The sequence below is a fragment of the Abrus precatorius genome, unplaced genomic scaffold (genome assembly GCF_003935025.1).
Source record: "Abrus precatorius isolate BTA unplaced genomic scaffold, Abrus_2018 Scaffold9, whole genome shotgun sequence".
Classification (NCBI taxonomy): domain Eukaryota; kingdom Viridiplantae; phylum Streptophyta; class Magnoliopsida; order Fabales; family Fabaceae; genus Abrus; species Abrus precatorius.
The window spans coordinates 26,941,162-27,058,816 of record NW_020874439.1 but is presented as its reverse complement, the minus strand read 5'-3'; the positions used below and the strand labels follow the sequence as shown (position 1 = coordinate 27,058,816).

Sequence of the window (117,655 nt, the reverse complement as noted above, 5' to 3'; positions counted from 1 at the left end):
TAATCTACTAGTTTTTATTTTTGTTTTTAGCTAACTTACTAGTTTTACCAAACACATCCATAGTTGTATGGTTAAAATTATTTTTTATGCTTTTATTAAATATATCTCAATCTAGTAACTACTAAAATAGTTTTGTATTTTTTTTATTTTAAATATATGATATTATTAGAGATGTGAATATGATAAGATAAAAAAATGATATAACAAAAAAAAAAAAAACATAATATAATAAGATAAATATAAGCTCTTATCTTATTTTATATTTAATGTACATCAAGATAATAATACATATAATATCACGTTATTATTTCAGATAAATAAAAAATAAAATATAAATTATATTTATATAAAAATTATTCTTTTATCAAAATCAATATAACTTTTTTTAAAAAAATTATTTAAATTTGTTATTTTAGAAATATTATATATATATAAAATAAAATTCAAAAAATAATTTCATGTACATATAGTATAAAGTTTTACATTAAATTACAATAGTTTATTTTCTTTTCTTTTCTTTTCATAATTAAAATTTACTTTAAGAAATAAATTATAATTAGAACAAAAAAACATAAAAAAGTTTAAAATATAGTTTATAAAATAATTAAAATATTTTTATTTTTAAAAATATATAATATTTTAAAATAATTATAATTATATTTTTTTAAATAATTATTTTTATTAAATATTGAATAAACTATAAAATATAAATAAGACTAAAATAGAAAAAAGTTATTATATTTTAATGATTTCCAACAAAACATCTCCTTAAAAATAAGGATTTAAACTATAACAATATGATAAGATAATTCAACAAAATAAAATAATTATATTATATTAATGAATAAATATGAAAAATAAGATCATGCCAACTTCTCATGTTCACGAAAAAGTTTCGTTATTATTAAAGAAAAAAAAACCTCATTTATCTTTATTTTAAAACTAACATCAGTTGATTAATTGAATTATAATATTTCAAAACTTTATTTACTTTAATATATAGATTTTGTTTTAACTATCATTTACAAATATAGTAGTGTACTTAATGTTAATGAAATAAATTTATATTAATGAATGTAATTATATAGGATGACTTAAAAATTCATTTGATTATATAATAAATTTAGAGAATGTATTGATTTAATTTGTTATAGAAACTCACGTGACATGTGACTGACTGAGAAAAGATAATACAAAATAATCTATGATATAAAAGGTGAAATTTAGTACAACTGAACTCAAATATAGAATGAGTTAATTTTTCTAAAATGAAAGTTGTAGTTTGGAGTTTTGAAGATAAAGTATAAAGCAACAGTGACTCACATGTCAACAAACTTTACATGTACGTGTATTTTGTTATCCCCTCAATAATAGTTTTTTCAATAAATGATATTCTCTTCACGTTTAAATTTGTTTTTTAAAGTACACTTTATACTTTAAAAAAGAAACTAAATTCCAAATATTAAATAATGATAATGATTGAATATTGAATTTTAACTAATTCATTTACACGTGAAACGTTGTTTGTTTGGTTCGATATTTGTTCTACAATTTTTCAAAGAAACGCTATAAATTTACCATAGTACCAAGATTACGGATCATGTTAAATTTTGCAAAATATTATGACAATTTTTTTAATTCTTATAAATTTTTTTTGCAAAATCCGTGGATGCAAAATACTTAGAAAGATGTATCAAGTCAGTAACTAAAAAAGAACGTGATCATAATTTTTTATTAAAAAAAAAAAGGTTCAGGAATTCAGTTATTATTTTCAATTACAAGACCTACTCAACAATTCTCCAGTATTATAAGATTTAAATTTTTTATTTTTCAATTTCGTAATACCTATTTAGTTCTTTTTATAATGATTTTTTTTTTAAATTAGTTGAATCTTAATATTAGGCTGTTTATAAAGTTTTAGGAATATTTTTTACATATTTTTTATAGTTGAACTTTTATTTAAAGTATGCGTTAAATATTTTTTTTATAATTTTGAAATAATAAATATTTTTATTCTTTTAACTTCTTATTATATATCATCTAGACACACGTTAAAAATACTTAAAATGTCATTATAAATAAATTTTCAGAAATTAATAAATGACCTACTTTTAATATTTTTTTAATCTATATAATTTATTTAAAAGAATATTTTATAAAAAATTTAAAAAATATTTATTGATAATATAATAAAAGAAATATTAGTAATCGATTGAGGCGATTCAATTACTTTAATCGGATATATGAAAATATTGAATGACAAATATTATAAAATGAAGGGGTTAATAATATTTCCTCCGTATTTATGAAGCGATCAATGACTATTATATACATTATTCTTTTTTTTATCTGTTTACTTCGAAAAATGTTATATAAAGAAAAATATAATAATATATTTGTTCATATTACTTTTTAATGGCTTGATAAAAATTTAAGTTATTATTTATGATAATTGTATTGAATATTGAAATATTAAATAAATGAAATAGTATAATTGTAAAGATAATAATTGTTGTTATCTTGAATTTTAAATAGGTAGATAAATAGAAAAATATTTTTTTCAAAGGTGGATAAAATAAATGGAGTATTATTTAGTATTAGTTATCAATAATTATTTTCAGATGTAAAATTACTTTGAAGCCTAATTAATGGCAATGTATATAACCTTACAATAATTTTTCATAAATGCAATGATACACCATCCATTAAATTGTGTATACAGACTTAAAAGGCGTAGCCAAATAAAGAATTCTGTCATACAATTTTTAAATTTGCAAGCATGAGTCATGTTTGAACAATTTATAAAATTAGATGTATATTTAACTAATTTTTTATATTTTAAGTCACGAGTATTTTTATTAAAGATAATTTTAGTCGAGTACAAATGTACAATTGACAATTTTTTTAATATTTTAAACTAATTTAGCATGGGTGCAATAAAAAAACTCTTAAATTTTATTTCGATGCTTTATATTTAATAATACGTCGTTACTTCAATTAATATTGAGTTTGGCAACTTATATAGTTATTAACATACTCAAAATTATTAAATGACATAATACATATCGACTCTTAATCTTAAATGTCAGCGTAAAATAATTTCAGTCTGGATAAATATATTAAAAGTAAACTAAAATAAAATTAATTGATTTAAATATATGTTAAATGAATTTTATTAAATGAAAAATCTATATCAATTAAAACTGTTTCCTTTCTAATAAATCCAACCCACGAGTAAAAATAACTAGCTAGTTTAACTTTTTCTGTAAAAAAACTAGTTTAACATTTTTTTTAAGAGACAATTAAACGCAATTGTTTTCCTTTGTCACGCAAGGAAAGCAAGAGTTCGGGACCCCATAAAATCCAAGATATCATTGAGCAAGCAAATTATATGCAAGCTAGATAAATTTTTTTCTCTTATGTCCTTTCAAGAGTCCCTATCTTATTATCAATATAAATTCTTACAAATTATCATGTCGAAAGCACCTTAAATAGTAATGTTTTTCTTTATATGGGAACCTCTCTATTTACCTATATGCTTAACAGCAAGCATGTATGGGCAAGATGATTAGATGAAAATTTCATTAGCAAACAAAAAGCTATGGGTTGTTTCCCACCCCTTGATTAAGGCCCTTTGGGTGTCGGTGTAGGTTTTTCATCGTATCATTTTACCTTGGTACATTTCCTCTTCAATTGTGTATTATTCCAATCATGTTCTTGCATATACCAGATAAAAATAATTAGCATTGTATATTGTTTATGAATGGGCTTCTCCGATTTCCTGATTGCGAATAAGAATGCAGAACATGGATATCAAGCTCAGGATTTTTCAAGATACCTCTTTAGTTAAAGAAAGTAATAGATGGACCCGTAGGAGCAAGTAAGTCAATCACTGCCACCGAGCAAAGTTTATTAACGTAGCCTAAAAATAATTTATTTTAATGAGTTATACCAACTAAGTTAAAAAGAGAAGCAAGCTTACCTGAGTGGTACACTCTCTGCAAGCTCTTATATACATGTCAAGTTAAAAAATTAAGCTAGAAAACGTATCAAACAGGGTGAGGGGATTATTTTCACATGACTGCCCTGACTGAAGTGGCCAGTACTTGATTTCATGCTCCCTGTTTTGAGGAAGCTTAAACTTGTAGAATACAAGGCACATTGAATAATTGAATTAATAAACTTATATTGACTATTTACAATGTTTTTGTGTTCTTCCTTTTTACATTGTTTGAAGCTTCCCCTCCCCCATGATTTGGGGTTTGCTTAACGGACAAAACTGTCCAACTGGTAACCCGTAAAACCAGAAATCACGAAGCAGGTGGGTCCTACATGTTCAGTTTAATCACGCCAATTAGCCCCTCTTTAATTCCTTTATATACACCCCCTTCCTACGTACTTTCTTCTCACCCTTCCTCTTACATTAAACATGTCCACCACTTCACTCTCTCTTATCCTCTTCCTCTTCTCTCTCCTCACCCCAACCCTCATTTCCTCCTCCCCTGTTCAAGACCCTCAATTGGTGGCCCATGAAGTAAACAGGTGCTAATGCCAAATCCCACATTAAATTGAATTTAATAATGTCGATGTAATACGCTAACATTAGCAACTTCATGTCAGAGACATTAATAACAATGTCTTACAATTTTTTTTATTTTGTGCAGGAAAATCAATGCCTCTATGGCTAGGAGGAACTTGGGGTTTCTCTCATGTGGGAGTGGGAACCCCATTGATGATTGTTGGAGGTGTGACCCCAATTGGGAGAAGAACAGGCAAAGGCTAGCAGATTGTGCAATTGGGTTCGGGAAAAACGCCATTGGTGGAAGAGATGGAAAAATCTACGTTGTCACTGATTCTGGCGATGATGACCCTGTGACGCCTAAGCCAGGGACCCTTCGTTATGCGGTGATTCAAGACGAGCCATTGTGGATCATATTCGCCAGAGACATGGTGATTCAGCTGAAGGAAGAGCTCATCATGAACTCGTTCAAGACTATTGATGGAAGAGGTGCTAGCGTGCACATTTCTGGTGGCCCATGCATTACTATACAGTATGTGACAAATGTTATAATCCATGGGATACATATTCATGATTGTAAGCAAGGTGGGAATGCTATGGTGAGGGACTCCCCACGCCACTACGGGTGGAGAACCGTATCGGATGGTGATGGCGTGTCCATTTTTGGTGGAAGCCACATTTGGGTGGATCATTGCTCTTTGTCTAATTGTAATGATGGGTTAATTGACGCTATACATGGGTCCACCGCAATTACTATCTCCAACAATTACATGACTCACCATGATAAGGTCATGCTTTTGGGTCACAGCGATTCCTACACACAAGACAAGAACATGCAAGTCACAATTGCTTTCAACCACTTTGGAGAAGGCCTGGTTCAGAGGATGCCAAGGTAAAGTGAATTTTTGTTCCCATTTTTGAAAACTCACAACTCAAAGCAAAACAAATCAACATGCTTTAACAGTAAAATGATAATGATTCTACACATGCTTTGTGTTTTTTTTTTGTTCGTGTAACATTGTTATTGTTATTGTTATTATTATTATTATTATTATACGCCTCGAGGAAAGGGGTATGGGAAAAGAAAAAAAGGAGGGAAAGAGTGAGAATGAAAGTGAAAGGCTTAGAAATCAATGTGGATGGGAGTGATTGTGTTACTACTTTGTCAATACTATAATTTAATTTAGCTATTACTATGTGGGGCCACTAAATGCTGAAATTTGAAACATATTTTGTGATGTGTGCAGGTGTAGGCATGGATATTTTCATGTGGTGAACAATGACTATACCCACTGGGAAATGTATGCTATAGGGGGGAGTGCTAACCCAACCATCAATAGCCAAGGCAACAGATTCGTTGCACCCGATGAGAGATTCAGCAAAGAGGTACTAAAAATGATTAAACAAAAAAGAAACATTTTTTCCTATGGTTTAATTAATTTTTTATAGTGAAGTATTTAATTATATTATATGAATTTGTGCAGGTGACAAAGCATGAGGATGCACCAGAGAGTGAATGGAAGGGGTGGAATTGGAGGTCAGAAGGAGACCTATTAGTAAACGGTGCATTTTTCACAGCATCAGGAGCAGGAGCCTCATCAAGTTATGCAAGAGCTTCAAGCTTAAGTGCAAGGCCATCTTCACTAGTGGGTACCATAACAACTGGTGCGGGTGCACTCAGCTGTAGGAAGGGCTCTCGTTGCTGATTATGACCCCTCGAGCAACTGTCTCTGCAGGCCGGTCCATTAATTTCATGAGAAAACAATTATTAACAAAGGAGGGAAGGGTAAAAAAATGAATGACCCTAGAAATTAATGGTCATTTATTTAGGTAGGATATATATATATAGTATATACTCGTATGATTTCCTTCCTCCATTCTTTTCTTTTCTTCTTTAGTTTTTTCCATTGGTTTCGACCATTTGTCCTTTTCTTTTACCTTTCGATTTCGTGTACTTTTTCATGATTACAACCTCCGCTGTAAACCTCATAGAACCAAATTTGAGAATCTGCTCTATGAGAAAAGCAAGTGCAGAAGAGTTGATATAATTACATATTTCTATGTTGAATGTTGAACTCTCTCTCTCTCTCTCTCTCTCTCTGTATGACCGACACGTCACACATGCGCAAACGCAAGAATGCAGTGTTGACTAAGACCAAGAAAAAAAAAAGTGCATGAAAGCGCAATAAACGGAAAATCCAATCGAAAACAGAAGAAAATATTCTTATCCCACCAATCAAGCTAGAATGGTGGGTGTATATCAAAGCAGTCCCAAAAAGTTCAACGACCCAAATAACTGTTAACTAATAGGACAAAAGAAGGTACAACTACAAACTGATTAGAACATCATTTGCTATTTATTAATTAAGTTCAATACCGACATTTATTTTAATTTTTTATAAATAATGGCGTTGTTAATTAGTGTTCTTAAGATATAAATAAAAAACATGTTGAAAATAATGCTAGAAATGTATTAAAAATTATGACAAACGTGTATTATTTTTTTATAAATTCTTTACTACTATTTTTAAAGTACTGATTAGCAATTTTTCTTGTTTATAATATTAATGGTAACTTTGGGTTTTTTACCAACGGATATTGGGGAGATAACTATTATTTTATAGAAATATGAAATATGGCTGGACTATAAATAAAATTTTCAACCATTAAAACTAATAACAATAAAAATTGCTTATAAAGAAAAATTCAGAATTTCAAGGAAGAAAATAGAATCCTAGGTAAAAATGAGAAAAAAAAAGTTGATAAAAGAAATTGAGAAGAAAAAGTATCACTTTGTTCATGTATCATGTTTGTATTGATTATGTTTTTGTTTTCAATTTCGCTTCTTGTTCAAATAGAAATTTAACATTACACTGTATATATTTAATTAAATGATTTAGCGTAGAAAGAGAGAAAGAAGGCGCGAAACATGTATGTTTGAATGTTTGTAGCTCCAATGAGAAAGCCAAAAGTTATGGTTGAATAGATTAGCGCAGTTGGTGAATGGTGATACTTTAAAAAAGAAAATTGACCATATTGATGAATATTTCTCTTTCTCTTTCGACCTGCAACGAGGTGCGCGCGAATCGTGATTATTTTTATAATATTTTTCTCAAAAGTTACCAATCCCTTCCATGAGTTTGGGGTAAAGAGACTAAGAGTGAAGGTGGGAACCGACCACTGCCTGTCAAAGAAAAAGATAAAACTGCACATGCCTCACTCTTCTCTATCTGTGATTGTGCCCAGAGATTTAAACTATGGTTTGGGTTTCAATTATTTACTACTAGTTTTTTTTTTCAATATTCTTTTCAACATATTTTTGTGATTTTCAAATAATAAAATTATTGTCATATTCATTGAACACAGTTTATGATTTTTTAGAGTACCCCTACGTTGTCTTATTGAAAATGATAATAATTATTAAATTATATTAAAATTACGAAGATTTGTAGACTAATTTAACCTTTTTAAAACGCGTAGACGTATAGAGAGACGAAAGGAAAGAAGCTTTTTGTTTTTTGTCGATAAATGAAAGAAGTTTCGGCCCAGCTATGTTTGAACAGACACAAAGAATGAAAGTTTAAAGGCCCATTTATTATGGTTTATGTATGAGTCAGTTTACTTAATATAATTTTTTTCACCATTACGAACAATTTTTCAGTCATTGATCAAAACAAAATTTTTTAGCCACTTTTTATATATAGTGCCTGAAACATTTTTTTAAAATTAAACAATTAGGAATTGGAAACAAAATTGAGAAACAAAATCATTTTAACAGTTCAAAAATAAAAAAATAATCATTTTAAAAATAATTTTTTTTATAGGATATGAAGTTAGGCTTCAAAAAAAAATAAAAAATTCATTCAGTTGAAATAAGATGGTTTCATTGACGAGTTCTGAGAAGTAAACTAAAATGAAATAATTTATGGAGTTTAATTCATAAAGATAAAAAATTATGAGTTTTAAAAATATAACAGTGAAAAATTGATTGTGACTAATTGTATTATTGAGGAGGTGTTTACTTCCGTACTAGGAATTTTGAAGGAACATTTGACACCTTTTTATATGGACCAATAAAGTGTATTTAATTAATAATTTAATAATAATACAAAACATTTATATATAAATAATAAATGTCAATAGTGATTTATCAAGTTGACAATTTTATGGAAATTTTATATCCCATAAGCTCTAAAAAGGATATATTTAAAAATATTAATAATTTAAAAATTTGTAAATCCTCTCTAAGAAGATTGAACCCCGTTCTTCTTTTTTTAATTTGCGCAATTCATCTCTTCTATTTCCAAAGCTTACAAGTAACCAAGTCATTCACTTCATTCGTTTTATGCTTGGAACCCTTCTCACGTGCCTAAAGGTTTAGGAGAAAATGGTTCTGCAAAGGCAATTTTTGGGTAAGGGAGAAAATTGATGGGAGATGGTAGTGTTTAGTAATGCAACATTATCAAACATATCACATCACTAAGGGCACCAGCTTTACAAACTAATTTCCACACATCGACAAGCTAATACCTCATGATATGCGCGCACCACACATTCTTTCAATTTTTTTTCTGTTAGCATCTTTTGTTTACCTTCCATTGTGTGTATTCTGTTTTTCTTTTCCATCAGCATTCCTTTTTGAACTTTTTGTTATTTTTCGCTTTTCCTCCTTCCATTACACATACATGTCTATGTGAAGGGTTGTACCTCTGGTTCATTAATTCAAAAAGGTAAAATTGAGTAGCCATTTTCTTCCTCCATGGCACGAGGAAATTCTAGTGGTGGAGGTGAAAATCCACCACCTCCTCCTCCAATGCAAGACCCTGCTTTGAATCCCTTGAGTGAATATTACATCTATTTTGATGAGAATCCCTATCTTGTATTAGCCACACTATTACTGTCTGAAAGGAATTATCATAGCTGGGCTAGAGCTATGAAGAGATCTCTCATTTTTAAAAACAAGTACAAGTTCGTTAATGGCATGCTGCCAATGCCATCCACCTTCAATCCAAGTTTTGAGGCATGAGAAAGGTGCAATAACCTTGTCCTATCCTGGATTTTCAACTCGCTAGAGCTAACAATTACTCAGAGCATTGTCTACTTAGAGGTAGCATCAGTAGCATGGAAACTATTGAAGGATAGGTCTGCTCAAGGTAATAGAATCCGTGTTTTTGAGTTACAGCAAGAATTGAACTCACTAAAGCAAGGTACTAATTCTGTCACTAGTTATTTCACTGAGATGACTTCATTATGGGATAAGATTGAAATTGTTAGACCTCTTCCACATTGTATCTGTACTGTAAAATGTGTGTGTGATACTAGAAAAAATGGTAAACTATTAGAGATGAGGATTGCATTTTGAAATTTCTTAGTGGATTTGGAGATGAGTTTAATGTAGTAAAGTCATAGATTCTTATGATGGAGCCATTTCTAGATCTGAGCAAAGTTTTTTTCCTAGTGATTCAACAAGAAAAGAAGTTGAGCAATTCAAGTAATGATAGTGATATGCAGGTTTTTGCAAATGCTGCAGAATGGAAAAGGCCATATTGAAGAGGTACAGGTAATTCTCCAAACTTTTCTAATGGAAGATCCAATCTAAAAATATTAGTTACTGTGGAAAGGCAAGATATACTATTGAGGTGTGCTATAAGAAGCAGGTTATCCAACCATTAGGGCATGTCTCGAATTCTAGAATGAATATGTTGTGTGCTTTGTGCCCCTTTTTATAGACATATAATAAGAATTTAATTTGTGAGACCTGTCATTTTACAAAGCAAAAAAAATTAACTTATTATGATAGCATGAGCAGGGCTAATAAGCCTTTTGATCTAATTTATGTAGATGTATGGGGACCATATAATGTTTATACTATCCATAAATATCAATTCTTTCTTACAATTGTGGATAATCATAGTACATACACTTGGTGATCTTGTTGAAACATAAATTAGAAACAAAAAATCATATAAGAAATTTTACTAAAATTATTGAAACCCAATTTGAAAGAAAAATTAAGAACATTAGGTTAGTTAATGGCACTGAGTTTTTTATGAAGTCATTCTATTGTGAATTTGGAATCATACATCAAACAAGCTGTGTTGAGACACCTTAACAGAATGCTAGAGTTGAGAGAAGACATCAAATTCTTCTCAACATAGCTAGAGCTCTTCTCTTTCAAGCAAATTTACCTAAACATTTTTGGGGCCTAACTGTGCCATTTCCTATCACTAATTTTAAATCACCTTATGAAATTCTGTTTCATCAAAAACCAGATCTAAGCCTTTTAAAAGTTTTTGGGTGTTTATGTTATTTATCCACAATAAACTCACATAGAGGTAAATTTGATCCAAGAGCAAAGAAGTGTGTCTTTGAAGGCTATAAGTTAGGTACAAAGGGATTCTTATTATATGAATTGAGTACAAAGACATTACATGTTTCTAGAAATGTTGTTTTTGAAGAATTCACTTTTCCTTATCAGAATAACATGCCACATACAATTTCTGATCAGGATTCTAGTCTGAACCAACCTGACCCTACAACAAACATACCTATGCCACACACTGAACAAAGTTTCCTACTAACGACTCAACCACTTGTCATTCCACATTTTCACCCTACTACCTCAAATTCTCCACAAAGACTAAGAAGATCACACAGATTAAAACCTACATACTTATAGGACTTTCAATGCAACTCAATCTTATCATCTTAGGTGACCAATAAAGGTAGTCTCTATCCAATCTCATCTTTCTACTCCCTCTCTAATTTATCACCAAATTTTGCTGCATTTTGTATGAATATCACTAACTTAAAGGAACCTAAGTCTTTTCTTGAAGCTAGTAAAAAATATTGTTGGAAGAAAGCCATGGAGAGTGAAATCCAAGCTCTTAAGCTCAATGATACTTGGACTATTGTTAATTTCTCACCAGGGGTGACTCCTATTGGCAGCAAATGGGTATACAAGATCAAGAGAAATTCTGATGGAACCATTGACAGATTTAACGCAACATTAGTTGCCAAAGGTTACAATCAAATTGAGGGGCTTGACTACTTTGACACATTCCCACCAGTGGCAAAACTTATAACAATTAGAGTTATCTTAGCCCTTGCCTCTGTACACAGCTGGAACTTACACCAATTGGATATCAATAATGCTTTTTTGCATAGGGAATTGAAGGAGGATGTATACATGACTCTTCCACAAGGTATGACCACTCCTTATTCAAATAAAGTTTGTAAGTTGACCAAGTCACTTTATGGATTTAAGCAAGCCAGCAGATAGTAGTTTGAAAGACTCTCTTCCTTCCTCTTCTTGACTTTGGGATTCCATCAAGCTACTGCAGATCATACCTTGTTCTTAAGGTTTTTTGATTCTGGCTTCACTGGTTTGCCAATTTATGTTGATGACATTCTGTTCTTTGATACCTCCCTAGATGAATTTGGATCTATCAAGCGACAATTGTCACGACCTTTTTTTATATAGAATCAATGACATCCTAAATTTCCATTTCTAATTCACTTATTCATTTATAAGATAATATTTACATAAGTAAAAGAGTCTAAATTTTAAAGAAATTAAAATTTTAACATCCAATTTAACAAAATAATAGGCCTCAAAGACATTTTTATACAATACTAAAATTTACATACATTTATACATTTACAACGCTATTCAACAAAGAGTTCAAAATATAAATTCTTCAAATAATAATTACATTCCATGCAAAATAAAGCAAAATAGTCCAGCGCTATTTCTATATCCTAGACTGACAAGAGGAATTGACACTATAATTTTTTAAAATGTCAACTTCGTCGTCCCTTAGCTAGACTTTCCAGCTTTAGAAGTAGACGCATTACCTGTACCTTCTGCTCACGTACTACCGTTCGATCATCGCAACACACAAACCAACACAAAGACAATGCAAGGTGAGTTTAAAAAATTGACAATCTTAATAGTGAAATATAAATGAATATAGAGACAATTGTTTAAATAACTCATATTATCCATAACAATCAGCACACAACTTACACAATTTTAATCAAATAATGCAGTATGTTCATCTGATTCTCAGCCCATCTAATGCAAATGCAGTGATTCAGTTTCTATCTGGTTTCATAGCCTAAGTAATCCAGAAGAATTATTTTTCGGTCTGAGAGTGACCCATCCCAGTATCTAGATCTAGACACAGCACAACTCAGCATCCTAATCAGCTCTAGAATGATTATGATGTAGTACAGTAGAATTAACATATTACAACATAGCAAATTTTTATTTTTAGCTTCAGCAGTATAACAAAACACACAATTTCATCCAGCTTTAACAACTCAGCCTTATATATATATATTTGCAGCAAAACCCAACATTTCAATATATAGCACACAGTGAAACTAAGCAGCTCAAAATATTAATTAAATATTTCAACATATTTTCACATCTTTGGCTCATATTTCACAGCATTCCAACACATTATGCAGGCTCTGGGTTCTATTCCAAGGTTAACTTATACAGCTCACTATTTTCAGCTAGAACGAAATCATTTATATAAATCTCTCAGCCTCTACTAAATGAACTAGATCATATCAGATAAGCTCTCCTTACCTATAATAAGTTCCAAAATCGTACTTCTAGTGAGTTCTGCAGAGATAGATCTAGTGTTTATGTATGAAATACGGCTTGAATGATTCAGATCTACTCAAAACAACACGGTATAAGTCTCTTGAAAAATAGAGACAAGGAACAAAGTAAGAACCAAAAACTAAGCTCCAAGAATTCACCTAGATTTCGATGAGATCGAAGATCTCGCTATGATTGGGAAGGAATTTAGCTTCGAGAAGGTTTTCTCTAAGGAGAAAAGTGAGAGAATAGAGAGAAAATGAGAGAGAGGAGTTGTCTGGTGAGAAAATGAAATTTCTGGATGCTGAGGCCCCCTTAAATACCCCTTCAGCCTGCGTTTTCTTGCTTAAGCGAGCGAGATCTGTTTCTCCCCTGGGCAAGCTAACCATCGCCTGGGCGAGAAAATCAGACAGTGGAATATCTAATATCTCTTATATTCTTGTTTGGGCGAGCAATACGTCGTTTGAGAGAGCTACATCTCGCCTGGGCGAGCAACATTTTTGCTTAGACGAGATTGCGTCCACAGAGCTACATATTACTCCTATGACTCTTCGCTTGAGCGAGCACCTCTCCCTTGAGGGAGGTCACCTCTCGCCTGAGCAAGATTCCTTCTTGCCTGGGCAAGATTACAGCTGAGGCAATCCTATCTGCTCTCGCTTGAGCGAGACACCCTGCACCCAGACTCAAAATTTCTCTCCCAAGTTAAATACTACCAACTCTTAACCATACTTCTTAAATTATCTAGACACCCAGTACACTTAATAATCATTCTCCAGTTCACGTTGTACTTTACATTCAACAACATCATTACACAGTACAACAACCACCCTACTCCTCATTTGGCAGTTACACAACTTTTATATTCCATATTCCAACATATAAACAATTCATATAGTTCAAGTTTACACAAGTCTAATCAATAGACATAATAATAAATACATATGATTACACCAATCTTACAACAATTACATAAGGTATTTGGGATTAAAGACCTTGGGATTCTGAAATATTTTTTGGGCCTAGATATTGTGCACTCTTCACAAGGAATTTATGTTTCTCAAAGGAAATATTGCCTTGATCTCTTGGAAGACACCTCTCTGATTAACTAAAAACTAGTTATCACCCCCTTGAATCTAGGAATAAACTTGCAGTAAGATAAAAGAGTACTATTCTCAGATGTCATTGCCTATAGAAAGCTAGCTGGAAGACTACTCTATTTAACAAAGACAAGGCCTTATATCACTTTTGCTACTTAACAGATCAACCAATACCTTAATTGTCCCACTCAAACACACCACCAAACTGCCATTAGAATTCTTCGATACCTAAAAATGCACCAGGCCTAGGTCTATTTTTTCCTAGAAATAATACTCTGTAACTTCGTGGTTTTGTTGATACTAATTGGGGAGGATGCCCAGATACACGCAGGTCCATCTCAGGCTACTATTTTTTCTTAGATCTTCTTTAGTAAGCTGGAAACCAAAGAAACAATCTACAGTTGCCCATTCCACTGCAGAAGCCGAGTACATGGCCCTTGCCACTGCAACTTGTGAATTACAATAGCTCCACTATCTACTTCAAGACTCCAAGTCCCATGTTTTGTTCTATGATAATCAAAGCACTATTCACATTGCACATAACTCTGTTTTCCATGAGAGAACTAAACATCTGAAGGTTAAGAAGAAGCTACAGTCAGGACTCATGCACTTATTACCACTTCTTTCTCATGCTCAACTTGCTGGCTTCTTCAATAAGGGTTTACTTTTGCTCAACTTGCCCATCGGGTTTGTGCGACTTGCAAAGGCACACAATTAGCATAGGTGAAGTCAACTATTTTTAGCCATCAATCAATGTTGTTCTATTCATAGCCATGGTAAGGAGGTATGGATTACTTTTGCAAAATGTGCAAGAGATGAAAATTATTCAAATGGGTGAGTTGGAAAACATAAAAACATGGGTACTAGAAATACAAATTTACGATAAAAGACAATGAGAATTCTTTCAATTGTCCTTGTTTTGTTTTATTTATAATACTCAAGGAACGCATTGTATGCCTCTCAATTTCCAGGGTGGATCCCTTCTTGAAGAAATGTTAATATCATTTTTTAACGCTAAGTTAAAGTACTTAATTACCTACGAAATGAATAAGGAATGTTATGGAAATTGATTATTAAAAATAAACTTACCTGGACTAACATATAACATATAAACCTTCACACATGCTGAAATCCAATAAAATTTCACATTACATTAAAGAAAAATTTGATTCCACTGACCTTTATTGAACAGTGTACAACTGGTGATGAATGACTATGGGTTGCATTATTTTGTGTGGATCAAGTAGGGATTTTTCTTGGGCTCTTGTGTGGGTCATCTCTTTTTTGGTCGTGAGTTGGAACTTTTATTTTATTAGTCTCGGATGCAACTGAGTTGACTTTGACGTACAAATTAACTCTAATAAAATATAAGATATTTTTATCGAATTTGAACCGGTTCAATATATTTAAATATATAATGCAAGTTTAGACTAAACTAAAAATTCAATTTTGTAGCCCAAATAGAAAAATGATTCGTTTGCTTGAAACCTGATATGGACCAACTCGTGTCTATTTTCTCCACCGCTAAAGCCGATGATACAATAACTTATATTCCTTTTTTTTGTTGTTGATATTTTAGTTTTTCTTTACTATTTTTTATTGTTATTTTATAAAATTAATGAAAATTTAATGTTTTTATAACTCTATTCTTAATAATCAATACTTATTGAATAGAGGATAGTAAAAAAAATAAAATTTTAACCAATATAACAGATGAATGATATATAACAAATTAAGTAATAATATTTTATAAAATTTAGAATACTAATAATTTACACAGAGCTTACCTGCTCCCCCAAAATTTTTTACTACTTACATTTTTATATAAAATAATACTTCAAGTGATTTAATTGTATTGATTTTTTTTTATGTTTTATTATTGCTAATGGTTTAAATATATATTTGGTTCTAATTAAAAATTTTCCTTTCAATTTTGTTTTTGTTTTTTAGTCTGTGATTTCTTTTCAATTCGATATTTTTGGTTTTTAGTGATAATGACTAAAAATTTATTATCATTACATGTCAATTTTTCATTGCAGGAAAATTTTAACCAATATTTAATTTACTTATTGCAACAATATCTAGAATGATAAGAGAATTATAAATAAATTAAATAACATATCTTTTATTTATAAATTATTTTATAGTATCAAATTATCTAGATGTATGCAGCAACACAAATTATCTACATATATTAATGACTAAATTCATAAATATCTTTATAAAAATCTAAATATATAATTTTATTGCAATTAAACCCGTGCAGCACGAGTCCCTTGCTAGTTTCTGTATAACATTGAGCCCAAAATTGTGCTCCTGTTATTCATAGCAAATAGAGACACAAGCACATACAATCAAAATTTCGTTTTCAATTATTTGAAGTACTTGTCAATTCTATATTTTGGAATTTCCTAAAATTAAATTTATTTTATACCGCTATAAATTACTATCACTTTTGGAATTTCTAGTTTTAATTTTTAACATCAAATTATAAATTTTAAATGGCATAAATTACTATCACTTTTTTATATTTTTCAGTAGTTAATTAATACTAACAACAGTAATTTATCAAAGTTGTCATAGGTTTTCAGATGTTTGCGCTGAATCTGAGTCTAGACAGTAATTTATCAAGGGATGTCCCAAGTAAAGTTTATGATCGCTGTCAAATGAATGAGTTATTATCGTGAAAAATTAAAGTAAAAATAGTTTTACTCAAGATAAAAATATAGATGATCAAAAGTGAAATTTACATGATCATTGCTCATGAAAAAATTATATAATTACTTGATAAAATAAATGTCTAATTTGTTATAAATTATTATATGAGTGAATGTTTATATTTATAATTTTTTTTATTTTTTATAACTTATAATTTTGTAATCGTTCTGTTTAATTTTTATTTAAAAAGATTTAATTTTTTAATTATAAATTTAAACTTATAAATAAATATTTTATTTTTTATTTTTTTTATAATTTTATGTTCATTTTTATAATAAAATTAAATTTATTTTATTATTTGCTATCGTGCATCACGAGGTTCTTGAAGCAGAAAAAAATCATGCCATATAGAAAGTGTAAATGGACAAAGCCAAGTTTAAGTGATAGCAACTTAAGAGAATTGATATACCCGCGAGTCCAATTAATCATCCACTACTTTTAACAACTATACATACGCTCATTGGGATTATCTACAGTCCAATTCAAAGAGTGAGAGGTTTTATTCAGTATCTATACAATATATTTTTATAAGACAAAATTATATATTTTTTTTGTCTCTTAACTTTATAGTCAAATTCATTTTTGTCGTTTAATTTTATTTTTTTTTCATTTATTTTCATCTTTGAAGTATTTTTTTTTTCACGTTAGTCCTCTCCATTAGCTCTGTTACATAACTTAACAGAAACGTTTTGGGTGACGCTAAAATGCCTTAATGTTGTTTGTTTAATTATATGTAGACATTTTTATTTAAAAAAATAATTAGAAAATACAACTCTCTCTCTCTCTTCCTTTATTTTTTCATAACTCCTCAGCCTCTTTCTTCCCAAATGCCTAACTCACCAGCTTTACCTCCCTCTCTTACAACCTATTTTTCTCTTTTCACAGCTTTCTCACTCCTTTCTTACAGCTTCGACATCTTTTCTCCCCAACCCATCAACCTTATTTCTCCCTCCCGCAACTTTCATTTTCCCTTGTAGCTATTTCTCTACTTTCTCGCAACTTCGCCATCCCTTCCCTCTAACCCACCAACCTTGTTTTTCCCCTCCTACAGCCTTCGTTTTTTCTTCCCGCAAGTGAAGCATTATCAGTAACACAAATAAACAACAAAATAACAGGAGATTCATATTTCACAAAAAAATAAATAATTATACATAAAAAGTAATAAAATTTGGAGTTTGATATAAATATGAAATAACCCAATAAACAATAGAGTAAAAAGTTGCACCTTTAAACTTAGAGAGAGAGGGAACATAATAGATGCATTTTTAAAATCAAATTTATAATTAATAATTGGGCATGTGTTGGTATTTTGCTAATTTATTTTGTAAACCAAGTAATTCAATAGATGTTTGGAATAAAATTTTAGAAGTAATTTTCTATTTAGTTGGGGGAAGAAGAGAGACAAGACTGCAATTGTAAAATGAGTATGTTTTCTTGCTGTAAATAATATTGGTAGTAAAGAAGAGGAGGGGAAGGGAGCTACAGGAAGGAGGAGACAAAGTTGGTGCGTTGTGGGAAGGGGTGGAGAAAACTGCAAAAGAAAAAGGGGGAGGGAGAGGGACTATGGGAAAGAGGAGATAATGTTGATAGGTTGGGAAAAAGGGTGGGGGAGCTGTAGAGGAGGAAAGGGAGGGAGATTACGAGAAGGAGAAGACAAGGCTGCGAGGAAGATAGAGCTCCTAGGAAGGAGAAGGAATGAGAAGGGAGAGGGACTGTAAGGAGGGAGAAGGGAAGTTGTGTGGAAGAGAAAGAGAGATTGTGAAAGGGGAAGGGGACTACAGAAAAGAGAAAGGGGCTGATGGAGGAGGAAGAAGAGAAGAAGTTACAACTCAATGCAACTTTACTATTTTTAATTATTTTTTAAATTAAAAATCTAGGTTGGATTAAATAAATATCGTTAATGTCATCTCAGCACCACGTAGGAGGATTTTCTTAAGTTATGTAACAAAACTAATAGAAAGGATTAATGTGAGAAAAAAAAAATACTTCAATGACGAAAATAAATTAAAAAAATAGTTAGAGGGCAAAAGTAAATTTTACGCTAAAGTTACAGGAAGAAAAATGTAATTTTGTCATTTTTATAATAACCATCGATTTTTGTAATCTTTTAACTGTATAGGTATTATTAAATTAAATATTTTTAATATACAATTAAAATATATTATATGATTAAATTTAATAAAATTTAAACATAAATATTTTAATTATCAATAAAAAAATTCTATTATGTTAAATAAATAAAAAATAAATCATTAAAATTAAAATTAAATATAAAAATACTTAATATAATGGAAAATTTAATTTTTAAAAGTGCTTTCGTTTAAGAATTATCCTACAAATATTGTCGATCATAAAGTAAATCTCATAATTATAAAAAATATCAAATATTTTATTTTATGTAAGAAAAATAATATAAAAAGAGAGAAATATAAATAAAATAAATAATGTGCTAAAAAAATTGAAAAAAGAGTTTAAAATATGCTTTAAAGAGTTTTTATATAAATAACAATGTTGTTTTGAACAAGTGAGCATTTTTTTAATTAATTATTAAAATAAAGTACTGTGAAATCATTTTTCATTGTCAATAGCTTTTTATTATTATTATTAAATCGCTCTATTTCATTTTATTATTAGTATAGAATAGTATAATATAATATAATATAAATATGAAGTTGGCATGACTCAACTCAAACTTTCCTATCTATTGTTTCTATATAGATATAGAAAACTCTAAATAATGGGGGTAAAATTAAGATCACGAATTTGTTTCTCTTTTATTCACTTAAACAGGGCAGATGATTAAATATTAAGTTTAAACAGATCTTAAAGATTAATCGTACAGATAATAAATAAACCTTAAAAAAGAAAAGAGAAAATAAATAATAAATAGATTAAAGTGAATTTTTTTTTCGCCTTTTCTATCAAAGCACGTATAATAAATATGAGGATTAATTATATATATATATATATATATATATATATATATATGAAATAATATCTATAAAAATATAATATATTTTAAGAAACCATGAAAATATAAAATATAAAAAATTATCAATAACAATTTTTTAAAAAATTAAAAAGCAAAGAACATGGACAATAATTTTTAAAATTATAATAAAATATTTTAAATGTACTAAAAAATATTATTAATAATTTTAATAAAAATTCCTATTTGCAATTTTCAAAATTTTTTCATATTTCTATAATTTTATAAAAAAATTATAATTTTTAAATTAAAAAGAATAAAAAAAAGCCTCAAACTTTTTTATTTGAATATTGTAATTTAAAAAACTATTTATCAAAATATAGTGATTTTGAAATTATTTTCTTGTCTAGGGTGACTTTGCTAACGTGACAAAGAGTTTCGCCAAAACAGTTAGCAAAATATTATCAACTTTCACAAAGAGAAAAGCAAAATTACTCACGACGATACATGTCTCGTTCTGATTAATTTCACAAGAGTGATTGCAAAATTGTTTTAAATTTTTGCTATAATTTAATAAATTTATGATTTATTATTTCAATTTAAATTTTAATTATGAATTTAGTTATTTATAATTAAATAAATTATTGAATAAATGAATGGGCATTGTATTTTTAAATTTTATTTTGCTAAAAATTAAATATTAATTAAAGTTTATTTGTAAAAATGCAGGATGAGTGGAATTGTTATTATTATATATTGGAATGGTAAAATCTATGAAGGAATGAGCTTTGAAGGAAGTAAGAAAGTAATTCAAATAAAGCAATGAATAAGTTTTGAAGCATTGAAAAGAAAAATGCATTTGAAACTTAATTTCAATCCGAATCAAGTTATTTCTAGATTAATTTCTTATTTTTTGATTGATGAAAGTATTAGACAGTATATAACTTTAGATATATGTGATGATGAAAATATTGATTGCATGATAAGTGGATTTCAACAACAATCTAGTAGAAATGTTATTAAGTTATAAGTAGATATTGCTATTGGTGGAAGTTCATCTGTGCCCTTGCAGATGATGAATTTAAATTTATCACTTTCACAACAAAACGATGAGATTGTTGTCAGTCATGATAATAGTGGAGGTAAAAATAATTATGTTGTAATATCTTTTAGTAATATATGTAATTGTTGGAATTAAAATTGATAAATTTGTTGCAATAGAGGAGTTAGAAATAATGTTGATGAAGATAATGAAGACTCAGATTATAAAAGTTATAGTGATGGAGATGATGAAGCAGAAATTTGTTGGGCAGTTCTTCTATTGATGTTGAAGGCGAGTTTCATTCTAACTTAAATATACAAGTAACTAAAAATGTATGAGGTAATGTGGAACAATTTTAAAAATTAGTTGTTTTAAGTTACTTATTTAAATATTAATGCCAAAGATTTTTGCAAAATATAATGCAGGGAATACTGTAATTCTTTTCTGCATGTTACTCCATAATATAAATATATTAATTGGGAATATCCTGATCAAGAAATGAATGAAGAACATTGTCAAGAAGTCAATTCATGGGTTCAAGGAGATCTTTTATTCATTGGCTTGTTATTTGATAGTAAAGAAGATGTGAAGAATGCATTAAAACATTAGTCAATGAAGATTCATCAAAGTTATTTTGTAGTTGAGTCTAAACCAACATGTTTGTATATTAAATGCTTAAACCATAGCATTGGTTGTCCATGGAGAGTGAGAGCTTTATTGTTGAAAAATTCAAACAAGTGAAAAATTACTAGGTGGGATGGTTCATATACATGTGTCAATATGAAAATTTCTCAAGATCATCAAAAGTTAAATTTTGATTTAATTTGTTCATGTATACTTGAGAAGACAAAATTTATTTTTCTTTTTCTTTTTACATATTTATCCTTATTAACTAGACCAATTTTATTTTATGTAGGAATGGTGAACGAAGAACCATCCGTACATTTTTCATTGATACAAGAGAGAATCTGTAACACCTTAATTTTAATTTCAATAAATAAGGAATTTTGCAAATTTTTGAATATAATAAAATTTTCATTTTTAATCCAAGTTCATTAAGCATTTCAAATAAAGAAAAGGTTTACAAATTACACCAAACAGTTGTTACAGGACTTATTCAAGTACAACAATTTTTAAAATAATATTCTAAGTCCTATAGCAGTTCCATCCACCTCTTCACTGAGCCCGGTGCTGATCGTCTTGATTACCTAAAAAATGAATGTAAGGGTGAGTACTCAACGCTACCAAAACACAATCAATCATAGAGTCTCAACTCCAGCACATTTCCAACACATTACACAACCACAATCACAGGCAGCAATTCACATCCACTAGTACAAATCACAAATCCATGCTCACTATAGTACTGTGATCACGAATTTACACCATGAATGGACGCCGGTTACCCCCGCCTCACAGATACCACGTGGGCAGTCACGGGTCACTTAATAAAGGTAATGGTCAGAGGTCTAGTCAGGAAGAGAGTGTATGACTCGTGGTGCACCCGTTCCACAGTCGGTGTCATCACCACTCCCTATTCCCTAAGGTATTTCTACCGTCCTCATCTCCCACACCCCCAGTATATCGCTGAACCATTCACAACACATTACAACGGCGCTACACGCCCTATTCACATACATATTCCATTCACGCATGCAATAATCATGCTCACACACGACACATAGCCCACATTGCATTCAAATACACGGCACAATCACATTACACGACACATGGCCAATATTCATCTATATTACATGGTCCTCGGGCCCACATTTGTTCACAATATACGGCACATAGCCTTCATTTATTCATAACAACATAAATTTGCCAATCAAAGGCAATTCATCACACACAATTACCCACACAGGGTCTAACTATTCCAGCACACATCACATTACACAATAATTTTCATCAATCACACAATTCCTACTCTCTATTTCAGTCACATTACATTAATCAACAAAACACACAAGAATTATAATACATTGAGATAGGGTAGAGTCCCCCCTTACCTCGGATCGAAGTCTCACACGCTAAATTCACTAAGAAACGCTCCCCTCACAAATTTTGTCTTCCAAGCGTTCCCCACATAGATTTAACCTTCAATCAAGCACCCAAACGGCTTTGGAGGCAATGAATCAGTGGAACATGGCTTTGGGCATAAGAGGATTGAAGGGAGAGGGAGAAAACTCTCTTCGAAGCCTAATCCCCTTTAAATCCTTTTTTTCTAGTCGCAACACTCTCGCTACAGCGAGATATTCTCACTGCAACGAGGGGACCTTGTTGCAGCGACATGCCCTCTCGCTGCAGCGAAAAAACCAGAGAAAACTAAACTCTGGTTTTTGCAGAATCTCGCTACAGTGAAACCCTCTCGCTACAGCGAGACTGCACCTAAAAATGCATTGCAAACTGTCGATCTCTCGCTACAGCGAGAAGGCAATAGTTCTGGTACTTCCTCCCAGGGCCCTTTCGCTTTAGCGAGAACAGCCCAGTAACACGCCCTACACTTAGGCACTTAGCCCATTTCAGCCCAACCAGTCATGCATACACACATACATATTCACAACATATATCTAAAAATACACACATGAATATACATTTAGATTTATATAAATAACAATAATTAAGATTACAAAATTCGGGGCGTTACAGAATATGTGCTCAGTTTGGATATAAAATTTCATATAAAAAGACTTGGAAAGCGAAGCAAAAAATCATTGTTAAAGTATTTGGTGATTGTGATGAATCATATGCTATGTTGCCAAGTTGGTTAGAATACATGCAATTATATGCTCTTGAATCTGTTTATAAAATTAAAACAAAAGAGTATATAGTTGGTTATCAATTGGATAACAAGTTTAAAGTATTTGAACAATTATTCTAGTTATTCAAACAATGTCATGAAGCTTTCAAATTCTGCAAACCTATATTACAAGTGGATGGGACATTCTTATATGGTAAGTATCGTCATACATTGCTCATTACAACAACTCAAGATGGAAATAATTATGTCCTTCTATTAGCTTTTGCAATTGTTGAAGGAAAAACCTTGTCAACATGGGAATGGTTCTTGGCATTGATTCGTTTGCATGTTATTGATAAATCGATAATTTGTTTGATATCAGATAGGCATCAAAGTATAAAAGGGGCTTGTCAAATTCACACATTGGGTGACAACCTCCAAATGCGTATCATGTATATTGCATTCGTCAAGAAACTACCTACAAAAGCATCTGATCATGATATGATACCTAGGTTGTCTTCAACAATCTGCGCCTAATCACCTCCAATAGGTTCTATAACATGTCTCCCATCTATGCGTAATCCTAAGAGGATAGCAACATCCTGAAGAATAATAGTACACTCTCTAGGGGCATGTGGAAGGTGTGTGTCTTGGGCTTTCACCTCTCTACTAAAGCAATAATCAACCTACGTCTAGGGGAAACTAGGACAAGTTAGCTACTCCAATAAAATCTACTAACTCCAGATGCGGAATAATTTCTTTTGAAACACCCTCTATTCCACCAAGAATATTCTGACACTTCTTGACCCTAAATATCAGGTGATCATGTCCATCCTAAATATGTTCAAAAACATGAATACTCTGAAACTGAAAAAGTGATAGATCTTCTGGCCCGAGATTAGTAATTCTACTTTGTCATGAAGATGATGCCATCTATACAACAAAATCACTATAAGTAATAAAATTTCATTCAATAATAATTTTATATTTTACTAACATAATTAACAATACATATTTTATAATGGTTAAACAAATTTACAAACTAAATATTATCACATTGTAATGACATAAATATATATTTAATGCAATATATTATAAACTCATCATAACCTATATTCAATACAAATTATAATTTACGTAATATCAATTTCATTTTAAAAATAAATATTTTTATTTACATTTTCATACATCTTACTAAAGATATACAAAATTATAATTATTGCAAATATTTTTCATATAAAAATGTACTTAATACAATTTATATAAATAATGTTACGTTATTTAAATAAAAAAACTCTAATTATTAACATAAAAGTAATTTAAATTATTATTATTTTTTCATATTTTCAGTTTAAATCTACGTAAATTGCATGCAGTTTACAATTATATAAATAATATTATGTTTTTTAAATTAAAAAATATATTTAGTTACAGACAAATTTTTTTTAATTTACATTTTTAATAATTTAAATTTATATATACACACAATATTCATACAAATTATGATTATATGTTAATTAAATACATCATAATATTTTATATTATTACTGAATATCAAAATTTATATTTTCTAAATTTTATTTAAATTAATATATAGGTGTAAAAATTATGTATTATAATAAAACTGAATATAAATTATTATTAAAATAATTTAATTAACTAATTTTCTATTATTCTTTATTTTTAAAAATATATAACAAATATAATATACATAATATTAATAATATTATGCTAATATATTATATAAAATGAAATTTAAGCAAATTTTTTTAACAGTTAATTATAATTTTATATTTTAATTTATTACACTTCAACTACAACTGAATTTTTTAAACAACATATTAATTTATACAAATAATATAAAAATATTTAAATTTGTAAATTTTTTTTACTAATCTCAATAAACCTTTAGGCCAATTATTTTACTACTCATCACCTGCATAAAATTTATAAACATTTAAAATTCAGTTTTTATCATTTTTCATATTTTTCAAATAACACAAATCAATTTAAAAATAGAATATCAATATACAAATAATGATTTATACCTTTAAAATAGATACAAAATTTGAAAATTTTGAGGCTAAAAATGTAAATAACAAACACAATTTTTAGATTAATTTTGAGATTTTGTAGCACAACTTAAAAAGAGAAAAAAGGCAAAATGAAAATAAGAATGGAAGAGAAGAGGAAGAAAGATGAGAATAATTATTGTAGCCAAACACGTGTCAACACATCATTGGTTTCGTCAACTGTATGATGAAATACTCTTTCACTATGAGAAACGCAACAGCCGAAATATAGTCACATATCTTAAAAATTTTCTAGTTGTTTTTATTACATAATTTTTTTTATTTTTAAATTTTTATATGATGACTTTCACAATTTCTGTGGCAATACTATTATTTATTAATGTCACTTTCTAATTATTTTTGCTTTAATGGTAGCGAAACTTTGCTTTTATTTTATTAGTCAAATGATAAAACCATTCTTCGTTGACACATAGTTTAATTTTACGTATTTCACTTTTTTTATAAAATAATAAATAAAATAATTATAAATTAATTATTTTCGTTAACTATCTTGACGAAACTCTTCACCATGTTAGCAATTTTATCCAGACAAAAAAATAGTTTAAAAATTACTATAATTTAATAAATAATTTTTTAAATTACATTATTAAAATAAAAGGCCAACATACCGCCCAATTTGTTAGGTACGATTATATGCACCCAAAAAGGGGTTAAGGTGTCGAGGATTATGTGGCAGAGGCGGCGCACCACCGTAGGGGCGATTACGTTCACAAATTCCTAGGAGAGTCGGTTCCGACACAAAACACAAATTACATTCATTTGGGAGGTGGACCCTACCCTGTCTCATGCACAGGTTAAAGGATATTATTTTATTGAACAAATCAAAAGCTGCTACGTGAGACACTGTTCTTCCATGATGAGTTGGAATGGATGAGAACGAGTTTCAATCCTCATTTTATTTCTCTCACTGGAAACGTTCCGTTTATTAACGCTTCCAGCCTCCAAAGGCCGTTTTTAAAGGTATGAGTCATTGCCACAATGGACTCACCCTTATGCCTTCTCTATGAGCTCGTTTATCCATTCCACGTAAGGTCATGACAAGATAGTCCACGCAATCACCTCCTTTTTAGGTGGCAGTCCATGTACTATATATGCATAATATGCTAAACCCAAAATATATATTTTTCACACTTTTTTTTATGTTTTAATTTTTAATTGCAGTTTTGAGAGCAATTTTAATGGTGCAATCTAGGTAATTTAAGTGATTATTTATAATGTTTTTATGAACCCTATTACGATGTATATTTTTTAACCTTACAAAATTCATTTAACAATTCTTTTCTAACAGTACAATTCTAAATAATTTATCGAATCAGTATCACAAACTACTTTATATATTTAACTATTTAATATCTTAAACATATCAAAACTAGACTTCTTTTATTTTTAAAAAATGTGGCAGTTTTAAAATAAGAATATAAAAAATTTTTAAAAATTTCCTAAGCTTTAACAATTTTTTAATATATATTATTACAAACTTACTTAAAGCTGTAACACACTTGCATATTTTATTTCAAAGGTATTATTAAAAAAATTAGGACTGGACAGTTCAGTTAACTAAAATACTGATCTATTTATAAATGAAAAACTTCTTTATATTTTTTCAAATAAATAATTTAATTAATTAAAACTATTTATTTTGTTTAGTTTAAGTTGCAAAAAGATAAAAGATATATTTTTAAAAAATGTAATATAATATGTGAATAACACACACATCAATGACGATATTTGCAAACACACATTGACAAACCGATAAAGACAGTCCGAGGTGGAATTTAACGTGAATCTTATACCGCCTTTCGATCGAAAAACCTGTCATGAATTGGCACCGATAGTAACTGATCACCTTTTCTTTTTTAAATATCTTCTGCGTAGAACTAATCCCCAGCCTTTACTCGCCGAAATTCAAAATGCGATATATACGAGCAGATTAACAGCAAATATAATATTGCAAATTTCAATTCAAAGTAACAATTTTAAAAGCATATTTTTATTGATGCAATTTACAATAACCAGTGTTTGTTTTTCTTTGGTTGCAATTAAGTGGGGGGTAAAAACCGGACTTTGTTTGACAGGGGAAGACAAAAGGGCAAAAAAAAAAAAAAAAAAAAAAAAGGCAGAGCTTAATTGACTAATGGGAACGGCGCCTAATAATAGCGCGTGTGCATAAGAGTCACAGAGCAAAGCATCACGTCGATTATTGCTGAGGCTGAAGTTTCCGTGTCAGCTCCCAACCCAACTTACCCCGGATTTGCATCCCCCTATATATATATATCCATCACATTTATCATTCCTCTCTCTGCTTCTTTCCCCAAGTTCCCTGTTAAACCTTCCTTTCATTTTATTCATTTCCTTCCTCCCAAAACAATCTCTATCATTCAAATGGGTCCCCGAACCATATCCATCGACTACCAAACCACCCGGGCCTTACCCGAACCCGATGTCTTCATTCACACTTCCAACGGAACACGAATTCCGGCCCACGCTGGCATTCTGGTATGTTTCGGTTTTTAATTATATGATTGTAATTTTCTTTTTCCATTCATAGCTTAGCGCTTATTTTGTTTCCCGCTTTTCAAATTAAGGCTTCGGTGTCGCCGGTATTGGAGAACTTCATAGATCGGCCACGTAAGCATCGGAGCTCCGAAAGAATAATCCAAATCCACGGCGTTCCCTGCGACGCCGTCACCGCCTTCGTCGGTTTCCTTTACTCCTCCAGGTTAGTTCTACTCAACACAACGGTTTATTCACTCGTTTGAATCGCCGCCAATGTGAAATGACGCGGATGCCCCTGGTGCGATGCAGGTGCACGGAGGACGAGATGGACAAGTACGGGATGCACCTGCTGGCATTGTCGCACGTTTACATGGTGCCGCAGCTGAAGCAGAGGTGCATCAAGGGTTTGACTCAGCGGTTGACCACGGACAACGTGGTGGACGTGCTGCAACTGGCCAGGCTCTGCGACGCACCGGATCTTTACCTCCGCTGCATGAAGCTGCTCACCAATCATTTTAAGGCGGTGGAGAAAACCGAAGGGTGGAAGTTTCTCGTCAAGCACGATCCCTGGCTCGAACTCGACATTCTTCGTTTCATGGACGAACACGAAACGGTAATTACTAATTATTAATTAATCTCCAAATTAAATTTAATTAATTATTATTTTGAAAATTAATTAATGTGTGGATTATGCAGAGGAAAAGGCGATCGAGGAGGCACAGGGAGGAGCAGGGTTTGTATGCGCAACTAAGCGAGGCGATGGAGTGCTTGGAACACATATGCACGGAGGGGTGCACTGATGTTGGACCCTACGATGTGGAGGTGAAGGGAGAGAGGAGGCCGTGCGGCAAATTCGCCACGTGTCAAGGTCTTCAGGTTCTGATACGCCACTTTGCCACGTGCGAGAGGAGGATGAGCGGTGGCTGCTTGCGGTGCAAGCGAATGTGGCAGCTCTTTAGACTTCATTCCTATATTTGTCAGCAGCCTGATTCCTGCAAGGTTCCTCTTTGCAGGTAAATTCTAATTAAAAATTAAATTTCACACTCAATGTGATTTTTTCTTCGCAAGTGTGCTAATAATAAATTTATAATATTGGTTTAAAAATGCCAGGAGGTATGTTATTATTATAAGATATATTTGTGGTCTTTCTTGCTTTTGAATCTTAGGATCTGTCAAAGATGTATTATATCATTGGTGACGATACTATAATGAAAAGTGTTGGTCGTCACCTATAGGTCCTATGCGGCTTTTCTTGTTTTACTTTTTCTTACCCTTTTCCCGGCCTTTAAAGGGACAAAAATAGTTTCTTCCAAGCAAGAAGTACTTTTATAGAATTAGTTTTGTTTATTTTTTCAAATAAATAAGAAACTAGAAGATGACACGTTGATAGAAGTTTGTAATTAACTTTATTAATTTTTCTAATGTAATTAATCTATGTTCTAGGCTGTGCTCGATTCACACAGCAGTATGACCTTCGATTATAGTAAGAAGTGGTTCCATGGATACAAAAATTGTTTTATAGGACTAGAACCTCAGATTGAGATAGAAGGAGCAGCCGGACAAACAAAGGCTGATAATTAGCTTTGTCGGTTTTTTTTTTTTTCCCAAGATGAATTAATGTTCTTAGCTGCACCACTACGGAAAGTTCCGGTGATTTTGATAAAGAATTCGCCCATGATTAAGTTAGTAAATTGCTGTTTGGTTTCATAGAATTAGATTTTTTAGCCAAGGAGAGCATGATTGCTTGATTTTTTAAACAAAATTTAATCTAGTTGTGATGTTATATCTGACTTCTTTATCACATTGAAATTAGTGTGTTACTTTATAATTGGATTAGATTTGGGGTCCCATCATAAATTGTCTTTTTAGTTTGCTAGTTCCTGATATTTTTCAGGGATATATGTAGTTGTCCAGCTCGCATCTTTATGCAGTTGGTCCATGGTAGTAGTTGTTTTCAACTTATCATTTATCACCCTGCTAATCTTCGCATCCATAATAGCTAATCGTGTCCTAGTCACGGCTGTCTTTCATTTTACAAATCAATGCATTGATGGTATATTATACTATATAGTTATTAGATCTACCTTCCATTTGATGAGAAGGATGGTTCAAAACACGCCAACCATGTGTCCATCAGCGATGGGATCCCCAAACAAGAAGAAAATAAAATATCCCCGGTTGATGATGTACAGCTTGTCTTTATTGTAGGCAAAGAAAAAGCATACTAAACTAGTGGTTGAGCCTCGGTCTTTTATCAATCACCTGTCTAATTAATTGGGAAATTTACAGATCTATGATCACTATTTACTCTTCAAATCAAAACATAAATTAAAGTTAATATTCTCGTGCTTATCTTAAATATCTATGTTGTCTAATATAACGTCCAATTTCAGCCAGTGGTGGGTCCATGTCGCTGTCCTTGTTTTCTTATAATCTTATGAAGCTTCACATTTGTCTTGTCTTACCTACTAGCTGTCAAGGTATTTGAAATGTGCTCAATGTCAGATAACACTTAACATTTCTGTTTTGTTGAAATGTGACACAGGCAATTTCAATTGAGAATGCAGCAAGAGAAAAGGAGAGATGATACAAGGTGGATGCTACTAGCTAGGAAGGTGGCTTCAGCAAAAGTCATGTCTTCTTTGTCTCTGCCAAAGAGGAAGCGAGATGAGGAAACAAGAGTGACAATAAACAATTCTGGGATTAGAAGTTTCAAATTACTATGAATATTTTAATAATGTACACGATGGTGTGTTACGTGTTGATATGGCTGTATCTTTGGAGAGAATATTCTGCTAGCTGTTGTGTGTAGAAGCAGGAGGTTTTTTTTTGGTAACGTGAACTTCTTGTACCTGGTTTACTAGCTAGAGGAAATCGCAAATTGAGTATTAGCTTGCAACTGTAAATTTTGTTTGCTGTAGATACAAGCAAATTGAACCTCTTTTTGCGTTGTTGAGAGATTTTGAGAGCATTGTAAGCTAGTGAAAAATCTGTGTAGAATATAATCAATATTCATTTTAAATAGTCGTTTAGTTAGTTTATATTCTGAATTGGTCAATAACTAAGTGATTATTTAGTTTTATTATGTCATCTCATTTCTTCCTGGACTGATTTATGTTAGAACAACAAACTAGAGACACTAAAGATTTTGACATGATTATGGCAAGTGTTGGGGAACATATATTTTGGGACATTATCATTACTGTGAGTCTGTGAGAGTAGGATATTGTAAACGATGATTACACTTCTCAATTTTGAAGTCAAAACAATAGGTAAGGGCCGGCACTATAGTCTCACAGGCACACTGGCGCAGACGACACTTGGTCTTATGAAAGAACCAAAGAGGGGCTCATTTGTTAAGAAAGGCATTGAGGTGTTAGTGATGCCCTTCAGGAACCCACTAACTCTTAATACTAGATATCTAGTATCGCTATCATTTGCTTTAACGTGTGCCATTTCCAGAGGCTGTTGTCCTAGACAAAGTTAAGTGCATTAATTCGAGAGACACCGCCGAAAGAGCATTGTAACACTATTGAGTACTCTCTTTTTTTTTAATAACACAGTTGAGTACATGGAAGTCCATCGTTGTGGTCAATACGAAGAAATATGAAGCAAAGCATTATTAGCTTAGGGTTCCACTAACTTGGACAGTGGGGAAATATTGTTGTGTCACAATCGGATTGTAATGTTTCCATATTAAAAACTTCATATCACTTTTAAAGCATTTGTAAATTTGCAATGGTGGCTCTGCTCTTTCACCAATTTTCTTTGCAAAAAGAACGAAAAGTTATAACGGACTCCTTTTTCAATTAATAACCAAGGTAAAGATTATAATATGTTGAAGTGCAGAAATCAAAATTTTAATTTTATTTTATTTTGAACTTTATATTGCTTCATCCATATTGGTCAATGGTCATTAATGTCCATAAATAACTTAAATTAAACTTGTTATTCGCTATTTGCTGAAACTCTAGGGGATTAGAGGAACTTCTGCTCACTTACTTCTAAATTTGCCCACAGATCACCTCTCACTACATATAGGATTTTCTTCGTTTTTAAAATTCATTGTCCCACATGGATGAATCGGCATTATTGGTTAGACTTGTCTATATAAGATTTCAATGATCAATTCTGAATTTCCATTAAGTAACCGTCTGATAAGTTAGTGTTCTGCCCGTGTTTGAGACTAGTTTATCTCGCTTCTTATGTGACTCAAATTTTTGATATGGTGTAACTTCGATAATTTACAAATAAAATATATTAATCTTAATATTATGTATAACTAAATTTTAGAGTTAATAAAGTATATAACTAAAATTAAAGTATGTTTTTGGCACATATTTTAGAACAAGTGACAACATAAATATAATATCATGATATGTAAAATATTGTATCAAATTTTAATGTTTATCACTAATATATTCTTAAAAAAATATAAGCTTTAAAATAAAAATAAAAAAACCCATATTAGATTGAAATAACTCAAACTATAACCCAAACTCATTCTCAAAATATATTAGGTCTAATCTTGAAAATTTAAACTCATCAAAATCAATATTCAGGTAGCACAAGTCAACGGGGCAGGACAAATAAATTTGATATTTTTAGAAAATATATTTTCAACTCATTTTCTTACCATCAATACAAAGACTTACTTTGTTGTGTATCCTACTATTTTGGTTTCATCATCCTGTGTTTTTTACCTTCAAATTAAAATTAAACAAAGAAGTATTTTTCTTCAATTCAGCTTCCATCTGGTCAAAGTTTCATCCCTTACACTTTGGTGGGAAAAAAGAGAGTATAAAAGTGTAATTAAGCTATAATTTTTTATATATTTCTGTGAACACGCACGATAATTGTAAAACAGTCATGAAAAGTGAAAAAAAAAGGGCAGAAAAATCTTGTTGGTCATGTGCTGAATTTTCTGTTTCACGTGCCCAAAACTTGAAATAATTATTGTATTAATTTATTTAGTTGAAATTGAAAATGATATATACTGACGCTTTTGCTTTTCCAAATTCAATTTTGTTGGTGTTTGGGATAAGGAAAATTTTCTAAGTTAAAAATCATCTTGAAAGAAACTACATTTCAACAAGTTTTGAGGGTCAAGAAGGAGCCAAAGATAAACCTGAAAATAAGAGAATATTGGAAGATCTTTGGTTTTAATTAAAAGGAACACATTTCGAGCTATTTTAAGAGATTTTTGTCACATTGTTGATTTTTCTCTAAACTGCTTGAAAGACAAGAAAATATTCTAAGACCACAAAACTAAAGGCTTTTTCGAGAAGTTTTGAGGAGTTTTTAAGTCACTGACACCAAAAACTACTCGAAAAATAGAACTGGCAAGAAAATATTCCAAGTCCACAAAACTGATGGTTTTTCGAGGAGTCTTTAGGAGTTTTTAAGTCCCTGACACCCAAAGCTGCTCGAAAAACAGGACTAACAAGAAAATATTCTAAGTCTACAAAAAACTGATGGCTTTTCGAGGAATATTTGATGAGTTTCCAAGTACCTGACACCCAAAACTGCTCGAAAAGCAAGAAGTGGTAAGAAAATATTCTAAGTCCACAAACTTGGCTGTGTTCCAGATTTCCTCTAGAATTGCTCGAAAAACAAGAAGTGGTCAGAAAATATTCTAAGTCCACAAATCTGGTCGAGCTCAAGAGTCCCTCCAAAATTGCTCGAAAAACAGAAATGAGCAAAGAAAATGTTCTAAGTCCACAAGACCCAGACAGACTCTCAAAACTCCAGAATGGCTCGAAAAGAGAAGTCAAGAAGAAACTATTCCAAGGCCATAACATTAAAAAAGTTTTCTAGGTTTCTCTCAGAAATACTCGAAAGATAGGAGTATTGAAAAATCCAAAAGCGGTTACCAGTAGTTATCAACATTCACCACTACGCAAAGGAGATCATGGGCGATAGCGGTTACAACAAACAACACGATCACAAGCAATCGTGGATAGTGAGCATCAACAGTTGAAGGCAGTTACTAAGAAGTGCCCGCAAAAGGAGGAAAACGGTGGTGATATTCATGTCTATAAATACTACAAAGCATTATTTCACAAAGGACGACTTTTTGCACCCAGACACCGCACCTAAACACTCTGAGACGCTGAAACCCTGCACCGCGCCAGACACCAGCTACAAGGAGACCTACGGTGGCCGCTGTTCGCCGTTGTGAGGAGTCGTACGTTTATATTCACGCACCTTTAAATTCCTGCACATTTCCATTCCTGCATTTCAATTCAAGTTGCTTTGTTTAAATCGCTTTTGTTCCTGTTTCTGCAATTCATTTCCTATTTTATACTCTTCTATAACCAACTTCTACGTTAGTTATTCAATTCTGCACAATTACTATTCCCTATTCTTGCTTAATACTCTTTTTCGCCGTTTATTTGAGCATCACGTTAACAACACACTTAAAAGAACCCAAAGAGGACCTAAATCCAGTCCCCAAATTGATCTTTGGATTATTTGTTTACAAATTGTCATTTTTCGCCATAAACAAATTGGCACGCCCAGTGGGACAATATTGTGTGTTTTGAATGATTGTTTGCTTTGTTGCATGATATTACGTAACGGACGTTGTATTATGGCTAATAGAGGAAGAAATAGTGATTCTAGTTCTGGGAATGGCAATTCCAGAAGTGATGGTAGTGATACTAACCCAGAAAATGTAAGCGGCAGTACTACTACTGCCGCACAACCCACACAAACGACGGCGTTACCTACGCCGTCATCTCCCGTAGTTAGCCAATTTATGGCTACTATGCCGCCAACCAATCCCAGCATAAATCCTGGCCCAAGGCCAAGGCTGGGTGATCACCCATTTGGCTTACCTCCCGTGTGTATACCTCCTATCTTTGGAGTATCAACCTTCTCTAACCCTGTGGTGACAACCGTGTCACCCAGAGTCACACCATTCCACTGGGAATGGGTGTACTCCATACTATTCCACCGGGAATGGGTACGATTGGTGGAGTACCTGAAACGCAAGTTGCGTTTGGAGCTTCGAGTGGGGATTCACTTCCTACTAGCTCGTTTTTGAATGTTGCCTTACATTCCATGAGGCAACAGATGGATGAAAGCAATCACGAGATGGTCAATATGCTGACTCATCAAATGACCACTGTGTTGAATCCCATAGTGGAAATGACTAATACCAGCTATCAAATTTTGGCTGAACAAATGCGTCGAATTGCTGACGTTTTTGGGGCACCTCGAGTCCCTATAAGGCAAGGGCAAAATGTTGCCCAAACACCTAATCAAGATGCTACAAATCTTGGTCGAAATGGTCAAATTTTCGAGCAAAATAGACCAAATTTTGGTCCAAATCTTCCGAGACAAAATGAGGGAAATTTTCAGGTAGACCAACCCCTAGTTTTTGCTCGAAGAAATTGGTCGAAATCTCGACCAAAACCTTCTGAGACAAAATGAGGGTGATTTCCAGGGAAATCAACCCTTTATTATTGCTCGAAATCAGAATGCTGATGAAATACTTGAGCAAGTTAGGCAAAATAATTTAGGGGGGCATCAAATTCAATATCCAAACAACCCGAATCCTCAAAACATTGCCAATGTAGTCGAACAAGTCTTGAATCAACATGGGTTCGACGTAGGGTATGCTAATAGACCCTACTTTGTCTCAGCATTCTCTGAGGCAATTTTGCAGGCTGAACTGCCTCGGGGCTGGAAAGTCCCAAAATTCACTAAATTTGCCGGAGATTCCGGTGAATCTACAGTAGAACATATAGCTAGATACGCCATAGAATGTGGAGATTTAGCTCGAAATGAAGATTTAAAGTTAAAGTACTTTCCTAGTTCTTTGACTAAGGGGGCCTTTACCTGGTTCACAACCTTACCCCCGAATTCAATTCATAATTGGAATCAATTAGAAAGAAGGTTTCATGAACAATTCTTTCGTGGTGAAGCGAAAGTTAGCTTAATGGATTTGGTTAATATAAAAAGAATACATAATGAATCCATTGACAATTATCTAAGTAGATTTCGACAAATGAGGTCGAGATGTTTTACTCAAATTCCAGAATATGAACTAGTCCAAGTGGCTATAGGCGGATTAGAGTACTCGATTAGAAAGAAATTGATTAATCAGCAGTTAAGAGACATGTCGCAGTTAGCGACGAGAGTGAGGCAAATCGAGCAACTTAAGGCTGAAAAATTTGTCCCTAAGAAAATAGAGAAATTTCCTCGAAAAGACAAAGTGGCTTACATAGGTCTCGCTGAAGGAGAAATAGGAAGCGAGAATGATCTCGACGAAGAAGATGTCGATTTAGGGGTAAATGAGGTAAATGTAGCTGAATTAAAACCAGGACCCCCTTATGTTTGCCAATCTTTAAAACCACTCAAAATTAAGGACAAAACTCGACCTAATAAGAGTTATGCCTTTGATGTATCTAAAGCTGATCATATTTTTGACATTTTATTGAAAGATGGGCAAATTATATTATCTGATGATCATAAAATCCCTACTCTAGAACAAAGAAAGGGTCAAAAATATTGTAAGTTTCGTCACGTTTATGGACATTGGACTAATAACTGTGTTTGTTTCAAGGATCTTATTCAGGACGCCATTAAGTAAGGACGATTAAAATTCGAGCAAAAAACCAAAATGTCGATGAAAATCGATTCTGATCCCATGCAAATAGAAGCTAACTTCGTGGAACCTATCGACATACTGATGGTCGATGTTGCTGAACAACAGGGGTCATTCGATCGAGCTGTAGAAGAGTTAGAAGGAAAAGGCTCTTTGAATGACACCCTCGAAGCCTTCGAGAAGGAAGAAGCTGAAATCTTCCCAAAGGCTGGTGACTCGCTGCTAGACTTTCTAACTCGAAAGAAGGAAGCAGACAGTGAGGTCATGCTGTGCCCGAGGTGCAGCGCCGTTTTCGATAAAGCGGCGGCCAAAGCCTTCGAGCAATCAGAGATGAAGAAAGACTATCAGGTGACCACCAACCAGGTGATCACCAAGAACAAAGGGATCCAGACTCAGAATGCTTCTATCACCATACGTGATCCTCAGACTGTTCAAAGCAGGACCTTCGTACCTGCTCAAAATGTTCTGAGCAACACATGGGTTCGAAATGTGTTGCACCCATCATTAATTCGACCAAAACTGCAGATGGTCGAAAAGGGCGGACCGTCACATTCAACGGTCATGCCACAACAAGTTTTCTCACAACCCAAGTTTTTCACTCAAACTGGGTTCCAGAATCCATAGCCATTTTCAGTCGAAAAAGCCCTATTTTAAGGCTCCTATGACTAAAACTCAGTGGCGAAGAGCTCAAAGAATCAGGAAGGCTGAGCATGAAGCACAAGCCTTGGCCCAAGCTCAAGCTCAAGTCCAGGACCAAGCTCAAGCTCAAGTCCAGGCACAAGCTCAAGCTCGAATCCAAGCCCAAATTCGAGCTCAAAATCAAGTCCAACAAGCCCAGGGAAATGCCGCCAGAAATATGCGGTGTACCCCGGTTAGTGTCGAAGTCAAAACGACTAAAGAGAGGGCACCAGTAATGAAGAAAGACTTGAAGATGAAAAGTCCAGAAATCGAGTACGATGCGGATGATAAATTGATCACCGATGTATTCGAATCAGGTTTTGAAGATGATCTCGAGGACATACTTGGGGTTGTATCCATGCTGCCTGCTGAATATGCCGAAGGAATCGGCGAAGGAGATGAAGAAGACTTCTATGCCGATGACGAACCCGATAATAACCCATGGGGTTATTGTTATTTGGCAGAGGACGGTTCACTTGCTAAATCGTCGGCTGTTTTCGAGAAGCTGACACGTGAAATGAAGAGTCATATGAAGCCGCTATACATTGCGGCTCGAATTGACGAAAAATTTCGAGTGAACAAAGTCCTCGTGGATTCTGGGGCAGCTATCAATATTATGCCCAATTTTTTACTGAAAAAGATTGGGAAATCTGAAGAGGATTTACTCCCACACAACTTGGTACTAACGGACTATGAAGGGAAATCTTCAAGTTTCAAAGGGGCCCTAATCGTCAACCTGAGGGTTGGATCTGTTTCTCAAGCAACTATCTTCGTAGTGGTAGCTTCTAAGGCAAGTTATAATCTATTGCTCAGGAGAGAATGGATTCATGGGGTTGGGACAGTACCTTCGTCACTGCATCAAAAACTATGTTTTTGGAATAACAACGGAGTGCTGGAATGCGTCGATGGAGATCAGAGCTATTTTAAGGCTGAAGTTCATGTAAGCAGTCTCGATAGCAAGACATTCGACAAATCTTTTGCCACGCCGCTCCGTATAGAGGATATAGGCAGCCCTCATTTTGGCCGAAATCCTCTCCTGCCAAATGCTCACGAAATTCGACACCAGATTCGCCTAGACCCTTCGGTGGGTTTTTACAGCTTCCAAGAAATAGTGGAGGCCGAAAAGAATGAAAATGAAGAGCCTTGAAAAGAGCCTTTTGGCTCGAATTTCGGCTTACGTAGCCGAAAATAAAATAAAAACGGCTCTCGAAGCCGGGGATACTTCGGAGGCCGATAAATTTAGTTCGGCCATAAAATCACAAAAAATAGAAGAAATCTCGGCCCATAAGGCCGTAGACCCAATCCAAGGCCATGCAGATATCAACATGGTCGAAAGTTCAGTTCATCTAGCCGAAAGAAGAGAAGCGGCCCTAAAAGTGGCTGAAGGATTGGAGGCCGATTCACAATATTCGGCCATTACGACAAATTCGGCTTATCTAGCCGAACAAAGGCACACAGAACTCAAAACATGTGTGATTCAAGAAGAATCGGTTCTAGAGACCGAAGGCAACGATGTCCGGCTTGATTGCATCTACGATGATGCACCAATTAGCTTCGAGGAAGATTCAGCTCGAAAAGGGCAAAAAATGGAGGCACAAGATCCCTTAGAAGAAGTGAACCTTGGAGATGAAAAGGAGCCGAGGTTAACTTTCATCAGTAAATTGGTCGAAGAAGAAGTGAAAGACCAATTAATCAAGCTACTAAGGGAATTTAAGGATTGCTTCGCCTGGGGTTATGATCAAATGCCAGGCCTTTCGAGGGAATTAGTCGAACATCGACTCCCAATTCGACCAGAAAAGAGGCCAGTAAAGCAACCACCTAGGAGATTTGCGCCAGAGATTTTGCCAAAAATCAAGGAAGAGATCGAAAGGCTTCTTAGAGCAAAGTTTATTCGTACTGTCAGGTATGTTGACTGGATCTCGAACATAGTACCTGTGATTAAGAAAAATGGATCTCTTAGAGTTTGCATTGATTTTTGAAATCTAAATACTGCTACACCAAAAGATGAATACCCTATGCCAATAGCCGATATGTTAGTAGATTCGGCAGCAGGGAATGAAATTTTAAGTTTGTTAGATGGATATTCAGGGTATAACCAAATTTTTATCGCTGAAGAGGATATATCGAAAACAGCTTTTCGATGCCCTGGGGCTCTAGGAACTTATGAATGGGTAGTAATGCCATTCGGATTAAAAAATGCTGGAGCTACATACCAAAGGGCAATGAACACTATTTTTCATGACATAATAGGCAAATTTTTGCAAGTTTATATCGATGATATTGTTGTGAAATCTAAGTATAAAAGTGACCATGTTGGTCATCTTCGACAAACATTTGAAAGAATGCGAAAATATGGCTTGAAGATGAATCCTCTAAAGTTTGCTTTTGGTGTTATTGCAGGACAGTTCCTTGGCTTTATTGTTCACCAAAAAGGAATTGAAATCGACAAGAATAAGGCCAAAGCAATATCTGAGACACAAGCCCCTTCGACTAAAAAACAACTGCAATCGTTGCTAGGGAAAATAAATTTTCTACGAAGATTTATTTCCAAACTTTCTGGCAAGGTTAAAATCTTCTCACCCGTATTGAAGTTAAAGAAAGAAGAAGAGTTTCGATGGGAGGTAGAACATCAAGCTGTTTTCGAGGAGATAAAGCAATATCTGACAAAACCACCAGTAATGGTTCCGCCAAAGAAAGGTTTTCCCTTGAAGTTATATATCTCGACATCAGAACATACTATTGGGAGCATGCTAGCTCAAGAAGACGAAAATGGTGTCGAAAGAGCTGTTTATTATCTTAGTCGAATGTTGATAGGTGCAGAATCTCGATATAGTCCAATCGAGAAATTATGTTTGTGTCTATATTTTTCTTGTGAGAAATTAAAATATTATATTAGGCCTTTTGATGTACATGTTTATTCACATCATGATATAATAAAATATTTCTTGTCGAAACCTATCCTTCACGGTAGAGTTGGAAAATAGGCGTTGGCTTTAACAGAGTATTCTCTAATTTATAAACCACTAAAATCTGTAAAAGGCCAAGTTGTTGCTGATTTCGTTGTTGATCACTCGATTCCAATCAAAGAATTAGATTTTATAAGTCTAAAGTCATGGAAATTGTACTTCGATGGATCTAGTCATAGAAATGGAATTGGAGTCGGAATACTGATAATTTCACCAGACGAAATCCCAACGAAATTACTCTTCGAGATAAAAACAGCTTGTTCAAACAATGAAGCTGAGTACGAAGCATTATTAGCTGGACTTGAAATACTGTTAAATTTCGGGGCAAGAAATGTAATCATTCGAGGAGACTCTGAGTTAGTAATAAAGCAGCTAACCAAAGAATATAAATGTTTAAGTAGAAACCTCGTCGAATATTGGGTAAAAGTGAATAAATTATTACAAAAATCTGACGAAGTCATTCTAGAACATATTCCTCGAAACAAAAATCAAGAGGCCAATGAATTAGCCCAAATTGCCTCGAAATATAGAATTTCGAGTGAAAACCTGGCAAAATTAACAGAGATAAGGGAGAAATTAGGGTCAACAAACCTTGAGATCTTAAACATAAATGACTTAACTAACCAAGATTGGAGGAAACCTTTAATCAATTATCTCAAGGACCCCAACATTCCAACTGATCGAAAAACAAAATTTTGAGCAGTTAACTATATAATTGTGGTTGATGAATTGTATAAAAGGGGTGTTGATGGCACTTTACTTCGATGTCTCAGCGAACATGAGGCTTATATTGCCCTGGCAGAAATCCATGAAGGGATCTGCGGAGCTCATCAAGCTGGAGAAAGAATGAAATGGATGTTACTTCGAGAAGGATTGTACTGGCCCTCGATGATTAAAGATTGCTTTGAATATGCAAAATCCTGTGAAGAATGTCAAAAGCATGGTAATATTCAACACGTTCCAGCCTCTGAATTACATTCAATAATTAAGCCATGGCCTTTTCGAGGCTGGGCTCTGGATTTAATTGGCCAAATTCATCCTCCTTCAACAAAAGGCCATAAGTATATCATTGTAGTGTCGACTATTTTTCAAAGTGGGCTGAGGCAGTTCCGTTGAAAGAAGTTACTCAAAGTGATGTTGTTAATTTTATCGACGAATACATAATTCATCGATTCGGCATACCAGAAACTTTAACAACAGACCAAGGAACTGTTTTTGTAGGTCGAAAGGTAACTCAATATGCAGAGACCTTGAATATAAAAATGATAACTTCAACCCCATACTATGCCCAGTCCAATGGACAAGTGGAGGCAGTAAATAAAATTTTGATCAAATTGATTAAAAAACACATTGGATCAAAACCAAGAAATTGGCATGAAACCTTAAATCAAGTATTGTGGGCATATAGGAATTCCCCAAAAGAAGCTACAGGGACAACTCTATTTCGACTCGTTTATGGCCATAAAGCCGTTCTACCTATGGAGGTGAATCTACAATAGTTAGATTACAACGGCAATTTGAATTACCAAGTGAAGATTATTGGGCCTTAATGTTTGATGAATTAAATGCTTTGGATAAAATTTGTTTAAGTGCCTTAAAAAAGATGATTCGACAAAAAGAAAGAATTTCGAGGTCATATAACAAAAAGGTACGAAACAAGCATTTTAATCTGGTGAATTAGTGTGGAAAGTAATTTTACCATTCGACAAAAAATCAAGAAAACTTGGAAAATGGTCACCCAATTGGGAAGGCCCATTCGAGATTGAAAATGTGTTTTCAAATAACGCGTATTCAATTCGAGAAATTGGAACTAATAGTCGAATCATGTCGATTAACGGTAAGTACTTAAAACCATACAACCAGAAACATATGAAGTAAGAATAACTTGAATTAAGGCAAATAAACAGGTAATTCAACAATAAGAGGACAAATAAGTAAATTTCATTCAAAGTAAAATTTGAGTATTTACAAAAAGGCCTAACTAAAGAATTCAAAGAAAATACAAGAAAAAATGAAAAAGGAAGCTTGAGCGCATTTCAGTATAAAAGCTCTCAAATTTTGATATCTGGTTTCAAGAGCTGTACATTGTGCATCCATACTCGAAATATCCTCCATAGCTTGAGCTCTCTCAATAGTCAGGGTCTTCACATTTTCTATAAAGTTTTTTCTTTTCTTCTCACAAGCCCACTAGCTTTCTTCAGCATCTCTGACTCCTTTCGAGCTCTTTCGAGTTGTTTCTCTAAATCAACGATTCTAGCATCAACTTCTTTCTGCTTCATATCGGCATTGGTAGCCGATTCCTTTAGCTTGACTAACCCAGTTGAGCCTCTTTCAATTTATTAGAAGCAGAGTCTTGCTTTACTCGAGCTTGATCTTGTTTAGAACCCACCACAGTGGTTTGGTCTATAATTGCTAAAGAATCGATGAAAAGAGACTCAAAACGTTGGAGTCCTTCAGGAAAGGTCGAGAGTTGAGCCTTCAACGAAGAAAGTAGGCCTTTGACCTTGGCAACCAAGTCCTTGTCAGGGGAAGGTTCTTCATCATCAGTGCATCAAAGACCAAGGACCTAAGCTCTTCGAGCATTTTTTCAGTTGATTCAGTGGGCTTGGAGATTTCTGAATATGACCCTGAGGGAGTATGAGACGAAGAAGAAAAGGTAAAAGTACCACCAAGATTTTGTCGATGGCCCTCTCTGGATCTTCCTCCACCATGGCATTAAAATCATCCAAGTTCATTTCTGAGTTAATGGATGATGCTGGTGGCACAACTTCAAGGCTGGGAGGACCTTCGACAGAAATTGGGAGGTTTTCAGGAACTTGATTTCCCTCTGCAGCTACATTCTCCTCACCTTCAGGCAAGGGCCCTTCCTCTTCTGAGTGATATGTAACAACATCAACCTCAGGAGAACCCAGAGGCGGTGTTTGTCGAGATAGAGGGGGCACCTAGAAAGAAAGAAGAAAAGTCTCAAGTATGAAGATCAATTGTGAAACAGATTAAAAAGATCAATTTCGAGCAAAATCACGCCTTACCTCAGAAGCTTGCTCTGTTTGAGCTTGGTCTTCAGAACTCGAGCTAGATGAGCTCGAAGAAGCATCTGAAGAAGAACTCGAAGTCCCAGAACTTGAAGACGAAGTTGCTTCATTCCCCAGCGCCAAGTTTTGGAAACAACTTCACGGTTCTTTTTCGAGCTTTTTTGAGATTCCTCAGGAATAGGGGTCAAGCGCTTTTTTGACTTCTGTTGAACCCTAGGAGGGGAATTAACACTTGGAGTGTCATCAATTGAAACCTGTTACAAAGAAAAGGTTAGGGTATTGCTCGAAAAAATAGAATTTTACTCTAAAAAGCACAAAATACTTACCTCCGCTGACTGAGTCGAAGGTTGATCAGAAGTTGGTCGAACAGGAGTTGGAACAGCCATTTCGACAGAAATTTTGGATTTGGCAGGATTTGTGGCTTTGGTAGTCTTAGCCTGGAAGATGAAAAAATTTTCAAATAATAAGCATCTCGAGAAAAGCAAAATAAAATTAAACCCAGATCAAATGTTTACCTTAGACACCCCAGAGGCAGCTTGGGGTGTAGATGAATCCTTTTGTAGGAATTTTGAAGAACTTTTTCGAGTAGATTTCTGTTTTTTCTTAGGAGGCTCATCTTCTTCCCAATCCTCTTGGTCATATCGACCAACAAAAGGTTCTGTTGGAAGAGCTGTAAAAGTACTCGAAAAAGGTTTAAATCAAATAAAAAATACAAAAGGTATTTCGAGGAAAAGTAGGGTAAACCTTACCATCTTTAAACTTTGTAAGGATTCTCACATCTTGAATATCAAGGTGAAGAGGGTAAGGATAAGTTTTAAAAGAAAATCTCGAAGCTGTTATTCTACTTCGAGGAGGGATAATTCGTTCAAAAGAGTCGAAGGTAGATCGACCCATTTAGGTGAAATTATGGGTAAAGCCAGAGCAAAGTTACAGTTTGGCAAAGGTGGAAAAGTTGGTCAAAATTTTTTAAAAAGGATTTCTTCTATAAACTTCTCAAAAGGATGAAAATCCCTATACCTATTTACTCTTTCTTTTGTTTTTCTCTCAAGGAAAGAGCAGCTTCAAAAATAGTTTGGGATATTCTTTGTGGTAAGTAAAGTACTTTAAAAAATCGTTCAAAAGATTGGATTTCTCGAATATGCGTACCTCTTGTCTTGGCCTTTGGATCCCCTTCTGAAATAGAGAAAAAGCAGAAGTCATCTTCTGGTTGCACGCTTCGATAGATATCTCAGGGTGATGATAATAAGTAGACCACCAACTTTGAAAAGTGCTGGTACAGTAGAAAATAGGCTCGAACTCAAAAGGGGAAATTTCTGGCCTACGTTTTCGAAAGAAACTAATAGCCTCATTCAGATCATCAATACTCTTTCGAGCGTTTTCAAGAATATCGAGATTTGACCCCTCCAGCATAAAGAAGGTTTTAACTGGCCCAACCCAAATTGTCGAGCTACCAGATTTGGTTGATAAGCAACCACTTGATAGGGCCTATGAGTGAAACTACAAAAAAGAAGTTGACATGAAAGAAACTGTCTCCATGTCATTAAAACTTCAGACTGGGCACTTGGGGTTCTCGAAGGAAAGGATGTTTGAACCATACTGGCCCTACCTTTCGAGCAGAAAAAGGAGCAAGTTGAGGAGTGAAAGATTGAAGAGATAAGAAAAAATTGAAATACTGTCGAAAAGCATTACAATAGTGTTTTTTGGCTATGTTAGTAGTCAAGAAAGTCAGACGAAAACCTTCAATCTCTCGAGAAATATTGGGTGGTTCAGAGCTTTGTAATTTTTCTTCAAAAATAGCATTCAACCAGAGCTGAAGCAGCCAAAAGGGCCACTAATGACTGAAGGAAAGTCATTAGACTTAAATGAAGCTACGGCCTCATTTAAATTTTCATACAAATTCCCTAAGATAAGCTTCCCAAGGCATATTGAAGACTCTTCATGCAGTAATTGGGCCAAAGTAAGCAGTGTCTTTGGTACTTGGAGCAATCTCGAGCAAAAAACATATGCGGAAAGCCAAAACATCAGAAAAGCAACATGCTCCTCATCAGTAACGGGACCATCTCGATTCATATTCAAGGTTATGAAGAGTTGGTAAGAAAGCTTTTGGAAGTTGGGGTTACATCAGGATTTTTGGGGTGAGAATCTGGTCGAAATGAAGGACCAGTTGGCCTAAGCCCAAGAATGGCAGCCACATCGAAAAGAGTTGGGGTAATCATACCACAAGGCACGTGGAAAGAGCTAGTTGCTCGATCCCAGAAGAAGAGAGAACTCATGATCATAGGGAAGTTGTAAGACAGATTGTACCTAGACAATTGAATGATATCATAGATTCCTATGGCCCTCCAACTATCTTGTTTTTCACCCTCAACTCTATCTAACCAAGGCAAATATAAGTCTTTGGTTACAGGAGGCATAGTTATAAATATTTTTTGGGCATTCTCGAGAGAGTCCAAGTTATATTTGGAAGAGAATGCCAAGACTCCATCAGCAGAAAAAGAAGACTCGACAGATGATTGGGGAACAAAAGGACCTAAAAATGCATGAGGTTTCGAGCCTAATGAAAAGGGAATGAGTACCTGAGATTTCCAAATAGCCAGTTTCTCCTCCTCGAGAGGTGGCTCAGGAAGGTAGCTCGAATGACCCAAAGGAACGAGCTCAGCATTGGAGAAAGCAGAGGGAACCTTAGACTTGGAGGCCATTTCGATGAGAAATAGGGAAGATAAGGACTAACCAGAAGAAATTTTGATACAAAAAGAAGCAGAAGAGAGAGAACAGAGCTCTTAAGAAAGAGAGTAAAAACGAAAGCGTAAAAAATGAGAAGGTAACTTCGCTTTTTATACTGGTCCCCAACCTCGTACAAGGCCCATACAAGAGCCCAAGTCTAGAGTATTTTGGCACTTAGTGGGAAGATGAAAAGATAGTGGGGTGTCTTTTCGATCAAAAATGGCCTTGAATCCCCAACAGAACAAAGCACGTCTCAATAATGGGACATTTTCAGTAACTGCCAAGCAGTACCTGCATTTATTGCGCTGACTTTGGACAACGTGCTTGACATAAAGCAGGTAAGTGGCAGAGACGCCATAAGAAATGGCGGGAAAATTAGAAAATGAAAATTTTCCAATTAAATTAAAAAAATATTAAAATCTCATCTACTTGAGATATTAATATTTTGGGGGGCATCTGTTTGGGATAAGGAAAATTTTCTAAGTTAAAAAGGAAACTACATTTCAAGAAGTTTTGAGGGTCAAGAAGGAGCCAAAGATAAACCTGAACATAAGAGAATATTGGAAGATCTTTGGTTTTAATTAAAAGGAACACATTTCCTAAGACCACAAAACTAAAGGCTTTTTCGAGAAGTTTTGAGGAGTTTTTAAGTCACTAACACCAAAAACTACTCCAAAAATAGAACTGGCAAGAAAATATTCCAAGTCCACAAAACTGATAGTTTTTCGAGGAGTTTTTAAGTCCTGACACCCAAAGCTGCTCGAAAAACAGGACTAACAGGAAAATATTCTAAGTCCACAAAAAATTGATGGCTTTTCGAGGAATATTTCATGAGTTTCCAAGTACCTGACACCCAAAACTGCTCGAAAAGCAGGAAGTGGTAAGAAAATATTCTAAGTCCACAAACTTGGCTGAGTTCCAGATTTCCTCCAGAATTGCTCGAAAAACAAGAAGTGGTCAGAAAATATTCTAAGTCCACAAATCTGGGCGAGCTCAAGAGTCCCTCCAAAATTGCTCGAAAAACAGAAATGAGCAAAGAAAATGTTCTAAGTCCACAAGACCCAGACAGACTCTCAAAACTCCAGAATGGCTCGAAAAGAGAAGCCAAAAAGAAACTATTCCAAGGCCATAACATTAAAAGAGTTTTCTAAGTTTCTCTCAGAAATACTCGAAAGATAGGAGTATTGAAAAATTCAAAAGCAGTTACCAGTAGTTATCAACATTCACCACTACGCAAAGGAGATCATGGGCGATAGCGGTTACAGCCCCAACAAACAGCACGATCACAAGCAATCGTGGATAGTGAGCATCAACAGTTGAAGGCAGTTACTAGGAAGTGCCCGCAAAAGGAGGAAAACGATGGTGATCTTCATGTCTATAAATACTACAAAGCATTATTTTAGAGAGGACGACTTTTTGCACCCAGACACCGCACCTAAACATTCTGAGACGCTGAAACCCTGCACCGCGCCAGACACCAGCTACAAGGAGACCTACGGTGGCCGCTGTTCGCCGTTGTGAGGAGTCGTACGTTTACATTCACGCACCTTTAAATTCCTGCACATTTCCATTCCTGCATTTCAATTCAAGTTGCTTTGTTTAAATTGCTTTTGTTCCTGTTTCTGCAATTCATTTCCTATTTTATACTCTTCTATAACCAACTTCTACGTTAGTTATTCAATTCTGTACAATTACTATTCCCTATTTTTGCTTAATACTCTTTTTCGCCGTTTATTTGAGCATCACGTTAACAACACACTTAAAAGAACCCAAAGAGGACCTAAATCCAGTCCCCAGATCTTTGGATTATTTGTTTACAAATTGTCATTTTTCGCCGTAAACAATTGTTATATATGGCAATGTTACTTATATTCTATGATTAGCCATAGCCACTGCTTAATTGAATCTAAATCCATAACTATGGTCAGTTCAGTGGCAGTGACACTTTTCTCTGCCATGCTCATGATCATGCTAATGCCCACTTGCACCGCACTTTCCAATATAAATAAAGAAAAACACGCTCTGCTCCAAACGGGTTGGTGGAGTCATTACGCGAATATCTCAAACCATTGTGAATGGGTGGGCATCACATGCAATGAAGATGGAAGTGTTGTTTATATTTCCGGATGGGAATTAAATAATGACTATCCGTTATCAGAAGAAATGCTGGAGATTGGGAAGTTGAACGTCACTGCCTTCACGAATTTAGTGACTCTACATCTATACGGAATGGGACTTAGAGGAAGCATCCCTACAGAAATAAGCAGACTTACAAAGCTTGTATTTCTTGACCTGTCCAACAATCGCCTAAGTGGTAAGCTCTAGGATTAACGTTTAGTGGTGTTGAGTTATCTCTTTTACATTCAATTGGTTGCACAATCTCATACATACATCTCTTCCTTTCTTTTTCCACCACATTGCAGGTTCAATCCCTTCCACATTGGGTCAATTGAAGAATTTAATCTATCTCTACCTTGATTCAAACCAATTTCAAGGTCCTATTCCAATGGAACTGGGGAATCTAACACTATTGACCGGATTATATCTCTCACATAATTCACTTTCCGGTTCAATTCCTTCCACGTTGGGTCAATTGAAGAATTTAACCTATCTCTACCTTGGTTCAAACCAATTTGAAGGTCCTATTCCAATGGAACTGGGGAATCTGACACAATTAAAAAAATTAGATCTCTCTCATAATTCACTTTCCGGTTCAATCCCTTCCACGTTGGGTCAATTGAAGAATTTATCCTATTTTGACCTTGGTTCAAATAAATTTGAAGGTCGTATTCCAATAGAACTAGGCAATTTGGCGTATCTAAATATCTTAAATCTATCACATAATTCTCTTACTGGGTTGATACCATCGGAGATGCCCATCGGTCTTTCAGATGTAGACCTTTCCCACAACAACCTCATAGGGTTTATCCCATCTTCAATCCTAAAGTGTCCCTATATCCAAAATGTGGATTTAAGCTATAACTTGCTATATGGAACCATCTCTTCCCAAATCCACTGTGTTTATCACCTTCAGCTTAGCCATAATTTTTTGAATGGTGAGATTCCATTTCTTCCAGAAATAGACTCTGCGTTAAATAGTTTGGATCTTAGTTATAACAATCTCACAGGCAAATTGCCCAAAGAACTTGCTGCTCTATCTTACATAAATTTGTCATACAATTCTTTTGACTTCTCACAAGACCTTGACAGCAACTCACGGTTACCAGATTACTGTTCTTTTAAGAAAGACTCAATAATTAGTTACCACATGCCAAACTTCACATCATGCCATTTTGTTCACCACCGCAATTTTTTCCACCAAACCAATCCTCTTGCAAGCAAAAACAAACTCCTCCTGTTAATTTTTCTCCCCACCATCTGCTTCATTCTTTTTGTATTACTTTCAGTATTTTATTTTGCAAGGTTGATGTTAAAGAACAAACCTGAAGAAAGATCAACAAACAATGGAGACTTATTTTCTATATGGAACTATGATGGTAAAATTGCATTTGAAGACATCATTGAAGCAACAGAGGACTTTCACCTCAAGTACTGCATTGGAACTGGTGCATATGGTAGCGTCTATAGAGCACAATTGCCTAGCGGTAACATTGTTGCATTGAAGAAACTTCACCAAATGGAATCTCAAAATCCAACTTTTGACAAGAGTTTTCGCAATGAGGTCAAGATGTTAACAGAAATCTGCCACAAAAACATTGTAAAGCTTCATGGGTATTGCCTTCACAATCGTAGCATGTTTCTTGTCTATCAATACATGGAAAGAGGTAGCTTATTTTATGTCTTGAACAACGATGTGGAAGCTGAGGAGTTGAATTGGAGTATGAGGGTGAATATCATTAAAGGAATGGCACATGCTTTGTCCTACATGCATCATGATTGTACCCCACCAATTATTCATCGAGATGTAACAACTAGCAATGTTTTGTTGAACTCACAATTGGAGGCTTTTGTTTCAGACTTTGGCACTGCTAGACTCCTTGATCCTCATTCCTCCAATCAAACCTTAGTAGTCGGCACTTATGGCTATGTTGCCCCAGGTTAAGTACACTTTTCCGTTAAAAAAAAAAAAAAACCACTGTTTTTGACTAACTTTAATTGATGGAGTGATTTAGTTGAGAAGTTGTCTTAACTTTGATTTTTTTTTTTTTTTTAATCTTTTACAGAGCTTGCATACACATTGAAGGTGACAGAAAAATGTGATGTTTACAGTTTTGGAGTCGTGGCTTTGGAAACATTAATGGGAAGGCATCCAAGAGAGCTGCTCTCATCTTTATCAAACCCATCTAATCAAAACTTCTTGTTGAAGGACCTCTTGGATTCACGTCTTCCCCTTCCTTCCAGTCAAAAAGATGCTCAAGATATTGTACTTGTGGGAACAATAGCATTAGCATGTTTGTGTTCCAAACCAAAGTTCAGACCATCAATGCAACAAGTGGCTAGGAAACTCTCTTGTTACAAATTGTCACTGCCTTTGCCTTTGTATGAGATTTCAATCCATCTCTTAATGTCTCAAGAAATATGACATGCTTCCTATAACAAGTGTCAAGAATGAAATTTAGTTGGCAAAACCTAAGGAAATGGTTATTTTTCTTTTTAAGGGTAAGTAGGAAATGTATGATTGTTGTTGTCCTTTAAATTCGTAGGAAAGCTTGCTTTGTTGACTCGCTTTGGCTTTGAATCGGAGGTCTTCTATACTGTAGAGGTTCGTACACATTTGCTATGCGATGACTTTGGTTTAGTTTTTATTAGTTAGCTTTTTTCTCTATTTTTTTTTTCTAATTTTCCATTGTATAAAAAAAATAGACCCATCGTGCCGGCTTCTATCTAGCGTCTTCAAGAAGTTTTTATTTTTGGTAGCTCCTCCTGTTATTGCTACCAGCATGGCAGCTTCTAATTCCTCATCCATAAATCAGGAACTTCAGGCTTTACTCCAGAGTGGTTGGTGCAATGATCATCTAAATATTTCAAATCACTCTGATTGGAATGGTATCATATGCAATGATGATGGAATTGTTACGAATATTGATGCATGGGCATTCAATATTCCTCAGTCAGAAGAATTGCTGCAGATTATGAACTTGAATGTAACTGCATTCACCAATTTAGTTCGTCTTGATCTCTATGCACTGGAACTCACGGGAAGTATCCCTGTGGAAATAGGTACACTTACAAAGCTTACTCATCTTGACCTCTCTAACAATCATCTTCATGGTAGGATACCTAAAGAACTCTTAAATCTCACTCAACTTGAGAAGCTTGATCTTTCATGCAATTCTCTTGGTGGTGTTATCCCTTCTGCTTTTGATCAATTGGAGTAACCAAATTCAAGGTTTCATACCAAAAGAACTAGGGAACTTAAAAGGGTTAAAGCAATTGTCACTTGGTCATAATTCACTCACTAGTTCAATCCCATATACTTTTGGTCAATTGAAGAATTTGGTCTATCTCTTCCTTGGTTCTAACCAACTTGAAGGTTGCATACCAATAGAACTAGGAAATCTAACACGTTTAGGGGTCTTAAATCTTTCAAATAACTCTCTTTCGGGTTCAATACCATCAGAGATTGTGCAAGCTGTTAGTATTTGGAACCTTGATCTTTCCCATAACTGCCTTAGAGGGTCTATTCCATCTCCTCTCTTGAACTGTCCCTCTTTTGCAACAGTGGATTTAAGCAACAACTTGTTAAATGGAAGCATCACTTCGCAAATTGCTTGTGTTACTAACCTTAACCTTAGCCATAATTTTCTCAGTGGTGAGGTTCCATCAGTTTTGGGAATGAGTTCCATTTTATATAGCTTGGATCTCAGTTATAATAATTTCACAGGTAAACTACACAAGGAACTTGCTACTTTAGCATATATAAACCTCTCATTCAAATCATTTGATTTTTCACAAAACCTTGACTCAAAGTCACAATTACCAGACTATTGTTCTTTCTCAGAGAAATCATTAATCAGTTATAGCAAACCAGATTTCAGATCCTGCCATTCTGTCCACCAAACCAATCATCAAACTAATAAAGCTAAGTCTTTAGTTGCAATTGCGCTTCCAATCGTTTGTTTCATTCTTTTTGTACTTTTTGCAACATTATATTTCACTAGACGTGTGTCTAAAGCCAAATGTGTACAAACAACATCAAAGAATGGAGACTTGTTTTCTATATGGAACTACGATGGTAAAATTGCATTTGAAGACATCATTGAAGCAACTGAGGATTTCAATATCAAATATTGCATTGGAACTGGGACATATGGTAGTGTCTACAAGGCACAATTGCCAAGCGGCAACATTGTTGCATTGAAAAAACTTCACCAAAAGGAATCTTAAAATCCATCATTTGACAAGAGTTTTCGCAATGAGGTCAAGATGTTAACCAAAATTCGTCATAGAAACGTTGTAAAGCTTCATGGGTTTTGCCTTCACAAGCGATGCATGTTTCTTGTCTATCAATACATGGAAAATGGTAGCTTATTTTATGCCTTGAACAATGATGTGGAAGCTGCAGAGTTGAACTGGAGTAAGAGGGTAAACATCATCAGAGGAATGGCACATGCTTTGTCCTACATGCATCATGATTGTACCCCACCAATTGTTCATCGAGATGTAACAAGTAGCAATATTTTGTTGAACTCACAATTGGAGGCTTTTGTCTCAGATTTTGGCACAGCTAGACTCCTTGATCCTGATTCTTCAAATAATACTTTGGTAGTTGGCACGTATGGATATATTGCTCCAGGTTAAGGATGTTTTTAAAGAAGAAAATCTATTTATAACTTCCCTGAATTGATTTCATTATGTATTTTGATAAGCTAACTTTCTTGTTTTTCTTACTATTACAGAACTTGCTTACACATTGACTGTGACAGAAAAATGTGATGTTTATAGTTTTGGAGTGGTGGCATTAGAAACATTAATATCAAACTTGTCCACTCAAAGCAAATTGTTGAAAGATCTTGTGGATTCACGTGTTCCGCTTCCTTCAAATCCAAAAATTGCTAAAGATATAGTTATTGTGATAATGCTAGCATTGGCATGTGTGAATTCTAAACCAAACTCTAGACCATCTATGCAACAAGTGGTTCATGAACTCCACGGTTCCAAATTGCCACTATGTTTGCCTTTATCTGAAATTTCAATCCACCACATCTTGACTCGAGATATACCTTCTTTATGTGTTACCGGACTAAAATAAATGGAATAGTTGTAATTATTATAAGTTAGTCTATTAATAGCTTAGTTAATTAATCAATTTCGTTGAGTAATTAGGCTGATTAGTTCTACTATAAATAGTTTTTTTTTATTATTTTAGACTTTAAGCTCTCATTCTTTCTTAAATTGAAAAACTAAGTTCAACATTTTTTTTCCAAAATTACTTGTCATTTCTTTCGTGTATTTTTTATTTTTAACCTTCTACACTAATTTCATTAAATTTGACATCATGTTATAACAGTTTGCTTCCTAAGGATGTAATGATCAATGTTTCATAAGTAAACATTAGATCAATGCATGCTACTCTGTGATTTTGATTTATCTATGTTCCTCTTTTTGTATAAGCTCTTTAATTGGCCTTCACTACTGTAATTGAAAGTTGCAAATATATCAAATCATACGTGTTATAGTGATAGAAACCTTTTGCTATTTTGTTTATATTTAAAATTGAAATAACTGATCGATGGTTTATTTACTTGACAATACCAAACAGTTTATAATCTGTATAATATTTTCTGTTTTTTATTTTATTTCACTCCATCAATCATCAGTGACAGAAGTGTTAAATTTTTTTTCATTTTTCCTTATATAACAAAGCCGAACTCTCCCACTAATTCAACTCCTCGTCGCTTCCCCTAGCCATGTTTTAATGGAATTTATCTAAAGTGTGCTGTGGTATCCTAAAACATTTTTATGGTTATTGTATCTAAAAATTTTATACTAATAAAAATAAAATATATAATAAGTTAAAAAATATTATTATGTATAATTTATTTAAAATTATATTATTTATATTATTTGTTACATAGTCTTATTATTATTATTATTGACATTGTATATTAAATTTTTATTTTATTTTTTATTATTTTTTATAAATATTTAACTTTGAATGAAATATAATTTATATTTAAATAATTTTTATTTATTATAAATATAAAATTATAATATAATATATTAATAAAATAATTAAATATTAATAATAATAAAATTAAAAAATATATTAATATAGTATTATTATTTTTATTTTAAAATTTTAATTTATTTATTTTAATTGTATCCTTTTTCTGTTCAAATATTTATGCGCTCTCCAGTTTGTTTAAATGTAGCAAATATAATAATTTATTATTTAAACACATATAAAAATATTTTTAGTTTCAAATAAAATATAATTTCTATTTATTATAAATAAAAATAAATTTAAAATAATATAATAATTAAATATTAATAATAACAGAATTAAAAATATGAAAAATATATTAATATAATATTATTTTATTTTTAAATTTTAGTTTGTTTATTTTTTATTACATCCAATCTTATTTAAAAACTTAACTGCTTTTAAACTTATTCAAATATAATAACTTATTATTAAATAAATTTATTATTTAAACACATACTTAAATATTACGGGTTAGAATTTTTCATGTATAATACTTTAAAAAATTTTAAGAGTACTACATAATTTACCTTTGTCTAAAACTTATTCTAATAGTTGTAAATAATAGCATTGAAAGTCTAAACACTAATTAACGATAATAAATAAATTTCATTCCATTAATGATGATAAATCGTACACTAATTCAATTTCACTACTCATATTGTAACTTATAGGAAGGGAACATGAGGATGAATTCTACTTATTGAATTGTGTTGACAGTACAATGTTAATAATTGTAAGGTAAATGTTGGCTTAAATAAAGTTTTGATTTTTCTTAAAATTCACCATTTTTTTCATTTGATTTTTTATTTTTAATTTATTTTAAATAAGTTTCTCAAAATTTATTTTATTTTTTTAGTCCATCTATTATTAATTTTTCTCTTTTTCATTTATCTATATAACATTTAACTTAACTCATATAATATAACGTGAAATTGATGGAAATATTTCTTTTGATCAATTCAACTAAGTTAAGAAATAACGTTGTGTTATAATAAAAACTTATCTTATTCTCAAAAATTTCATATTTTATGTTACCAAAATAAGATGACGTAAATCATGAGATATAATAGTGAAATAATTTGAACAAAATTAAAAATGTAAAAAAGATCAAAAAGATGAAAAAAAAAATGAAGTGTCACAAATTCAACATAACAGAAAACAAAGAATAATAAGTTCAATGTAAAATCATCACAAAAATGCAAAAAAAAATTTGTAAGATTCTAGTAATAAGTTCTTCAAAGATATAATTATTAATTTTTATTCAAAATTAAAATTGTCTCTTTAAGAAACTTTCAACCGAGTATTTAGGATCAAAAGTGAAACCATACAAAGCTACAGTAAACAATATGACCAAGCCAATAACAATAATTTTGATAAAAATTTTAAAAGGCTTCAATAACCAATATAACTAAATTCACTAAGCATAATAAAACATAAAATTTTAAAAAGACTAAATAATTATTTACAATTCAGCCCATAAACATAAAATATAATAAGTCATTTACTTAAAATATAAAGTCTCAACTCAAAATACAAATGAAAAATTATGTAAACATGGTTGATTCTGAATACTAAGAGTTGATTTTGAAGATAGAAATTTGTAATTAAGAGAAAAATTATCATATTGTCTACACAAATTTGAGTAAATTAAGCTATAAGAAATTATTTTCTTTTGATAAATTTGTACATAAACAAGGTTGCATTTAAACGGGATAATTAAAAATTTTAAAGAATTTAAATTACATCATTTAAACTTTAATATTTTGAAATATTTTATTTAAATAAAATAATTAAATTTTTTATTTTAAATATTTTTGTTTGGATAGAGTAATTAAATTACTTACATTCTTAAAAAATAATTATAATTATAAACAAAATTAATTAAAAATATAATATTTAAATTATTAACTTCATCATAAGTAAATAAAAAGCTTGAATAGAACAAATAATAAATAGAAAAAGCAATTTCACATTATCACTCTTTTATTAGGATTTAGAATTCTTTATTTTTAATCTATTAAAAATTTCACTAAAATTATTAAAATTTTAAAAAATTTTAAATTAAATATTGAAACAATAAATTTTAACTTACAAAATTAAATTATTTTAAAAATAAATTACTCAATTAAGATATCTTATTTAAATACATTCTAAGTTTACCAATAATATTCCGTTAAGAAAAGAAAATAATAGCTTTGAAGGCATCGACCATATGAACTAAACCTCATCTAAACTAAAGAGTAGTGTGTTAAAAAAAATTTAAAATAATAAAAAATAAGAATCATGTTATTAATTTAAATTTATATTTATAAAAAATTTTATTTAAATTAACGGAGCTAAAATTTTACTTTTTTATTATACATTTTTTTTACTTTTTTATTATTTAATTTTTTTTAATTTGGTAAGTTCACATTTGTTACCATGGTTTAAGGATGTGTATTGATAAACTTTTTAAAGACACTAGATAAAAGTATGCACGATGAGTGTATTTTCTTTATACAATGGAAAATTAGAAGAAGAAAAAAATAGAGAGCAAAGCTAACTAATAAAAACTAAACCATAGTCATCGCATAGCAAATGTGTACGAACCTCTACATTAGAAGAGCTCCGATTCATTGCATGTGATACCCTCTCAATGACAATGGTCAGAGACATTTGGGTGATGATTCCACCAACCCGTTTGAGGCAAAGCCTGTTTTTCTTTATTTATATTGGAAAGTGCCATGCAAGTGGGCATTAGCATGATCATGAGCATGGCAGAGAAAAGTGTCACTGCCACTAAACTGCCCATAGTTATCGATTTAGATTCAATTAAGCAGTGGCTATGGCTAATCATAGAATATAAGCAACAGTGCCATATATAACAGTAGACGTTCATGTGCAAAATGTGTTCCCAATTTCCTATCAACTTCTTCCTTCATTTGGAAGAAAGTGCAATGCAGTGAGTTGTGTGGCTGAATGTGATTCATATCCATATTGTCGTTTCCTTCAAAGTTTTTCATTGTTCATTCTACGCTCTTCTAATTAAGAATTGAAAATTGAATAAAGGTATAGGGTGTGTGAGAACCGTGGAATGTCTTTTGGAAAGTGCTATGTTGGGTTGAATCTTGACTTTGACCGATTTGCTAAGTTATTTGCTATGCTTCTGCATAGTCTTAATTCACTGCATTGCTTTCCATTCATTCCTCATATTTGATCAAATTTGTTGAGACTCAGATTGATCCACTTCCTCATTGGGACAACTACCATTCTCTGTCATAGGGATTAAGCTAACAGATATTTTTTAATTTGAAAAGCTTAATCAATTTGAATTATAAGTGTTAATCAATTTAGTTTTAAATTTTATAAAAATCTCACTTTTAAAGTGGTTGATGTTTATAATTTGAAGAATAAAAATAGGTATTAACTTCAAAAACGTGTATAATTAGTGAGATAACGTAAGGGGCTATTTTAAAAATATTTTTTATTTAAAGATTTATTTACAATCCTTTCATTACACAAGAACTAAATAAAAAAAATTATAAGAAGACTAAAGAAGTATTTCAGTCATAATTTAATTTATTTATTTGAAAAAAGTGATTGTACTAAAAAAACATAACATTAAACAATAAAAATGAAAACTTTGAAAGAGAGAAAGAATAGAATCATGATATTATATTAAATGCAAAGATATTATAAAAATAAATTATAACTTGTTAGATGTAAGTTAAATGAAATACTTAAATTATCTAATATGTTATAATTTATTACTTCACTCACCGCTAGATGTAAGTTAAATGAAAGACTTAAATTAAATGTAAAAATTTATAAACTTACAATAGTGTGAGAAAATCATTTTTCAACATGCCACTTACTAGTTAACTTAAATTCATATTCATTTTTTAAGTTTACTTAAACATTTCAATTCACTTTTATATTCCTTAAACTCTCATTGAGTTTATATTTTATAATATCTTTGCATTTAATATAGTATCTTCATTCTATTTTTTCTCTCTTTCAAAGTTTTCATTTTATTGTTTAATGTTCTTTTTTTAAATACAATCACTTTTTTCAAAAAAAATTAATTAAATTATAACTGAAATATTTCTTTAGTCTCCATATAAATTTTTTTTATTTAATTCTCGTGTAATGAAAGGTTTGTAAATAAATCTTTAAATAAAAAAATATTTTTAAAATAACTCCTACCTTTATCTCACACATAGTTTTGAATTAAATATCTATTTTTATCCTTCAAATTATAAGCATGAAATTTTTATAAAATTAAAGAATAAATTGATTAACATTTATAATTTTAAGGACTAAAATAAGTATTTACTCATTGCTTATTTGGTTTTATTTTAATCCTGGTACAAAACAAATTATAACAATATATTAATAAATTTAAAGTATAATTTATATAAATAATTTATGTAATAATATTGATATGAATACAATTAAGCTTTTCAAATTAAATAATATCTGTTAGCTTAATCCCTATGACAGAGAATGGTAGTTGTTCCCATAAGGAAGTGGATGAATCTGAGACTCAACAAATTTGATCAAATATGAGAAATGAATGGAAAGCAATGCAATGAATTAAGACTATGCAGCAGAAGCATAGCAAATAACTTAGCATATCGGACAAAGTCAAGAGTCAACCCATCATAGTACTTTCCGAAAGACATTCCACGGTTCTAACACACAAGTCACTGCAATGCACTTTCTTCCAAATGAAGAAGTTGATAGGAAATTGGGAACACATTTTGCACTTTAACTTGTATTGTTATATATGGCAAGTCCCACACCCAGTGCCAATATCTATATTCTATGATTAGCCATAGCCACTGCTTAATTGAATCTAAATCCATAACTATGGGCAGTTCAGTGGCAGTGACACTTTTCTCTGCCATGCTCATGATCATGCTAATGCCCACTTGCACCGCACTTTCCAATATAAATAAAGAAAAACACGCTCTGCTCCAAACGGGTTGGTGGAGTCATTACGCGAATATCTCAAACCATTGTGAATGGGTGGGCATCACATGCAATGAAGATGGAAGCATTAGTTCTATTTCCGGATGGGAATTAAATAATGCGTATCCGTTATCAGAAGAAATGCTGGAGATTGGGAAGTTGAACTTCACTGCCTTCCCCAAATTAGTGCATCTAGACATTAGCGGAATGGGACTTAGAGGAAGCATCCCCAAAGAAATAACCACACGTACAATGCTTGAAGTTCTTGACCTGTCCAACAATCACCTTCGTGGTAAGCTCTAGGCTTAATGTTTAGTGGTGTTGAGTTATCTCTTTTACATTCAATTGGTTGCACAATCTCATACATACCTCTCTTCCTTCCTTTTTCCACCACATTGCAGGTCCTATACCCCTCCAACTTGCCAATTTCACACGTTTGAAGGAATTGTTTCTCTATAACAATTCCCTGTCCGGTTCAATCCCTTCTACGTTGGCTCAATTGAAGAATTTAATATATCTCTATCTTCATTCAAACCAATTTCAAGGTCCTATTCCAATGGAACTGGGGAATCTGACAATATTGACAGGTTTAGGTCTCTCACATAATTCACTTTCCGGTTCAATTCCTTCTACATTGGCTCAATTGAAGAATTTAATCTCTCTCCATCTTGATTCAAACCAATTTCAAGGTCCTATTCCAACGGAACTAGGGAATCTGACACAATTGGAAATATTAGATCTCTCACATAATTCACTTTCCGGTTCAATCCCTTCCATGCTGGGTCAATGGAAGAATTTAACCTATCTGTACCTTCCTTCAAACCAATTTGAAGGTCCTATTCCAATGGAACTGGGGAATCTGACACAATTGCAAGAATTAGATCTCTCACATAATTCTCTTTCCGGTTCAATCCCTTCCACGTTGGGTCAATTGAAGAATTTAATCTATCTCTGTCTTGATTCAAACCAATTTCAAGGTCCTATTGCAATGGAACTGGGGAATCTGACACAATTGAAAGTATTATATCTCTCACATAATTCACTTTCCGGTTCAGTCCCTTCCACGTTGGGTCAATTGAAGAATTTAACCTATCTCTACCTTGATTCAAACCAATTTGAAGGTCCCATACCAATAGAAGTAGTGAACTTGACACTTTTACAACACTTAAATCTTTCCCACAATCACCTCACCGGCTCTATCCCATCTCCTATCCTGAATTATCCACTTGCAACAGTGGATTTAAGCTGTAACTTGTTAAATGGAAGCATCACTTCCCAAATTGGTTGGGTCATTGACCTTAACCTTAGTCATAATTTTTTCAGCGGCCCGGTTCCACCTGTTTTTGGAATAAATTCTACGGTGGATAGGTTGGATCTTAGTTATAATAATCTCACTAGTAAGTTACATAAGGAGCTTGCTAATTTAGGATATATAAATCTTTCATATAATTTTTTTGACTTCTCAGAAAACCTTGACTCACAGTCTCAATTACCAGACTTTTGTTCTTTCCCAAAAAATGCACTTATCACTTACTACCCACCAAATTACACAGCTTGTCATTATGTCTACCAAACCAATTCTCAAACTAGTACAACAACTAGTAAAGTAAATAGTACAACAACTAGTAAAGTAAAAACTATCATTGTAATTGCTCTTCCTATCACTTGCATCATTCTTTCTGTACTTGCAACATTATATTTCCTAAAGTGTAAGAATGAGGCCAAATTTGAAGGAAGATCAACAAAGAATGGAGACTTCTTTTCTATATGGAACTATGACGGTAAAATTGCATTTGAAGACATCATTGAAGCAACTGAGGACTTTCACCTCAAGTACTGCATTGGAACAGGTGCATATGGTAGTGTCTATAAAGCACAATTGCCTAGCGGTAACATTGTTGCATTGAAGAAACTTCACCAAATGGAATCCCAAAATCCAGCTTTTGACAAGAGTTTTCGCAATGAGGTCAAGATGTTAACTGGAATACGCCACAAAAACATTGTGAAGCTTCATGGATATTGCCTTCACAATCGTAGCATGTTTCTTGTCTACCAATACATGGAAAGAGGTAGCTTATTTTATGTCTTGAACAACGATGTGGAAGCTGAGGAGTTGAATTGGAGTATGAGGGTGAATATCATTAAAGGAATGGCACATGCTTTGTCCTACATGCATCATGATTGTACCCCACCAATTGTTCATCGTGATGTAACAACTAGCAATGTTTTATTGAACTCACAATTGGAGGCTTTTGTTTCAGACTTTGGCACTGCTAGACTCCTTGATCCTCATTCCTCCAATCAAACCTTAGTAGTCGGCACTTATGGCTATGTTGCCCCAGGTTAAGTACACTTCTCCTTGATACGCTCTTGTCTCCCATGAACTTCACCAAAAATAAAGTAAAAATTAATCAATTTAACATTATATTATATTAGTCTATGACCCTATTCTTTACCAGCCCTCCTCTCTCTCGCTCTCTCTATCTCTCTCTCTCTACTTCTGACACTAACACTAATGCATTTCACACCAACAGTGTCTCATCCTCCTCAGTTCTCATTGCTGAGGTGAGAAGAGAAACACCATGTTCCAAGGATGATGGAAAAAGCTTTAGAAAAACACCTTCATTTTTTTTGCTATTTCTAACTATTTTTGACTAACTTTAGTTGATGGAATGATTTAGTTGAGAAGTTGTCTTAACTTTGATTTATTTTTTAATCTGTTACAGAGCTTGCATACACATTGAAGGTGACAGAAAAATGTGATGTTTACAGTTTTGGAGTTGTGGCTTTGGAAACATTAATGGGAAGGCATCCAGGACAGCTACTCTCATCTTTATCAAACCTATCTAATCAAAACTTCCTGTTGAAGGATCTCTTGGATTCACGTCTTCCCCTTCCTTCCAGTCAAAAAGATGCTCAAGATATTGTACTTGTGGGAACAATAGCATTAGCATGTTTGTGTTCCAAACCAAAGTTCAGACCATCAATGCAACAAGTGGCTAGGAAACTCTCTTGTTCCAAATTGTCACTGCCTTTGCCTTTGTATGAGATTTCAATCCATCTCTTAATGTTTCAAGAAATATGACATGCTTCCTATAACAAATGTCAAGAATGAAATCTAGTTGGCAAAACCTAAGGAAATGGTTATTTTTCTTTTTAAGGGTAAGTAGGAAATGTATGATTGTTGTTGTCCTTTAAATTCGTAGGAAAGCTTGCTTTGTTAACTCGCTTTGGCTAAGAATCGGAGCTCTTCTACTGTGGAGGTTCGTACACATTTGCTATGCGATGACTTTGGTATAGTTTTTATTAGTTAGATTTGCTCTCTATTTTTTTCTTTTCTTCTAATTTTCCATTGTATAAAGAAAATACACTCATCGTGCCGACTTTTATCTAATGTCTTTAAAAAGTTTGAATAAACACATCCTTAAACTATGGTAACAAATGTGAACTTATCAAATAAAAATAATTAAAATAATTAAAAAGTAAAAAAAAAATATCTATAATAAAAAAGTAAAATTTTAGCACTTTTAATTTAAATAAAAAATTTTATAAATATAAATTTAAATTAATAACATGATTCTCATTTTTTATTATCTTAAAAACAATAATACACTACTCTTTAATTTAAATGAAGTTCAGTTCACATGGTCGATACCTTTAAAGCTACTATTTTCTTTTCTTGACGAGATATTATTGGTAAATTTAGAATATATTTAAATAAAATATCTTAATTGAGTAATTTATTTTTAAAAAAAATTATAATTTTTTAAGTTAAAATTTATTGTTTCAATATCTAATTTAAAAAATTTTAAAATTTTAAGAATTTTAGTGAAATTTTTAATAGATTAAAAATAAAGAATTCTAAATCTTAGTAAAAGAGTGAGAATGTGAAATTGTTTTTCTATTTATTATATGTTCTATTCAAGCTTTTATTTAATTATGATTAAGTTCATAATTTAAATATTATATTTTTAATTAATTTTGTTTATAATTATTCTTTAAGAATGTAAGTAATTTAATTACTCTATTCAAACAAAAATATTTAAAATAAAAAATTTAATTATTTTATTTAAACAAAATATTTTAAAATAAAAAACTCAAATGATGTAATTTAAATTCTTTAAAATTTTTAATTATCTCGTTTAGATGCAACCTTGTTTATGTGCAAATTTATCAAAAGAAAATATTTTCTTATAGCTTAATTTACTCAAACTTGTTGACTATATAGTAATTTTTGTCTTAATTACAAATTTCTATCTTCAAAATCAACTCTTAGTATTCAGAATCAACCATAGAAAGCATAAATGCTTCCAAGAAGTGTCAGCAGACAGCAGGTCCCATTTAAATGTTTCAAGTGGATCTGCATACAACATTGAACTTGTGGACTTCTTGCCTTCAGCAGAATCTTGATCCAACTGCATGTTTGGCAGCAGGCTATTTCTGAGAAATAATCGCTTATTTTTTAAATTTTCTCATCGAAAGTTAATAAAAATAAATATTTTTTCTTTGAATAAAACTGAACCAAACATGCACTTAATCTTGAAAGTCTTGCGAAATCTATATCCCAAGATATTTGATAACTTTTTGATAAGTGCACCAAATCGTTGAAGTAACAAAAATATATTATCGTCCTCTGGGATTAATGTTAAATACCAACCCACAAGAATGACACTATTTGGGTCACCAAAACAACAGTGTATAAACAGCACGAAAATTAAACAAGTGCAGAACTGTAAAAATGAAATTAAAGTGCAGAATTAAACTTGGAGCAATAAACAAAATAACTGCGGAAAGTAAATTTAGAATAATTGCAGAATTTAAATATCTTAATTAATGGAAGTGGGTCTAAACATAATTAAAAAACAGGTTGAGTTTGAAATCCCTTATCACTTTCCCTTTGCATACAAATATATTTATAACTCAAAACAGCTTCTTTAATGATCAGATTTTCTAAAATACCCAACTCCAATTCTTTGGTAATTGGTTCTAAAATGAAATTAGTGTCCTAATTCTTTAGATACAACTAAAAACATTCAGCATTAAGAATTAAACTTGTTGACCACATCATCATAAATTTATATTCCTAGATAATTCATAATAAGCAAATTAATCCCTATCCAAGAAAGCTTACTACTTTCCAGCAATAAACCTCTTTTCATCAACCTCATTCACGTAGAACAGTGAAGCATTAAGTTCAGAATTAATATGTTAGAGAAAAAAAGGTGTCTTGAGCTATATCCAATGTTGGTTCATTGCAAAGGGTAAAGGTATAGGTTCATCTTTACTCAACCCAAGAAAATTTAGCTAGACATTATGAAAGAAAATGAATTAAAATTGAGATATATTACAAAAATAGAATTCATAGTCATAGAAAAGCTTATACAGTAACATGATAAAATGAAAGAGTTACTGTTCTATTACAAATTCAGAGAAGATGGAAAGGAAATCCAAGTTCCCATGAGAATCCTTCTACCAAGATGTAAGAAAATTTTCCTAGTTATCCTATTCTACGTAAAACTGTATGAAAACTTAGAAATCTGTGTTCCAGAATGTTCTAAAAATAGGAAAGATAAAAGATGACAAGCTCCCTTTTCAAAAAAATTTCGCTTTTACATGCTTAGTCAGCATCATGTCTCCACAATCAGGAATCTGTGTCCTCACAAAAGTGTCTTACAACTTCAGCTCCTTAAGTCTAAAGTGTCAATTTCTTTTAACTTCCTTCAAAATTAAACTACCAGCTATCAGAATATAATTTATTCATCTATTTTTTTTAACACTTACAACATTTCATTGAATTTCTCAATTAATTGCATTAATTTATAATTTAAATTTAAGGAAATATGCCTAAAAACCTTTAATTTTCTAGATGAATTAGTAACTCATAAGTGTTAACTTAGTTAGCGTGAAATAGTAACGCAGTTAAGCTTTCAATTATTGATCGGTTAGGATTTAGGAACATTAAGCAACAAGGCTTGGTCATGGCCTATCAATTATAAACATTAATGAAGTAAAAACTTGCATGAAACGGCAGCGTATAGTCAGTGTCACAACCTCACCAGTCACAAGGAATATTATATTATTCCCTGCAGGATCCATAACCTTCTCATATAAATACTAAGTTGAAAATATCAATACTTCAAAATTCATAAATCAAAAGTATCTAAAGCCATTAGAATTTGAATTAAGCATGGCTTTAAATTCTGGTTGCAGTTTGCTAGTGATGGCACTTATTTTTGGTAGCTCCTCTTATGTCTTGTTCCTACAACCTGTTATTGCTACCAGCATGCCACCTTCTAATTCCTCATCCATAAATCAGGAACTTCAGGCTTTACTCCAGAGTGGTTGGTGCAATGATCATCTAAATATTTCAAATCACTGTGATTGGAATGGTATCATATGCAATGAAGATGGAAGTGTTACGAATATTGATGCATGGGCATTCAATATTCCTCAGTCAGAAGAATTGCTGCAGATTAAGAACTTGAATGTAACTGCATTCACCAATTTAGTTCGTCTTGATCTCTATGCACTGGAACTCACAGGAACTATCCCTATGGAAATAGGTACACTTACAAAGTTTACTCATCTTGACCTCTCTAACAATCATATTCATGGTAGGATACCTAAAGAACTCTTAAATCTCACTCAACTTGAGAAGCTTGATCTTTCATGCAATTCTCTTGGTGGTGTTATCCCTTCTGCTTTTGATCAATTGGAGAATTTGACCTATCTCGGCCTTCGTTCTAACCAAATTCAAGGTTCCATACCAAAAGAACTAGGGAACTTAAAAAGGGTTAAAGCAATTGTCACTTGGTCATAATTCACTCACTAGTTCAATCCCGTATACTTTTGGTCAAGAGTTTTCGCAATGAGGTCAAGATGTTAACCAAAATTCGAAATAGAAACATTGTAAAGCTTCATGGATTTTGCCTTCACAAGCGATGCATGTTTCTTGTCTATCAATACATGGAAAATGGTAGCTTATTTTATGCCTTGAACAATGATGTGGAAGCTGCAGAGTTGAACTGGAGTAAGAGGGTAAACATCATCAGAGGAATGGCACATGCTTTGTCCTACATGCATCATGATTGTACCCCACCAATTGTTCATCGAGATGTAACAAGTAGCAATATTTTGTTGAACTCACAATTGGAGGCTTTTATCTCAGATTTTGGCACAGCTAGACTCCTTGATCCTGATTCTTCAAATAATACTTTGGTAGTTGGCACGTATGGATATATTGCTCCAGGTTAAGGATGTTTTTAAAGAAGAAAATCTATTTATAACTTCCCTGAATTGATTTCATTATGTATTTTGATAAGCTAACTTTCTTGTTTTTCTTACTATTACAGAACTTGCTTACACATTGACTGTGACAGAAAAATGTGATGTTTATAGTTTTGGAGTGGTGGCATTAGAAACATTAATATCAAACTTGTCCACTCAAAGCAAATTGTTGAAAGATCTTGTGGATTCACGTGTTCCTCTTCCTTCAAATCCAAAAATTGCTAAAGATATAGTTATTGTGATAATGCTAGCATTGGCATGTGTGAATTCTAAACCAAACTCTAGACCATCTATGCAACAAGTGGTTCATGAACTCCACGGTTCCAAATTGCCACTATGTTTGCCTTTATCTGAAATTTCAATCCACCACATCATGACTCGAGATATATCTTCTTCATGTGTTACAGGACCAAAATAAATGGAATAGTTGTAATTATTAGAAGTTAGTCTATTAATAGCTTAGTTAATTAATCTATTTTCGTTGAGTAATTGGCTGATTAGTTCTAATATAAATAGTTGTTTTTTAATCATTTTAGACTTTAAGCTCTCATTCTTTCTTAAATTGAAAAACTTAGTTCAACATTTTTTTCCCATAATTACTTGTCATTTCTTTAGTGTATTTTTTATTTTTTACTTTCTACACTAATTTCATTAAATTTGACATCATGTTATAACAGTTTGCTTCCTAAGGATGTAATGATCAATGTTTCATAAGTAAACGTTAGATCAATGCATGCTACTCTGTGATTTACATAAAAATTTCTAGGCCTCTTTTGATTATCTCTGTTCCTTTTTTTAATAAGCTCTTTAATTTGCCTTCACTACTGTAATTGAAAATTGCAAATATATCAAATCATACATGTTAATGGTGATAGATACCTTTTGCTATTTTGTTTATATTTAAAATTGAAATAATTGATCGATGGTTTATTTAGTTGACAATACCGAACAGTTTATAATCTGTATAATATTTTCTGTTTTTTATTTTATTCCACTTCATCAATCATCAGTGACAGAAGTGTTAAAAAAAAAATTTCTTCTTTCCTTAGATAACAAAGCCGAACTCTCCCACTAATTCAACTCATCGTCGCTTCCCTAGCCATATTTTAATAGAATTTATCTAAGAGTGTTGTGGTATCGTAAAATTTTTTTATAGGTATTGTATCTAAACCCTAAAAAATTTATATCAATAAAAATAAAATATATAGTAAGTTAAAAAAAATATTATTATATATAATTTATTTAAAATTATATTATTTATATTATTGTTACATAGTTCTATTATTATTATTATTATTATTATTATTATTATTATTATTATTATTATTATTGTAGTAGTAGTAGTTGTATATTAAATTTTTATTTTATTTTTCTATTAATTTTTTATAAATATTTAGTTTCAAATGAAATATAATTCATATTTAAACAATTTTAATTTATTATAAATAAAAAATTATAATATAATATATTAATAAAATAATTAAATATTAATAATAATAAAATTAAAAATATAAAAAAATATATATTAATATAGTATTATTATTTTTTCAAATTTTAATTTATTTAATTTTGATTGTGTCATTTTCTTATTCAAAGATTTAAGCGTTCTTCAATTTGTTTAAATGTAGTAAATATAATAATTTATTATTATATAAATTTATTATTTAAACACATGTAAAAATATTTTTAGTTTCAAATAAAATATAATTTTTATTTATTATAAATAAAAATAATTATTACATAATATAATAATTAAATATTAATAATAATAAAATTAAAAATATAAAAATATATTAATATAATATTATTATTTTATTTTTAAATTTTACTATTTATTTTTTATTGCATTCATCTTATTTAAAGACTTAACTGCTTTTTAATTTATTCAAATATAACAAATATAATAATTTATTATTAAATAAATTTATTATTTAAATACATATTTAAATATTATTGGTTAAAATTTTTCATGTAAAATACCTTAAAAAATTTTAAAGGTATTACAGAATTTATCTTTATCTAAAAGTTATCCTAATAGTTGTAAATAATAGCATTGAAAATTTAATACACTAATTAATAATGATAAATAGTTTTATTCCATTAATGATGAAAAATCGTACAATAATGTGTAATACACTAATTCAATTTCACTACTCATATTGTAACTTATAGGAAGGAAACATGAGGATGAATTCTACTTATTGAATTGTGTTGACGGTACAATGTTAATAATTGTAAGGTAAATGTTGGCTTAAATAAAGTTTTGATTTTTCTTAAAATTCACCATTTTTTCGTTTGATTTCTTATTTTTAATTTATTTTAAATAAGTTTCTCAAAATTTATTTTATTTTTTGTTCAGTCCATCTATTATTAATTTGTTAATTTTTTTCATTTATCTATATAATATTTAACTTAACTCATATAATATAACGTGAAATTGATGGAAATATTTCTTTTGATCAATTCAATTAAGTTAAGAAATAAAGTTGTGTTATAATAAAAATTTATCTTATTTTTAAAAATTTCATATTTTATGTTATCAAAATAAGATGACGTAAATAAGATGAGATATAATAGTGAAATAATTTGAACAAAATTAAGATTTAAATTAAAAAAGACAAAAAAAATGAAAAAGAGAAGGAAGTGTTACAAAGTCAACATAATAAAGAACAAAGAATAATAAGTTTAATGTAAAATCATCACAAAAATTCAAAAATATTTTATAAGATTCCAGTAATAAGTTCTTCAAAAGATATAATTATTAATTCTTATTCAAAATTAAAATTGTCTCTTTAAGAAGCCAATAACAATAATTTTGATAACAATTTTAAAAGGTTTCAATAACCAATATAACTAAACTCACTAAGCATAATAAAATATAAAAAGACTAAATAATTATTTATAATTCAGCCCATAAACATAAAATATAATAAGTCATTTAATTAAAATATAAAGTCTCAGCTCAAAATACAAATAAAAAATTAAGATTTATGTAAACATGGTTGATTGTGAATACTAAGAGTTGATTTTGAAGATAGAAATTTACAATTAAGAGAAAAATTACTATACTGTCTACACAAGTTTGAGTAAATTATAAGAAAAGATTTTCTTTTGATAAATTTACACGTAAACAAGGTTGCATCTAAACGAGATAATTAAAAATTTTAAAGAATTTATATTACAACATTTAAACTTTTTTATTTTAAAATATTTTGTTTAAATAAAATAATTAAATTTTTTATTTTAAATATTTTTGTTTGAATAGAGTAATTAAATTACTTACATTCTTAAAAAATAATTAAAATTATAAACAAAATTAATTAAAAATATAATATTTAAATTATAAACTTAATCATAATTAAATAAAAGCTTGAATAGAACAAATAATAAATAGAAAAAGCAATTTGACATTCTCACTCTTTTATTAAGATTTAGAATTCTTTATTTTTAATCTATTAAAAATTTCACTAAAATTCTTAAAATTTAAAAAAAAAAATATTGAAACAATAAATTTTAACTTATAAAATTATAAATTCTTTTAAAAATAAATTACTCAATTAAGATATTTTATTTAAATACATTCTAAGTTTACTAATAATATCTCGTCTAGAAAAGAAAATAGTAGCTTTGAAGACATCCACCATATGAATTGAACCTCATTTAAACTAAAGAGTAGTGTATTATTTTTTAAAAAAAATAATAAAAAATAAGAATCATGTTATTAATTTAAATTTTTATTTATAAAAAAAATTATTTAAATTAACAGTGCCAAAAATTTACTTTTTTACTATACATATTTTTTTACTTTTTAATTATTTTAATTTTTTTTATTTGATAAGTTCACATTTGTTACCATGGTTTAAGGATGTGTTTATCCAAACTTTTTAAAGACGCTAGATAAAGGTCGGCACGATGGGTGTATTTTCTTTATACAACGGAAAATTAGAAGAAAAGAAAAAAATAGAGAGCAAATCTAACTAATAAAAACTAAAACCAAAGTCATCGCATAGCAAATGTGTACGAACCTCTACATTAGAAGAGCTCCGATTCATTGCATGTGATACCCTCCCAATGACCATGGTCAGAGACATTTGGGTGATGACTCCACCAACCCTTTGGAGCAGAGCTTGTTTTTCTTCATTTATACCGGAAAGTGCGGTGCAAGTGGGCATTAGCATGATCATGAGCATGGCAGAGAAAAGTGCACTGCCACTAAACTGCCCATAGTTATCGATTTAGATTCAATTAAGCATTGCTTTCCATTCATTCCTCATATTTGATCAAATTTATTTTCCATGAGGAAGTGGATCAATCGGAGTCTCAACAAATTTGATCAAATATGAGGAAGGAAAGGAAAGCAATGCAATGAATTAAGACTATGCAGCAGAAGCATAGCAAATAACTTAGCATATCGGTCAAAGTCACGAGTCAACCCATCATAGCACTTTCCGAAAGACATTCCACGTTTCTCACACACAAGTCACTGGATTGCACTTTCTTCCAAATGAAGATGAAGTTGATAGGAAATTGGGAACACATTTTGCACTTTAACTTGTATTGTTATATATGGCAATGTTACTTATATTCTATGATTAGCCATAGCCACTGCTTAATTGAATCTAAATTCATAACTATGGGCAGTTTAGTGGCAGTGACACTTTTCTCTGCCATGCTAATGCCCACTTGCACCGCACTTTCCAGTATAAATGAAGAAAAACAAGCTCTGCTCCAAACGGGTTGGTGGAGTCATCACCCAAATGTCTCTGACCATTGTGATTGGGAAGGTATCAGATGCAATGAAGATGGAAGCGTTGTTTATATATCCGGATGGGAATTAATTAATGAGTATCTGTTATCAGAAGAAATGCTGGAGATTGGGAAGTTGAACGTCACTGCCTTCTCGAATTTAGTGATTCTAGATCTAAATGGAATGGGACTAGGAGGAAGCATCCCTAAAGAAATAACCACACGTATAATGCTTGAAGATCTTGACCTGTCCAACAATCGCCTTCGTGGTAAGCTCTAGGCTTAATGTTTAGTGGCGTTCAGTTATCTCTTTTACATTCAATTGGTTGCACAATCTCATACATACCTCTCTTCCTTCCTTTTTCCACCACATTGCAGGTCCTATACCCCTCCAACTTGCCAATTTCACACGTTTGAAGATGTTGTCTCTCCATAGTAATTCCCTTTCCGGTTCAATCCCTTCTACAGTGGGTCAATTGAAGAATTTAACCTATCTCTACCTTGAGTCAAACCAATTTCAAGGTCCTATTCCAATGGAACTGGGGAATCTGACACAATTGAAACAATTAGGTCTCTCACATAATTCACTTTCCGGTTCAATCCCTTCCACATTGGGTCAATTGAAGAATTTAACCTATCTCTACCTTGATTCAAACCAATTTGACGGTCCCATACCAATGGAACTGGGGAATCTGACACAATTGAAAGAATTAGATCTCTCACATAATTCACTTTCCGGTTCAATCCCTTCCACGTTGGGTCAATTGAAGAATTTAACCTATCTCTACCTTCCTTCAAACCAATTTGAAAGTCCTATTCCAATGGAACTGGGGAATCTGACACAATTGAAAGTATTATATCTCTCACATAATTCACTTTCCGGTTCAATCCCTTCCACGTTGGGTCAATTGAAGAATTTAATCTCTCTCTATCTTCATTCAAACCAATTTGAAGGTCCTATTCCAATGGAACTGGGGAATCTGACACAATTGGAAGTATTATATCTCTCACATAATTCACTTTCCAGTTCAATCCCTTCCACGTTGGGTCAATTGAAGAATTTAAAGCATCTCTATCTTGATTCAAACCAATTTCAAGGTCCTATTTCAATGGAACTGGGGAATCTGACACAATTGAAACAATTAGATCTCTCACATAATTCACTTTCCGGTTCAATCCCTTCCACGTTGGGTCAATGGAAGAATTTAATCTATCTCTATCTTCATTCAAACCAATTTGAAGGTCCCATACCAATAGAAGTAGTGAACTTGACACTTTTACAACACTTACATCTTTCCCACAACCACCTCACCAGCTCTATCCCATCTCCTATCCTGAATTGTCCACTTGCAACAGTGGATTTAAGCTGTAACTTGTTAAATGGAAGCATCACTTCCCAAATTGGTTGTGTCACTGACCTTAACCTTAGTCATAATTTTTTCAGCGGCCAGGTTCCATCTGTTTTTGGAACAAATTCTATGATGGATAGGTTGGATCTTAGTTATAATAATCTGACTGGTAAGTTACATACGGAACTTGCGAATTTAGGATATATAAATCTTTCATACAATTTTTTTGACTTTCCAGAAAACCTTGACTCAGAATCTAAATTACCGGACTTCTGTTCTTTCCCAAAAAATGCACTTATCACTTACGACCCACCTAATTACGCAGCTTGTTATGTCCTCCAAACCAATTCTCACTCTAGTACAACAACTAGTAAAGTAAAGACTATCATTGTAATTGCTCTTCCTATCACTTGCATCATTCTTTCTGTACTTGCAACATTATATTTCCCAAAGTGTATGAATAAGGCCAAATTTGAAGGAAGATCAACAAAGAATGGAGACTTCTTTTCTATATGGAACTATGACGGTAAAATTGCATTTGAAGACGTCATTGAAGCAACTGAGGACTTTCACCTCAAGTACTGCATTGGAACTGGTGCATATGGTAGTGTCTATAAAGCACAATTGCCTAGCGGTAACATTGTTGCATTGAAGAAACTTCACCAAATGGAATCTCAAAATCCAGCTTTTGACAAGAGTTTTCGCAATGAGGTCAAGATGTTAACTGGAATACGCCACAAAAACATTGTGAAGCTTCATGGATATTGCCTTCACAATCGTAGCATGTTTCTTGTCTACCAATACATGGAAAGAGGTAGCTTATTTTATGTCTTGAACAACGATGTGGAAGCTGAGGAGTTGAATTGGAGTATGAGGGTGAATATCATTAAAGGAATGGCACATGCTTTGTCCTACATGCATCATGATTGTACCCCACCAATTGTTCATCGTGATGTAACAACTAGCAATGTTTTATTGAACTCACAATTGGAGGCTTTTGTTTCAGACTTTGGCACTGCTAGACTCCTTGATCCTCATTCCTCCAATCAAACCTTAGTAGTCGGCACTTATGGCTATGTTGACCCAGGTTAAGTACACTTTTCTATAACAAAAAAAAAAAAAAAACTGTTTTTGACTAACTTTAATTGATGGAGTGATTTAGTTGATAAGTTATCTTTGATTTTATTTTTTTTTTTAATCTGTTACAGAGCTTGCATACACATTGAAGGTGACAGAAAAATGTGATGTTTACAGTTTTGGAGTTGTGGCTTTGGAAACATTAATGGGAAGGCATCCAGGAGAGCTACTCTCATCTTTATCAAACCCATCTAATCAAAACTTCCTGTTGAAGGATATCTTGGATTCACGTCTTCCCCTTCCTTCCAGTCAAAAAGATGCTCAAGATATTGTACTTGTGGGGACAATAGCATTAGCATGTTTGTGTTCCAAACCAAAGTTCAGACCATCAATGCAACAAGTGGCTAGGAAACTCTCTTGTTCCAAATTGTCATTGCCTTTGCCTTTGTATGAGATTTCAATCCATCTCTTAATGTCTCAAGAAATATGACATGCTTCCTATAACAAATGTCAAGAATGAAACCTAGTTGGGAAAACCTAAGGAAATGGTTATTTTTCTTTTTAAGGTAAGTAGGAAATGTATGATTGTTGTTGTCCTTTAAATTCGTAGGAAAGCTTGCTTTGTTGACTCGCTTTGGCTTCGAATCAGAACTCTTCTACTGTAGAGGTTCGTACCCATTTGCTATCCGCTGACTTTGGTTTAGTTTTTATTAGTTAGCTTTGCTATCTATTTTTATTTCTAATTTTCCATTGTATAAAAAAAATAGACCCATCGTGCCGACTTCTATCTAGTGTCCTTAAGAAGTTTGGATAAAGACATCCTTAAACCATGGTAACAAATGTGAAGTGTGAACTTACCAAATAAAAAAAATTAACAAAATCAAAGCAAATACTTCAACAAATTCAGTCAAATAAATAGGCAAACAAGTTCTCATTACATCCGAATTAGCCTACTCATAATACTGCATCATAGTGCAGCAGCATCTACCTAATCAGCCGATAAATCAGATACTCTACCTAGTTGCAACTTACAACACTGAAACTAATCCTATGGTAATAGACATCAGGCAACAAGTTTGAAACAATCTTTTGACAACAGAGAACATTGTAAACATCTCAGTCACGAATGGTGTCAGCAAGACTTGAGGACAAAGACTGCATATGTTGCTCATCAACTTAACTATCAGGCAAAGATATGTTAATATCAGTAGCTGACTTTCTTGAGTCTGGCATAGAGTGCATGTTGACCCAGTTGTCTCTTCTAAAGGCATTAGGAGGAGTGAGGTTTGAGTTAAGGGATCCAGAATTTTGCAGTACATGTGCTCCACCAATGACATTGATATCTTCTTTTTCAGTATTAGGTGGTGGTGGGGGTGCAGAAGACACTGCAATGGCTGGAGTAACAGTTGGAGGTGCATAATCAGTAGGCTTGGGCTTCTTCAGTTTCTGATCTTGCTGGCTGGTTGGTAGAAAACTTCCCACCACCACCTAAATATAAAAGAGAACATGCATAAGTCATCTAAGATACACGAGTTTGCAAACTTTGTTTTGAATATTGATGGAAATCAAGGTGGAATTATTTTCTAAACTTTTTTTGTTTGATAAATTCATAATAACAGGCATTTTCATTTCAAAACTTTATTGCAAAATTTAGTGTAACATGCTCAACCCAACTCCAATACACTTTTTTCTCCCAGTTAATTGTGATTTTAAGATTAAACTAGATTTTGATTTGTTACAGCCAAACATAACAATTTTGTTCCAAAATCAAGTTGATAATAAAAAAAGCATGTTTTGGGAACATGTAATAATGATCCCTCAATTGAGGAAGAATAATGCCTAACTTGGCCAAATTGGTATCAGAAGCTACAATAAACAAAAGCAATTCTCAAGAGCACCTGTTAAGGCATGCAAGCTAGCCTCTTGTCAATTATCAATCCTACTTTGTTGGCAATATACACAGGCAAAATTACGTGATTCATTTTTCAAGCATACATGAATTTATGCATTATTGACCACTAGAGCAAGATTGAAATGGGAATAGAGGAAGGGACATACCTGCACAGGACTAGCAGCTATAAGAAGACCAGCAACTCCACCACCTACAACGCGGCCATCAGGGCTTGCCAATGAGACAGACATCCCACCTGACCTGCTTCTTGTTCCTTGGTTATCAGTAGGCATGAATGATCCAGACAAGGAAAGTATCTCAAAACGTCCCTACAATAAAAATAGAAAAATAAAACAAAATATTATAGCACCGTCATGAACACATCAATGATCAAACAAAACTACAATTCTTGACTCATTGATGAACTTATGCAAATGAACATCAAGTACCAACAGAGGGGGATATTTCGTTTCTTAAGCCTCACATGCATATCAAGAATAATTTAATAAACACAAATGTAGCTAAATTCACCACCGCTGCCACCCCTACCCCCCATTTGAATATTTTCAAAACAATCAAGAAGCCAATATTCTCATGTCTAAATTTAGAGTATTTTCTGCTAGATTTATTCAAGATTTCAGAGTCCCTTTTCAGAGCAGCTATTTTAATTATATGAGAGGGAAGAGAGCAGTCAAAGCCTTTCCCTAAATTTCATGAATTATGAATTATCTATGGAGTTTAGTTCAAAGGGTGACCAAGGCTGCGACTTCAATTGAATTCCCTATATAATATTACAAGCAATTATTTCTCAACATTATGCCTATAAATGGTAACAACCAAAGAGTTATAACCATAATAAAAGAAATATAATCATCAGTTTGATAATCAATTTATACAAACAAGAAAAACAACCAAATAATCAACCAAACAAGGTTATTTAGAAGTTAACAAACAAGATTGAATAGTATATTTTACTCTCTTTTTTCAAATAATCAACCAAAATAATCCAATCCAAATAAACGCTAAAATAACCATCCTGGGCATTTGATTATGCATGCGACATAAAACAAAAGAAAAATAACCTAGACTTCATGCATGTAATGGTCAAGGAAATTCAAACTAATAACAAAAGATATACCTCAACACTTTGTTTGGGTAGGGCGGGAGAGGTATTTATTCAATTTTAAAAAAAAGTTTCTGGTTTTCATTTTATTTTTGCTTTCAATCATAAAATTGTCACTTTTGTTTTATTTTATTTTCTATTTTTAAATATTCCTATTGTATAGACAACATAATAAACCACTTTTCTCTAATTTTACTATTTTTGGTAGTTAGGGGGAAGGGGGAAGGGCGAAGCTGCTGAAAATTTAAAGTGGGGCCTATCAAAAACTTGCCTCCCAAAATGGGGAAAAGAGGGAGAGAAGATGGAAATTTTTTATTTTATTTTTGCTTTATTTATTTTTAATATTAAAAAAATATATACAAAAAAGAAATTAAAACTTTTCAACTAAATTAATTTTTTTATTATCGGTATAAGAACTTTTTTTATAAATTTATATATTTATTTCTACTTTTATTTTTCATTTATCCAAACAATTGAAGAAAATTTTTTAATATTTTTTTCTCTTCTATTTCTAACCAACAATACATTTTTTCCACCTTATTTATACTTTACTTCACATCCTCTTATTTCTTTTCTCTATATTTCATCCCTCATTCAAATATAATATAAAAGAAAATAATGCATCACATCAACAATAGTTTTGAAAGAGATAAAAGTCAATATGAAGCCAGTCAAGAAACAGGCACAAAGAAAGAGCAGCAAAATTTCATTTATAATTTTATATAAGCTTATTTAGCAAAGCAAGAAAGTTCTTTGTCATAAAATGAGTAAAATAAAGCAGAACAAATTGTTCGAACAATTTCAAGATTCCAGCATAAAAATGCATTAAAATGGCATTACAAAAAAGAGAATGTTTGAAAAGTAAAGTAAAACATTAATCAATGGCATAAATTACTTCCACACCTCATAGGTCAAAGTACCCCCAGAAGAATCAGGCTGACGAAGTGTAACATTCGAAATTACACCATTAGCAGATAAGATGCATATAGCTCGAGGCCCTTGTTGAGAAAAGGATATCACCTTCATTGTGATGTCCTGCAAGAACCAAAGATTAAAGCAAGATAATGTTATTCAATTATCTTTTAAAAACACTTCGCATCATATAACATACATAATCTTAAGGAAAGGTATGAGTAAAGGCATTTATAAATCAAATGGATTAAAGTATAAAACATGAGAATTATGTGACATTAAGTGGGCCAATCCAATATGACATTAAGTGAGCATTAACATTGAAAGATGCACATCTAGGACCATAACCAAAATAGATAGCCATAGAAATGTTTAGACCATGAAAAGAAAATTAAAAATACAAATATAGAAAAAATTTATAACACCGTGAAAAAACAGAAACCATTTAAAAATTAGAAAACTGAAGCTTAACTAACAAACAATTTATGTTTATAAAAGCTACAAGAATTTCATAAAGCTTTCAAATATTTTCATACTATTTTGCTGGGCAAACTATATAACAGGTATTTTTAGATATATCTATATTCCGTCATTCATACCTAGCCAAAAGCAAGTAGAATCCTTATTTCAATATTCTCAGTGGTTTTTGAAAGGCGCAGGAAAGAATGAGGGAACAATAATCCAGGAACAATCTTAAATTCCCATTTCAATTTGCAAATTCCGTTAACAGAACAAAGAAAAGTTGCATATAATTGTCATCCCCAAAACTATATATAAACAAGAACAAAAAATGAGTGGTTTTTTTTTTTTTCTAATTCCAAATAATAAGACAAATAAAGGGCTAGACAATGGTTAATATCTCTTTGAAATATACCCACTAAGCTGTAACTGAGCAACCCTCTACAAACAACCAATAGTTTGACTTAACCATTAGTATTTAGTATATCAGAATATTGTAGTGGCAGACATTACATATTTATACACATCAATGTACCCTATAAGATAGGAATAACAACAGACATTCAAGAGATAAATTCAAAACAAACTCATGTCAATCAAATAAAGCTAAAACCCTTGACCCGCCCCATGCTAACCATACCTCACCAGCATTGACAGTTATGATATGTGGCATAAAGTTTGTACCATCTGAGCATGCATTCAAGTCACCTACAGAGGAACCAATAATAGATATTACTAAACTGAGTTGAACCTTTAAAAGTAAGCAATAATATCTATAAAAACAGACATATCTTTTCCCATGGAAACATATGAGTTATCTTAGACATAAAGAACAATTAGATTGGTGACATTTTCCAATCAAATTACAACTTAGCAGAGGGACCATGCCATTCAGAAATTATGCAGTGTCAATTTAAATCGAATACAATACTCACTTGAGTAGACTAAGGAAGACCAACTTACATGATGACCAGGTCAATATAACTAATAAGGTATTAAGGTTACATTTCAAGAAATACCTACAGATGCATTCAATCTCAATGATATTATATATCTCATCACCCACACAAAAAGTAAAGATGTAACAAATGAAAATCACAAGAGAAAGATCCCAATGCTAACACATATTTCTTCCTTCTATAAATCTAAACAACAAATTTGCAAATTAACTCGGGTAATTTCATCATCCAAAACAGAAACATGCTTGAAACTTCACCAAAAGGAAAAGGTTACAACAAAATAGAAGTCACTTGACAATCCATATTAGTTACCAACAAAAGCATCAAGCACCCATTCTTTACCTAGATAATCCAATCCAATTTTTTTGGACTGCTTATATTCCATCCCCCGCATCTTCCCTCGCTTCCCGGATGAAAAGTCATTAGAAGCCGGAGCTGAAGACGAGATTGGCATCGGCGACAATGCCATGGTGACAGAACCATCTGGCCCATACTTCCTTGGCCTACCACGTTTCTTCTTAACTGCTGTTCCATCCAACCCTACACTCACAGGTGAGACACCAACACCTGCTGCTGCTGCTGCAGCAGCAGCAGCAGCATCAGGAACATGAACCTGGTTTGGAGCTTCACTCCTCGGCGCCACGTGATAAGCCGATGGAGCTTCTGCCCCTATCACTGTAACCCCAGAACTAATACCTTCTCTTGCTTCCATGCAAATATTGAACTATCGCTCCCAACTCTATATTACCAAACCAACACCTACAACCCCAGAAAACAATAAGGAACAGTTAGAAACCTAATGGATTATTAGAGCATAATACATGAAAAAAAAATTACAGCTTTTATAGCAAAAGCATCAATGTCTTCAAACCTTCTAGCCCATGTTAGAAAGGCACAGTGAAAACCCATCAAAGGATCTCAAAAACGAGTAAGATGGTAAAGAAAAAACACAAACTTTAGTTTTACATGAACTCATGAAGCTGTTTCTCTATATCACCAGAGATCCATTAACGACTTTAGTTATGTCATTAAAAAAAATAATAAAAGATTCAACTTCAGGTTCGAAGTAGAAAACCATAACAAATAAATGCAGTTAATTTCGATCAAAGTTAAGTTTTATTTGCCTTTGTTTTCATCTCTGAAAAATGGGTACTTAGTTTCAAACACAGGAACCAGAAATTTACCTCTGAACAAGAGATGAAAAAGAAAACACATTATCCAATAAAAGCAAAATATCAAAAATTAGTAAAAAAGTTAAATTTTATATATTTAAAAAAAAATCCCACTTGCTAAAATAATAACCGAAAATTTGATTAAAAAATTCCATTTGCTTCAAATATTTCTCAGGCTGGAGTTCAAAATAAAGCATAAACCATCCAAAAACATCAAAGGCTTTTTCAGAAACAGCTTCATACCCAGCATTTCCCAAACTTTAAAAAACAGAAAACTAAAACAAAGGGAAAAAATTAGTAATAAATACCAAAAATAAAAGAATAAAATTTTAAAACAAAACTCCGTATATATATTATTCTCTTATGGAAAGCATATCAACATCAAGGTGTGGATATTCTTCAGAATGCAAAGATCATGACCTGTCACTGTGATTCCACACTTGAACAAGCTTCTTCTAAAGCTGAAAACTTGTATTCAGATTTCTTTTCCAGCTCAACCAGAACTCATTAACTCTTCATTGAACTCACCCCAGAAAGTGAAAATATAAAATAACAAAGAAAAAAAATAGGAGAAAAAAAATTGTTCTTCTGAAAATTCAAAGCAAAGCAACTTACAAATTTCAGAAGGTGAAAAAATCCGTTGGCTGGTTGGTTTTTCCAAAGCTGCTTGAATTGAAAGTTGAAAAAGAGAGAAAAATGGAAAGCTCAAAATAAATACTACTGTTACAACAATTAAAAACAATAATAATATTAATAGTAATAATAAATCATGGAGAAAAAACCAAAGATAAAACAAGGATGATAAAGTGTATTTAAATAAATATTAAAGATTTTATTTGATTTGGAAAAATTCCTAAACCCGATAAATACAATTTGGTTAAGAACAATTTGACGTCCGTGAAGGGCAATTAAAAATTTTTCAAAACAATATATGAACATATTTGGAACTATGGTTAATATGGTAAATTTGTTATAAAGCAATCTAATTTAGAGGGAAATAAAGTGTTGCCTTTTACTTTTATTTTTCATTAATTAATTTATTTTCCTATTTAAAGCTGCAAAGACAGGGTTGGACGGCCAAACCTTTTTGTTGCCGCTGACCTCCTTTTTGTCTTTTTTCTTAAAATGAAAAGATGATGAGTTATATCATGTCCTTCATGTCCCTCTTAATTACCATATAATGCCACTGAAGTGGAATTATTTTCTTCCATCTCTTTTCATTTTTTTTACACTGAAATTTTATTAAATACATTGAATCTGTTAGTTTAGTGATAATTAGGATTAGGATTGATTCCATTCACAAAACTTCATTCAAAGTCTTTGATTTGATCCATATTAGTGGTATTTTGTTCATAGATATCCACTAATTTATATAATAGCATTTGATGGTGGAATCATCATATTATTTTTTTTATTTTCTTTATATATAGTAACCCATTGTTCAAATAAAAACAGTCTAAGAATTCTTGAATTACCTAAAGATTACAAAAGACTAAAAAACAGGACTTTAAACCTTTTACTATTTTTAGGAGAACAATCCTTCAAAACTGTCAAGTTGACAATCACCATTGTTATTTAAGGAGTAGAGAAAAGCAAAATAAAAATAAAAATATTAAATGCATCAATATATGTAAAATGGGAAAATTATCAAATTGGAATTTTCTAGAACGGTTCTTTGGATTTGTAAAAGGATTTAAAGTCTCCTTTTAATCATGTATTCTTTAAATAGCTAAGAAGCATACTACTTTTAGGAAAATTCAGCAATTTTCCTTACACCTAATAAAAAAAAGTTGAAATTAATAATTATTAAAGGTGATTGGTGAAGTTAGTTGTTGTTTTTGGTTTTATATATAAAGGTGGGTATATAAATATTGGAGTTTATGATATCATGAATATGCAAACAATAAATATAATAAAGAAAAGGGAAATGGAAGAGAAGATGAGATCTCTTGATTACATGGTAGAATCTGAAAGCAAAAAGTGGCACGTGACAGTGGGCATTGGTCATTGTAGCAGGTTTATAGCTGCCTTAGTTAGGAAAGACTTTCCTTACCCGTGACTGTGACTGTGAGTGAAAGAGAAAATAATATTTTTTAGAGTAAATAAAAAGCTTATCTTCCCCACAAAGTCATTACTTCCATCAAAATTTTTTAAGTTACGTTTCATCTAATCAAATCTAAATCTTATTATTATAATTTTCCTAAACGTTTCACCTCATTCTTTTCAAATTATAATAACCAAAAAGTTAATGTGAAAAACTGACTAATTATGTACCCATGTTTAATTTTTGGTGGGATCAACTTTCAAACCATTTTAAATGCTTATCATTATAGATGTAAAAGTAAATTACATCTGGATCCCTCTAACTTTGTCTAAACCAATACTTAAATATTTAATAGACATCTTATACCTTCAAAGACAGAACTAGATTAGAAAGAAATAATAAATGTGATAGAAAATAAAGATATTAAAAATAGTGATATTGTTAAAATGTTTATATCTTGGAGTTAAATTGTTTCTTGAAAAATAAGTGTTTTTTATGCTTTTATAACTTTGATATAATAAATATTTGTTAATGAAATTTCTTATTTTTGTGTGGTAAAACTCAGTTCCAAAAAACTCTAATTGACATAAATTAAAATTATATTCTAACAAACAAATTTTCAAGCTACTTCTAGTGAACTATCATGGGGAATGTGAATCCTATTTTGGCACTGCTAAACAAACAATGCTGTCAACCAGTTTTTTGAAGATGGAATCCATTTTGGTAGAGAAAAGTCAAATGTGGTTCTAAATACTATGACTTTAGCTTGAACAATCAAGTGAGAAGAATATGGCAATGCATAGGGTTTTCAAAGAAGAAATATGTTAAAATGAGATTAGGATAAATAATTAAAAACAGTAATTTTTATTTTAAAAATACAAAAGTATATAAATATTATATTTTTAAAGTAAAAATAAACTTTGATTCACAATGAATTGAAGCATGGATGACCCTTAAGACAATACTGTAATTTGAAAATTGTTGTTTGAGTCAATGAAAAGATCATTTTAATTTTCACTTCTACTCAAACCATGCCTTGGTTCAAAGTTATATTAAAAAATATATAATCTGTAATTTTGTTAAACAACTTAGTATTTGTTGGAATTAAAGTTCATCCAACAAAATTTGTGTTATGAGATAAAATTTTTGCGGTTGAGATTAATTAAACATGTACTAAGAAAAAAATTAGCAAATGGAGTTTCAATGTAAATTAACAATCAGGCCCTTATTTTCAATGGAACTTAATTTCCACTCTCTAAACTATGATTTGAGTGATCAATCTGTACAATTCAAACATGCACTGTGAATTCAACAAAATCTTAAAAAATTATAACATGTTTAGTTGAACATTAGCAAAACACATTGTTTTCCTTTGGTCAAAACTCTGACATTTAATAAAGTGCAATAATTTCATTACCAAATACAAACAAATTAAATAGGCTCTTAATTTCATTTGTTACAAAACTAAACTTTAGAAGGCAATACAAATTGTTACAATTGTGAATCTGTTCAAATTCAATTCTTTGTCAACTCAAAATCTACCTCCATTTTTATCACTTAAATTAGTCTTTACTCCATGGTAAGTCATTTTGCTGTCTAATTTACAATTCAAGTTGAATGAAAAATCTTAGTGTATATTTTTTAATTTATTATTTTAAAAAGGTAATTACTTATATTGTATTAATTTTCTAAGAGATATTAAAATTTTTTTTTTCAAATTTTAACTATACCATATTAACATACTATTAATATAGAAACGTGTCATCAAGTTTGTCTTTACTTTGGTCTTGAACCTGCTTTCAACTCTAAGTGGAGAAAGGATGATATTGATTGAACATTTTAATTAAGATTAATTTGATGAGCATTGCCATGTAGACAAGTAATTAGTAGATTTCGTTTTTATCTCATTTTCTGTCTTTCATTTTTAGGTTCAGGCAACAACGTCAAAGGATAGAGTTACGTACCATCTATAAGATATTTCAGTATAATTAAAAGATAAGTAACATAAATGGAATAAATTAAAGTGTAATTTATTTATTTTATAAGATTGGCGTGAGTGTTTTCTTAAAGAAACCTCAATCAATGAGCACATATGCAATTTATGTAATGCTCAAACACGTCTAAAGGAAGAGTAATTAAAGTTGAACAAGTTGTGAATAAATAAGTTCCTTTTTAATGTGAAACCTAACATATATACTAAGGAAACAAATCTTAAAGGCATACTTACTAATATTTTTTTTAATATATTTTGATTTATCAATTTATTAAAATTTAAAAAACATGAATAAAAATATTAAATTAACAGAATACTCACAAAAATTAAACATTTTTAACCAATAATAAAAAAATATATTTAAAAAATATTGTTTCACATATAAAATAAAAGAGTAAAAATGAAATTCATAAATAATAAGTAAATCAATAAATTTAGTAATTTATTTCAATAGAACGATTAATTTTTTTAGTTTGTGTATTTGTTTAATAAAAAATAATATTAGAGTGTATTATTACCCTTATCTGAAAAGAAAAACACCGTTAATTCACCTAAATGTACTTTTGTTTTATTTGGCATAAATATAACTTAGAATAATGAAAACTTAAATAACATTTAAAATTAAACTCTTGTTTAATAAGGATCGTATGCCTTATTTGTTAGTATTATATTTTGGTTTTTACTATTCTTTACGATAAATCGTAGATCAAAATTAACATGCATGTAATTGAAGTATGTTATAACATTCAGAATTTAATTTTAATTTTAAGTGTTCTTAATATAAATTTTAGCAATATAAAAAATTAAAGTCCTAACGTACTAAAAACTGATTATGTTTGGCTTCACAATAATCTATTGCTTAATAAATTGAGAACTGAACATAATTAACCTTCTTATGTGCTTGTCTTTTTAATTGAGTATAGCATCTTTATCTAATCTTTTCTTCAAAATGAATTTCAAACGCAATCATTAAGAAGGGGTTTTCTTAATAAAGAATCCATCCCTTTGCTTTCTTTGAAATCATTGTAAGTGAAATATTGCAAAAAATAAAATAAAAATTGAAAAAATATATTTGTTGATAAAAGAAAAGGTGAAGTAAAATATAAAGTATGGTACAGTGTACATTAAAATGTAAAGGACAAAAGTCCAATGTTAGGGCTTTATTTTCCACGTGTAGGACACCCATAAGAGCAGCTTCGATTTTGGATTCAGCCATAAGCCGTTACACTTGTCCTAGGTTGCTTCACCTTTCAGACACTTGCCACTTAGACTTAGACTAGGTCTATGTCTCTCTCTCTCTCTCTCTCTCTCTCTCTCTCCTCAATCTTGGATAGTGCAGGCCACATGCTGTGTCTTAACCCATCTGGTCAAACCCAACATAATGGGACCTTGTCTTCAACTATTTCAAATCCAAATAGAAAATTTGGTAAAATATTTTTTAATATAATTGATTTTAGTGTAAAGCATATGTACCCTAATGAGTTGATTTAGGTACAATATATCTATCTTTTAAGCCATATGATTTTAATCTCTTAGTTAATGAATAAATAATTTTTTACTAGTTAGAGTAATAATACAATTTCAAGCCAACACAAATTCTTTTAGTAACATTTTTTTTTTCTGTTTAAGAGCGTTGAATCTCATTATAAATCACAATTTAGTTTAAATTATAAATCATAAAATAATTCAATAGCAAGTGTAATACACATGTCTTTTTATTTTTTATTTTTTTATGATATATACATAATTTAATAGTTAAAAAATAAAATTTTATAAATATGAAACATAAGAATATATTATAAAGATAAAAAAGGAATAAAAATTAAGAATTTTGCATGATCATAAAATTAATCAAATATATCCATAATAATACTAAATAATTATGGTCACATATGAGTTCAAGTTCATCTAAAATAATTTGAATGGACACTTAAAGTGCTTTAGTGATGGAGGTAAATTTTTTTTAAAGATGATATTTAAGTATGTAATAAATTTAAAACCATAAATTAAATTGAAACAATATTACGTTAATTTATTTATATGTACGATGGTAATTTATGTTCATTTTACATTTTGAAAAACAAAAGCATGTATGATCGAGTCTAGACACGCCCAATAATAACTTTAGTATTAATATTATACTCATATAAATAGATACCTATATATTGATATAGGAACTTTAATTGAATGTAATATATCAACGTGTTTTTTTTAGTTGAATCAGTGAAACAAAGGAATTTCCTCAATTTATAGTTGTTACACTTGGGTATTTCAAATGCTTTTTCATTGAATAATTGGTGATTTAAGATGAATTGCAGATAGAAAATGATGTAAAAGATTTAGAATTTAAAATTTTGGTGAATTTTTGGGGTGTTAGATTAAGATTTTGAAGAAGAAGAAAAAATTGAATTTAGGATTCAAAATAGTTTAATGGACTGATCATTTCATAGAGAACTTAGAGGAAAAAAATGAAAATTTATTTTTCTTAATGATTTTATTAACTTTATGCAGTCATCAAGATTTGTGCAATATAAATTCCAAAGCGATCATAACAACAAAGTAGTAGAATTCTTAGGTCATATGAGGAGTCACTCACCCAACATTACTAAAACCATTTGGGCATTAAGAAAAATAAAATACAAAGCATTTGGGTATTATTAATATATAAAGCACCATATAGTGTTCTACACGAAACATGATGAGAAAAGAAAATTTGTATAGATTACGCAAGTCAAAAGGGGTTGGTGTTGGTTTGATAGAATCATTTATATAGGGGTAAATTCAACTACTACAATACTAGCAATATCAACCAAACTGTCCCAATCAAAATGGTTGAAAATTAAAGGTAAGCTAAATGTAATAAAATTTAGACAACTTAATAGGTGAAAGCTTAATTAAGAATATATATATATATATATATATATATATATATATATATATATATTTATAGCAATCAATCATCAATAAACTAAACAAATAAAAATACATTAGAATTAGAACAATCCAATCCAATTATCTTTCCCAAGGACAAAAATCCCATTTACCTGATGTTTTGATCAAAGTATTAATATTATTTGTCACATCCAATCTCACCTTAGCAATATGCTTTGGTTTGGACATTGCAAAATAGTGAAAATAGACACAAAGGTGCTTAACAAATGACATTCCAGTTTTTTTTGTTGGTCTTATTTGTTGACTTTGTTACATATACAACCATGAAACATGTTTGCAATATTGCCGTGGAAATTGGAATAAGCAAGAAAGAAGGGCTTCCAATAGCAATTTTTTAATATCATATTAATTTGCGATTTAATTATTCAATTGTAATTAAATAATAGTATAATCAATGATAATTATGTATATGATGTTGTGTATTGTATTAAATAGTAAATTAATATAAATTATTTGAAAACTAAATTAAATTTTAAATTATTGAAAGACGACCATGTTATATATTTTATATAATAAAAAGCCATGTATACAAAAGTCTTTCTGATTTGTTATTGGATTTTTATTTGGTTAAAAATGTATTTAAAATTAAATTTCAAAAATAAAAATAAAAATTAAAATAAGTCCAACTCAAATAATTTTTTATCACCAGACCAACTTAGCTAATTGTTGACCAGTTCTTACTAATTTTAAGATGATTTTCTTTTAATTAAATAGAATGAATACTTGAAGTTCAATCAATCAAATTGATTAGTTAGGTTTGATTTTTAATGTATTGATTCTTAGCCAATGTGTCATTGGAGATTTAGAGTGTCCACAGATTGATACAAGATAATGTAAATTGCAAAACTGAATTAAAAAAATATTAAATTAATTAAAATTGAAAACTACAAAAATTTAAAATTTATATTGAATTAGACCGAATTTCATGTATAATTTTGAAAACTAATATAATCTAAACTAGTTTTTATGTGTACATATGTAATTGTATTTATAAAATTAAATTTTCACTTATACTTATACAATAATAAGTTTAAAAAATAAATTTAATTTAAATATACTAATAATATAAATATTTTTTTCATTATAAACTAATCATAAATTATTATATTGATAAAAATAATTTATTTATATAATAATAATATAAAAATTATATTTATGATGTATTTTAATTAGTTGACAGTACAAAATTTTTTACACTGATAATATGCTAAAATCAAACTCTAAAACATATATTTTAAAAAAAATAGCAGAAAAGATAATGAAATATTTTATTATCTTTTTCTAACTGAATTCAAAATAGAACTATAAACATTATATTATCTAATTCAAGATGTATTTAAAATCAATACAAAACAAATTGCTCTGCATTTTTAATGATCGAAAATTGAATGATTTTGTTATTTAAAATTCGAATCAATCCAACACACAAACTCTTCTATAAAAATTTAATTTCTTTTCAGGCACTATAAAAATTACTATGTTAATTGACATTAGAGCTACCTTTTAAGAAAGGGTTTAAGAGGATAAAACTTTGTCTGTCTCTTGGAGTTGGGTGCAATTGGAGACAGTAGGGGCAATGAGAGGAGAAAGTAGAGATGCCATTAGTACAAAATAAATTAATTTTGATATAAATATATATTAATTTTTATTTGTATAAGTGTCTAATAATTTCACAAAAAAAATTATATGTACAAAATTTTAATTTTAATTGAATAATTTTAAAAATTATATTTAAAATTCGATCTAATCTAATTCAAAATTTACTTTCAAATTAATCAATTTTTAGGTTTTTATTTTTTAGTTTATTCAGCTTGATTTTTATGATTATGTATTGAATTATATCGGTTTACAAGCACTCTTAGTAATATAAAAGTAGGCACAATATTAGTATGTTTTTAAAAATTTTAAAAGTTAATCACTAAATTATTCCATGACAAATGTTAAATGTCAAAATATTATTATTATTATTATTTTAAATATTATCATCAAATTGGTTGAAAATTAATTAGTTATTAAAATTAGTTCTTCAAAAATTTTGTTGTGTCACCACTTTAATTTTTTACAAAAATAAATATAGTGATATTTACATTTTTTAAAGATAATTTAGTAATTATCATTTTTAAACTGTTGACATATATAGTAACACATATAATTTTGTAGGACCAATTCACTTGATAATTTGCTAAATTATCTAAAAGATTAATATATATATATATATATATATATAAATTAGTTTCTATAATTAAAATTTTAAAAGATATTATAAATGTAGAAATAAAAACACCACTTGAAATATTAAGTTTTGCAAAAGAAAAGTAAAGTTTTTCTCTAATTTGGCATTCCTGTTGAACATCTAGAAGCTTTATTTCCACTTATTGTTGGGATAGGCTTTAAAATCAAGTAGTAATGACATGTCAAATATCACTTGACAGCATTCCCATTAAAATGAATTTATCAAAAAGAGGAATCAATTATTCACATTGAAAACATCAGTTGTCATAGGTGTGGTGTGGTATGGCAATTGAAAACTCAACATTTGTTCTTTGAGGGCAGCTAATATTGTAAAGTTTTAAAGGAAAGCTTTAAATGGATTGGCATTTCAACAGTTATGATTAACACTTGTAAATAGAATTTCTTTCAACTTAGAAGACTGCCAAAAGGAATTCAGATGGCAGGTTATTTAGTATTCCATAATTTGGATGGAAAAAATTAATCTATTTTCTTTTAAATAACTAAATAGATTTATGTTTCAAATAAAAGAGAAAATAGAAGAAGAATAAAATTTCAACAGAGAAGAGAGATATTTTACTTAGTTCAGAAGAGAAATAGGAAAAAAAATTTACTATTATATATTTAAGATGGTTAAATATAATCATTAAATTAAGATAATATGTTTAACTTATTTTAAAAAATTCTTCACTTTTGCAGGAGAACTAGAGTTGAATTAGGAAGGATTTTGGTCCCCTGTCTCCTTTTTTTTTCCCTCTAAAATATTAAACCAATCATGAACATTCCTTCCTTCCTTTCCTTTATCACAACAAAATACTATATAATTGAAAATGAGATTTGCTTAAATTTGATTGCAAATTCTCCTAATTTGAAGGAGCCCTTTTGCAAGCTGGAACAACAATCTTTTAGCATTCTCAAGGGTGACAGAAAGATGATAAAAGAAGAACTTAATAGATTGAACATAACTCAGGCTGGTCAGATTTTATTCTTGGTTATTTTTAAGGTCAAAAGCCCGTTGGTGAATGGCCTAAAAGATCATGATCCAAGTCCTACAACATTCATATAGCAATTTCTGGACCTATATTGAATTGCCCTTAACTTTGGAATCAATGAAATGGCAGCCCAATGATGAGATCAGAATATTGAAACACAAATTTGTAAAAAAAATGTAAATCAATCTCTTATCCTCTAATCTAACGTGTATTCTAAATTATGATCTAATTTTAGCTCTTAGTTTTGTTAACTCTGTTCTATGAATGAAAAACCAAACAAACATAATGACGAACACGAGACTTGGTGGTCAAAATGTTAGTGGCACACATGTTGACAATTGTACTCATTAGTTTACACACGTCTCCTTCTGGTATATATCAATGTTTTTAAAATTAGACTTTGATCATTAGAGTCGAATAGAGAGTAATAAAATATAATATATATTATGTATTATATAATATGTTAAGAAATAAATTAACAAAAATTATTAAAAATTTAAATTAATATAGAATATCATATTATATGTTTTATAAGAAATATAATCAATAGTTAAACAACAATAATATATATAAATTTATGTATATGTCTTTATTTATTTGAAAACGATTTTAGAAGAGTGAGCAAACTAGTTATTTTCTTAATTTTCTATAAAAAATTTCTATATCACATTCACACCACATCTATTGCATATAATATATCTTACTTTTTATATTATTCTATTTATTATTACTAGTAATACTATTTATATTTTCAATACTAATATATTTTATGATAATAATAACAATATGATTATATTTTGATAAATTTTATGTTAGTCTAATATAACTTTTTTGAGAGATAATAAGAGGGGAAATTAAGCATGAGGAAGGTTGGTTATAGTTGGAGAGAAGAAAAAAAGAAAGAAAATGGAAATAGACATTAATGGGGGAAGTGAGGTACCTAAAGTAAGTGGAGCTTTCTTGATATAGTAGTAAGTACCCTACATTCAAACCTTCATAGGTTTCTCACTTTTTCCTTTTATGCACATCAACCTCCTCTCTCCTCCGGATTCTAAGTTCACTATTTTCACATTATTTATAACCTAATCAAATTATAAGATTTTTTTTTTGTAATTTTTCTTATAATCTATTTTTAGTGTATTTGACTTAAAACTAAAAATGTTAGTAAATAAATATGAAAATTAAATGATGACATGGGTAGTAAAATAGGTTTTATTACGCATCTATGGGTATATAATTTCAAAATATTAAGTATATTTTATTTAAAAATAAATAAATAATTTTTACATTGTTCCATAAAAGGAATACTGACATGTACACTCACTCACCTATTCCATTTTAATTCCACGTTATACGTCAGACTACGCTGCATAAGTTGGTAGGTTGGTCATAATTATGCTTATGTATATTGATGTAAATATAAATTTATGTGTACGGATGTGATTTTATTTTATTTTTTAAATATTTAAAACTAGATATTTTTCTATTGTGTTTAGTGTGTTTGAATTGGATATTTTAAGTGATTTTTTTAAAATTTATAATTTTATGAGTTTAGATTTATTTTATAAATATATATTAAATTTTTTCAGCTTTAAAAAATTTAATACAATTTTTAATAGATTAAAATTAAAAATGTTTAAAATCTAATAAAATAATAAAAAATCTGATTTTTTTTATTTATCGTGTGTTTAATTTATATTTTTATGTAATTATTGTTAACTTAATAATTTAATTTTGTATATTAGTTAATTTTATTGAATATCATTATAATTTTATGATTTTAGAAAATATAAGTGATTTTATTTCTCAACCCAAATAAAAATATTTAAAACAAATAGAATTTTATTGTTCTATCTAAATAAAATATTTTAAAATTTAATAAAATTTTAAATTATCCTGATTTTTTAATTAACTCATCCAAACATTAAATTTGGGATTTTACACATTTTATGAACGTGTTTTTATTATTTTAAACTAGTACTTTAAAGATATTTCGGATTTATTTATTTATTTTTCTTGGTATACATTATCCTCCAACCATAATAATGACACAATGTTTTTAATGGCTATTTTTTATCTGTCATGTTTTTCTAAAAATAAAAATAAGATTTTTTAAAAATTTACAAAATTAATTATGAGAAGAGAAATATCTTGGGTATAAAAGATTTACTCATGCTAGAACCAAGTTAATTGATGTGTATCAAACTCTAACTCAAAAGACTAACCATTGTTACAAAAATCAAGGGTTAAATGAATAGCTCTTAACATTAAAGACTGATATAACTAATGATTGTCAAATTGACTAAATCTTTTTGTTATAATTATAGAAATTAGAATCATAAACAATTTTAGTTTGAATGATTAATTTAATATTTTACCTTATCATTCCTTTTTAAAAATAAAAATACACTTTTCATTATTATACAAATATTACGTAGATTTTCTAATGAACATTAAATAATATTTTTAGAGTATTAGTTAAAAAATAAAAAATATTCATATGATTTTTATTTTTTAACGAATAATAACACACATTTTAACACATTATTTATATTGATTAAATTTTTAAATGAAAATATTATTTATGTAATTTTATAATTTTAAATAAATTTTAATCAATATTTTTATTAACTAATATTTTTAATGTAGCGATTAACAAGACCCAACTTTTATTAAGTAATTTGACTTTTTTTTATTGTACTAAAGAGTAAATAATAAGTTTCATAAAAAAAGAGAGTAAATAATAACAAATTATTATTATGTATATACAAAATTCAATATATTAGTATTATAAAATATTACAATATTGAATAGAAAAATAAAATTTTTCTGATTATCTCTAAACAAGTTAAAAGATGGAGGCAAATAAAAAAACTTGCACAACAAAAACATTTACAGGGGTAAAAGAAGAGTGAGGTTAGAAAGAGGAAAGTGACAAGAGAGAAAAACAAAGAAGAGAAAGGGGTTTGAGGAGGGGTTGATGCGTCCCTCCGCGAAGCCAAAAAATGTCAGAAAGATAGAGAGAGAGAGAGAGAGACTTGACATTCACAAACACAAAACCTTAGCTTAGCAACAGAGAGAGAGAGAGAGAGAGTAGATAGAGAGAAGTGACAGTGCTCACTTTCCCATTCTCTTCTGAATCGTGGGAGAGGCAAAGTTGAATCGAAGATGAATTCGAACAAACGTGAAGAAGACGATCTCTTTCTACCGCACGATTTGGACCCACCAAACCAGATCCTCCCAACGCCAGACCCATCATTCTCACTCCTATTCCCAACCTCATCCTCCGACTCACCACCGAGTCACTCCTCAACCGACTCACCCAAACCCCTCCAAATCAGCCCCCAACCCCACATCTCCTCCCAATTCTACACCTTCAACCCAGACTCCCACTCCCTCATGATCCGCTGCCTCCTCCACCGCCGCCTCGCTACCCCCGCCGAGATCCGCGCCGCCACTCCCCGCTCCGTCCTCAAATCATGGCGCAACGTTTGGAAAGATCGCAACGAGGAAACCGCTTATCTCACCGCCTGGAAACGCATCCAGGACAAGCTCGCCGTTCACCTCGACCCAAACGGCAACCATTTTCTCTGTTTCAAGAACAACACGCAGCAATTCGTCTCTCACATTAACCAGTGGCAGGACATTGTCATGAGCTTCCATGGCGACACCGATTTGAAGCACTTAGGGCTCAAGGAGACGGTCGAACGGATTAAGCAGGTCTGGACTGTTGGTGCTAAGTTTTATGGAATTCCTGAGAGTTATATTAGGGTTTGTGTCGCTGCTTGCCCTGTGTGCTCCGCCGCCGCGTCGGGATCGGCCGCGGCCGCGCGGAGCAAGCGGCGGAGGTTCGAGTATACTGAGAGTTTTGATGTGCCTGCTAAGGAGGTTCCTAGTAGGCTTCAGCAGCTTGCTGCGAAGCATAAGGTTGTGTTGTGTATTAGGCAGAAGTATATTAGGTATAAGCCTTTTATGGCTGAGGTTAAGGATTATGCTTGTCATAGGGCGGGTGAGCCTGCTGCTAAGAAGAGTAAGATTTTGAAGAGGGAGCCTTATGCTTCCAAGAGGTGTGGATGTGGGTTTAGGATCAGGGCAATTGTGCCGATTGCTAATTACAATGAGAAGGATAAGAGTTTTGTGTATCAGGAGGAGGGGGTGGCGGTTTTTAAGTTGTACGCGGTGCATTCGGGGCATGAGCCGGGGCCCTTGGATGGGAATGCGAGGATTATGCACAGGGTTGTTGGGCATAAGGGGAGCTATTTGATGGATCAGGAGACGGTGTATGGGGTGAGTGAGGAGATGGAGAATGAGGGGTTTGGGTTGATGGGGAAGGAAGATGGGGATTTGCAGTTCTCGGTTTTGCAGCAGGTCCAGGAATTGAGGGCTGAGGTTGGGATGTTGGAAGGGAGGGTTTCAAAGATTCCCAGGGAGTTGTTGGGTTCTGTTTCGCGCGAGTTATTTGATATTGTGAATAAGATTAGGAGTATAGGGGAAGAGGGTTTGAAGCCGGTTGAGTTGATTTCCGATAAGTCGCATGCGGATGATGTCTTGGTTGGGGATAATGATCTGGCGAACTGGAGTAATCACCATGATAGGATTTATGGGGATGGCAAGGACACGGAGCTGATTGAGGATGACGAAGATAGTTTTGGCCGCACTCTAGGGGAGGTTGTTTCTTGGGGCGATCATATCAGGACGGAGTGCAGAAGTCAGAAAGATCTGATAAGCGACTCATGCAAGCCTGAAAAGTGGTTGAAATGCAGCGACTTTGATGAGAAAAGCATCCTTGTTTGCGAGGATACTAAACTAACCAAGCCCATCAGACATGACGAGGCTATAGTTTCAGATGTAGGTCTTGGCTGTATACAGGTTGATAGTTTCTACCAAGACAATCCTAAATGGTATGATTCTCCCTGTGCTTTGGATGCTGGTGCTGATTGTGGAGATAGTGGATTTCGTCATGGAGAGATTTTATAGTGCCATGAACATTGAAGTTAATCCACTCTAACTTAGAGGTCTAAATCCATTGTGCCTATTTACCCCTTCCAACAAGTAGAAGTGGGATTGTACATTTATGTATACAGAAGATTGGAGCCGCTCACATGCCGTTTAGGTGTATTTATTACTTGTGGTTCTGTAAAGTATAACCAGCTATGCTTCTTGCACATAACTTCGTTATGAGTATGACTATATCTGTTAACCTTGTTCTCGGCCTTCAGATTTTTTTTATCTTGGTCCTTCTTATAATGCACATCAGTGTTTTCAGTAATCTCTTTTTGAACTTAGAGATTTTTGTATGTATTATCAGGAACTACTGGTGATTTATTGAGCTATTGTGTGTTTGAAATTGTATCTATGATGTGTATGTGCTGTACTCCCTATCCGTGTGCTTCACTTCTTTTTATATGTAGTCATTTCTTATAAGCAAAAGTTCTTTTGGCTTCTGGTTCGATTTGAAGATTATCAATTTTTATTCCATAGGGGTGAGCCAACCCAATATATCATCAGTAGCTCAGTCCCATTGCTTTATTCACCTTGGCACACTTCTCGGCATTCGGCAATCTCTTTCATACTGAACGGAAGATTGAAGGTTTTTGGTGCCATCTCATATGCCTTCAGGTATAGCCAATTTCCCTGTTCTGTAACTTTAAAATTATGGTGCTTATGGATTCTTGTGATCCCCTTCCCGTATTTCTTACTGTGGCTCTAGTTAAAAAATGCTATTGAAGTATATACCTTATACATGATTGGCTAAAAGAAATAAAAAATGGTTTTTAGAAATTCCATTTATTCTGTATTATCTAATCTTTACTTTGACCATGAGCTTACATGGTCTCCTTGGGTGGGAAAAGATATCAATATTCTTTGGTAGGGTAAACGGGTATCATATTTGAAAATGTGTTTTGCTACAAATCTGAATCCATCTCTTTCATGATTTCTATTCAACTGATAATTTTAATGAATCTGTTAATGTACTATGAACCTATGATGATGCGCATTTAGTATACATCTGTGCCTTCACCATATAGGCATTCTATGAATTAACCTTAGATTATGGATGGAGTTCCAATAGTTAGTGCTGAGTTTTCCACTTTTGCAATTGAGTTAATATTTAGGAGTTGGACTACTTGTTGAATAAATATTTGCAAGACTTTGGTTTCCTTATATGTTGCACCATCCCATCTGAAGAGAAGAGGCTTTTGTAAATCCAGTTAGATCCCTAACATTGTTTGATAGTTCAGTGAAGAACACTGTTTTTTAGTGTCCAAATATGATTGCATTGTTGTATCTTATCCGTATGAAAATGTTTCAGTTGTATTTACACGCCTTGTTGGAAGTCCAATCGATGCTCTAGTCTCTTTGTGTGGAAGGGAAGATGTGGGTAGCATCTTTTTCATTAACTAATTTCGTGGTAAAAAATGAGGTCATGGTTTGCTGTCTAATATTATTCTATGAAACTTGTCCTGTTCATTATATGTATTTTTTGAAATATTTCTCTTTTATATACTCCTTAACTTAATTAGGATCTTTCCTTTTCGGATTAATGTATTACTTCTGGCTGCCATCTTATGTTTGGGGAAAAACAAAGTTAGGTCTTTTAGGATTCATTGTACTAAGGTTACAATTCCTCTGCTCCAAATCTTATCTTAGATTGTTGTCTTAATTGGCCTTCTTGCATTTTAAATTTACCTGACTATAATGCCACTCGTTGAGGTCTGCATCCTTTAGTTCCTTTTGTAACATGCTTACAAGTTAAATAAAGATGACCTTTCGTTTTTTGTTTTATTGCTGTAGTTATTACCTTTTTTAGTGCCTAATTATAATTTTACATCTGTCTTTCATAAATATGTTCCCATTGTCTCTGAAGGCAACTGATCTGGAGAAAGATGCCGGACACTGCAAGGACCAAAAAGATCACTGTATAGACTTAAATTAGGTATGGTTCCATATATAGATAATGAGCTTGCAGTTTTGAATTGACAGTGCATCATAGAATTGCGCCTTATTTTTATTGTGTTTATATTCATTACAGTGGGGTAGACTGTAGACATGGTCCATTTTTAAGTCTTGAATCTCAATGAAAGTACATCTCTCTTGCATACTTATAATCTTTATGAAATTTGATCACATTATTTGTGGCTTTAACTTTTTTTTTTTATTCTTCTCAAACTTAATTATGCTTTAACATTTCATCATGTTGAGTCAAGAATAAAAGGATTTCGATTTGATTTGCTCCAACATGCCAAGGTGAACTACGGATATTCTGTAGCTTTCGACTATTAAAATATAACAGCATATGTTGTCTAATGTCTTCGAACTATGGACTTCATATTTTGAGGTGTTTTCATAATTTATACATATTTAGAGAGCAGTATTTGGAATTTCAGATAAGTATAGAAGAATATATTGCTTTTATAACATTTTTAATCTTTATGAAATTTGATCATATTCTTCATTTGTGGCTTTAACTTTCCTTTGGTTCTTCTCAATATTTATAATAGTAATTATGGTCTAAGATTTCATCGCATAATTGAGTCAAAAATCAAAAGAAATTTGATGTGATTTTACCCTAGTATGCCATGTGCTCTGGAATATTCTGCAACTTACAACTGTTAGAACATAATGGCATATGTCTACCATCAATCGATTCCAAAGTTTTGAGGTGTTATCATAAGTTATAAAATATAGAAAACACATTTTTGAATTATACATAAGCATATGAAAATGTATTGTTTTCACTTGTTTTACCAAGAATAGTGCAAGAGACTGTATCAGTTGATCCGTGTGTACCCTCTGATAACCTCTGATAGTTTTAAACATCACAAAACATGAAAATACCATCAGTAACACGCTTTGATGGCTGGGAACAAACAGATGCAGCCATGCTTTGACAAACAGTCACACCCTTGGTTTCCTGTTTGTCATATAATTCTGTGATAGATCCATAACTTTGATTTTGTACCTGCTTTGACAAGAATGAAAGAACATAAGACCTGAGAGGGAAAGTTGGTTCTTTTCTCTTTGCTTTGTTCTATTGGGATTAGGGAACTGTTCATCTTTGGCCCTTGGCTGTTTTGTTCTCTTTGCCAGTGTTCTGATTTTTCTCGTTTTTTTTTCTCTTCTGTGTATGTTATGTTCTATTACAGAAGACTGTGAAGGCATGAGGACATGGATCTCAGTTATATGACTAGTGTCTATCTCTTACGAGTCTCATGAGCAACTGCTCAAATTTGAAATTGGTATTTCGTTTAGGAATATGAGAGTTATTTGCTAATAACCTTAAATGACCATCTTATGTTGAATACATGTGTTATGATGGTACAAAATTATATATTCATACTTTTTCTTTTGCCTACAATATCTTTAGATACTTTATTCGATATGATACGATACTAGAGTGTTAAAAAACTATACACAATGCTAACAAGGAGTCTCCAAGTTATTTTTGTCATAATAAATCTCTTTCATAGTAACTTATTTGTTCTAAATTTCACTGAATTTCAGTTGTTAATCATGGATGATATTTATGAACTTCGTCTCTAATATTCTCAAACAGAACTGCAGACTATTTTGCATTTCTGTGGGATCAGTGTTTAAGGACTATGATTTGCTGCAGTTCCAAATAAAAAGACACTGGTTTGGTGTATAGTTTTTAGCTGTTGATTATAATGCTCGGTATTTCTTGTGTCAATATTTATGTCTTACCTTTAACATTGTTGGGTAAAAAGTGAGGGCATTCCGGCATTGTGGCAAAACATTTATTGCAGCGGTTTAGAAATAAATTGTTGCTGGAGATTGCATCAAGCTGAGTTTCTTTTTACTTGGACGTAGTACACTGAATTTTTAGAAGTTTGTGATGAATTTGTAATAGCAGCAGACACGATCAGAAAGATGCGTGAAACTGAGTACTGTTGCTTCAGTATCTTTCATGGAATATTTCAGCTTTGGGTGGGTGGAGAATTAAGATTCTCTGGTCACATGGATTCTTCAAGAAATATTTGATTATTTTTGTTTCATTATTATCATCTAGCCTGTGGTTTGATGTGTTCATGATTTGCAACGGACTCTTGGTCACTCACCAATGGGATGGCTACTATCAGTCCAAAATTTGACTACTTGTAATCATATGTCGTTGACTGAATTGGGCTTTTAACAATCCGCGCTTTAAGATGTTTCATATGAACTTCAAAGCACTTTCTGTTGCTTTTATATTTCACTCCTTGGCCCACGCTTTCTCCATAAAGCAATGATTGCCATCAAAAGATGATAGTTGTATTTTAAGCTCGTTTCAAAATTTTAAGTCACGAGGTGGTGTTTTTGCTCATAAATTTAGCTGTCGTTTTGTGGCCAGGGATATTGTTTCATAAGGATGTCCAAAGTTTTGGTTTCGTAGCAAGTGCTCACGAGATTCTAACTACTGCAGGAAAACAATTTCTCGCGTTCATATGGTTAATTAAGGTCTCGATTTATAAACTATTACTAGCTTGAGACTCATGCTCACATTGATGGTACCTTATAATTGAAACGGATTCAACATTGCACGGTCGTTTGTAAGCATTCTATTTTGCTTTTACTACTTTAAGCGTAGTATATTTTTAATTAACAAGAAAGTAACGTAGTGGAAAATTTCTTAGCGAAAGGAAGAGGGAGTAGCCACTGGTCTTGTTACATGGTTCTTCATGTTTGAAAAATACTCTTCCACTAGTACAGTAAGCAACACTCTTAGCAAATTAAGCAAAGTTATAACTTCCTTAGCCATGATTAAGAAAAGCATTAGGATACAAGTACAAGATAAAACCTCAGTGAGGGTTGGATGGCTGGAATCTCACTCCGGGCAAGTATCTAGACACAAATTCTCGAGCCAAAGCTTGGAGTTCCCCATCCTCCAGTTGTTGTTCTGATGGATTGAAAAAGCTGCTTAATTCTAGTGATGTTGAATGTTGTTGAAGAGAATCAAAGTGCATAGAGACACTTTGCATGTCAGCACTTGATGGCAAGTGATCTGAAGAGGAATGGAGACTCGTTGGTGAAGAGCTTTGAGGGAGTGTAAGAGGAGCTACTGTGACTGGCAACCGTTGCATTGTGGCAAGACGGGCCTGGACATAGGTTAGCTCAGCCTGCAAGTTCATGACCTGCACCAGTCAAATCAAGATTTAACGTGGTTGGAAATTCAATAAAATCATGTTAAACGACTTTAATGTAAAAACTATTATTTGTAACGTTGAAATGAATAAATGTTGAGTAAATTTGACGTTAATCAAACGCACTTAATTACGACCAATATAATAATCACGATCTGACAAATCATTTTGTGTTTTACCAGGTTATGACATCTAAAATATCTCAAGTGTTGCATGTTTCATATTTGTGCCTGTAATAGTTAGGAAACACTGGAGTATTGACAAGATAAATCTTGGGGTCAAAATGAGAGTGCTTATCATGATATCATTATCCGAAACCATCAAATTCCAAATGAATGATATACACACTAACCATATCAATATATGTGGATATAATTGCCTAGTAGGTTCTGAAAATTCTCACTAATTCAACAAGTGAGTTGTTCAAATGTTTTTATTTTATTTTCCTTTTTATCTTTTGCCCATATGTCAAGTGGGCATTCGATAAGTTTGTGAAAATAGAGTATAGACATAGCAGTATGTTACTCTTTTTTCACTAAACTTTTTGTTCCTCTCATCTGTTCCGATTGTATTATGTGAAAAGGAAATGGAAATCTAACCCATTGTAACAATCCATATCAGTTGCATGTCAAACTAAATTATTTATACATCATCGCAACAATTACTATATGTATATATATGTAAGGATGCTAATAGTATCTGATAACTTAATAGTTCTGTAGCAAAATTAATATTGCAAATATTCTGAACAAGGACAATTAACTGAATAAAAAGAGATTTTAGCCAATCATAAATCAGACCGAAAGTAAAAGTGTCAGAGATATACAGATAGAGATTGTGGCTACTTACCTGCATCATGTGCCCAACATTTTAATACATTTTAACATACTCCAAATCATACATGCATGTGAAGAATATTCTTAATTATTTAGTGTTAAAAAGAAAACTTAAAACTATAATATTTTATTTTGGCTATTACATTCTGCTTTGAGAAGATAAAATCGATCTTATCCAAACAACTTTTCCTTTCTATCTTTTAGGCTACAGAATCTAGAAGGGATTACTTAATTGGTATTTGGTAACTAATCACATAGATAATGGAATTCTGCCTAATTAAAGTTAAGGAATCCATTGGTGATATCTGCCCAATAATGGCCACGAAATGGAAAAAACCATTATAATGTTAGTGTGCAGCGTGCAAGTGTTAAATTACTATTTTCTCTTGGGTTAAATCACAGGCTTCATGGATGAACATGTAGAGGGTTCTGCCACTCAATTATTGAACCTTAGAATTTATATTATACTTAATGCATCTCAAATATAAGGAAGAGGTTGTTGCAATTGAATCAATTGCATAAGATTGTGAAACTTTATGTAGCATCAATAATAATCTTAATATAGCCCATAGACTTGTCAAAGGAAAATTAGAAAGTGGTAGGTTTTTCCCAGCTACATCTTATATGCACTTATAAATAAATACGAATAAAATTGATTGTTAAAAATTAGAAACATCCATTTGAAATAAACATTAAGAACATGCATTTTTAAATAAACATTTAAATTATTTTTACTTTAACCCACATAAATATAAACGTTTATATGGCAGGAATTAATCCACTTAAAACCAAGTTTAAGTTTTCTCTTAAACAGTTTAATAATGTTATTAAATATTAAATTTCATTAATTTAACTATTATACGATTAGTTTGAAATTTTTATTAGTTATATTAATTTTATAATTTTTTAAAAAACTAATCGATACTTCATTAATTAACTTCATTTTGACGTATTATAAATAAATAAATATTAATTATGATATTATACATCTATGAATGTTTACTTTATATACACACAAATAAACATTTTCTTTTATAATATACTCTTATTTTTAGAACATTTTCATTTTGTCCTAGTATAAACGTGTGTCATGTAAATCCTCCCAAAACATTATAAAGTTCGTTTGGTGTGTGTGGTTTTTTTCTTATTATAACGTGTGAACTATAAATAAAGGCTTGATTTTTTAACGTTTTCCTTTGTAAACGGTCAAAATGTTAAGTCGGCGATTAAACCTCTACTACTCAATGTTCATTGTATTGCAAATCTATTAACATCACCAAATTTTAAGCACAAAATTAGATTTTAATTATAGTTAAATTTCACCTCTAAAGTGTAGAAACACACTTTAATGAATAAATTTTAATATAATTATTAATTAAAAAATTAACGATAAATATAAAAAATATAAAAAATTGAGGATAAGAATTAATAATAGTAAAATTTTATTTAATGCAATAAATATTTTTTCATAAAAATTTTTTATCTATAAATTTTTTAATTCTAAATTCAGCCTACGTGCACACTGACATTTTCCTAACAAATCAAATATAAAGGGACTATTTATATTCACGTGAAGGAACATCTAGATTATTTTTAGGTAGATAATTTAATATGCTGTGAGTACTACTAATTGGCTATTTGCTAATATATAAATGTGTACCGTAAACTATGAGTAGCAAAGAGATTAAAAGTCAATACTAAAAATATTTGAATATTTCTCGAGCTGCTAATTGCGTTGCTTGGTAGCGCCGGCAAGCAACAAACAAGCCTCCGTAGTCAGCTACACCCAGTTGGCGGCTGCCACCACCACCACCCCCCTTTTCTCTCTTTTAAAAAATTGATGGTTAACATGAATTTCACAAAGTTTTATTCATTGATAAACCTAATTTTCACAACACATTGATTTCAGGTACCCAAATTTTTATGCTAAATCTAATCATGTAGACTTTTGGGGTAGGTTTTTTTTTATACCATAGTAACATGGTAGTATTAATTAGCTAGAGTATACAGCATACTTGATACTATGCATATGTGACTTTATACCTTGAAATTACAAAACCTACCTACATTGATAGGGGGCATCTAATTAAGTAGTGTATGGTTTCCATAGAAAAAATTGCCTAAAGCTAACAAACGTGTCAAAGGAAATAGTACATTGTACATACTATAATAATATCCTAAATGGTAAGATCTTGACCTACGAAGAATGCAAAACAGTGATACTTGTCAAGCGACTACACTAGAGATGGAGTACAGGTGCAGAACTTCACACCCAGGCGCATGTTAGCATGATTACTATTAGTGTTTAACCTTTTGCTTAATGAGAAATGTATTTTTAACCACTAATTGAGATATCAAAGGTGTATTTTTTGCAAGTGAGATATATTTTTTAAATGCATTTATATAAAATAAATAACTATTAGATTAGATATAAAATTAACGATATATGATTCTAGGCAAAGGTGTTAATTTTGAATGGTTAAAATAACATGACTCAACATTAATTAATCACTATCTTCCATCTTACTCCAGTTTTTTTTACTCAGAGAATCCAAACTCAATGGATCAGTAGTGAATAATTATTCTGACTACATATTCAGTGTATATGAAGTCATGACTCAAGAATAAGCAAGTTAGCACTCGTATTCCCACATTCACTTTGTTACCTATTGAAGATTTATTGTTAAAAACAAATGCAAGGCAACAATAATAAATAGAATGATTCAGAGCTATAAAGAGGGTGCAATAAGGGATAATATTAGTTTGCACTTATTCTTTTTGTGCAGCAATTCTCTTAACTTCCCAACGTTTGATATGCATATTTGGTAATAATTTTTTATCAACCTTTGAAAAATTAAAATAATAATATTTTAGAATTAGTATTTCTCAAACAAGCATTATCTAATATCTTCTAAGAAATGCAAACAAAACCCAGACCTCCAAGGGAAGAGAAACAAGAGATACATTTGTGCACCCATTTCATAATCTTTGGTTACCAATTAAAAAGCAAAGAAAGGGAAGGATGAAACAAAGGGATCAATCATATTACAATGAAGAAGGGAAAATTAATTGATACCTGTTGTTGAAGAGCAAAGAGGTGGCCAACACAACCATAAACGGGGTCTCTAGCCCTAGCAAGAGCCTCATAGCAAAGAGTAACAACAGCATCAAGACGCTTGTGAACTGGGATGCGCATGAGTAGCTTAGAGGCATTGCTAGCACCAAACACCTTATGCACCGCAGCAAAATGAGCCGTTCCTTGGTCTGAGTCAAAGTAAGGTGCAAATATGCAACCCTTCACACACTTTCTCCTCAGAAACTTACAAGCACCACAAGGCCCACTTCTCTCACCTCCACCAATCTTACCCCCACAATCCATCCTCTCTCTCTCTCTCTCTCTCTCTAAACTCTTCAATATGATCTGCTGCCAAAGCTTGGCCTAATAATCTTTTTCTTGCTCAAGGTTGAACCAAAATTTTATGTGGGTCACCGAGAAAGAGCTATATAGATGAGAGGATTGTTTGTTACTTGTTAACTTGATTTTGATTTGATGTGAAGAGAATAATAAGTGAATGCTTTTGGTGGTGGGTCACTCACTTGAGATGGACAAGCTAGTTGGTTTAATTTTAATTTGGATCTTAGTGCAGACTTTAATTTCAGCCATACTACTTAGCACCAAGAAATTTTGTTAAGAGTATTATCAATTGTAAATCTTAAAATCAGTTCTTGTAAAGAGAAATTCATTTTAATGTAAAAGAATAATAAAAATAAAAATTTTAAAACTAAAATAGATAACTTTTTAAATAAAATAAAAAATCGATAAAGAGAAATTATACATGTATGATGTTTGCATATGATGTCAAAGACTACTATAAAAGTTCTTGTTTTAATTGATCATATAGGAGACAATGATATGAGTGGAAGGGAAATAATTGATTTAAAAAATAGAAAAAAAACAAATTTGTGTTATGCGTATCTATTGTTAATAGGGTTTTACACATTGTGGGGGGCTGAATTTGGTTCAAAGTTTGAAACTTTAAAGCGAAGCAAGTAAATGTAAGAAGGGAACATAGAAGGGAAAGGAAAGAAGAGGGCTTGCGTGAAGCAAAGACAGTGTACAACATGCTGAAGGGTGAGTTTAGTTTAGTAGGTGACAGCATCAGCTTCCAACCGCCACTAGAAGATGCCACGTGGCATAGCAGTTCCCTACAACAGCACGTGGGACAAACATCCTAGAATTGTAGACCCTTTTATTCTCACATGTCACCTCTCATTTTACTTAATTTCCTGTTCCTCAAAATGACACTATGAAATGTGATATGAAACACTATTGGTGCCCTGTGCTTCTGGTAATAAATAAAGTCACCCTTTCTTTCACCTCGTACAGGACCACCCTCTCTTCCTTCTTGCCCTCATTTTTCTGTCTAGTACGAGATTTATTTCCTTTCCCACAATCCCATTCTTCTCTCTTTTACCTTTTTGAGTGGTTTTTCACCTTTACTTTGATGTGTGACATGTTTCAATATATTTTCTCAGTGGTTTTAGTGTTTCACTTTAGATGATGATTCATTGGGTGCCCATGTCCTTGGCATGTTAAGAGGTTATCCTTTTGTGCAGTCTTCCTCAAATCAGAGACAAAATTCAAATCATGACATTACAGATAAAATATGTTATTATCTTGTACTTTATACTTATGTCACTCTCCACTGCGGCTAATCATTCCTGGTAAATCTTATCTATGTATGTTAAATTACACTCAATCCTTTTTATAAGGCATTGGTTAAAATATTTTTTTATTTTATTTTAATTAATAGAGTTAGTAGAAACTTAAATTAAAACTGAGAAAAGTAAATGTTGATAGTAAATAAGGATAAAATTTTCATGCTACTGCAATTTTTTTAAAAAATAAACTAATTTTAACTATTTTTTATTAATTTATATAATTTGATTAAAAATATCCTTTAAAAAAACAGAGAGGATATTGTATAAGTGATATATTTATTTAGTTGTTGTTTGTAATCATCCATTTAAAACATTAACTTCTAATTACCGAAATATTAGTAATATATTCGAATTTATCTAAAAATATATTTTCGAATTTTATAAATTTAACTTTATTATATTAATAAACATGGAATATTATTTGTTAGAACAACTTATTAATAATTTTTTAAGAAAATTTGTTAATTGTTGAAAGGAATAATTTGCAATTCATAAAAAAAAAAAGGCTAAGCATCTTAGACTTAACAGATTTTGAGTATAACCCTGTTTAAGAGAATTTTTAGAGATCCTTATAGAAGAGAAAAAATAATAATAAATAATAAATAAATTTATTTATTAAGTTAAAAAATTATTTTTAAAAATTTTAAAGAAATAAAATGAAAGAATTTTTTTAGAATATAAATTATTTTAAATTTATAAGAGAATTGTATTATTTTTTATATAAAAATTTCTTTAGAAATTTTGGCAAACAGGACCTATGTCACTTACTCATAACCAGGATTTGGTCAATTAGTATAACGAAACAAGTGGATTGAAAAGTATTAAACTTGATAACCATGAGTGATTCTTAAGTATCACTGTAAGTTTATCAATTAAAAAGATTAAAAAGAAATGGCAGCAACTCATCAACTTGGAAAGCGCATACTAACCTAACAGAGGGTATCCAGATCCATATTGCATTCTTTCTTTTTTCTTCATACTAAATCCCAACATTTTGTTGATCTATGAGAGGCATAAAGGGGTAAAAAACGATTTAAAAAAATATATATTAAAAGAGATTTTATAATAATATTTTAAAAATAATAATTTATTTATTATTAATGTAAATATTAAACAATTATTACTTTACACATGTTCTCTTCTTATAAGATAAGTCATATATATTTAAAGACATATGTGGATGGATATCTTGAATGCATGGATCAAAAGATGTTTATTTGGGTTTGGGGCCATTTAAGCCATTAGTTTCTGAACCTAAATTGTTCTTATTGATCTTTATTTTATCCATCAACATTCTTTAAAATCTTGTATTAGCATTGGGCCCTAATCACTGGACTTGCATAGATACAACTCTACAATATGTTAGGCTTAATTTCTCCATTACCCATCATTTTGGATGTTCACACCTGTTCAGTAATTAGTGCTAATTTTTATTATACCAGTTACCACGAAAATTTCTATTTTTCATTAAAAGAAATAAGAACTATGACACTTACAGTAATATAATTTTGCCTCATTAAAATTATCGGCATCTAAAAATAGTTAGTTAACAAAAATTAACTCTAACAAAAATTATTTTAATACTTATTTTTTATATTAATAAATAACATTTTTTTTAGTGAGAAAATGTTAAATGTAAAACAACCAACTAACCCTACATAATGTGGAGGAAATTTATATAACATAAACGAATTTAAGAAAGTGATCTAACAAAGGGAATTGCAAGGGCATGTCAAGAAGGGAGAGAGTATTAAATGTGTGCAAGTGAAGTGACAATGAAGCACAAAAAAACATGGTTGATGTGATTAGAACACATCAAGTCACAACAACATGGGGAAAAGGACCCACCAATGGTGTGGTAGTACTTAGAGTGTGGGGTCGTATGACAAGGAAGAAATGCATAAAAGAAAAAGGAATAGAAATGTTAGCACAGTGTTTGGAGAAGATGGTGATGTGCATTAGCCTATAAGGAGGTTTTCACTTTTCACTTCTTTCTATCCATTCCATATACAATCACAGTTCATTAATTACATCCATGTGTGCTTGGTGTGGTGTTTTCATCTCAATGAATTGGGAATATTTGGTTTTTCAGAACAATATTGAATTTACAACTCATGCTTCACAATTTATATACCAGCTATTAACCCCTTTTTTTGTTAAAATTTATTTAAAATTCAAAAAAATATTAATTTAAGATACATGGTTCATATAATTTTCAATAAATTTTAATTAATAACAAATCCAATTGACCCAAACCTCAAAATCAAATGCCAAATACAATTAAGTTAGCCTATCATTGATTTGGGGTAATTATTTATTCAGGTTGGTTCAATGCGAACTTCGATACATTACAACTCTTTTATTCAATACACAATATTTGGATTAATGAAAAGAAAAAGTAATAAATATTAATAATAATATAATAATTTAATAATAATAAAAATTCTTATAATATTTTTACATGTAAAAAAGTATTTCCTCTATTCCTCCCCATTTGGAGAAAAGTCGGTCAAGTGGAAGCCAATCCGTTTAGATTTGTTATCACATATCATAGAGTTTGAATAATTATTTTTTTTAATAATTTTACCTGGAAAATTAATATTTGTTTGGTAGAAGATAATACGCAAAATGAGATAATTAATATAATATATGGAAGGTATAATAGAAAGTTAAATGACAACTTCTCATGAAATTTAGAATATCAATTATTTTTTAAAATATTTTGTGCAAAATGTTAAAAGTTAAACAAAAAGTAAGGATGTAGTATAACAGATGAATATCTACTAGAAAGTTAGGTAATTAATAACTTTTCTTAATTTATGTACAAAATATTTAACATGAAGCAAAGATAAAAAAAAAATGAAAAAGGAATATCAAACATGTACAAAAAAAGGTAAGGAAGTAAAGTTAAAATAATAATTTTAAATTTTAAATAAAAAATATTTGTTATTTATATTGTTTTTAACTTTAAAATATATTTTTATATTAAAAATTCTTATATAATATGTTCTTGAATATTGAGATTTGGAATAAAGGATGAGATAAGGTAGAGGTCAAAACACCCAAGATTAACTTTTTTGAAAATCTATTTTTTTTCTAAAATTTCATTTTTTTATAAAATTTTATTTAGACCAAATTCTTCTGGAAAAAAATGATAAACTTCAAATATTAAACTAATTAATTATCCCTTGATTAAAACCTGATTAGATATAACAAATTCTTAAATACTTTTTTAAGATAAGACGATTATCCAAACTTAATAAAGACTACTGTGGTAATGTTTTTAGTCAAAATATAATATTTTAATACTCCTTTCAGACTCATAACTAAACATTTGGCTATAAAATTTATCGAATTACTGAATATTTGTAGTTGGTCCAACATTAAAATTTATTCTAATATCATATTAAAAATAGATCAAACATAACATAACTCGTTTTTAAAATGTAGTTCAGAAAAAAAAGAAAAAGGATTCAGATTAATTAAAATTTTTATATATAAAAGGTATATTAGCCTTATTCTAAAGGCATTACTGCACTTCTTTTAACCAAGTGAAAGAAAGAAAGTTATGTCATTAAAATATAAGGTCATTAATAATTGAACATACTTTTTGGTCTCTTTAACGAAAAAACCAAACCATTGTTTAATATGAAAATTCTTGAATGGTTTAAGCCACCTTAAGTATGCATTGTTGCTTCATAACAAGTTCATAAACCAAATTATATCTTAAATGATCTTTAAGCATGTTCATTACTTTAGTTAGGCTCAAGAAAATCCCCTGTACATAAAAGAAGAGTCAAATTCCTTTCCAGCTAATTTGACAAAAGACCTTCTTCACTACCTCATCATTTACTTTTGGTCAAATCGGTTTTGCCACTTTCTTGCATCGTTTCAAAGTATCCTTGTTATGAGGAAAGGTGCCATGTCCTTATATGTTTGTTTGATTTTCACGTAGTTTTGTATTTATAGATGTCACTAAAATTAACAAAATAGATAAAAATTTTATTAGTTTTAGTTTCTCTACAAAGACTAAAACTATATAAAGTTTTATAAAAACTAAAATAAAATTACAACGCATGCACTTGATCGACAAGAATAAGACACCCCATGAGTGGAAAATGGCTCTTGCATGCAATAGAAGCATGAAGGGATGAATAGGATGATAATATAATAAGAGGGCTAGGGCTAGGGCTAGGGCTAGAGCAAGTAGCTATATATAGATATTTTGACTAAAATGAATTAAGAAAGTGATTCTTTGATGTCATGATTGATCTGGTCCAGGGCCTTTCTTTGACCCCTTTTAATTTCAAGTCTTTTAACATCACTTTTATTTTTCTTTCCCTATGATTTCTTAGGCACATAGATAATTATACTTAAGCAGCTAATTTGCCGCTTGTTCAGGTGACATGCTGTGGTTCAAAACACAATCATTCAAACTGAAATTCCTGAAAGTAATCATAATTAAATTAATTAAATCATAGTTTAATCATCCCCATGTGTTGACCGCACGAGTGGGGGGAACTAGTGGGGTCCTTAAAGAGAATAGATTATGACTCTATTAATGGTGCATTTTTGCTGTCAGCAGAAGCTAAGCCAAACCTAATCACAAGACAATTCAAACAATTACATTCTGGATCTTGTATTATGCCTTACAACGCACAACCAGGTTCTGCCCATTATTAAGTTTAAATAAATTCTTAATGACTAAAATTATTATATATTTTTTAATTTTAATTTCTATATTTATAAACAAAAATGTAATTTTAATTTTCGGTCCACAATGTTACAACCTATATATGACATCCATTAAGATAATATTTGTTAGCATCATTTTTGTTCAATAAAAATCAATAATTATTAGAATTTTAAATGAATATATATATATATATGTGTGTGTGTGTGTTAATTATTTATTAATATAATATTTTATATTATAAATTAAAAAATTATATCTAATTATTTTTTTCCAGCACAAATTATTTGAGTTTAATATATAATTTTGAGTCTGAATTTTAATTAATTTAGTTGTATTAAATAATCAAAAGAGTTATTTTATTACCTACAGTAATCTTATCTTATTTGAGATCTATAATAAAATTAATTTTTGTTAAAAAAAATATCTTTACTAACAGAAACTATACTCTAATATTAAATTATTTGTAAATTTTAAATTTTTTTTTATAGTGCTACGTTATGTTTAAATATTTAAACTTTGTTGAAGTTAATTAATTTATAATTGGGGGCCACTGAACTTTCAAGTGACGTATGTCCGGATAAAGCTAACACATAATTTATTAATACTCAAGAATATATCAAATTAATTTATTTTAGGATCTTCTATCGTTTAAACTAGTTAACGATTTAATAAATAATAATAATTTAAAAATGATTTTATTTAATTTACATAACATTAGACATAATCTAATTTTAACCAGACGAGCTCATTTTATTTTTATTTAACTTTAATTTTTAATATCATTATTTATTTACTGAAATTTGACTTAATCGAGATATAGAATGGGATGGGATTAGTCTAATTTACAAATTTAATAATATTCTAATCTTAATGTATAACTAAATAATAAATTTTAGGAATATAAAATTCAAAATACGATATAGTTATAGTATAATTTTTAAATATAATATAGTGTTATGTCAAATATTATTCATTAACTTAAAATATATACTATTACTGATCAATGAGGATAAATCACAAAAAATATTATCCAACATGTAAATTAATTTAACTTAATCAGTAACTTGAAACTCAAGTTTTTACGTAAGCAAATGTGTTAAAAACTCTCAAAAACAATATACATAAATGACAGTAAGTGATGCCATAATATTTTTAGTTAAAGAACCATTTTCTTGTCGTGGATCTATTGCAAATTAAAGAAAGGTAACAAACATCGAATACTCCAAATGGCACCAAACATCATGTAAAGTTATGGAGAATGCTTGATCTAGAGTAAGATGCAGGTTGATCAAATTTTGAAGATGAATGTTTTTGTTCTTGCCTTAGGTTGCAGCAAGTTAGAAATAAAAACAGAACTAATGTGAAACATTACGCATAGAATTACTGTATTATTTTAAATATTTTAAAGTGATTAATTATAGAACATAATTGTTCTCTAATCTTTACCTGAGAGTAGTTCAGTATATAATTACTCTCTAAAATAACTTTAAAAATAAATTGTAATATAAAAATTCTTAATTATTCACTTAAATAGTAATTTTATATATAATTGTTCTCTAATATTTATAATTGTATAGCGACTATCATTTAACATATTTCTACATTAAGAAGAATTTCTTATAAAAATTATATTTTAATTTTTTTATGACAAACAAAAAATTTATAAAAGGAAATAAATAACTTTTATTAAAATGTAATATATAAAATTACAAATACAAGTTAATTTAGAATTTAAAATTACAATGATTATTTTGGTTCATAATATTACAAAAACAAAATTTAAATGGTATTTTATATATTTTAAGAGAATGATTTAATTATTATTTTTCTAAAATAAAAAATATCATTAGAAAAATAATTTCATTTAATACAGATAATTCAAGTTTAGAAAAACAATTTAAAAAAGAAATAAGTGAGTGAAAAGTGAGTTGGAGTGGTGTTTGGGGATGCTTACAGTGATGAGCTAGTTAAAGCCTCTGCCACTGCTTCCTCTTCACAGTAGTGACAAACCGGACGGCGCGGTCAACACTGTTACCACTGTTACCAAAATTTGTTCTTTTATTTCATTTTCCTTTTTCTGACACTAAGCCAATATTTTGCTGCAATTTTTGCGTTTGCATTATTTTTTCTTCATTTCCTTTTAAAGGCTATACGACCACTTTTGCATTTAAAAACGCTGACAAATATTTTAAACCTAAATCTAATATAATAATTATAAAACAAAAAATTTAGTTTGGTTTCTATTTGAATTTTAACTTTCATATTGAAAATGAACATTGCTATTTGTCAACAATTAGTATCATTTTTTCAATTTTAAAAGTGGTAATTAAATACTGTTTACATTAAACTATCAGAGTTATTTATTTATTTATTAATAAGTTGAGAATTTTAAATAAATAATAATAATACTAATTTCAAATTTATTTAATTTTAAAAATTAAAGAATTTGGTGATAAAATCATACACTTTTTCAGGTCAATATAGAAAAGTGGTGATAAAAATCACACCCTTTTGTAATATCAATAAATTTTAGTTGATAAGAAATATATTAAGAAAGCGTATTAAAAAATTATTAATTTTATTTTATATGTTAGATTTTATATTTATTTAAGGTAGAGATCAAAATGAGTAAGATTTAATTAGAGTACTGTAGTATTCATATTCATAGTTGTGTTATAAAAAAATTACTTGTTTTTATCTTAGTATCCATTGAATAATAACATTGATTTCCATTCTTTGCTAGGTACCTAAATTTTCATACTCATTTTTATCTATAATTTAGTTAATTAAAATATAATTTATACTTTTTACAATCCAATATAAAGTATTAATTAGTAAAATATATTATAATAATTGAGGTGAGACATTAAATTATAAATTATAATTATAATATTTAGAATCAAAAGTAATTAAAATATTAAATCAAATTGGTAAGAGAGGGACGATATTGAGCATCAGAACTCTTATGCTGTCAATGATCGCAAAATTTGATAGAAACTGATAAATAAAAAATTGCATTACAAGCACATTTTTCTTAATCTTTACGTCACATATGTTAAATTTAAATTTCAAAACTTATTTATATAAAATCTAACCTAACTTATTTTCATTCTTATTTATAGACAATTTATTTTTTACTTTACTTTTTACTTTTATTCCAAACTTAATATTTACATGATAAAAATATTAAGTTAAAAAAAGGTAAAAAATAAAAGGAATTTTTTTTGTATGTAATAAAAATTTCAAGGAATAATTATTTTTGTAACAAGAGAATGAAAATGTTACACTAATTTATATTAGTAGTTTAATTGTAAAAACAAATATTCATATAACATTTAATAAAATAATACATTAAAGTAGATTATATTATTTAAATCATATGAGTAAATATTACATGACAAATTGATTTTTAAAAACACATTAAATGAAATACTAATATTTTAAATACAGGGTAACTAATTACATCACAGTTCACATGAGATAAAAACTTTATATTAAAGTACATTAATTTTTAAAATATATGAGTAAATACTACATGTATGATATATTTTTTTTACAAAAAAGTATATTAATATTCCAATTATAAGAAATGATATTATTCTTTTGAAAAATAAAATTAAGAAAAAAATAAAAATAAGATTAAAAAAATTTAAATTATTTATTTACACTATTATTATTTTTGTTAATATTTTATTCTTATTAATTAAATTAAAATTCTCACGTATTGTTAAGTAATATATTACATTCTATGCTTTTATTTTCTAAAAAAAAAAAAACCAATATGTATTTTATCATGTTTGACACAATTTTCATTAAACATTGTGGAGGGAAATAGTAAACTTGACTTTCTTTCTCAGGTAGTGATGTAGATAACGGCGAGTGGTTCCCCTTACCAGCGAAGCGCTTTCAACATTTACCCACCCGTTACGCTCACAGTCTTCCATCACACGTGGCGCCCTCACATTCAAGTGGGTCCTCCATTCCCTTCCATTTATTATTATTATTATTATTATTATTATTAATTACGAACTGTAATAATCGAATAAGGTTATAAATTTAAACTTTTTTATCTTAAAAAATTTCCCTCTGTATATCAGACAAAATTTATACATCTTACTGTTAGAAAATTTTCATTCTTAATCTCTCTCAGATATCTTTAAGTTTATTTTTTTAAAATTGCAAAAATGAGTTGCTTTACTTCTTATATATATTTTGATTGGAAGAAAAAAAAAAATTAAAACCTAAGAAAAGAAAACAAATATGTCAACAAAGAGTCATTTATTTTTTATTGATGGGTACTTAAGAAAACAAGGTTTGTTGGATTTAAATATACCAAATTAAGTTAAAGAATTAACCCAAACTCATCTTTTCTAAGAATATGATGAATAAAACTATTATAAACTTTAAAAAGAAAACTTTTAATCTATATCATATATTTAATAGATTAATTATTTCTATATCATATATTTAATAATGATTTCTTCTATAATATTCATTATAAATTAAAGTCAACTCATTTAATATAATAAAAAAAATTACAAGAATATTGTAGCCACGGAAGCTACAAAGTCATTTGCAATAAAAGTAGCCAATCAACTTACCAAAATTGTTAATGTCAAAATTATCTTAAATATTGACTAACATTTAAAGCCACTAATTAAGAGAAGGTCAATGTCAAATGCATGTGAAGGTAATTTATTTAAATGATGTATTTAGATAAAACTATTTAAAACAAATACCCTTAAAATCTTTTTAAAACACTCACACGCAGGTAATAAAATAAGCTAACCCATCTTAACTATCCCACTGCACACCTAATCATCCCATAACGAGGCAACTAAAATATGATCAATAGTTTACTCGAATTTATAGAACAAATTCAACAGTTAATTTACCTTATTTTATGATAGATTAAAATATCGATGGTCAACTAATTTAAATTTAAAAATGTTGATAAATTGGTTAATAAATATATAAAAAAATTAGATAAAATATAAAATGAAACGTTATGAATTAACTCATCTAAAATTTAGTAAAATTTAGTTTAGTAAATTTTGGAAAAAAATAATGAAGAAAAGTAATGGACTGTGTTTTTTTTTCATGAAATCAAAAATATATATTTATATAGAATTTTGACTAAGAGTAATATAAATAATATATTTAATATTATGAATTTTATAAATATAAATATTATTAAAAAAATTAAAAAATTAAAAATAATAAAAATGTTATATAAATATAAAAATTGGTATTTATGAAAAATATTAATGTTTATAACAAAATTTAATTAACATATATGATCTTTACAATTTAGAACAAAATTAACAACTTTATGAGTAAAAGTAAAATCATTACAATGGAAGCAAATAAAGCATCTTACCTTTTTTATTTATTTATTTAGATAATCTACTAAAATATTGAGTTATAAATACTAATTCTACCCATATTTTATATTAGTTAAATGAGTCAAAGGTTATATTTTTTTCAAACTAAATTTCTTAAATTGGTTTAAATTAGTTGAATTAATTAGTTTATTTTATTTCAAACTTCATTTTATTTCATTTATTTTGATCTTGTTAGTCAGAGTTATTATTGTCTTTGATTATTTTTATTTTATTCAACTTCTTTATCATATTTATAAAGAGCGTTTGGATACATAATTTATTTAATAATTTTTTGAATATAACTTATGCCAGAAATTTAATCATAAAATTTATCAAAATAACATAAAAATATCCTATTTTGAAATAAGTTTTAAAAAGTTTAAGAAAGTTATAAATTGTATATAAACTCTTTCAAATAAACTGATAACATCAATGTTAGGAATATATTTAATTATTGTTTAAAAGTATTGAAAAAAATATTTATTTAGTTTATAATAACACAAAATATTTATTTGTATATAAAAAATAAATTTTTTCTCATAAGTTATAAACAATTTATATTTTTTTATAAATTTATTTAAAATTTAAGAAGATAAATTATTTTTAATTAATAAAATAAATTTTATTTATTTTTTAATAATTCATTTTCTGTGAGGATATTTTCTATAAGTTTACGCAAACTGAACTAAAATAGTAAAATAAAACAAAATTTTTTCGTAAGTTAAAATTCACAGATGCTTATATCTTCATACAAACTTTCTTGAGAAATTTACTCAAATTAAACATACTAGAATGATTCAAATTTCTTTCATAAGTTAAAATTGATTTTTATTTTTTTTAAAAATAAATTATTTTTTTATAATTTTGTTCAAACTTTAATACAATCTATTTAAATTTTATTTTATCCAGTAGTTAAAGTAAACAGCTCCTTTTAAGACAAAATTTACGTATAATACCATAAATATTGTTTTTTTTTTTGGTATTAAAGTTACAGTTTTGCTTCAATAATCTACAAAATAAAATATTAAGGATTATACCAAAAATATTATCTAAAATAAATTATGAAAATTAATTTATTTTTTCATAAATTGTTTCCTTAAGCTTACCGAATATTACTCCCCTCTGTCTCACATACACATACACACAGACACGCATAGTATTATTTTTTGTTGAGAGGCATTATTTGAATACCGACTCCGAATATAGTAAAATCGGAAATGAATTAGTGAATTGAAGAGAAGCTCTGAGGGATTCACGTCATATTGTTGCCTCAACTCCATAACTCATAGTCATAGGTTAAGC

General features: G+C 30.8%; 10 protein-coding genes and 1 pseudogene across 12 annotated transcripts; 9 read left to right on the top strand and 2 right to left on the bottom strand.

Moving 5' to 3' along the window:
- The first annotated feature begins 4,417 nt into the window (after positions 1-4,417).
- LOC113849123 (probable pectate lyase 18) lies at positions 4,418-6,491 on the top strand. The gene is made up of 4 exons (XM_027478775.1): positions 4,418-4,542; positions 4,665-5,411; positions 5,767-5,905; positions 6,004-6,491. The coding sequence occupies exons 1-4, from the start codon at positions 4,430-4,432 to the stop codon at positions 6,223-6,225; spliced, it is 1,221 nt and encodes a 406-aa protein (XP_027334576.1). The 5' UTR covers positions 4,418-4,429; the 3' UTR covers positions 6,226-6,491.
- A 21,364-nt stretch (positions 6,492-27,855) lies between these two features.
- LOC113849540 (BTB/POZ and TAZ domain-containing protein 2) lies at positions 27,856-31,973 on the top strand. 2 transcript variants are annotated; one of them, XM_027479514.1, is made up of 5 exons: positions 27,856-28,251; positions 28,341-28,474; positions 28,561-28,864; positions 28,948-29,264; positions 30,797-31,973. In XM_027479514.1, exons 1-5 carry the CDS (start codon positions 28,138-28,140, stop codon positions 30,975-30,977), a joined length of 1,050 nt encoding a protein of 349 aa, XP_027335315.1. In that variant the 5' UTR covers positions 27,856-28,137; the 3' UTR covers positions 30,978-31,973. The 2 variants fall into 2 exon arrangements, with proteins under 2 accessions (XP_027335315.1, XP_027335316.1); XM_027479515.1 differs by having other exon boundaries at positions 28,111-28,251; positions 28,375-28,474; positions 30,797-31,948.
- Positions 31,974-35,316: 3,343 nt separating this feature from the next.
- On the top strand, positions 35,317-36,850 carry LOC113851132. The gene is made up of 2 exons (XM_027481612.1): positions 35,317-35,616; positions 35,702-36,850. Exons 1-2 carry the CDS (start codon positions 35,317-35,319, stop codon positions 36,848-36,850), a joined length of 1,449 nt encoding a protein of 482 aa, XP_027337413.1.
- Positions 36,851-48,428: 11,578 nt separating this feature from the next.
- On the top strand, positions 48,429-50,808 carry LOC113851131 (MDIS1-interacting receptor like kinase 2-like). Its single transcript, XM_027481610.1, has 3 exons — positions 48,429-48,579; positions 48,689-50,323; positions 50,450-50,808. The coding sequence occupies exons 1-3, from the start codon at positions 48,429-48,431 to the stop codon at positions 50,806-50,808; spliced, it is 2,145 nt and encodes a 714-aa protein (XP_027337411.1).
- Positions 50,809-51,166: 358 nt separating this feature from the next.
- LOC113851130 lies at positions 51,167-53,478 on the top strand (annotated as a pseudogene).
- Positions 53,479-59,286: 5,808 nt separating this feature from the next.
- Positions 59,287-62,473, top strand: LOC113851129 (probable leucine-rich repeat receptor-like protein kinase At1g35710). The gene is made up of 3 exons (XM_027481609.1): positions 59,287-59,680; positions 59,790-61,730; positions 62,115-62,473. Exons 1-3 carry the CDS (start codon positions 59,287-59,289, stop codon positions 62,471-62,473), a joined length of 2,694 nt encoding a protein of 897 aa, XP_027337410.1.
- A 3,102-nt stretch (positions 62,474-65,575) lies between these two features.
- LOC113851127 (probable leucine-rich repeat receptor-like protein kinase At1g35710) lies at positions 65,576-67,093 on the top strand. The gene is made up of 3 exons (XM_027481608.1): positions 65,576-66,146; positions 66,221-66,637; positions 66,741-67,093. The coding sequence occupies exons 1-3, from the start codon at positions 65,576-65,578 to the stop codon at positions 67,091-67,093; spliced, it is 1,341 nt and encodes a 446-aa protein (XP_027337409.1).
- Positions 67,094-71,308: 4,215 nt separating this feature from the next.
- LOC113851126 (probable leucine-rich repeat receptor-like protein kinase At1g35710) lies at positions 71,309-74,630 on the top strand. Its single transcript, XM_027481607.1, has 3 exons — positions 71,309-71,690; positions 71,800-73,857; positions 73,979-74,630. Exons 1-3 carry the CDS (start codon positions 71,309-71,311, stop codon positions 74,335-74,337), a joined length of 2,799 nt encoding a protein of 932 aa, XP_027337408.1. The 3' UTR covers positions 74,338-74,630.
- Positions 74,631-74,746: 116 nt separating this feature from the next.
- LOC113850473 (AT-hook motif nuclear-localized protein 7-like) lies at positions 74,747-81,097 on the bottom strand. Of its 2 annotated transcripts, none has more exons than XM_027481032.1 (6): positions 80,784-81,097; positions 79,534-79,950; positions 78,873-78,940; positions 77,765-77,896; positions 75,906-76,067; positions 74,747-75,335 (listed from the first exon to the last, which is right to left on the bottom strand). In XM_027481032.1, the coding sequence occupies exons 2-6, from the start codon at positions 79,901-79,903 to the stop codon at positions 75,024-75,026; spliced, it is 1,044 nt and encodes a 347-aa protein (XP_027336833.1). In that variant the 5' UTR covers positions 79,904-79,950; positions 80,784-81,097; the 3' UTR covers positions 74,747-75,023. The 2 variants fall into 2 exon arrangements, with proteins under 2 accessions (XP_027336833.1, XP_027336834.1); XM_027481033.1 differs by having other exon boundaries at positions 75,024-75,335; positions 80,979-81,086.
- A 12,425-nt stretch (positions 81,098-93,522) lies between these two features.
- On the top strand, positions 93,523-97,761 carry LOC113849716. Its single transcript, XM_027479816.1, has 2 exons — positions 93,523-96,192; positions 97,442-97,761. The coding sequence occupies exon 1, from the start codon at positions 93,742-93,744 to the stop codon at positions 95,548-95,550; it is 1,809 nt and encodes a 602-aa protein (XP_027335617.1). The 5' UTR covers positions 93,523-93,741; the 3' UTR covers positions 95,551-96,192; positions 97,442-97,761.
- A 2,605-nt stretch (positions 97,762-100,366) lies between these two features.
- On the bottom strand, positions 100,367-104,930 carry LOC113851477 (LOB domain-containing protein 19-like). Its single transcript, XM_027481974.1, has 2 exons — positions 104,628-104,930; positions 100,367-100,706 (listed from the first exon to the last, which is right to left on the bottom strand). The coding sequence occupies exons 1-2, from the start codon at positions 104,928-104,930 to the stop codon at positions 100,374-100,376; spliced, it is 636 nt and encodes a 211-aa protein (XP_027337775.1). The 3' UTR covers positions 100,367-100,373.
- Positions 104,931-117,655: the final 12,725 nt, after the last annotated feature.

Bases quoted from the DNA above. Each gene is read 5' to 3' on its own strand.
- LOC113849123 (XM_027478775.1), top strand. From the start codon at position 4,430: ATGTCCACCACTTCACTCTCTCTTATCCTCTTCCTCTTCTCTCTCCTC. The intron at 4,543-4,664 runs GTGCTAATGCCA...TATTTTGTGCAG, and splicing joins GTGGCCCATGAAGTAAACAG to GAAAATCAATGCCTCTATGG. The intron at 5,906-6,003 runs GTACTAAAAATG...GAATTTGTGCAG, and splicing joins ATGAGAGATTCAGCAAAGAG to GTGACAAAGCATGAGGATGC.
- LOC113849540 (XM_027479514.1), top strand. From the start codon at position 28,138: ATGGGTCCCCGAACCATATCCATCGACTACCAAACCACCCGGGCCTTA. The intron at 28,252-28,340 runs GTATGTTTCGGT...TTTCAAATTAAG, and splicing joins CGGCCCACGCTGGCATTCTG to GCTTCGGTGTCGCCGGTATT. The intron at 29,265-30,796 runs GTAAATTCTAAT...AATGTGACACAG, and splicing joins TGCAAGGTTCCTCTTTGCAG to GCAATTTCAATTGAGAATGC.
- LOC113851132 (XM_027481612.1), top strand. From the start codon at position 35,317: ATGAGGCAACAGATGGATGAAAGCAATCACGAGATGGTCAATATGCTG. The intron at 35,617-35,701 runs GTAGACCAACCC...GGTGATTTCCAG, and splicing joins AAAATGAGGGAAATTTTCAG to GGAAATCAACCCTTTATTAT.
- LOC113851131 (XM_027481610.1), top strand. From the start codon at position 48,429: ATGCTGGAGATTGGGAAGTTGAACGTCACTGCCTTCACGAATTTAGTG. The intron at 48,580-48,688 runs GTAAGCTCTAGG...ACCACATTGCAG, and splicing joins GTCCAACAATCGCCTAAGTG to GTTCAATCCCTTCCACATTG. The intron at 50,324-50,449 runs GTTAAGTACACT...AATCTTTTACAG, and splicing joins TTATGGCTATGTTGCCCCAG to AGCTTGCATACACATTGAAG.
- LOC113851129 (XM_027481609.1), top strand. From the start codon at position 59,287: ATGGGCAGTTCAGTGGCAGTGACACTTTTCTCTGCCATGCTCATGATC. The intron at 59,681-59,789 runs GTAAGCTCTAGG...ACCACATTGCAG, and splicing joins GTCCAACAATCACCTTCGTG to GTCCTATACCCCTCCAACTT. The intron at 61,731-62,114 runs GTTAAGTACACT...AATCTGTTACAG, and splicing joins TTATGGCTATGTTGCCCCAG to AGCTTGCATACACATTGAAG.
- LOC113851127 (XM_027481608.1), top strand. From the start codon at position 65,576: ATGGCTTTAAATTCTGGTTGCAGTTTGCTAGTGATGGCACTTATTTTT. The intron at 66,147-66,220 runs GTTCCATACCAA...TTCACTCACTAG, and splicing joins TCGTTCTAACCAAATTCAAG to TTCAATCCCGTATACTTTTG. The intron at 66,638-66,740 runs GTTAAGGATGTT...TTACTATTACAG, and splicing joins GTATGGATATATTGCTCCAG to AACTTGCTTACACATTGACT.
- LOC113851126 (XM_027481607.1), top strand. From the start codon at position 71,309: ATGGGCAGTTTAGTGGCAGTGACACTTTTCTCTGCCATGCTAATGCCC. The intron at 71,691-71,799 runs GTAAGCTCTAGG...ACCACATTGCAG, and splicing joins GTCCAACAATCGCCTTCGTG to GTCCTATACCCCTCCAACTT. The intron at 73,858-73,978 runs GTTAAGTACACT...AATCTGTTACAG, and splicing joins TTATGGCTATGTTGACCCAG to AGCTTGCATACACATTGAAG.
- LOC113850473 (XM_027481032.1), bottom strand. From the start codon at position 79,903: ATGGAAGCAAGAGAAGGTATTAGTTCTGGGGTTACAGTGATAGGGGCA. The intron at 78,941-79,533 runs GTAAAGAATGGG...GTTCCTCTGTAG, and splicing joins AATTGGATTGGATTATCTAG to GTGACTTGAATGCATGCTCA. The intron at 76,068-77,764 runs GTGTGGAAGTAA...TTTTTATTGTAG, and splicing joins GGGGTACTTTGACCTATGAG to GGACGTTTTGAGATACTTTC.
- LOC113849716 (XM_027479816.1), top strand. From the start codon at position 93,742: ATGAATTCGAACAAACGTGAAGAAGACGATCTCTTTCTACCGCACGAT.
- LOC113851477 (XM_027481974.1), bottom strand. From the start codon at position 104,930: ATGGATTGTGGGGGTAAGATTGGTGGAGGTGAGAGAAGTGGGCCTTGT. The intron at 100,707-104,627 runs GTATCAATTAAT...TGACTGGTGCAG, and splicing joins TCTTTGCTCTTCAACAACAG to GTCATGAACTTGCAGGCTGA.